The sequence below is a fragment of the Amblyomma americanum genome, chromosome 2 (genome assembly GCF_052857255.1).
Source record: "Amblyomma americanum isolate KBUSLIRL-KWMA chromosome 2, ASM5285725v1, whole genome shotgun sequence".
NCBI lineage: Eukaryota > Metazoa > Arthropoda > Arachnida > Ixodida > Ixodidae > Amblyomma > Amblyomma americanum.
Window position 1 is genome coordinate 182,539,993 of NC_135498.1, and position 128,609 is coordinate 182,668,601.

The 128,609-nt window shown below is 46.9% G+C and overlaps 3 protein-coding genes across 5 annotated transcripts; 1 reads left to right on the forward strand and 2 right to left on the reverse strand.

Annotated features, from left to right (window-relative positions):
- Positions 1 to 34,870: 34,870 nt before the first annotated feature.
- Positions 34,871 to 104,104, forward strand: LOC144119355 (uncharacterized). Of its 3 annotated transcripts, none has more exons than XM_077651996.1 (5): positions 34,871 to 35,016; positions 43,203 to 43,378; positions 52,869 to 52,945; positions 54,913 to 54,999; positions 103,893 to 104,104. In XM_077651996.1, the coding sequence occupies exons 1-5, from the start codon at positions 34,945 to 34,947 to the stop codon at positions 103,970 to 103,972; spliced, it is 492 nt and encodes a 163-aa protein (XP_077508122.1). In that variant the 5' UTR covers positions 34,871 to 34,944; the 3' UTR covers positions 103,973 to 104,104. The 3 variants fall into 3 exon arrangements, with proteins under 3 accessions (XP_077508122.1, XP_077508123.1, XP_077508121.1); XM_077651997.1 differs by lacking the exon at positions 103,893 to 104,104 and adding an exon at positions 95,524 to 95,657; XM_077651995.1 differs by lacking the exon at positions 103,893 to 104,104 and adding an exon at positions 60,374 to 60,587.
- Positions 62,886 to 91,458, reverse strand: LOC144119218 (uncharacterized). The gene is made up of 5 exons (XM_077651894.1): positions 91,423 to 91,458; positions 82,569 to 82,726; positions 75,296 to 75,369; positions 74,839 to 74,922; positions 62,886 to 63,082 (listed from the first exon to the last, which is right to left on the reverse strand). Exons 1-5 carry the CDS (start codon positions 91,456 to 91,458, stop codon positions 62,955 to 62,957), a joined length of 480 nt encoding a protein of 159 aa, XP_077508020.1. The 3' UTR covers positions 62,886 to 62,954.
- A 3,429-nt stretch (positions 104,105 to 107,533) lies between the features above and the next one.
- Positions 107,534 to 108,578, reverse strand: LOC144119356 (sulfotransferase 2A8-like). Its single transcript, XM_077651999.1, has one exon. The coding sequence runs from the start codon at positions 108,576 to 108,578 to the stop codon at positions 107,619 to 107,621; it is 960 nt and encodes a 319-aa protein (XP_077508125.1). The 3' UTR covers positions 107,534 to 107,618.
- Positions 108,579 to 128,609: the final 20,031 nt, after the last annotated feature.

Genomic DNA, 128,609 nt, shown 5'->3' on the forward strand with positions numbered 1-128,609 from the left:
GAACCGGTAATGTACAGCTGTTATACACTTTTCTCTTGAGGGATATTGGTAAAGTGCCATTCATGATCAGAGACCCTGCCCTATGCGCTCCATCCCATTCTTGGTTTGGTTTGTAACGTTTAACGTCCCAACGCGACTAAGGCTATGAGGGACGGCGTAGTGAAGGGATCCGGAAATTTGGGCCACCTGGGGTTCCTTAAAGTGCACTGATGTTGCACATTACACGGGTCTCTAGAATTTCTCCTGCATCGAAATTCGACCGCCGCGACCGGGATCGAGCCCGCGTCTTTGGAGTCAGCAGCCGAGCACCATAACCACTGAGCCACCGCGGCGGCTTCACCCATTCTTATTCCTCTAGTTACTTCACTCTCGTGTTGCGCATCTGCAATCACTGCGCTGCGTCAGGCTTCAGCGATGGCTGAGCGACTCTCTTTATTGTCGTAAATACGTGCATGTAAGCACACTACCAGAGAGAACAATGTGGACCCCTCATAGGTATTCCAATTTTTCCCTCGCATTCTGAAACTGAAATCCGTCCGTCCGTCCGTCCGTCCGTCCGTCCGTCCGTCCGTCCGTCCGTCCGTCCGTCCGTCCGTCCGTCCGTCCGTCCGTCCGTCCGTCCGTCCATCCATCCATCCATCCATCCATCCATCCATCCATCCATCCATCCATCCATCCATCCATCCATCCATCCATCCATCCATCCGTTTTTTTCTTTTCTCCATTTTTTTCATTGACCGTTGCACGAAATCCACAAAAAAATTTCATTTTTGCAACTGATGAAGCAATGTTCAATGGTTTCAGGAGCATGACATGGATTGCAATTTAGCGTAGACACAAAATTCTATTTTTTTCTAACCGTGAGAATGTCTAGGTGTGCAGCTTGAAAAAAATCTCGTTTAAATAGGCCACGCAGGTTAGTTCATACAGTGTGGTTAAAACGGTGATTTATATTTGTGTCGGGTGGTCCTTCATATAATATGAAAACAGTGGCCGTGTCCGCGTGGGCGAGAGAAACCGCTGCCGGGACTAATTAACGGTATCGCGTCATACCTAAAGGCACTGCTTCAGCGTCGCCCAAATTTTATGGAATGCTCGTTCAGGTCATCTTGCTATTACGCTTATGGCTGGGCCAAGCAGGCGCCGTAGAGGTCTAGTAACCCCGATATACCTGCAACAATGCAAAAAACTTCGTATGGAAGATGTAGAGGCAATAACTCGGCAGCAGCTGGCAGTGCAAATGCAGATGCTAGCTTTGACAGCTGGAAACAGAATAGAGTGCACAAGCCTGGGGGATGAGAAAAGTACACTCCTTTATTGCTTAGAACCAGCTGCTTTTGAGTCATACCGACAGCATATGACCGCGGAATGTTGGCGCCCAGCTCGATAGCGGTGCGTCAGTGCCGTTCACGAACGAGTCTCGAGTAAAGAAAAAAAATGTTATTGAAGGAAATCCAGCGCAATTAGAAAGCACTATCACAGATACAGAAAAAGCTATATGATGCATGGCTAAAAGTAAATTTCTCATACCGAGGAAACTGCTCAGACATGGATGCCTTGATTGTGAATAGATGTGAGCCCCGGTTTCGAATTTAAAACATGACATGAAACTTCCACTGATGAATTTGTACTAGAAGTGACATTGTGGGTCATTACCAAGAGGTGTCTGGTCTTGGAAATGTGAGAGCGTAATATCCGCACTAAATTTCTGTATCTATTTTGACTTATGAACTTCCCTCCAGGTACGACAAATTCTATGTCTCTTTTCACCTGGGAGATTACACACCCGTACAATAATAACCACACGTGTATAACAAAAAAGTTTAGCTAAAGAACGAGATTTGAATCATCAAAAGTTCATGCAATACCTCTGATAGTGAAGAGTTGATTATAGCGGCGCTAAGGCAGCTTGACCAAAGAGCCTCATGGTTAACGTGTTTTGGGCTGCGTGAGGTGTGCTCAAAGACCGAAAGTTCTAAAAACTTTTCACCTCGTTCTTAGTGCAGTCCTAGCGCAAATGAGACACGCAAGACGGACAGGACGTCGCAGACAAGGGCTAACTCACAACTGAGGGTCAATGGTGAATGTACGCAAGTTTTCGCTCACAAGTTCAGAACTCGCTGGAAGGTGCTGGCGACAAGAGAAATAGGCGATGGCGAACCATTCAGAAGTGATGTCCGTTTGTTCCCTGCTGCGTAGGCCTAGCATACGACCTTAATACGAGGCTAGGCGAACATCAAAATTCGCTCAACGACAGATACGGCAACCTTCCTGAGCATTCCCGCGCAAGTAAAGATAAAGGGCAAGAAACGAGAAAACGAAAAAGTGCGCTCCTATATTTTACATAACAATCATCGTTTTTGACATCGCGACCAGCTAATGCGTGAAATTATGGAAGCTTACCTCATAGGGACTTGTGCAGATAAGTGTATCAGCCAGCCCTCTGTTAATTTTGCCATGGCAAATTGTGAATATATTTTTTTAGTCGTCGCCACGCAAGCTTATTGGTAAGGAGCCTTTACTCTAGTTTTCCTTCCCTAAGCGATGAGTGACATGTGCTGCACGCGTTTCTTTTTATACTTTGATTTGGCTTCTGAGAGGACCTGTTGGTTTCATGTTTTTCATTTCGATGATATCGTTCACCAACTCGCCCAACCTTCCGCGTTACTTAGCCCATGCCTAACGGAACTATGGCGGGCTTAAGCCAATCAGACATAAAGGAATCAATCCACAAAGCTGTCCAAAACATTAACTTGAGCGAAAAAGCTGATTGGCATAAAAAAAAGTTTTGGCAATGGCCACACAACTTCGTAAGGTGATGTAAAAGAGGGCGTACGGCGGGAGTACGGGATGGCAACCGTGGTAGGGAACGGAGAAGGTGTTCAAGCATCAAGGAGTTTTAAGGTGCCAACAGAACAAGGAACACAGCGCTGTCCAGACCAAGGTGTCCGACCCGAAGAAATTGTAAGGAAATGAGCATGATAACTTATAAGTTTTGGAGGCGCATCTAAGATGATGAGGAGGGTCGGAGAAAAAGGTGCAGACAGAGAGGCGATAGTATCGAAAGCATTCGAAAGAATTGTCCGGAGAGAAAGAGAAGGAAGGGAGAAAAATGGTCCGCAGAAGCAGGACAGAAGTGAAATGGCTGTATAACCAGTGTGCAAGCCAAATGTTACCAGCTTTCTACGAAAGACGGACCACTGCCCTAGAAAAGTGAAACTAACTGAGCACTTTCGAGAGACATGTGGTGCAGTCAACAGTAGTTTTTCATTCTAGATATTTAGTTAATTAGTTAAGATGAACTAGCTAACTTTCCAAATATTGGTTTCAGGAAAAAAATGGCAAATCAAAAGTTCCAGACTACCTTGAAAAGCAGCCGGCTGAATTGTTTTCTACAAGGCACCGTTTACGTAGCTTTCGGTAGCGGCTCCAGAACAAAACGCGAGAAAAGCAAAGTGTGCGACTTTGCACCGGTGCTACGTGAGCGTACAAATATGATGTCAAAAGGAAAAACCGATTATCTCATATCCCTCGCAAAGCTTAAGTGCGAGGCCCTGTCGGAGACAGCCTTTTGGACTAAGGCGGATATTTTTGTCTGACATCGCGTCCTGGGAGAGAGAGAGACTCTTTAATGAAGGAACAGAGAATTTAGCCGGCGTTTCAATATCGCTGGCATGCTACTCTGCGTAGGGAGGGGAATTTGGGAGATAAAGACTGAAGGAGAGCAGCGTGGAAGAGGTGGAAAAAAAAACGAAGATAAAATGCAGCCATGAAATGGGTACTAAGGATGCAGTGGAGAGTATTGATGTAACCTATGGAATGATGGAGTGCATAGTCCGACGAATGGGCTGACGAAGTTCACTGCAAGAAGAATGCATGAAGGTAACCTGCAAGTGAATTTAGAGCTTATCGAGATGTCCAATGTCTTTTAAATATGTAAAAAGAAAGTTCATTGCAAGTCTCTGTTGCCTGAAGCAGGCTAAGGGGCCTAAAACTTTGTCCATTGTTAGGGGCACTGGGCAGAGCTTCTGCATGCAATGGTCATAGTACGCACGCTCGTTACCATACGCAGGGCACTCAAGCAGGATATGTTCCACAATTTCTATCGAAGCACAGTTGTCACAATGCGGACTGTTCATTTGTCCAAAACGGTATCGCAGGCCATTTGTATATGCAGCATTCAGACGAAGTCGGTGATAAAGTGTTTCGAGTTGTCGAGGAATTCTGGGTGAGAGTCTTGATCTAAGATGTGGGTCGATTGAGTGAAGAAATTGGCACTGATGTGTCGGCAAACTCCAAAGCCGATACGTTTCTTCGTACCCAAAACTTTTAGCCATTTGGGACGCATCAGATTTCGTGAGAAAACTTCGAATGTATCTCTGATGTTGATGGCCCTTACGGGCCGCTTCATCTGCTTTTTCATTAGCCATAATGCCACAGTGAGCAGGTACCCACTGAAATGTTATGCAGTGGCCTGCGGCAATAGCTAAATGATGGATATACCCAATGTTCAGGGAAACTGGCTGGTGATTCGTTTTCTTCAGCAGGTTGGCCAGGATCTGCAGAGATGCTTTTGAATCGGTGAAGATAACCCAACGGCCAGCGGTTCGGCGCAGGATGTAAGAAACAGCTTCCTTAATGCCGTGAAGCTCAGCTGTTGTAGAGGAGGTCCTCCGCTGCAGCCGGTAAGAAAGGGCATGGCCTGTTGAGGGCACATAAAGGCCACAAGAAGAAGTTTCTTTAGTAGTTGAACCATCGGTGAAGATATGGGTGTGCTGCGTATATTCTTCGATTAAGTAGGCGAGAGTAGCTTGCAGAAGTGCTGCCTGTGCCATGCGGCTCTTTGCATTCACACCTGGAACAGACTTCTTCACCTTTAGAGGAGAGAGTGTCCATGGAGGAAAGGCCAGAGGTAGTAGTTTCTGAGGCTGATTAATAGTAGGAAGGGGCAGGAGCTGCACTGCCTGGCCAAAGCTAGAGTTGCTGTGAGTTAGGTGGACACGGTGTAGGAAGTGCTTCTTCCCTTGCAGGACATGGCAGAGATGGGTACGCATAGTTTCCTGGGCGGCAATTACCTCTAGTAGGAGACATCCTGCCTCCGCTACTGTTCCTGATGCAGAGGAACCCTTTGGGAGGCCAAGACATATTCGCAGGCAGTTGTTCCGTGTGGCATTGAGAGTCTCATTGCTTGATGTAGATAATCTTTGAAGCACTGGTAGACAGTAGCGCAAGGTTCCTTCAACGTAGGCTTTTTCAAGCAGAAGCATTGATCGGCAGTTGCTACCCCACCTTGTTCCCGCCATGAACCTGAACACTTGCGATGCTGCAGTAATCCTCGCACGGAGTTTTTTGATCTGAGGTGACCATGACAGATTATAGTCGATTACAACATCCAGGAATCGCTGAGATCGTACATATGGCAGCGATCGTCCGCCTAGGAGCAGCGGATATCGGGTCATCGTTTTTCTTGTAAACGCCATTGCAACAAAGCATCAAATGGCGTGCCTGGCTCAAGATATACTCCAATCAGAGTGTACTGTTGTCCGGCAATAACTGTGACAGCGCATACGTATTCATTGTCGCTGTTAGGCGGGACATCAACCGGTGAGGCCGGGATATCCTTGCGAAAGCCTATCAGCAATCTGCTGACGTTATCTGGTCGTTGTGAATGATGGAAATAGTATCCATTGAGTCGGAAAGTTTCCCCGACGCGTGATTCACAGATGACTATGAAGGGGAAGCGGTACGCTCGCACGAGCGGTCGGAAATCTGAGAGTTTAGAGCGTAGCCCGCGAGCGTTCCACTGGAAAATGGTGCATGTACGAAAGATGTTGTGGATTGTCAGCTGCGGTGAAGTTCTCGCTGTGGAAGCCATGATTACTGAAGTGTGGTATTACGCCCCTGCGGAGCGTAGGAGACCGACACCAACGGCTCCATTGCAAGGACAGCTTCTACTTCTGGGAGTCTTCCTGACGAGGGGTTTGCACGGATAAGAGCCTTGATGGCTGCAAACAGTATCGGAATGAGTAGGCATGTGACATCTTGTTCAGAGCTTCCGGTTTGCTGCCTGCCGCTGATCTTCTTGTCATGTTGTGGCGCCCTAGGGTCAGAGCAAGCGACGCTGTTTGTCGGGTCTTGTGTAATGCGTTGCAGTAGCTTTGATGAAGGAGAAGAACCAACGGACTTCCCACGCTTCTTTTTTACCGCATCTGCGTAGGTCTTGTCAGCTGCTCTGCCACGCTGTGTTGACTGATTCTCGGAAAGAGCTGCCGTAGTCGTGAAAACCACGTCGGGGTTAGGTGGTGGTTCATGGCGCTTAGGGGGTTTCCCTTGTGTTTGCTCTGCCGTGCGAGCAACTGTGGCTGCTTTCTTTTTATAACACCCTCCATAGGAAGCAGGGTGTGGGCCACCGCAGTTAGCGCATTTAGGCTGCGCTCTCGAAGTGCATTCTTTGTGCGAGTGGGGGCCAGCAAACACTTTGCAGCGCACGGGGCCGTTACAGTGTCTTGATATGTGGCCATGCCTCTGACATTTATAGCACTGAGTTGCTGCTCCGACGTATTCAGTTACAGGGTAACTACAGAACCCCAGCGTTACTCGTTTTGGTAGCGGCGCATCTTTTGCGAATTCCAATATAACTGTGTGACGACGTACCGCTTTTATTTTTCCACCATCCTCAGGAGTGTAGGCGATTAGCCTCCTTGCTGAGAGGACACCTTGGTCGCGTAGATATTCCTGCAGATATTTGTCTGTGTAGGTGACAGGTACATCTTGTATTTTGCCATAGCTTGCCATGTAAGAGTATGGGACTCTGGCCTCTACAGCCACTCCAGCCAGCTTAGTTACCGTGAGCAGACGGTTGGCGGCGGGCGGCGTCGATACTGTAACCATCAGGCTCCCATCCTTGTGAATGCGATGGCTGAGGACTTTTTCTTGAGCCGATGCTACAACCGCCGAAGCCACAATGTTGGGGTTGGCTTTCCATAGGCTTCCTCCTTCCTCAGTGGGCCTGAAAACTACAGGAACACCGGTAGCTTTCTTTTTCTTGTACGATACAACTGTAAATGATGCTTGGTCCATGTCCTCTGGATGGTCGGTCAGAGGCTCGTTGCTGGCTTGGTCGTCGCGCAGTCTCTTGTTTGGCGGGGCCTGGTCTGTAGCCGCAACTACAGGGGCCGCTGGATCCGCCGCTGGCGCTGCTGCCATCAGTGCAGTATGGAGTTCAGCTGGCGGTGATGTTCCGTGTCGGCGTTGATACGGCGCACAGCGCCGAGGAGGTCGCTTGACGTGCTTTTGCCGGCGGCCAGGGACCCCCAGGTCGTCGCACGTCGAGAACACACGCCAAAAAGACTGGAAAAGCTCTAAAGTGAGAAAATAAATCCAAAAATTACGGACCGGTGTCAGACAGCCGGCCCACCAATCGCCGTCTTCGCGTCCTGGGCAGTTCAACGTACTCCACAGTGTAGTGGTAGATGTCGATTTGTGGCCGCTTTATTTTACGGCCGTGAATAAAGCTTGGTAAGCGATAATTTTTGCGAACGTTTCGGTCAGTTTTTTTCAACGTGTCCAACATTCATTTCGTTTTCATTTCATTTTATTACCTTAAAGCCACCAAAAAAGGGGTGTTACATAAGGCGTGAAAAGAATAAATGCACAAATTAACAATAACAGTAAAGTGTTTAAAATATCAGCGAAAAACTTGGGCAAGTGATTCCAGTCTGCGGCTACACAAGGAAAAAGGAATTAGAGAAAGTGACGATGCCTGAGCGTGGACGGGCAACTTGTAGGCGATGGCTGGTGCGATAAGATATGCGTGCTGGGGGAAGAATATAAGGTGCGATGTGTATAGGGCTGTGGAATAGTTAGTGAAATTAAGACAGGTTCGTAATGCGATGGCGGAGCGATAAGGGTGATAATCCGGATGCTGCTTTTAAGGAGGGAACGCTGATGTCATAAGAGTACGATCAATGAATGAAACTAGCAGCGCGATTTTGAACGGATTCGTGGCCTTTGATGAGATAACCTTTTTAAGGATTCCAAATGGGCGATACAAATTCTAGTTAGAACCTGACAAATGGTTTGTAAGCTGATAACTACATGTTGAGGAGCATGGTGAAGATGGCGTTTCAGGAAACCTAACGTCTTGCTTGCTGACGATATTATATTAGTTACCTGCAAGCGCCAAAAAAGGTCGCTAGAAATTTTTATACCTAGATACTTGTGCGACTGAGCTAGTCGTACGGGAACATCAGATATAACGTAAGAGAAGATTAGAGGATTACGGTGGCGGTTAATGGACAAAAGATCACACTTTTGAGGGTTTAGCTCTCTTAGCCACTTATTACATTGTTCCTGAACAGCGTTAAGATCATTATGATTTGTGAGCGACACTTTTAATGGCAAAGACAATGTTTAAAAAGCTAGCAGATTAGTCATAACTAACTACTCATTTTTCCAGACCTAAATAAATACTGCACGCTTGGCGAAATGACTGTACACAGCACTAAGTTGGTTCCACTCGCCTATTACCCACCGTGTTTGTAAAATCTTGGTTGCATGCAATATAGTAGTCTGGTATGCCAAAGTTCCAAGCTGACATTAGCTGGAGATTAAAAATATACCGAGGTGCCATAGACGAAGGCAACGTAAAAATGCTGTTGATAATTTTATGTTGTTATTCAATGTACTTTTTCATTTTCTTCGAATGAATAGTTTAATATGGGAAAAAATAACTGTGCAACTTTATTTTAAGCCAAGAATTACCAGTTAGAAAGAACTTTGAAGAAATTTTTTTTAAAATCCGCGATATTATCATTTTAAATCTCCGTAAAATTTCACCTGTTTCATAATTTACGAATTTTTCATGATTTCAAAGTGTAATTAAAGATGATTTGGGTCGTCTAGAAGTACACATTCTTTCCGACGGCAGTAGCAAGGGCAGAATAATAGGTATTTAGTTAATGACTAAGTTATCAGCTTTAATAATTTCATGTCGGTAACCAATTCTGCTGAATCACCAGACCTTAGTTATTTCTGTGTTTAGTACACGGACAGAGTATTATTGCTAACTATTGGATACTTAAATGTTTTGGTGGTTCTTTTTACAAACTTTTGGAGTAGTACTTTTCTATATGGCATTTGTGGTGGTAGTTTCGCACTTCTTGAAAATTATTGCCATTGCCACCGACCTCTATGTGTCACCAGAACTCTTGTTTTGTTTTGCGTGACATTTAGTGTAAATCGTTTTTGGCAAATGTAAAATGGCGCAAGTTTGTCTGATATTTTCTAAAGTTGTTACCTGTACTGCTGGCCGAACGTCATCCATGTGAGTTCCGTCTACTGCCTTCCAGAAGGTGCAGTGTCTTCGTTACGCTTTAGCCTTCAGTCTTGGCCTCCTATTCGACACTGTCTGAGGAAAAAAGAATGCCAGAAAAAAGAAGCGTTGAACAGCGGTGGCCTGCTGTGGGGAGGTAGCCTGAAAATGTACACAAGAACACAAGAAATTCACGCTGAATTCATTTCTTCAGCTAAAAAAAAAGTTCAGTAAAAGCAAGGTTGAAATGCGCCTGTGGCCCCGTTGCAATATCCATTGAAAATGACGAGCCTAGGTCATTTCTGCTTTTGCACAGACGGCCTTGATAAATTTATAATATGCAACGCCTTGTCATGTCTGGGTGTGTTTTTGAACGCCCTCTAGATATTGATTTTATTTGCAATTGCACTTGGTAGAGTTACTAACCACCATAAACCTAACATTGGTGTTAAGGTTGAGGCTTTCATAGCTATGCGGAACGTGCTGATCAAGGTCAACAGTGGAAGGAGCTTCACGCTTAAATAGACAGAGTCAACAGGTCACTTTAGAACAGTGTGTGTAACGTTCGGTAGGATTTATTTGGCCATTAGGTATAACGGTGAAACTTTTGTGGGCTTCTTGCCAGAAATAATGACTCTAGGCTTCATGAAATAGACTTCCACTGTGGGCAGGGGCATGAAACTTGAATATGGTTGGAAACTTTAGCTTGGATCAGCGCAGACAAGAAAAACTAGGCAAGCGGGTTTCTCCCAAAGCTTGATCACTCTCATGGGGCTCATAAGCAGGTAGATAGGTACTATGTACAAACGTTGGCACATAATAAGACATTCACAAAAAAGGTGGATAAGGTATGAATGCGTCATTTTGCGCTAACGTTGTACATAGAACTATGCACCAACTAGCCCAGCAACAAGTGTTACTTAGATAGGTACTTTCTGACAGAAGTATTACGCAGAATACTACTCAAAGTATCAATAATAGGTACCAGCAATGTCTTCCAAGCTTTTGAAGCAGTTTCGCCGAGCATTACAAGGGTTTAAAACTACATATAAGCGTTTATGCTGCAATTTTTTTTTTCCGTGTCACGCGTTGCCTAAACACACCTTACATTTCACGATCATTTTTCGGTTATCCAAACAGGAGCCGAAAGAAGATAAATATAACAATTATGCACTATCAGTTTTCATTTTTTCGCCTCAAAAATAACTCGTGTGGACTTGTCCGCACTCGCCATGACTAAAAAGACACTAATCAAAGAGCGGCCTACAAACTTTACACGGTTAATGTTTTACAAGCTTTATATTTATTTTACAATGTTTCTGCAACAGAGATCTGTAGACGACCAGGATAGCCTGCGATTGACATCCTATGGCATTGTTTCTGGAGATCTTTGTACATCAAATCTGTACAGAATATTTGAAGAGCGTTATGGAAGCAAAGATTCTCAATCAGTGTTTTGAATAGCTTAGAGTGTGCTGGATTGAAGGGCAAAAGAGATTTACCGCTGAGTGGTTCATAGACCCAACAGGTGTGACCAGGGTGAAAGATGGAACTTTTCCCAGAAAGCGGAGCATGTTGGAAGGTAGCTGGAATGTTGAAACAAGCCGATTAAAGCTTTGTCCGAGAATAGTAAATGTATTAATATCCCTGAACACGAAGGAATCCTGGTCACGGTGAATAAAATCAGGAAGCGTCATGCACATTGTCTAAAATTTCCTTTACAGAGGTGTCTAGCTTGGCTAAAAAGAGGTAACTTAGTATCGGGGCAGTACAAGAGCCAATACATCGAGATGGCCAGTCAGCGGGGCCTGGACCTACCTCGAGCAGCTTGACTTGATTGCGCTTCCCGCGGATAAAGCAGGTGGTTTCGTGATTTTTTTTTTATTGGAACTGTGCAAGCCTAACGCTGATCGCGCTCTCTTCTATGTTCGCTTGCCATGAAGGCACCTAGGTAGCTAAATTGAAGTGTGAAGCGAAAAATTATGCAACAAGCCTAACCTTCAGTGGCCTCTCGGACAGCATTTCCGATTGGAAAAAGAGACTTCCTTAATGTATTTTTATTCGCGAAATTCCGAAAACCTTAGAATTCTTTTAGAACTATTATTTCGGCACATGTAAGGCACGTGGCAAAGGCATTTATCACTACATTTTCTAAGTAAGCTCAATCAGCGTGAAATAGATAACCAGTTTTCAGTGAAGAATTCTAGTCAGGTTCTTGATTTTGTGCAGTCTGGCAAAAGTGATAACCTACGTGCGTTCTCGGCCGATGTCAAATACCTGAATTAATCACCGCCTCATGATATGTTACTAGACTCTGTTGATGAATGCATTGACCTGCTTGGAAGTGCGGTTGTTCAAAACTCAAAAGGAATTACAGCTAATAGCTTCTAAGAAATTTTATCATTTTACCTGAGGTATACCTATGCACTATGGACGGATAAACCCTACCTCGACATGAGAGAATCATATTGACGCTTGTATGTACGCGATACTAATTGTGACATTTTTCAGCCAATCTAGACGAGTCCGTAACGGGAAAGTTAGACAATATGCAGGTAGCTAGAACGTTCAGATACATTCACATCTTCTTGATTTCTTTTATACAGTGACTAGGATTGTTTTGAATCCAGGCCTTTTAATAGGTCACCATGTTCGGAAAAAGCTTTAAGCCGCTTCTTTTACCATTCGAGCTACCTTGCAACAACACCATCTTTCACTCTTGTCACACCAGTTGGGCTTATGGACCATGCAATTGTAAGCCCGTGTTAGCCTTCAATTCAGTAAAATTAAACCTTGTCTAAAGAGCGATTTCGAATCATTGCTTTCATACCCTTAGAAAATCTTGTCCACATTTGATGTATAAAAGTTTCCAGCAACCATGCTATAGGCTATCGCTCGCAAGTTATACTGGTCACCCTGAGATCTCTGTTGCAGAAACATTAAGTAAATTTAACACTCATGAGTTAGCATCTGGCCATCCGCCCTCTCAAAAACAGAAGACTTGCAGTTATTCCTTATATGCACACTGGCTCATAAATTGCAGGGAACTGCGAAACTGGTAGAGTTATCAGTTGTTTTTTTCAATCCCTGACAAGTTGCACTGGCTGTGCAGGTTAAATGCATCTGACCGTAACGGTGCCGAATGCTAAAGAAGCATCAGGTTACGTTTTCTGAATGCGCAAAAGGTGTTGTGCTCCAAATTTTTCTCTCGTGCGCACAACACTATGCCGGCGAAACCGGTGGTTGCATTATCTCCTTCGAGAGCATAACCGCATTCTGAAAAACAAGAATGAACAAGACCTCCGGCTTGTAAAACATTGCAACGCTTGTATAGGTGTAGGCTGCTTCTTTATAATTACAGTATTTTTTAGTCGGGAAAGCCAAGGACAAGCGCGCACGACAAATTATAGCGGCCGGGAAGATAACCAGATTGCGAAGTGATTGTGTGACCACGCAATCTGTGTGCGTGTCAAAAAAAAAACTTCGTTATCTTTGCTCTAACTGACTACAGGCATGTCTTTAGGTGTTGATCCAATGTATTATATGTGTAAGTAGTTTTGCCTTTTCCAAATATAGTCGTTGGAAGTTAGTGCTTTGTGTCAATTGCTGTTCACTGTTCCTTGTTCTTAGATGGGCTGTAACTCGGAAATCTGAAATGTTCTTTGGAATCATTTTGAAGAGCATTTGCATTGAAAAGAACAGATAAATTATGTCAGCTCTGAAATGGCAAGCCCTTTTGGCAGGGACTTTTACTCCAAGAATGTTAACTATTAATTTATTTGTCTATAGTGCTGTCGCATGCGCAATATTGTTTGCTGATCGCACACAACCTATGGCCTCCAAAATTTAACGCATCTAATACTTTATATATTTAGCGCCTACTCTAACCAAACTGAATGGTGGCTACAAAGTACGCCTAACTCCACATACAAAAAGACTGTTCATGAACATTGTTGCAATATTAAGTATGATTTCTTATCAACCTCAAGTTTATTTTCCTTTGTTTTTGAAGATTTCCATAGTGTTATCCAAAGATGACCACTGCATCATTGTGGCCATTATTTCGCTTTACTGTGTGCGTTGTGTGTAACTTTCGCAAATTCGGAAAATTGCAAATTGCTACAGTAAAGATGTTTATTCAGGGAAGGCAGGCCTTTGCCAGGCGTTGCTAAACGCGTTTAGTCTGCTCTCCCTTGATTTTGCAGTCTGTACTGACAGAAACGAAATCAGCGGCGGCTCGGGTTCAAACCCGACCGCGGCGGCTGCGTTTTTATGAAGGCAAAACGCTAAGGCGCCCGTATACTGTGCTATGTCAGTGCACGATAAAGATCCCCAGGTGGTCGAAATTATTCCAGAGCACTCCACTACGGCAGCTCTTTCTTCCTTTCTTCTTTCACTCGCTCCTTTATTCCTTCTTTTACGGCGCGGTTCAGGTGTCCAACGATATATGGACAGATACTGCGCCATTTCCTTTCCCCAGAAACCAATTATTATTATTATTATTATTATTATTATTATTATTATTATTATTATTATTATTATTATTATTATTATTATTATTAATATTATTATTATTATTATTATTATTATTATTATTATTATTATTATTATTATTATTATTATTATTATTATTATTATTATTATTATTATTATTATTATAAAAACAAAGATATTCCGATTGCATTATGTGAAACCCGTTTTGAGCAATTTTGTCAAGCGTCCTTCGAGCAAAACTTGCTCAATGCTGCTGAGACGGCAAAGAGCCGAGTAAAGAGCTGGGCAAGTTGACATTTTTTCACTCTGTCTTTAGGTACCGACAGTTTGCAGGCAATAGAGGGTTTTAGCTGACCGGTTTTACGGTCCGCTCCACGGCTGAGCGGAGCGGGGTGGTGGCGGTGGAAACATTTATTGACAAATACCGATGGGGGCAAACCCCCTAACATGGCACGAGGCAACCCTTAGGGGGCCGCCCTTGGAGGGCTATCTGCTTCAGGGCGTCGGTACTTATCCGGCGCTGGTCAGCAGCAGCGGCGCTGGCCAGGAGAGTCTCCCAGTATGACTCCGCCGTGGTGGGGGATGGAGGGTGTGGGAAGGCAGGACATGTGAGGAGGACATGAAGGAAGTCTCCGGGTTTCCCACAGAGCTTACAAAAAGGAAGGAATTGATTGGGGTAGCGGGCATAAAGGAGAATAGGGTAGGGAGCAGTTCGGGTCTGGAGTCGGCACCAGTGGGAGGTCTGGATTAAGGTTAGGGAGGGAGCGGGCGGTGCGTAAACGCGCCGGGTATCTCGGTAGTAGGCAAGAATATCTTTGAACGTAAGCAGACGCTCCCGGGATGGCGGAGGAGGTCCAACTCCGACCCGGAAAGTGAGACCACGGGCGAGGGAGTGGACCTCCTCGTTACCCGGGAGGCCTGCGTGTGCGTTGGTCCAGATAAGGGTTACGGTGTGGGTGGGGTGCCAGAAGCGTAGAAGCTGAGCCGCGGTGCAGGATATCAGGCCTTTGGCGAAATTGGATAGGGCGGATTTTGAGTCGGAGATAATTTTGGTGGCAGAGGTGGAGGCAAGAGCGAGTGCAATGGCCGCTTCCTCCGCAATTTCCGATGAGTCTGTGGTGACGGATCCTGATGCGATTAGTCGGGCCAGAGAATTAGCGACGGCGAGAACCATGCGGGAGCCCGACGAGTACGCTGCCGCGTCCACATAGGCTACCTCGGGACTGTTGCCGTATAGCTTGTGCAGGGCTTTGGCGCGGGCTGTCCTGCGTTCTCGGTCGTCCTCGGGGTGCATGATCTTAGGGATTGGAAGGATGATGAGATGGGAGCGTAGGTCTGAAGGTAGGGGAACACTCTCAGTAGGCTGGATGACCGCGGCGATGCCTAGCTGACAGAGTGGAGTACAGCCTACCACGGTACTCGACAGGCAAGTCAGCTGTGCTGTTAGGGTGGCTTCTGCCAGCTCCTCAAACGTGTTATGGGTACCGAGGTTGAGGAGCAGGGCAGTAAAGGTGCTGGGCGTTAGGCGGACGGCGACCTTCGTGCAGCTCCTGAGGAGTGGGTTGATGCGGTCATGCTCCTTCTCCTTTAGGGGGAGGTAGGGGAATGAGTACGCCGTGCGGCTCGTGGTGTAGGCATTGGTGAGGCGGAGAGTGTTGCGCTCTCGCAGACCCTCGCACCGGTTCGCCACGCACCGAATGAGACGGGTGGCTTGCTGGGCTTGGGTCTGGAGAGTTTGGATGGTGTTGCCATGCGCGCCGTGGGAGTGAAGGACGAGGCCCATAATGCCAATCTTGAAAATTAGGGGAGTGGGGTGGTTCCGCAAAGTGAGTGAGGTGCATGGTTTGGCGGGGTCGTGCGGCCTGGGGCGGTAGAAGAAGAGTTCTTATTTAGAAGGGGAGCAGGCTAGGCCGCGCACGTGAGCGTATGAGTCGATGATGTTGAGGGCCGACTGCAGGTTGTGTTCCATGTCGGCATCACTGCCTCGATTAGCCCAGATTGTCATGTCGTCAGCATAGAGGCTGAAATTTATGTCGGGTATTTGGGCGAGTTGGTGGGGGAGTTGGAGAACGGCTACGTTAAAGAGGATAGGAGACAGTACAGCACCCTGAGGGGTTCCCCGTGCTCCCAGTGAGACACCAGACAGCAGGTGGTCGCTCATGGTGAGAGTGGCTGTTCGTTCGGAGAGGAAATCACGGACGTAATTGTACATCCGCGGGCCTACGCCTAGGGCGTGGAGGCCCTCTAGGATGGCTGCGTGGGTAACGTTATCGAAAGCGTTTGTTAGGTCGACGCCGAGGATAGCCTTGGTGTCGCCCGCGGGGGAGTCAAGGATGCGGTGCTTGAGCTGTAGAAAGACGTCCTGAGTGGACAAGCCCGGGCGGAAATCAAGCATGCACGAAGGTACAAGGTTGTTGTTCTCCAAATACCGGCTGAGCCGGGTCTGGAGAACGCGCTCCATGAGCTTGCCCACACACGACGTAAGAGAGATCGTACGGAGGTTAGCAGGGAAAAGTGGTTTGCCGGATTTGGGAATAAAGACTACTTTGGCGTCTTTCCACTGAGGTTGAAGTAGACGGTTAGGGCTTTGACGGAGGGGGAATCGAGGTTGCGGAGTACCTTGCGCACTCCGTCGGGGCCAGGAGCTGAGGACGCGTTGAGGCGCTGCAGTTCTTCCCTAACCTCCGCCTCGGTGATCGGTTGGTCGAGAAGGACGTTGGGGGAGCCTTTGTAGTCAGGGTGGCCTGTGGAGGGATATGCCGGGAATTAGAGATCACGAAGCTCCTCGAGAAGTTCCTGCGGGGAGGCCTCGGATGTATGTATGAGTTTTATGAGGTTGTGTTTCTGGTGTGTCTTAGACTGAGTCGAATCAATGAGATGGCGGAATAGGTTCCAGGGCTGGGGTAGGCTCATGTTGCCGTCCAGCTTGTTACAGGGAGATTCCCAATTTTGGCGAGACAGTTGCAGCATGCGTCTCAATCTCCTTGTTGAGCCGGGCCAGTTGGCGCCTAAGTGTTCTATTCCAGCGCTGACGCCGCCACCTCCGTTCGAGACCCGCCTTGGCGTCCCATAGGTGCAGGAGATGGGTATACATCGCGTCTGCATGGCAGTTCTCTGGGAGTTAGCGACTCACGGCGCGGACGTCATGCCGGAGTTGGTCGCACCAAGTGGCTATGTCTGAGATGGTGTGTAGAGTGCGGGCTGCTCGGGAGGTGCGGAACGAGTCCCACTTCGTGATGGTAGCATCACGAGAGGGTATACGTGTTGCGCCTGCTTGTAGGAGAATCTCCACAATGTAGTGATCACTACCCAAATTCTCCTGGGTATTGCACCACGCAGCGTGAGGGAGGCGGTGGGTGAAGATGAGGTCTGGAGTAGCGTCTGCGCAGACGCTGTTCCCGGTGCGAGTAGGGGTGGTGGGGTCTGTGAGAAGAGAGAAGCCGGCCTGCTGAGCTGCGAGCCATACCCTGCGCCCCTTGGGGCGGTCGACTGTGTAGCCCCAGGCCGTGTGCGTTGCGTTGAAGTCCCCTACAATCAAGAGGGAATTTTTGTGCGGCTCGCCTAGCAAGCGTGAATAGTCGGTCGAAGTCGTGCCGCAGGCACTTCGGGTGGCTGTATACATTGAGGATGAAGAGACAGTATCCCGAGCGCGCTGCGGCACGAGTTCGATGAGGAGATGATCTATTTCGGGGACGTGTAAGGGGCAGGAGATAGTAGTGTGCGCATGACGTACAAGAAATGCAACCCGAGGGGGAGAAAAGGGGACGGTGGGCACGTAGCTGGGTAGGGTGAGGGGATTGGGGGCTCTTGCAGCGCGAGCACGTCGGGGCCGTCTGCCCGAGCTAGGAACTGGTGAAGCGGCCCCAGCTTGGAACCAAAGCCTCGACAGTTCCACTGCCAGATGGTTAGGCTAGTGCGTGGTCTCGCCATCACTGAAGCTTTCGTTTGCAATGTAGGAGTTGAAAACGGTGTGGAGCCGGGCTTTCTTTTTAGGCCGCACGGCAGCACAGGCTGTCGCGTGGCGAGACTTGCTCCTTAAATCGCTCGTCAATTTGGCGAGCAAATTCGTCTAGACGGGTAGTGAGGTTGGCGAATTGATTTGTGCAGGCCTGCATGGCCGTCTGCACCGCGGCCTGAATTCTCGCCTCCATGAGTTGTTCGAAATTGGGAGGCAGGGCTGGCGTTCCCTCGGTCGGGGTTTGTGTGGTCAGGGAGGTAGTGGTTGTTGCGGCTCGCTTCTTGGCCGGCTGTTCGCGAGTAGGGAGAGGTGGTGGTGGAAGAGTGAGGGTAGGAGCGGCCGGGGCCGCTGGTGCCGGGGTGCCGGTTTGAGCCTGCTGGTGGGCATGCAGCTGTGCATGGAGGCGGTGGTTTTTGGTTTGGAGGGATTCGAACTGCGCGCGGACACGCAGCAGCGCTTCATAGATGGGGTTGGCGGAGCCCAGGGAAACTATGCCTGCCCAGCTCACCTCATTGGTGCAGCGGCCGGGTGCCTGGGCAGGTGGTCTCGGTGGGATTGGAGGTGGTGGTGGCCTGGTTCCAGTCCAGGAGCGGGACCGAGCCTTGGGCTTGTGAGGGGTGGACGGCTGTTTTGGTGAGGCAGGCTGCAGCAACGGAAAGGACTTCGATGTGAGCTGCGGGGCCTGGGGCTTGCGGGTCGTGGAGCGGCTGCGGTGTTGGTGTGGAGCCTGACTGATGGGAGTCTGGCTGGCGTTTTCCTCGGCAGCTCGCTTGGCATCCCAGTACCTCTTTTTTGCGAGGTATGGCGTGCGGAAGCGCGCCTTGCACGTTTTGTCCGCCGTCAGGTGTGCTTTACCGCAGACCTTGCACTGCGGAGTGCAGGAGTGGTCCTCAGGGGGTTCGACATGGTCGCAGTCGAGACAGCGGCGTTGCTTGGGAGCCGGGCACACATCCGCACAGTGGCCGAGTGCGCCGCAGTTACGGCAGTGCTCGATCTTCTTTTTGAAGAGGTAGCACCTATAGAGTACAGAGGAGTGGTAGATGTGCTTGGGCACCATGTCTTGTTCGAAGAGAATGATGATGGACTCTGTCGAGCCCATGCGTGTAAAGGCGAGGATGGGAGGGTTCCGCTCGTGACTGAGACGGTCCTTGATGTCTTCGTATGAGTGGAAAAGAGGAACCCCGTGGACCACGCCGCGGGCGCAGTCCTCCTGTGCCGCTTGGTAGGAGTATATGTCGTAGGCGGTGCCTTTGATCATTATGGACTTGATGTCGAGGTAGCGGAATCTGCGCTGCGGGTCGGGAGTGTTTATGAGGATAAGATGTTGGAGGGTGTTGATGATGACTGTGTCGGGCTTGGCCTCTTGAGGTCCGAGGCGGCCTGCTTGCAGAATGGCACCACGAAGCACAACGCCGTTCACGGTCGGAAGGTTGGGGCCGCCACGGGGACGGAGAATGATCTTGTGGTCGTCGATGGGGAGCTTGGGGTGGCGTAGGGAAGACAGTTGGGCCGACCGGGGCCGGCGGCCGGCCGGGGCTTGAGGCAGATTCGGAGTAACGGTGGGAGGGTATTTGCGATTAGAGCTTCGCTTGTCGTGCGCTGATTGCCAGCCGTTAGTAGAGGTAAGTTCCGAGGGTAATATGTCTTCTCCCTGTACTACAATGGGTTCCATGCCGCCGTCGAGGCGCCGACGCGCCGGTGGTCCGAGCTGCGTCTCTTACGGCGTTCGCTATTGGCGGCTGCTGCACCGCGAGGCTTTTCCTCAGCGCGGCGGGGTGATGAAAAAATATGGACTTGCCTCTTAATGTGGTGGTCCAAATCGGGAAAGGTTGGTATCGGCAGGTTCCTGACGAGAAGCGGAGGCTGACGACACTAGGTTCAGACGGCTGGGATGAGTAAATCCGGTCGTAAAGGACAAAGTTTGCGGAGCGCATGTGAAGCGCCTCCGCTCGCCTGGCCTCCGAACGCCGTTCTCGCCGAGCGGAGCGGGGCGCTGAGGTGCGCATGCGCAGTGCGCTCACCCGCTAGCGCGTCGTTCCGTACGGAAACACCTCGGATTTTCCGGCTAGTTCACGATGGCTGCCTCCGGATCGCTGCTCGCGCTTGGCAGCTCTTCCAAGCTTCTCTGTCTCGACTCTCAAGGGCTCATTTCCGCGACTACAGCCGTCAAAAGCGGTTCAAAATAGACAAGGATCCCCGTTTGCAGAGAGGCGTAGTTACGGTGAACCCTTTCAAGCGTCTGTGTGCATACCTGTGCGCCGGTGGCAGAAAAAGCCGCTGTCGCAGTCAAGCGCTATTTGACGTTGCGTGCTGTGTTGAAGCGCGTGGACCTCCTTACCGGCTACTTTCGGCAAGATGCATACAGTCGCTGCCTTCACGGCTGCCTCAATTTATTTTACGATCGAGTAGATGTTCCTACACTTATATGCAAAGGGGTTCACCTCAGCACACTGCAAACGTTTCCAACACAAGAGATCATCCGTTTACCTCCAGTTTGGTCGAGACAAAGGGAACGTACATTGCCGCAGTCTGAATTCTTGTGCGGTGCGGTGGAAGGAGAAAAAAAACACTGAAATAGTGGCTGAAAGCGGCCACTGGATGGATGAAAATTCCCATGCAAGTCGCGTTTTCCTTAATTCAGCTGCGTGATCAAGCGTCGCTCAGTTGAGCACGTTCTGTTAACATCATTCAAGTACGAGGGAAACAGCAACAAACAGCCATTAACTAGAAAGACAAATTTTGATTCGGTTTGTCAAAGTGGTTCAATTTGTCACCGATAGATGGTGGCACGAGTCCAAACCACTCTAATTAGTCGTTCCAGCGGAACAGTTTGCTAAAACATGCTCCTTGCACCTCCGCTCCGCTTATGCTCAGTGGGTTAGCTTAAGCGGAGAAGATCGTAAAACCGGCCCGCTAAATCTGTCTAATAATACGAAAGTGCAGTAAATTATGAACTCCGCTTCAGCTGGTTCAGTACACGGAGGATTGTTTGCCCGGTGCTGTTTCTCACACGTAAAATAGGTGTGCTACGTGCGTTTACAAATGTGGCATTTTTATTGTCTTCATTGACGAATTACTGACAAGCTTTTAGGGGAAAGACGGCGACGTTATGCGCAAAATTATGTGAATGGAATACAAGGGTTAGTATGTAGAAGCAAACTGATCGGCTACTGCCAGAAAGTCGCAGGTATAACATCAGTGTGCAGTGCGCATCTGTCGACTACAGGCTCTGTGTATTGGAGCCATTAGATGAATGACAGGCGCTTCGGCTGTGTTGTTGCATGTTATTAGGTTTTTCCATCGTGTTGTACTCTTTGAGCCTACTACCACATTCGTTTTTCTGAACTGAATAAAGGGATTGAATAAATACACATCACTTGGATGACTTCATTATGAGTAACGTTTTGCTTTTTTTCATTTTGGTTTACATTATAGATTACCTTTGACTGGAATGAAAAGCGAGGAGGCCGTTTTTTTCCTATCCTGCCGGTGGGCGTCGCGCGCAGTTGAAGGTAACTTCGGCGGAAAAAACCCTGCTATTCAGTTGCTATCCACGCGTTTTCGCAAGGGAAACGCTGCTTCACGCTATTTTCAAGCTCAGGCAACGAGTTTTGCAAGGTTAGTCTAGTTTCACCGCACAGCGAAACAACTGAGAAAAAAAAACGAAACTATGCCGGCGGTATCCTGAAACGGCGACAGACTCATAGCGCAATTTCCTTCCAAGAATTATTATTTTTAAAAAGAAACGACTTACTGAAACTGGCAGTGTTGATTACGCAATTATTCAGGTAAGAAATCAATGGACATATTTATTATTGTCAAACAATCCTGCATCCTGGCAAGTGAAAAGCTGCTACCAGCATCTTCAGGAGGCTTCGGCCACCTGGGAAACCGTGAGAGGCGATTGACTTAAAATTTCTCTTTTATAAATGTTAAGAGTGCTGCGGAGTTCGTAAGCAATTTGATGACGACGATAGTCCGGGAGAAAGGAATGTGCCATGGTGATTGATTGACGATGGCGGTAAGCTTAGCTCTATTTGCGTACATTAGCGATGTCTTGTGAAGATACGTGACACCCTTACGCTCTTGAGGAAGGGGCTCTGAAGAAGTGTTGTTTGGTTTTATGTCGAGTCTTCGTTCAGCTTGAACAGATTATGCGTAATCATTTATTTTCCAGTTTCAGCTTTGTTCTCTCCCACGGTTATTTCGAACCGCTGGTTTGTCTCACCAAACGAATTCGTCGTGAAATTCACGCTCGTATTCGTCTCGATGATCTCGTTCTTGGCGTTTCTCAATTCTAGCCGAATGCGGCGCTCAAGAGCATCTTCTAGATTTTTCAGTTCTGCCTTCATTGAGTTTTTCAAATCATGAAGCAACTTAGGGCTTCTTTAGACACCATAATAAATGAAACATTATGGTTGCAATAAGCGAAGAAAGGCTCGGGGTAGCAACAACTGCGACATAAAGCATGCTTATTATCTCCAACCTGAAACGTGCACAGTATGTCATGTTTCTGCATACAGCGATGTCATTGCGACCAATGAGCCCCACATTGTTGTCTACCGCGTTTTACAGCGGTCGTCCGGGTCAATGCATGTTTCGCCAGTTGACAAAAAAGGCGGATTAAAACAGGTGCCCAATGTGAGGCAAAAATGCGGTTTAATGCAGTTGTAGGAACGCTCGGTAGAAGGTTGCCAAACACACATGTTGTAAAATTTGCTGAACATCTATTTTGGTACGCGGCACCAGGAAAACAAGATCAGATATCAAATGACATTTTCGTATGGGTCTGGTATGGTATCTTATCGAAATAGATGTGCGAAAAGTTTTATTGCAGCATGTTTATCGCACCCCCTATTAATGTCGGTGTCGGCATTGTTAGTGCGGAATTCCAAGTATTGTTGCCGTTGCAATCTCTGTTGTCACGCTTGTTACAGCCCTGGAGCGCCAGAGAGAGGATTGATTTAGTTCGCAGGTCTGAAAACTATGCGGTTGCGAAGTTTTCGTTTTGCAGGCTTCTTGGTTCTAATTACCTTTCCGTAAGTTTAATAGCTCAGTATTTCCGGGTTTTCTTTGCAAAGTACTTTGAGACAAAGTACTTTTGGAAGCGTTTCCACATGGCGTTATGCTGAGCCCATCTGCCTAAGCATTGTAAAACCTGCAATCATGACTACAAAGATTGCACCCCACTTTTCGGCAGGACTAAGATTATCGGACGCGCGAGGGATAGGAAAGAACGTGAAGCTATAGAGGCCTCGGAAATTGCGAGATTAGGGCCTGACAAATGTGTTAGCGAGGCTTCCATACACCTGTACCGCAAGGAGATGGAGATTCTTGGATTGACAAGATGATTGTGGCTTTTGTCTTTGTGATTGGTGCGCATGCGCTTTGTGTCGAAGGAAGGAGGCTTTGGTGTAATAAACCAGTTGTTAGTCTGCGCTTGTCTCGAGTGATTCTTCTCTCTTGTCCCGTCCGTTTTGCGGTTATTCATTGTTTCCACTATGTCGTACCAACTAGCCCCTCACCGCACTCTTCAAGATTTCACAGGAACCTTTGCTTCTTTTCTGTGCCCCCTCCCTTTCCATCGACTTTTGTTCGTTGCCAAATGTGCACAGGTTGCTGAGATATTTCTCTGACAAGTGTTTGCGTGCTCTGAAAGGAGACAATCCTCGAGATGTACACGCCTTTTAAGTGCGACACAACGGACCCAGAAAAAGAGCACCAATTATTGTCGCCAAAAGAGTGCGTAGTTGTGACTTCAGAAATGAACTATAGCCTCTTATCACACAGGGGCGCAGGTGAGCCTAATGAGCCGTCATGTTTTGGACGTATAAGCATCTATGGAAGCTCCGCTACCGGTTTATATTTTCCTAACCCCGTGTGCGCAGCATAAGAGCGCTTTCACGATGATGATTCGAAGTGATCGATATGAGCTAGCTACTTGCCCAGGTGACGCTGAAATTGATCGAATGGGTGCCCAAAAGCTATTTCCCTTAGCTGCTTCAGCGTCTAGAAAAGCCAGATCGCATTGTTACAGATTAGAGGAGCGCTTTTAGCTGATAACATTGGTTGCCTAGCTTCTCTAAATAGCAGAGTTAGCTTACGCACGCCACGTGCGGCTTCGAAAGTGCGGACGCACATGCCGATAAGCGCAGGCAGGTGGCATGGCATGGAGTTTTCTCTATACGCTTGGTTTTCGTATTAAACGGAACTGGTGAGAGCCGCCGGCAGAGTCTTCAACTAGCGTTGGCGACAGCCGCTTTTTCTGCGCTCTTGCATTCAACGACGAAGCAAACTTGCGGAAAGCGCAATATTGAGCACGGGCTTAGTGAGCCTGTGCATAAATTTGATATTGCCGAGAGTTTCCCCCGTGATGAGCTGCAGGTGCGCGAAAAACGGCGCCGTCACGCAGACCAGCTAAAGATTTGGCCGCCTGTATACACTGAGAGGTGTAGGAATACTGCTACGCTTCTTCGCACAGCGCTGTCTCTCCTGGAAGTGTTGTAGAGTGCAGAAATTCTCTAGAATTGCCGTTTTCGGCGTTAAAGCTGTTTCTTACCGACTAGAGGAAATCTGAACCATAGCTGCGTTTTTAAGTTTTGGCCTTCCGGCATGCAGCCTTTCGTTCTAGTTAGCTGTTGGCTTACCAATGAGTAAGTGACCAATGGGTAACATGGTGTTTGAAATTTATTACCACTCTTTATCCCGTGTTGTGACAACTATCATTGCACTACCCTTTACCTCTTTTGAACATTTTGCAGAAATAGCTTTTTTTTTTTCACAGCGATAGGCTTGCCATCGATATCCTACGCATGCGAAATAAGACCCAATAAAAGTGTTTTCCTCTTCTTCCTCACTTGAAAAACAGAAATATTTGAGTGAACTGTTCGTTTTGGGTAGTTATGACGAACGCCTGACGAAAGGCTTTTATTGCTACCTCTAGCTGCCACCAGTGCCTGGACTGTGAACAGTGGCTTTGCTTTGAAAGCCCTACATCCCCTGCAAGGACGGCACAAATACAAAGGAGACACATTCGGGCAAGCTGCCAAATCGTATATATATTCCGAGGTGTACTATTAATTCGTAAAATAACCGTCCATAAAATAAACATAAAAACATTCAAGCAGAATTTTGATTAGGTGTCTATTTTATGAGGCAGCGGATCAGTTTATACTAAGACTGACGTTTAATAAATGCCATGTCATGGAGTCTTAGAAAAATTGGTGACTCCTGACAATAGTTTTGTAGCCTCTGAAAATAGTAAGCGTTCGGAATTGGTGCTTTCCGCAATGAACGCAACACATATAGTGCGCAACACATTTTTGTCAGCTCACCGCTGTTGAGCTACGAAAGCAAATTTGCATACCTGTACATGAGGCTGCGATACAGAAAATTGTCAGAAGTTTTACACAGCTGTGAATCGGTGAACAGCGAGCACATGTTGCCTGCCGTCATGAATTGGTCGTAGTTCACAGGAAGAGGTCGTTTACCACCGCATGTGTGCTGCGAGGCCACAGTAAGTCGCCAAGGTCATGCTGTACATCCAGCTACGATAACAGCTTTACCCACATGAGGTTTTGGTTCAGGATAATAGACGTTTCAAGCATAGCGGAAGATGCATTAGCGTAGATATGTACCGGTGTATCGGGCGCCGACTGTGCACGCGCAGTGGCCCCACCCGGCTCCACCAGCGTCACGGCGCATGCGCAAAAGGCGTCCTGTAACTTGATATATGTCTCCGTTAATAGGTCTCCGGTATGTTAAAAATGTCGATTGCCTGAATTCGCGCAAAGCTCAGAAACGGTAAAGAGCGAATAAATGCTGTAAGCAGCGACCAATTGGTTATACCCTATAAGAAGAGGTCGTTTTCCCATGCATGTGTGCTGTGAGGCCACTGTACGTAAGTCCTCAAGCTCAGGCTACGCACGCAAACGGCAGTCAGTCTCAAGCTCTTAGGGATTCGCACGTATGAATGAGCCTCTAGGCATCAGAACGGTCAGGATTGAAATTCCCGTCGCTTCGAGAGATGCCTAATGCGACCGGTACAACATGCGCCCCGCTTCACTGCCCAGATACAAAGCTCGTGGGGTGTAAATTTTGGCAAAGCCTGCACATGTCATATGGAATGTTCCTCCTGTATTGAGAGCAGCTGAACTACAAAATCACCTGCAGTGGTAGCTAACGCATGCGAGAGCTGCGCATGCAGCTTCATCTTCAATGACGCAGCACGTCTGCAATATTTATCGGTTTTTGTTTTGGAGACAAAGAAAAGGCAGGCCTCCATGGAAAGTTCATAAATGAGTAGCGCATTCGAGTGCTCAGCACTTTGTAGTTTTGTGACAAGAAAACATAACGCGAATAAAACAACCTGTAGCGATAGAGGGATGTTAGGAGCGTACCCTTTGAAACTGAATGATGGCAGGTGCGGAGGGAGCGGCGGAGTGGAGCGGTAGAATCCAGTCGACTCCCCGACCCGACTCGGCGCGTTTACATGAAACCAGTAAGCGGTTTTCTACCCGAGAACGTGGAATACAGGTGAGGAAAAAATTCTACTGATATTATGCTGTCATTAACACTCTCATAAAGCGGGATTCTGGCGGCGCCGCCGCTGGGATTGTGCCCATCGGCGCGTCTCAGAGGTGCTGTATCCATTCATCTGCCGCAATCCGCCGTCGTTGAACCATGTGGAACTTTTGTGTGCGCGGAATGCACTGTGTCACAAACCACGTGCGGCGCTGCTGTCGCTAATCGAAGGAGACACTGGGACTGTCGTGCCTTTTCACCACGCTGTGCTCACGTGGCACCTGCCGTGACACCTGTGCTGAGAGCGCTCCTTTGCGGTGCGATCCTGATGGCATTGCAGCGCGGGTTACGTGGGAGGCGCCGCGATCATATGACTAGTGGTTACGCCATGCAGCCCTGCTATGTGCCATGAAAGCTGCGCGGTGAAAAAACCCCAATAGAGTTACGAGTGTGCAACGGGAATGTTTCCGCGCGCGTTAGGGTGTGAGAGCAACTAATTTTTAAAGTCATCTGGCCTCTGTTGATGAAGCTAAAGTATTTTCCGATCTGGTTCATTTTTGACCTTATATTGCCTTGTGATACGCATGTTATGAATGTATGTATTTCAAATGCTGCCTTTCCTAGTGGTATGCAGTGTGCACGTGTTTCTGACCTCTAGAAAAAAGGTGAGAGAAACGAAGTGAACAACTACAGGCCAATATCAATACTTCCTATATTTTCTAAATTACTTGAAAAAAATATCTATCAGCAATTTATTTGTTTTGAACCTGATAACAATATATTTACGAGCTCTCTATGTGGTTCTAGAAAATACCTATCCACAGAATCTGCTTTACTAGACAAGAAGGAACACATTTTGAAGGAGCTTCAACAAAACATAATAGTAATTGAAATTTTATTGATTTCACGAAAGCTTTTGATCTTATTAATCAGATTTTTCTACTCCGTAAGTTAAATTATGCGGCTTTCGCGGGCACGCAGTCTCACTAATAAAATCATATTTAGAATTTCGCAAACAGGCAGTTACACTACAAGGTTTCACATCTGAAATGCAGCCCATCTGCTCTGGCGTTCTCCAAGGAAGTATACTTGGTCCTTTTCGTTTAAATACCTACTTCAATGACATAGTTTGTGCTGAACCGCTCATAAAACTCGCTATTTATGCGAATTACACTAGTGCATTCATATCTGGGGACAACATAGATGAGTTGGTAGATAGAGCAAACCGCGTGTTAGAGCAACGAGATAAATGGGCCCTGAGAAACGCGTTAAAAATTACCAGCACAAAGACGAAAGTTGTAATCTTCCGCTCTAAAAACAAACTAGTTCATTTGAGCAAAACTATATCTTTAAGGTCCTGTCCTTTAGAAGTAGTAGCAACGTTCAAAACATTAGGTGTTATATTTAATGAAAACATGTCTTGGGACGCCCACATTATACACGTAACCACAAAATTATCTCAAATTCTTGGTCTCCTCTACCATAATCGTCACGTGTTCTCAAAATCTGCGATGCCCTTAATTTATCACTTCAGTTTTAAATCTCGCCTTAACTATTGTGGCTAGGTCTGGGGTGCTACAACTAAAAAAAAACCTGCAAAAGATACACGTACTGCAAAAAAGTTTAGTGCGGCTTCTTGAAAACGTGCCGCAGTCTTATCACACCGCCGAACTTTTCCCGAAGCATAAATTAGTTCCTATACCGAACATGTTTCCTTATCCTCTGTGTCGTAGCCGCCGCGGTGGCTGAGTGGTTACGGCGCTCAGCTGCTGGCCCGAAAGACGCGGGTTCGATCCCAGCCGCAGCGGTCGAATTTCGATGGAGGCGAAATTCTAGAGGCCCGTGTACTCTGCGATGTCAGTGCGCGTTAAAGAACCCCAGGTGGTCGAAATTCCCGGAGCCCTTCACTACGGCGTCTCTCATAGCCTGAGTTGCTTTGGGACGTAAAACCCCCATAAACCATATCCTCTGTGTCGAGCTTTCAAACAAGAATTATCTAATCACTCACGCTTCCTTCAAACGCTAGCAGAATTTGACAATCACACTTCGACGAGTGAAACAAGAAGCAGGAACCAATGGATAATAAATACGTATTGAACTAGCTACGGTGTATAAACGCTACAAAATAGGCTGCCACGATAATTGAACAAATTTCTAGAACAGAACATAAATTTGCGGTATATCTCAAATAAACGTTTAGCGGAACTATTCCTCTCTCATAAATAACGGTTCTTCCTTTTTCTTGATGAATTTTCTTCTTGAACACATATTTTGTTATAGTGCTATTGGTTTTGCTTGCTTACTCACCTCTCTGCAAAATGAAAGAGTGTCCATGGTTGGTTGTGCTAATAATGTTTTGTTGGTGTTTTCTTTTATTTATTGTGATCGTGTAGTTTTTCACCTTGAAGTGCTGTTTCGTGATTTGCTTCTGTTGCCCTTTGTTCCATTGTAATAAGTTTTCATTTCGACCTTCATTGCTGCTGAAAAAATGTAGGTGGTCCAGGGCTCAGTAAAGCTGTCAATGGCCAGCTTTTACTCCGAGCTCCCTGTCATCATGTACCGCATGATGGTCGAATAAGGCATTAATATTAAACCGCTTGGCACATATCTAATGTTCGAGTGCATTGATTGCAACGCCGTGCCCCTCCCGCACACAGCCTAGCCGGCTTTCTCATCACACCTACAGGGTGTCCCAGCAAACTTTAGCCGGGGTTTTAATATACGCCGAGGCACTCTAAGACGACGCGACAAAACGCATGCTGCTGCAGTAAGTCACACTATTTTTTGTATCGTGCTTAATTCCATAATTATTCCACCTTACTTAACCAACTTCGCAAGCAACGAAGATAGGCGAAAAAGTCAAATGAGAAGGTTCCAGAACGGTCTGCGACACGTCCAATTAAACAGTTTCTAACTCTGCAGAGGCTCGCGAAATGCAAAAAATACCACTAACATGCCCGCTTGCGCGCCGTGATTGCAGCGCTTTCAAATGTTTCGTGTATAGGAACGAACACACCATTTAGCCCGATGTGCTGCCGCTTCAAACGTGACAGGGTAGCGACGCAGCAGCTGCCTGTGCCATATAGGCCAGCGGTATGTTTCTCTTGTGGCGCTTGACAGCTACAAGCAGACACAGTCCTTATCGATTGCGCTCGCGCAAATCGCACGGCCAGAGCGTACGTCGCAGCCCGGTCTCGTTATTAAGAAGCAGCACACCGGGCTATATTTTCTGTTCCTTCTTACAAGGAACGTTTGAGGGCATTGTAATCGCGGCGCGTAAGTGTACACGTAACGGGGTATTTTTGTATTGAGCGGGCATCTGCAGAGAGCCCAAAAATATCTATACGTAATATATGGATAGTTAGAAACTGTTCAATTGGACGTTTTTTCTTCTTCTTCTTCTTCACCCCAAGTATATGGCACATACCCACGCGGGGGGTATCGCGGGCCGTTCTTCAACTTCCTCATTGGACTTCTTCGCTATCTTCATTGCTTCCGATGTTGGTTAATTAATCTCGACTAATTATGCAATTAAGCGCAAACAAAAAAAAATAGTGTTAGTTGCTCCATGCATCAGCCAAGAACATGCATTTGGTCGCGTCGTCGTAGAGTGCCGCGGCATATTATTAAAACATGGCTAAAGTTAGCTGGGGCACCCTGTGTGTGCATATATATATATATATATATATATATATATATATATATATATATATATATATATATATATATATATATATATATATATATATATATATATATATATATATATATATATATATATATATATATATATATATATATTAAGGAAACCAGCAGTCACCGAAAACCCAGGTACATAGGGGAATTTTTTCTATTTTCTTTCTTTCTTTTTTTTTCAATTTCTAGTGCCAATCAATTGCCTTTAAAAAAATTATTAATAAAGCAGCAGAAAAAACAACCATGCCGCCGGTGGGATCCGAACCAACTGAGCTCTTACCAACTGAGCTACGGTGACGGCGGTCCAATCTGCTGCTTTCGTGTGTATTTATGTTTTGCGTGTAAGCGAACCTTGAGAGTGTTCACCAGCGCCACCCTCTTCCATAGCGGTGGACGTAGCACGTCCTGTAATACCGCAAGTGTGACGTAGAACGTCATCTAATGGCGTGAGTAGAAACTGTGCGAGAGCCCTCTTATGTTTTTTCTGCTGCTTTATTAATAATTTTCTTTAAAGGCAATTGATTGGCACTAGAAATTGAAAAATAAATAGAAAAAATCCCCCTATGTACCTGGGTTTTCGGTGACTGTTGGTTTCCTTAATATGTTTGTCAAACGAGCCCCTCATTTCATTTGTTTGTCTGCTAATAGCTTAACAGGGGTCTCGGTTCTGGCAGTCTTGATGCCATAGGTAGCATAAGAGGGCTCTCGCACAGTTTCTGCTCTCGCCATTAGATGACGTTCTACGCCACACTTGCGGTATTACAGGACGTGCTACGTCCACCGCTATGGAACAGGGTGGCGCTGGTGAACACTCTCAAGGTTCGCTTACACGCAAAACATAAATACCCACGAAAGCAGCAGATTGGACAGCCGTCGCCGTAGCTCAGTTGGTAAGAGCACCGGACGCGATATTCGGAGGTCGTGGGTTCGCATCCCACCGGCGGCATGGTTGTTTTATGCGTTGCATATTGCAACAACTCAGTTCAGCCTTTGGGCGCGGCCGGGCAGCCACCAAACCAAGTGACGTGACGTCACGACAGGCGGAGGAAAAACTAAGCCCCAACTCGCGCGGTCGCGCGCGGCCGCAGCCACCACCTGACTCCCGCTCCTTCCGCTAGGGGCGCTGCGCTATGATTGACGTCACGGCATATGTATAAAAGAGCTGCGCTCCTTCGCCGGGACAGTCTTATACCCCTGTCACACGGGCATTTCGAGGGCCCTCGAACCGATAGTCTATCGACTCAAAGGCGATCCAGCGCTGGAACACGGGCAGTTTCAATGGCGATCGAGTCAATAGCCTATCGAGTCAACGGAGCAGCACGGAACTCCATCGAGATATGCAACGCATTCTTGGCTTAAGCAAGCTAAGCGTGACCATTTTTTTTCTGCTGCTTTATTAATAATTTTTCTTTAAAGGCAATTTATTGGCACTAGAAATTGAATAAAAATAGAAAAATCCCCTATGTACCTGGGTTTTCGGTGACTATTGGTTTCCTTAATATGTTTGTCAAACGTGCCCCTCATTTCATTTGTTTGTCTGCTAATAGCTTAACGGGGGTCTCGGTTCTGGCAGTCTTGATGCCATAGGTAGCATAAGAGGGCTCTCGCACAGTTTCTGCTCTCGCCATTAGATGACGTTCTACGTCACACTTGCGGTATTACAGGACGTGCTACGTCCACCGCTATGGAAGAGGGTGGCGCTGGTGAACACTCTCAAGGTTAGCTTACACGCAAAACATAAATACCCACGAAAGCAGCAGATTGGACAGCCGTCGCCGTAGCTCAGTTGGTAAGAGCACCGGACGCGATATTCGGAGGTCGTGGGTTCGGATCCCACCGGCGGCATGGTTGTTTTTTCTGCTGCTTTATTAATAATTTTCTTTAAAGGCAATTGATTGGCACTAGAAATTGAAAAAAAAATTCCCCTATGTACCTTTGTTTTCGGTGACTGTTGGTTTCCTTAATATGTTTGTCAAACGAGCCCCTCATTTCATTCAATATATAGGGGTAAAGTAATTGAGGGGCTCGTTTGACAAACTTATGAAGAGAGCCAACAGTCACCGAAACCAATGTGCATAGGAGAACATTATTATTATTTTTTAATGTGTTGTGCTTATTAGTGGGATAATATTACATTAATAAATCGCTTAAAGAAAATTACTTATAAAGCATCAGAAAAAACAACCATGCCGCCGGGGGGATCCGAACCCAGGACATCGCGTCGGTGTTCTTACTAACTGAGCTACGGCGACGGCTGTCCAATCTGCTGCTCTCGTGGGTATTTATGTTTATTTGGTGTACGCGAACCTTGAGAGTGTTCTCCAGCGCTACCCTCGACCATAGCGGCGGACGTAGCACGTCCTGTAATACCGCGAGCGTGACGTGGAGCGTCATCTAATGGCGAGGGCGGAAACTGTGCGAGAGCCCCCTTAAGCAACTTGTGGCATCAAGACTGCCAGAACCGAGACTCTCGTTAATAAATTAGCACACAAGGTAAAGTAAATGAGGGGCACGTTTGACAAACTTATGAAGGGAGCCAACCGTCACCGAAACCAAGGTATATATATAAATATTCACTGCTTGGTTATACAAACACAAATTTATCCCAGGCACTACGTACCCAGCAGGAGCAGAGCAACTAACCGAGACGGCGGTGAGAGCTTTGACGCAGACACTGGTTCCGGAAAGGCAGCTATTCGATACTGAAGCAGGCAACATGCAACACTAGAACCTTACGAACTCGGGCCATCAGAGAATAGCTGTTTGAAGAATTATCAGGTACTAAATATGATATCATAGGGCTTAGCGTGGTTACGAAGACACATGAAACATACACCCGGTTAAAGGCGGACGCGTGCTATGGTATTGCGGTTTAGCGGACAGATGACAACTTGGCCGGTGAATCCTCATCAATAAGTATGAAAGTAGCAACATCGCGGGATTCTATTTCATTAAGAAGTTGGTGGCAGCACATATCATGAATAAAATTATTAAAAAATGGAAGTTGAAGATTGTACTTCTTGTGCATTTACATCCGCTCATGATTACGACATAGCTGATGGGTTCTGTGAAGACGTGAAATTGGCACAATATTAAGGCAATAGCAAAGTACGCTCTCCGTTATCCGACTCCATTGCCAACGTAGGCCAGTAGTCGAAGCTCCGGGGGACTATTGCATAGATTCAAAAAATAGCAGGAGGTCGTTATTGTTCTAGAAAAACTGGCCACCCAGTATGTACAGTGCCTCACGATCTCCAGGGGAACCAGAATCTTCAAAGAATAGTAGTATTGTTTTAACTATAATGGACACGAACGGCAAGGGTATGAAATATTTCATACTGATCAACTTACTGTTCATTGCCTACAACTTGTTTGCAAAAGTAGTCGCTAATAGGATGAGGACCGCCTTAGAACTCAATGAACCAAAATACCTGACAGGCTTTCGCAGAGGATACTACATAATCGACCATATCCACACCTTAGCAGAACACAAACAGCGTAGAGCGCATTTTACAGATTACTCAAAGAGAATATGAAATCAGTGCTTGTTCAGACGGAGAAGCCGTGACACATACACGGTTTATTGCAACGCTTTTGAGATCGTTTTTTGTTCGGTAATTAGTGATGACGACGGCCGCAATTCAATCTTTTCTCTGTATGCTAGGCGACTGCAAATATCTCATTGACTGAAGTGGTTTTTTTTTGTTGATTATTCTGCGAATCGTTATTATCCGTGGATTTTGTTGCCTACTCCAGCAATCGAGCATAGCTGGTGTCTTTTAAGATATCACTATTAATGTGATCATTTTTCTGAGCGTTATTATCATTTGCACGTTTTCGTTTGCCTTATTCTTGTTTTCTTCCCCTATCTCTCTCCCTGGTGTGTTTTCTTCCTTGCATATTGCTGGAACGTAGAGCACTGCTTATGCGCATCAATAAAAGTGGTTATCGCACTGCCCACTCCTGTTGAAGGCCTAAAACTAATGTCGGCAGTATTTGTAAATAAATGAATCAATTCCTCAAGACGAAAGTAAATAACCACCGTATCCTACCGGTATACACATCTAGAGAGCAGAAAGGTGAAGTATAACGGAAACGAAAGAACTTAATCTGAGCTCAACGCAGCTAGCTATGGAAAAGAAAATAGGTGTAACGTTAGGAGATGGGAAGAGAGCAAATTTGGTTAATGAACAAACGAGAGTTAATGATATTGCAGTCGAAATAAATAAGCGGCCACGGGCAGTGGTGTAATGCAATTCAAGCTAACCGATGGTATTTAAGGATATGGGAGTGGGTCCAAGAGGAGACAAGCTTAGCGGGAGGCATCGGGAGTCAGGTAGACGATTGACATTAGAAAATTTGAGAAGATAAGGTGACCACAGCTGGTAAGGGGACACAGTTAGTTGGAGATAAGTGTGAGAGTACAATGTTCTGCAGTAGACGTAGTTATGCTGCTGGTGATGATGATGACAACGATGTTGAAACGCGGCAATGAGTGCCACCTTTCTATAGCTCGCCTGTGCTTGTGTCTTCTCAGCGGCATTCATGTTCAGAGGACACAGAAGATTTCAAACAGCTTATTGTTGTTTTCGTAAATTTTTCTAAGATTATCGGTTATTTTATCATTTATTTGACTGCTCATTTTTGCTTTGCCAGAACACTTGTTTACTCGACCGAGGGGATTAATCGAAGCACCTGGTGCGAGACGCACGCTGGCGACAACAGTGCTTAGTGCTCGGTCGCGAAACGAAATACCTTTCTCTCTCGTCGCCTCTCATGTTCTGTTTGAAAAAAAAAAAAACCGGGCCTCGTGAGGCCACCTGTTATCCTTCGTAGCAGGTGGTCGTAAACGGATGTGGATGAATACAGTTAGTGCTCGTGTTTGTGGCCGGCTCTGTTCAAAGTTGTGCTGTTACTCGGGCGTTCGGTACATGTACGAGGAGTATCAGCGTTCCCAACTATGTCTCTCCGCTTTGTCTCGACACTGCTCTTGGCTTTCGCCGCTTCATGGGCCCTGGGCGATGACTCGCTGGTAAGTGCCTTCGACGCATGCGCAGAGCGTTTGACCGTGTCCTAAATGAAGCGCGAGATTTCACCTAAGCTCGTATTGAATTTTTTTGCCTTTTCTTGGATGCTGTCCCGTATTTGGAATTGCAGTGAAGAAGACCTTCTGCATCACAGTTAATGCTTTTTAGGCTTCAAACCTGCTGCAACGATCCGTTGAAACTGGGCATGCCACGCAAAGAAACGAATCGACAAAGTCTTAACACCTTCATTTCCTTTTCTTCTGTAATTGTCTTCTTTGGCTGATGGTTTAGAAGTTGTTTATATGTGCAATACAGCACGCATACAATAAGCAAGAATACGAAAATGATCGCTTTCCAGTCGGCGTACCAACTCTAATTTTTGTTTTTTTCGGAAACGACGATTCCACGCATTCCACGGATATTGTAATCCCCGGTGGGATTTTTACAAGCAAGGCAGAAACACATACAGAAAGTCAGGAAATAACTGAAAATTGTTTTTCGGCAAGAACAGTAATTTATAAATAAAAAAATGCAGTATGAAATGTACGAAGAGATAATATTATCTGCGTACATTAATAATCATAAGGAAGCGCTGTTGGATGGGAAAATACATCAATAATGACTCACACAAACTGCTAGTACATACCAAATAAAATGTAACGGTGAAAAGTTTTCTCAATAAAAATACAGAAATTGTCCATAACGATGAAAGAAAGACTTAGCACAATTTTCAATCATTAATGTGTGCTTACTAGGACTACGATACATAACATTCAAGAATTTCAGAGCAAAAAGACCTCCACTAATATAACAAATTGATCCAGTGTTGAAATGTATGAATTGAAGCTTTTAAGTTGTTCCACTTTCTAACTGCAAGCGGAAAAAATTATTTGTAAAGCACTCAAATTGCCATAAGAATTCATTTAAAGTGAAAGAATGTTTAAGATGTATGGGATGGTGATGTTCGCTAGAACTGTGTGTTGGTGAGTGGGATTTTCTACGGAAGAAGCTTCAAGGTGTGGAGTTGGAATGCCAAATATATTGTACTAGCACTTTCCAGCGGTTGACGCGGTCACCACAGGTGGTGACTGTGGTGTTGTTTGCGGCTCAGCATGAGAAGACAAGCAAGTAAACGCTCAATCGGGGTTGTGTCCATATTTCGCACGGGAAGCATGGGGCAAATCACACGTTAGGGTTGCTTGGTAGCCCTGATGAAGCGTCACCTGGTGCAGGCAAATCACGAGTTAAATACCCAATTATGTTCGCACACGCAAGCGATTTATGACAACTCCGCGCACGTAACCTTGAAATCGCAACAGTTATTAACGGGAAAGCATTAAAGCTCCCGTTCGATAGAATATCCGCTGCCGTCGGCGCTGTGAGCGAAAATTCCGCCGAGAAGCAACCTGGGTGGGCCGCCTGGGTCTCGTCACGTTGTGGCGTCATCTCAACATGCCTACTGGATTGTGAGAAAAGTGACCCCAGTGGGAGGTTGCAGTTAAATGAATGACTGATCGCGAGAGGTTCCTCCAGAAAAGTAACCTAGGTCCAACAAGTCGCACTGGTTGCAGTGCTTCTGATCGCAGGGAAGTGGCGCATCGCTTTACCGCTGCACCACGGCGACAGGATTGGTGCACTCTGCTGCGGAGTACTAACAAAGATGGTGGCCGCCCACATTTATTACTTGATTTACTTCTTTACACATGGTGGAGTAGCCGTCTGTTCTCACCTTGGAGATACGGACCTTACGGACCTACGGACCTGAAGACCAACGCTCCTTACCAGGCTTTATCACGATGACTGACAGCACCACCCAGCCTGGCCAAACTGTTCCCCCGCCGCTGTCGTTTGTTCCGGTCCCGTGCGTCAGCGCGGCCCTGCGATCTTCAGCGACATGAACGATACCGACGTAGAGGACTGGTTCGCCTCCTACGAAGGCGTGAGCGCCTACAACAAATGGGATGACGTCGTTAAGCTCACTTACGTCATCTTTTATCTGACCGACGTCGCCAACTTGTGGTTCCGCAAACACTAAGCCGATTTTTCTACCTGGGCGGCCTTCAAAACCAGCCTGACCGATGTCTTCTGCCGCCCCGCTGTCCGCAAACTTCGTGCCGAACAAACGGTTGCGCAGTCGAGCCCAGCAGAGTGGGGAGAATTTCACATGCTAGATCGAGGATGTCGATTTATACAAGCGCCTGAATCTATCCTTGAGCGACGCTGACCAAATCAAATACTTTCTTAAAGGGATTGAGGACGACGCATTTCAGATGTTAGTGTCCAAAAATCCTTAAACCGTCTCCGACGTCGTTTCTTTATGTCAGAGCTATGCCAAGCTCCGGAAACAGCGTCTTGTCACCCGCCGTACCATTTGCCCGGACGACACCCTTTCGTGCTTGGCTGTAGGCGGTCCTACTCACGATGAGTCGACCCTTCTTCAGCAGATCCAGCAATTTGTGCGGGAGGAGGTCGCCCACCAGTTACCGTTGGTTACCTGTCCACCCGCCCCAACGCCATCGCTGTCGCCTTCCATTCAGTGTGTCATGCAGGAGCCGGTTGCAGCGTTCCTGCCGCCCCCTAATCCAAACACCTGTGGTCACTGCACCACTGACATATGCTGAAGCTGTTCTCGGGCCACGACCTCAGCCGGTTGTTCCGGCTTAAGCGCCCCATGCCACCATCTTCCTTCAGCCGCCGCTCGCCCTACACTGCCACTCACTCATCAGCTTTGGACTTGCACCAGTACACGCTCTATGAATCCATGGCGCACGCAAGATAACCACCCGATTTGCTATGCTTGCGGTGTCGCTGCTCATGTGGCCCGTTGGTGCCGCACGTGTGGATCCCGTCCTCACAACTACGGGTGAGCGCCGACGTACGACGTTTCCTTGCCCTCTGCACCTTCATCTTCACCTCTGCCCCAGCGCCCCTCTACGTATCGCTCCGACTCCTACAATCGAACCCATCGGTCTCCGCCTTATCGCCGCCGTTCGGTCCCTACCATGCTCCGCCGGTTACCACCCCTCCAAGCGGAAAACTAGGCGCCGCAGTTCCGGAGGCAAGAACTGCGCCGTCACCGACCGTCTGAAGCCCTATTGCCGCTCCTGTGAACATTCTTGAAGTGCTGGTTGAAGGTGTTCCTGTTCATGTGCTCATGGACGCTGGTGCTGCCGTGTCCATCATTAGCCGCAACTTGTGCCGCAAACTAAAAAAAAAGTGACGACGCCGCTTTCTGAAATTTTCTTTGAAACCGCCAGCGCTGACCCCATTCGACCTCTCGCAGCATGCACCACTTGCCTTATCATCCAAGGCCTCTCCTACACCATTGAGTTCTTCGTTCTTGCCCACTCCTCTCACGACATCATCCTCGAGTGGGGCTTTCTCTCTGCGCATCACGCAGTCACCGACTGTGCACGTGCTCAAATTGATTTGTCGCCGCTATGTGATGCTCTTGTGGACGTCTCACTGCTACCGCCGCACATATTCTCGCCGCTGACGACACCGCCGTGCCAGCTTTCTCTTCTGTTCTTGTACCCCTTACTTTTGCTGCATTCGCTGACGCTACTGTCCTTTATTCGCCCTCACCCCTTTGTGCGCACCACAAATCTATCATGCTCCCACATGCTGGGCTCACAATTTCTTGTGGTTGTAGCGCCCTGTACGTTTTGAACCCGTTGCCTATCCCGACCACCTTACTTCGGAGAGAATCTTTTGGCACGGTTGATGCCATCGATCTCGGCAATGCTTCTCCTGTTCTATATGACCCTGCCAGGCATGACATCAACGCCCTCACTCCTCCCATCGACGTAGCCGACCAGACCTCACCCGACCGGCTTGCCCATTCTGTCGATGCCGCTCTACTACCTCTCCAACGCGCCCAGCTTGTCCCCTTGATTAAGCGCTTCCGCGTGTCCTTCAATTCTCACAAGACACCTTGGGCCATGCAACAGCGGTTCGCCACCATATCGACACTGGAACACATGGACCCTTGCGCCAGCGCCCTTACCGTGTCTCCTCCGCAGAGAGCCGCATCATTGATGAACAGGTGAGAGACATGCTCCACCGTGGAGTGATCCAGCCTTCTCAATGCCCGTGGGCTTCTCCGGTTGTGCTCGTCAAGAAAAAGGACGGTTCGATTAGATTATGCGTAGACACCGCCGGCTAAACAAAATTACTCGGGAAGACATCTACTCCCCGCCTCGTATAGATGATGCGCTTGATTGCCTGCAGGGAGCGGAGTACTTTTACTCGTTGGATCTGCGCTCTGGGTACTGGCAGGTGCCGATGGCCGAAGCTGATCGCCCCAAAACAGCTTTCATCACGCCTGATGGGCAATATGAACTTAATGTGATGCCCTTCGGTGTCTGCAACGCACCTGCTACTTTCGAGCGCGTGATGGACAACATCCTACGTGGGCTGAAATGCCAAACATGCCTCTGCTGCTTCGACGATGTTGTGTTCTTCTCCCAGGAATTTCCGTCTCATCTTCTTCGTCTTGAGAGTGTCCGTCGATATCTCAGCGACGCTGGCCTGCAGCTTAATTTGAAGAAGTGTCGCTTTGGCGCCCGACAACTGACTCCCTTAGGCAACATCGTGTGCAAGGATGGTGTCCTTCCGGACCCGGCCATTCTCCGAGTAGTGCTGATTTCCCAAAGCCCACCTCCCTGAAAGAATTCAGAAGCTTTATTGGACTTTGGCCGTACTTTTGTCGGTTCAAGAATTTTGCTGCCATTATCGCCCCACTGACACAACCCCTCGCCGGCGGCCACGACTTACCGGCCTGGTCCATTGCACGCGACGATGCCTTTGAAACGCTGTGCCGTCTTCTGACTGCCTCTCTGATCTTGCACCATTTCGACCTTGCCGCCCCTACAGATCACCACACGGACGCCCGCGGCATCGGTCTGGGTGCCATTATTGCTCAGCGGAAACCTGGCTTCAATGAGTACATCGTTGTTTATGCAAGCCGTGCACTCACGAAAGCGGAGACTAATTATAAAGTCACAGAAAAAGATTGTTTGGCGATTATTTGGGCGATCACAATATTTTGCCCTTACTGATATGGGCGCCCGTTTGCTGTCATAACAGATCACCATGGCCTTTGCTGGCTGTCTTCCCTCAAGGATCCTTCCGGCCGCCTTTGGTCGTTGGGCTCTCTGTTTGCAAGATTACGACATTCAGGTGATTTACCGCTCCGGATGTAAACATTCTGATGCTGATGCCCTCTCATGCTCCCCTATGGCAGTCTGATCTTGACCAACCCTCTATTTCCAGCCTCACACCTTCTCTTAATACCATTCATATGGTTTCTGAGCAGCGCAAGGATCCTTGGATAGCTTTTGTTCTGTATGTCTTAGGCAACCGCCCAGCGCGCCCCCCTTCTAGAGCACTCTGTCATCAAGCCCATCACTTTGTCGAACATGACCAGCTTCTGTACCGTCCAACTGCCTATCGGATGGTCGTAAATGGCTGCTTGTGATTCCACGGCAACTTTGCTTCGCCATTTGTGCCAGTTATCACGACGACCCTCAATGCGCTCATGCCGGTCTGCTGAGGACTTTTACCCTCCTACGTCTTCGGTATTATTGGCGAGGCATGTGCCGTTCTGTCCATCAGTACTTCCGCTCTTGCTTGGAATGTCAGCGTCGCAAGGATCCGCCACAGCACTCACCTGACCCTCGGCAACCTTTACCTTGTCCCGCCCGACCTTTCGACCGTGTTGGAATCGATCTTTATGGCCCTCTTCCTAGCACTTCCGCAGGGCACCGTTGGATCATTCTCGCCATAGATCATCTCACGCGCTATGCGGAAACATCCTCGCTGCCAGCTGTAAAGGCCTCCGACGTAGACGGTTTCATACTTCAGAAAATCATTCTTCGCCAACAACGCGTTTACTAGGTCTTCGTAGCGTATTCACAGCGTGGTCGCCTCGCAATCTGAGAGACATTGGTTCGATTCGGCGAATCTCCATAATATTGTATGATTTTTAGATTCCCGTGTTCGTGTTACAGTGCCAACGGCCCAGAACGCCGACACCGGTTTTTCTGTGACACGATTTCCTTAACTCTATCGCGTTAAAATGTTTCCTTATGTTTCGCAGTGCGGAGCATACTACAAGGTATAAAAGGGCGGCGCTCTGGGTAGTGTACAGCCGCCTGTCAGTCGCGGACTGTTGTAGAGTGAAATGGATTGATAGAACTCGGTCTCCGGTTTGCTGGAACCAGCGGTTAACTCTGTTGCCACGCTATGAACAAAGCGCGCTAGACAGGAAATAGGTTTGCTCGCAACACCTCTGGGGAGACAGACAGGACGCATTTTACAACGCTTCGTTTTTTGTTTTTCTTTCTTTCGGTCCTGTATCATTTGTTGCAGGTTCCCGGGGACGTTGGCAGCCGCTGACAAAAATAATCAGTAAGGACGAAAAAAATTACAAATGAAATGAAGCGTTACAAAAGAGCTTCTGCTGTTGTCTGGCTTCGTTCTATTGATGGTGGTTTTGTTGCCATGAGCAAGTTCAAGGCACTGTGAATAGATATTTCAACAGCGTTCCAACAAGCAGCTACTTTAAGCGCACGTAAGCAAAAATCCTCAGTGCACTGCTTCCCTTCTGAGAAACTCGTCCCTCGGCCGGTAGCTCCTTACAGCACCGCCATAACGATAAAGCATGCAGAGACGGCGTGCTTCAGCTGCAGAATATAGCGCCACCTTAAAGTCTCGATCTTCTTTGACTACACAAATGTGACACGTGCAAGTCAGTGCCGTGGCCAGAAATTTTGTTCGAAGGGTGAGAGGGGGGCTCATGTTGCAACACGGCCTCCTCATAGAATTTGTGTAAAGATCACACGCAACAGTAATAAATGCGTTGCCGTTGCCATTGACAATGACATTGTGTATTAGATAACGCTACGCACTTTCTATACAAATAAAATATGTCATTTCTAAAATAAAATAATGTATTCGTATGTACTAAAAATCGTGGCAGACATGATTACAAAACATTAACCAGAGCAGAGGGAGACACAGGAGAGAAGGAAACAGGACGAGCTCTTCCTGTTTGATTCTCTTCTGTGGCTTGTCCCCTGCTCAGTTTCATGTCTTGCAATCATGTCATACCAACTATTCTCTTATTGTTCACTCTTGGCAGATATAACTGATACCAATGCTTCCATATTTTTGCATGTTAATTAAGTAATGAAAATATCCCAGGAAGTCTAGAACTATATCGGTCCGGAACCAGCAAAGCAGTGCATGCCGATGATATGAAAAACGTAAAGGCCATACAATTAGCAATTAAACGACAAATATTTTACTGAATGTTTGTCATTCAAGAACCTTTACATTTTTGTACATATGCAACGGCCAGGGAAAAACCTCAGTGACACTGTCCATTGTACCAGTGTACTGCGCAGCAGCAGCTGTCTCCGGTCATGTATTGCGAGAATTGCATCGAAACTTTAGTCGCAACAGCGAGCCATCGATAGGCCCTTTGAAAGTTTGTGCTAAGATGGGGCCCCTTGCGTTACATGACTCCAGGTGCATCGGAGTTGCCACGAAATCCAATCCGAGTAAGCAATGTTCGCGCTAAAAAGCCTTTCTACTCTGAAATAGACACTGTAGGTGGCAATTAAAATGCAGAATGAATTCCGGCGCCGATGTTTGTTTTGGTCAGCGGTGCGTGACAGTTCGAAAAAATTTCGATGTTGAAATAGTGCTGTAGGCAAATAGGCCATTAAGTGCTACCTTTTGAGTGAGTGTTTGGAGATTACAAGTGAGTTGCTGGCATAGAGGAATTACTCGAAGCCTCTTGCCAAAATTACGAGGTCCTTTATATTGTCACTCTGCCTGAAAATCCATTAGCTCTTGTGGTACATTTTGATATATAATGAAGATGGCTGAGATGTTTCTTATAAGTACTAGTGCTCGAATCGCGGCGCTGTATTACACAACTCCTTAGCCCACATGCATGTACCAAACTTTCTGCGGACTGATGATCATCGCGCACCTTTAACGACCCTCTCCTTTCGTCGCCTTCTCGCCTGCACCTTCGCGCTGCCCGTTAACCACATTGCCGCGTTGATGAAGAAAGTATGCGCACGACAAAGCTTGTTCACGACCAAAGCTGGGACTTTTCACTGAATCTCGTATGGCTTTTGGTGGATGATAAAGCACTCGCGTTTTTTTTTGTTTTCAGAATGCCCAGACCATTGAACTGCTGGAAGTGGGTAGAGTCATGAAGAATACCATTGCCCTCTTCGACACGGTCAACGATCCCAGCTGGAAGTGCTTGTACGGAACTCGGCCAGTGTACCGCCCTGAACAACGCCTAGTAGTTTTCGTTTATCACTTCCCGAACATGAACACATCCGGGTACGTAAGAAATTTGGCTTGCTTTGCTGGTTATTCCACCGTGAATTACAAATTCTCGAAAAATTGTTAGGGGTAACCAAACTAATAAATAGAAGGACCTTATTACGTAGTCAGCCGCCAATATTATCAAACCGGAGATATCAAAATATACTCATACAAGGCCTGTGCTGAAAGTAGGAAGACTGAGAATAAAAACTTTTTTAATCGAATCTTTTAATATACTTAGTATTCTTCGAAATAAAAGTATGCGTGGTCTTCAGCGCTACGAGCCCTGCTTGTTTTCGATCCTTTTTAAGCGTCTTGGAATTGCGTGCCTGGAATCTCGTTGAGCACCTTCGTTGCGACCTTTTGACGTCTTCTACGCTGTTTAATCGGCATCTTTTCAATGCGCATTTAATCCTCGGAAACAGGAAGAAGCCACAGGGAAAGAAGTCGGGAATACATCCTGGATGGGGAAGCTTCGTTATGTCTTGTCCAGTTAACAGCCTATGGCTAATCAAGCCTAATGTCAATCAAATAAAACAGCCTATTGCTAATCAAGCGCAAGGCCCAAACCCGGTCCGAGACCGGGACTGGCAAGTGACTTGGCCATCGATCTCGAAGCATTGCACACCCTCAATGATATAACAGTCACCGTGCACCCATTGTGCTGAGCCTACTGCTGGTCGGGTAGTAGGTCAGGAACTGGCCCAAGTCGCAGACAAGCAAGTGATTGCAATGCGGAAGATAATCGTTAATAGAATGTGTGTGCTGCGTACCATTTTGCACACGCCAGCTGCACAGAATGCATTCAAGATGCTGGATTTGTTCAATCCAGTCTTTTCAGCTTTCCATTAGCTAGCGCAACGCATCAATTGCACGTGCGCGCAACACCAAGACCCGTCACCTTACTTTAAGGACAGACCCTCTATACACATGCGGTTGAAAAAGCCAAAACTCTAAGGGTGAAGAAAAATTTTGGGTGCTGCTATTATTTTGGGTGCTACTAGCACCCAAAATAATCTACTGTTACCAACTCACCCAGCTATACATCCTTCCTTGTTTGCCAGCCTGGTAAGAGCTTTCTGTTTTTAATTACCCGAGAACGAGAGAGAAGGAATTGCGTAGAGGTTTATCGGCACAATAAATTAGCTTCCCATTATGAACTTCAGGAATGAATTAGCGAATATAAAGTTGATAGCGAACAGGATCCAAAAGGTACGAAGCCAACAGGTAATTAGCGCGCGGGAAAGGCATAGCCAATCGTGTGGACCGGAAACGAAACGAAATAGCGCCTGGTAAGTCTTCCCTGCCGACGATGGCCGAGGCCGCGGTCCGAGAATCTGCATCTCCGGGAACAGGCGGGTATGAACGCGCTCGAGTGCACGACACAGAAACTGCTTTTTGGCTCTGTATGCTGGACATGCGCAGAAAATGCGCCGCTATTTCCTGATTTACAGGAGTTTAACGACCCAAAGTGACTCAGACTATGAAGGACGCCGTAGTGAAGGGCTCCGTACATTTCGACCACCTGGGGTTCTTTAACGTGCACTGAAATCGCACAGTACACATGCATCTGGAATGCCGCCTCCATCGAAATTCGACCGCAGTGGCAGGGATCGAAGCCGTAACTTTCTGGTCAGCAGCCGAGTGCCATAACCACTGAGCCACCGCTGCTGTTTCCTGGTAGCCATTGATAAAATATACCGTGTTATTTATTGATGTCGTGTTGTTTTAGCAGTAGGATTTTCGTGAGCAGTAGCTTTTCATGGAATCCACGGTGAACAGCAGTTTGTCAGCTTTGAGGGCTACTTTTTCGTCAGTAAAAATAAAGCAGTGCCGAGGGCTTTCTTCTTTGATATACTCAATGGCCACACGCAGAGCAGTAAGCTGTGTCCCGGCTAAAGAAGTCTGGTGAGTGTTTTTACTTTGATAACTGTGATCGTTACGGAAATGACCACGGAATCCGAAGGACTAGTAGGGCTCACTAAGCCGTCAAAAGATGTGCTCCTGGCGTCCAAGACTCTCATGTAAACATTGAAACAGTTATCTGTATTAAAGCTGACAGCGGAAAATCGACCTTTTTTCACATGCCGGGTGGAAAGATGGTCACGGGGAATTCGAGAGAGTTGTCTTGTGTACGTTCACAGGGTGGCAACCGCATTGCAGATAGAAATGCGATGCTCTTGGCAGTTTAGTATGGTTACGGCAGTAGAGACACAATTTAGGAGTCCTAAAAACGTCCAGGGAGCTTGAGCTTCAACGTTTTTTTTTTACTTTCGATGCCTGTGTTTACGATGCTTCCAAGTATGCATGGACACAATATTGAAGGCATAATATGAATAATGCGCTGTATAGCTAGATGATCAAACGCACTGTCGCTGCTGTGACTTTCCCCCTACAAAGATGAGAAATTGGACAACCTCCGTAAGTCCTTTTTACGTGTGCGAAATATGAAGGCCCCATGTTAGATTTCCAGTGATATTTCTCTATGAAAGCAAAGGCTCCTCGCGTAAGGTAGCGTTTTGCCATTTGAATACACTGCAATAAGACGTGCTCTAGCGTGTAAAGGCAGCACGGAAATAATTTTCGTTACAAATAACAGGGCTTTACAAGCAGAGGTAGAATATAGGAATATTTTCCAATTTTTGAGACCTCACTCCAACCTTCGGGCACGTAACTCCTGATGCTCAGGAGAAGACGTCGTCTGCACGTGTATAGGAGTGGGTCGATTGTGGTATCGAGCCGACACGGCCAGCTAGTCCCAGAATGAATAGCGTTGGACACAGCACAACCCTCTGTGGGACTGCAAGGGAATAGTAATGAGAAGATGGTGGTCAGTAACCAATCTATAGAAAGAGTGATCTGCCGGATAAATTAATGCGTATCAAGTGCACCACATGAGCATTAAAATTGGCAGCCTCTAAAGGGTCGGAACTCGCCTGGTCAGTAACGTGGTGAAACGCACCTTTGTCATTCAAAAACAACGCTGTGGTCAAGCGCTTCAAATGTTTTCAAGTTTGAATGGATTACACGTGGTGAAGCACAGCACAGTGACAATAGATGAACGGCACAGGCCAAAGCTAGAGATTTCAACGGCTGGATATACTTGTTAGTGCTACGTGTACCTTACGTCGCGTAGGTAGCAACCTTTCCATGATTTTGCCGACGGAGCTAGCGAAAGCAAAGGGACTGCAAGATGAAAGGTCAAGTGGTCAAGCGAAAGCTTTATTTGCCGCAAACTCGCGATTTCGCTGTGGCGGTACTCCATCGAGGCACGTGACGTCACAACACTCGCCTCGCCACCGCCGCTGTTTGGTAGGACGTGACGCCGCGTTCCTCGCCGTTGCGCTCGCCTCCGCTCACTTCGACAGCTGCGTAGCATGCGTGATAAGATGTCGCAGGATTGAAAATGAGAGCTGGCGTGTGCCGCAACCACAGATGAGGCGACAGTATGGACAGCGACAATTCTGATAAGCTGGAGGAGGCCTGGAATCGACAGAGGAACGAAATGAAGAGGAAACGAATCGCCCAGGAAACAGATGAGCAGCGCTGCGATCGACTGGCTAAACGCCGCCGTGAATATGCTACAGCGATACAGGCACGTTTAACGTCCGGTGTCTCGACCGCTAGCAGCAGCGACAGCGGCCGCAGGAGAGACCTGAGTCTTGCTTCACTGAAGACGGCCCGTGATGAACGATGGAATGCGACCAAGAGACTTCAGCGGCGGGCTCAAGAAACCGAAGAACAACGTGCCGTTAGCCTCTCTAGAGAATGGGCGTAAGAGTGAGGCCACCCCTTCAATCCTTGGATAGCCTCGGTGCTGAAATCAAACATGGACCTGCATGTCATACTGGCCGTTTATGCCTGTGCTTCGTACATTGTGGAATATGTGAACAAGGCCAACCAGGGAGTTTCACATTTGCTTTAGCTACATATATCCTGGTATAGCCGAGCTAAGCCACTGCCATTTTTGTGAGGTTTTAGGAGCGAAGCTATATGACTGGACTTCCAGTCTTCAGAAACCGTGACCTCACGCGATGAAATTTTAAAATCGCCAAAAGGCGTATGTAGAGCATATAGGCCAAAATCTGAAAGTCCAGAATATTTTACGCTATCGGATCTTGGGCATTGTCCGGCTCTTCCCTGCAGTACAGGAGATCCAATCCCAAAACCTTAGCGCTGGGAACTTCGCAAAACCTCAGCGTTGTGGAGGAAGTTGTGCGACCTGCTAGCACATGAGTCTTCGCATACGAGCATCTCACCACGGCTTTCGAGTATTACGACAGGCCTGAATGGACGAACCTGTTGACGAGATGTTCAAGTGCCACACACAGCATACCAAATGCGTGACAAAGATTTGATGATCAATCGATTGGCACAGTGCCTTCTAATGTTTAGCTGCAGGCTTGGAGGTTGGCCCTACTTCTTATGCATGCGTGTTTTATTCCTGATATCAAGAATTTCACAAGGATGCTGGAACAGGCTAGTCGGCGCTGAAACGTCATTTGTTTAAGCGTGAACTTTGACACTGACGCAGAGAGATATAAATGGACAAGCACTACTTCCAACTCACTTATTCAGTGAAACCCACACTGCTTTTACGCACGTATACTAGCTGCTAAATAAATAATTGAATAAATCAGTTGGAAAAAATCAGTATCGCTCGTTGCCGTATCTATTTCACTCCGCGTCCATGCCGGATTTCGGTGCTCTAGAAACTACGGTCGAAGAGGATCTATGTGCGCCTCTACCTACGTTCTGCCAGTCATTGAAATGATCGGAGGCTCTGGAGAAGGAGGAGGAAAAGCAGGGAGGTTAATCGTAAAAATAGCCGGTTTGCTACGCTGCACAGGAGGAAAGGAGTGAGAGGATAAAAAGATGAAGGAGAAAGAAGAGTAGCAGAAAATTTTAGTCACTGTGCAAAGTCACAGCGTTTGGCAAAGACACATATTTCGGAGGCGCTGGAGTTCCAAATCGTGTTCTGTCTACTTAAGCAGTGGACTGATGAAGCATGTCACGATTTCCACCGCCTCCTAAATTTTGCTCTATACACTTGCACAAACGTATAACCTGCATCTTCTCCCTAACCTATTTGGAATGCTGAGCAGTCAATGCGCTGCAAACGTTGGAAGAGGTGGATTGTGAAAGTCCAGTAATGATATTTTATATGCGGATGCGTTCGCTGCCGTGTGCTTCTCGATACAAAAAACACCGGACGTTTCTATCTAGTTTCCGAAGAGCAAAAGCCATGTCCACACAGCTTGTGTAAGACAGCCCTGGAATCTACGGTTAAGTGTAGTGGCTAGGCATTGATGATCAAGGTCACAGGCGAAGGAGACAAGGCGTCTTGCTTGGAATCTTTTACGACTCCTCCCACATGGTATGATTGTAATTAAAGTCACCAGTGACGACGCAAGGGCCAGTCGTAACCGTAAGCAGATTTGTCAGTATTTTGTCATCGAATGAACTTGATGAAGATATATGCGCACCCACAAGCACGAACGTTAGGGTGCATATCTTTTCCGTTAGCCGCACGCACTGGCAGTTGTTTGGAGAGTATTCGAATGGAGAAATTGGGTGACCTTGCTTGGAATGTGCAAGGTGGCCTTGATGTATGATGTGTGAGAGGAGGAAGCAAGTGCCTTGGAACCGGAAAGTCAGGTGGCCTTCCCAAGATTCGGTTAAGAAAGGCCAAGCATCGAAAACTTTCCGCCGTAAATCTATTCTCGAATGTTCAAAATGTTCAAAATTCATAATCCCACGCATTCGCACGAGCATACTATCCCCTTCCCACCCTCTGGATGATTTCATTGTGATCCTACCAACTGTTACGCATACCTATGCTCACATCCTGCCCTCCTGCAACGACTGCTACGACTCCGACTGCTTCGACTACTCCTATTTCTATTATGACGCCAAAGCTAGAGACCAACGCTTAACTGCTGTTGGTGTAAACGCAGTTTACTGTCCTCATAGGCGACTTCAATGGAAAGATAGGCGAGGAGTAGGCTGAGGATTAATCAATAGGGTACTATAGCATAGGTTCTGGGAAGAGGAGGGAGGATATATCAGTAGAGTTTGCAGGACGTAGAAAATTACGGATCATGAACCTGCTCTTCCGCAGTGGGAGAACCAGGAGTGGTTTGAAGAGCCCTAACAATGAAAAAATTATGTAATACGCCATGATATGCGCGTCCTGGCATAGTGTAGGATGTGGAGTTGCTTGGCAACGTGAATACATAGGGCACTGATGTTTTCAACTAGGCTGTGATTTTAAAAAGGATGGGCCGAACGTTAGAAAGAAACACATCAACGAGTTAGCAGTAAAGTAGGTGATTTCAGAATCTCGGTGGAAAACAAATATTCCGCTCGAATGGAGGACGATGCCAGTGCTCAGGAGATCCCCTCAGAAATATCACTACACAATTCCAAAATCAAGTAGGAATGGCTAGTAGGAGGTAGGATACTGACAAGCTCCCCTTTGAGACGAAACACCTCATTAAGAAACGCCAAGGTATGAATCATCTAACCCCGCTGATATGAAATAACTTCCAGAACTGTCACAGGTAATCACTGAAGGTAAAAGAAATAGAGTTTGTAGGGGAACAGGGAGGCTCTAAGGAAGGGAGGTAATTATTCATTGGCAAAAGAAAATCAGTGATCGGCAAAAATGAGATCTATGACTTAAATGATAGGCGGACAATGTCATTGCTAAAACACATAGTAGTGTTGAAATACCAGACTTCTACAAAAACCTCTACGGTAACCGAACTGATCAGGCTGGTAAGGAGGAAGATTTTGTTCCGTAAGAAATGTGGATCTAAATAAAAGCCGAAGTAAAGAAAGCTTTACATGCTGTGCAACAGTGGACGGTAATGATCAGTTGACTGACGATTTGCAGAAGGATGCCGTGCCCAACGATTTCGAGCGTAGCGCAATCTAGGAAGAATGATAAAATTGTTTTAATCCATAAGGGGAACATCAAGGATTTGAAAAATTTTAGACTAGTCAACTTACTGTCGGTTGTTTACAAGGTATTTACTGAGGTTGCAGCTAAACGAAACTGACTAACCTCAGACTTTACTCACCCGAAGTAATAATAATAATAATTGGTTTTTGGTGGAATGGAAATGGCGCAGTATCTGTCTCATATATCGTAGGACACCTGAACCGCGCTGTAAGGGAAGGCATAAAGGAGGGAGTGAAAGAAGATAGGAACGAATAGGTCCGTAGTGGAGGGCTCCGGAATAATTTCGACCACCTGGGGATCTTTAACGTGCACTGACATCGCACAGCACACAGGCGCCTTAGCGTTTTTCCTCCATAAAAACGCAGCCGCCGCGGTCGGGTTCGAACCCGGGAACTCCGGATCAGTAGTCGAGCGCCCTAACCACTGAGCCACCGCGGCGGGGCCTCACCCGAAGGTTGAAGCTGGTTTTCGGAAAGGCCACCCGGTCGTGGAACATATTCACGCCACTAATGAAGGGATAGAGAAGTGGGCACAGTACAAACAACCATCATATGTCGCCTTCTTAGTATACGAGAAAGCATTTTTAATGAGCTGGGAATCAAACTACTGGAGAAGAATTTAGCAATCTTGGATGTGATGATGACATTACCTCGCTGAGTAACTCAGATGAACGACTGGAAAGCATGATCGAAATTACAGAGAGGCAAAAATGAACGACAGGCCTGAAAATTTTGAAGAAACATAAGCTGATGTTCAGAGTCAACGAAGGGCCAGACAGTGGTCAGAGAATAGATGTATTTATAGAAAGTAGTGACTATATATCAGGAGCACCAAAGTGAAATAAGCAGAATAAGAATGGGGTGGAGTACATTTGGCAGGCACTCTCAAATGATGAATTGCATTTTACTTTGCATCTCTCAAAAGGAAAGTATACAACAACTGAACCTTCCCAGTAATCACCTGTGGCAGAAACTCAGAGGCTAACGAATAGGGCTTAACATACTTGAGAACAGCAGAACGTGCTGTTAAAAAGAAATTACAGGGCTAATGTTAAGAAACAGCAGGCGAGCAGATTTCGTCAAGGTCAAAGGTAAGTAAATGATAACTTAGCAAATATCACGAAACGGGAATTGGCGGGGCATATATCGTGAAAACATGATAACGGATAGTTCCATAATGTGACGATATTGATTCTAGGGGTAAGTATAATAGGGGTGTCAGAGAGTCGTGAGGCGGAGGAGATTAGGAAGTTTGATGCGATAAGGTGGGCGAAACTGGATAACGTGAAGGCTATTGCAGGGGTACGAGAGATACTTTCGTCCCCCAGTGAAAATATTAGGGATGGTAATGATAGAAAGCTCCCATCATCTGCCGGCGCAGTGGTTCACCTTCCGCTATCGTCTCTTTCATCTGACAGCTACGACAGTATACGATGTAGGATACGGTGTCCAACAACAAACATCACAAATCGCGCGTAGCGTCCCGTATGGAGACACTTGTAAAAAAGAGGTATTTTGTGGAGAAGGTTTAAATGCTAGTGCAGAGTATGCAGCCACATGCAAAGCCATCCTAAAGTTCTCTGCCGTGCGAACGATGAGGCCAGGATAATACAAAGCCTTTTTGGGCTGTGATTTTATCTGAATTCTAGAGGCAGCTAGGAGGCGAGCGCGGCCGTATTTATTAGAGGATGTGCAGACGCAGAGATCGGCGGTGCCGATTCGAGGGCTTGCTGAGAAGAGATGAGCGTTGCCCCGGCGCCATCGTCCGGCCGATGAAAAAGGGTGTTGTTGTTGTTGTTAGCCTATCAAAAGATGGCACTACCCACATTCGGGGATCGGCCAAGAATTGGGTGGCTATTCACCTGTACTCAGTTAACAACAAAGAAAAGCACGCGGGAACTCAACACCGGTGGATTCTTTCTCATGAACAGAATAAGGATAAAAGTTTCGATTTCAAAATAAATAAAAAACAAACAATAATAACAATAATATATAGAGGGATTAAAAAGAAATATTGAGTAAAAATGTAAAAACAACACGTGCTGGATACAACAAGCACGTGCTGGCGGTACTTCATCTTCGGCACTATGCCGGCAATGGCCCGCGGGTCGCTTCAGACGGTCAAAACACGCAGCGCTGACAGGCAGATACTGATCGAAGAGCCAGCAGTGCTTTTTTGGAGTATTCAATTACAGGTAAAATGGGTTTTTGGGCCGCACCACCGAACGTTACTGGACTTTCTTCGAGAGTCCCGCGTTTACCCGCATTTCTTAATACATTTCGCCAACAGGCACACGATCGCAATAAAAAAAATTACGCGCAAAACAGATCAAAATGTTATACATATTGTGTACAATCCCGACATAAACTCGACGTAAGATTTCTGGCTCATCTTTGGCTAAACGGACGAATTTTTGTTCTAACATAATTATTTTTCTACTAATAAATAAGTGTTCGTCACAGCCAGCCGCACCTTGCCTTGTGTTGACTAGTAGAAAGGCTCAGTCGAGTTTATGTCTTCTTTCTGCTTTTTTCTCAGGAAGGAGGTAAGCATACCTTACTGCCTCAACCTTACAGCAACGGATTCGGGCTACTTCTCCTTCAGCCGCTGCGATGGTAAGCTATTGATTAGGAATTGGTAGAGATTGGGTAATGCCGTAACGCGGAAAAAAATATACACCGAGCTGGAGCTGACAAAGTTTTTTCCTTTATTAGAAAGGAGGAGCCGAGAAAAAAAGCTGTGGCAACAGCTTGACAAAAAATTCACGGCTCCTTTAAATAACTCAGAGCACAGGAGGAAGTCGTTGGTTAGAGAGCATTACATAGGATTACAAAAGATCGACGACAATGGTTATGCAGCATTTGATAAAATTTCAGACTAAGATACCCATCTCTCTAACGACCAAGTAATACATAAAAAAGAAAGCCAGTTACAATATTCACTTCTGGAATGGTAATTAAGTTAGAAATTCACAGCCCACATATGCACGTCATACAATTGCAGAAAAAATAATGTGCGAAGAGAGCAAAAGGCCACAAATAATCACTAAGAAAAATAACTCCAATAATTTTTAAAAATCAAAAAACCTCGCAAGCCATAAGCAGAAAATGTGACATGAAAGTCTGGGACAAAAGTATTTCCGGCAGTAATCCCGAATTATGCGTTTTGATTTACAGATTTATCAAAATTGTCTTAGCTTAATCTACTTACCAGAATTTGAACACGATTGAATCATATAGTAAGCTTTTGGTTTTGGGTAAACCAAATTGCTCTTTTTCTTGTGTCTCGGCAGCTTGTGTTTTCCTTGAGGTGTGCAAACAGAATTAAATGATTTTCTAGGTATATTAAATTAAATATGAAACATAACGGTTGCTTGTAACATTATGATGCGAATATTGCGAAAATATCGAAGTTTGTAAAATTATTTCTCTTAATAGTACAATTATAATACATCGTACAGCTTTATTTCTTTCCTGTCACTTGTGCTCGACGACGTTTGGTTTTATGCTTTCATGGGGTTTTGATATCCAAAACTGGCTTAGGCTATGATGAACGTTATAGTGGAGGGCCGAGGAAAATCTCGGCCTCCAGGGGTTCTTTAAGATGTACTGAGATAGCACAGTAAACGAACCTCCCTCATTTCGCCTGCATCAAAATGCGACCGCTGTGGCTGGAATCGAGCCCGCGTCTTTCGAATCAGCAGGCGAGCACCATATTTACTGAGCCACCACGGCGGCTCTTCGGGCAGGAAATCTTGAATTCTAGCCCGTAGTACTGCAGTGCTGCAGATTTTATCACGCGAGAAAGAGCTGCATGATAACAGAGAAAGACGGCACAACGACCAGCTTCAGGCTATGTACTTTTAACTGGCTGCCACTAAAGCTTTATCAGCGCGCGCACCATTTGTGCGCTTCAGAAGATGACCTAATGTATATATATAATCTGACATTTTCTCGCCCCAATGTGACAAAGCTGATTGCAGTATTTGCTCTTCTGCATAGTGTTCCAGGTAGTCCAGATCGCATGAATCAAAAGTGAAAACACCGCGCTGCAGTTGCGTGTTGTTTATCTATTTAATACGCTTTGGTGAAATGATACATCGCCCTCCTGAATTAGTGACTCCTTACACGATGTTTGCAACAATAGAAATTCAAAGAATGAATGAATTTGATTTCTCTATTTGTAAAAAGAAAACGCCGATTTTTTTAATATCGCGGCTATGCAAATAAACGTAGATGAGGTACACATAGACTTTGGACGACCTACTTGGAGGGGCAAACACGATGGCTATACACGTCAAGCCGCAAAAGGTGCGCTCAGGGAGCAGATGTTCGGCGTGTCCTGAAATACAATAAGTTCTATATTGAGTCACCACAGCTTTAATGCCGGAAAGTGTTCTGGTAGCATCGAGGCGACCGTCAAGATTAACATGTGTCACAGAGCGTCTATTTAATTAAGAAACAGAAAAATAAACGAGGACTACGGCATTTTGCCTTGAATGCCCAAACGTGACGTGTGGCGAAGGATGTGTGTAAAATTTTATTCGACTTGCAGTCATTCTCCGTGTCTCTCGTCCTTACAGACCCAGGAGATCAGGAGCTGGGCCAAATGCTTTATTTCGACGGCAAGTCTTGCTATATCGGTTGGTTCGATATTTCCGGCACTAAACGTAAGTAAAGCGGAAATTTTGTATGTGATGCTCTAATAAATCTCCAGCATGTTTAATATAGAATCAATCACACAAAAAAATTCATTCGATTTCTATGTTTTTCAATCGCTGAAGCATTATAGAGAAGAGCGGGGACAAGCAATAGGGGCATCATCAAAAAGAATCAGAGTCCGCAGAAGTGCTACTTACTGTGATTTTGAGGAAGAAAAGACCCGATGTATAGGTTGGTGCCACTGTTAAAAATATTACTTCTAAAGTCAGTGATCTAGTAGAGTAGACATGCTAGCGTTCTGAAAAATTAAGCCAGCGAAACGGCGGATGTAACAGCAGAGGCTGGAAAAGTGTATTCGCGTAAGAACATTGTGTTGGGGTCAGTGCCTCATAAGCATGTAAGGCTATCATGCGCCAAGTTCAACAAAAACATTTAATCTGTCTTAAATTGCTATGATCGATGTTTAGCATGCTCAGTTTAAGAAGTAGAAGCCTCTGACGGGCCGTGTCAAATGTCTTTTTGAAATCTATCGAGATGCAGCCGGCACTAAATCTAAAGGTTGCCACAGAAAAAGTGGATAGTGAATGAAATAATTTTCCCCTTATAAGAGTAATGCTTCGTAAAACCCCGATGATGTTCAGCGAAGAAAGGATTGGTTTCAAGGAAAGCGATAGTACGAGTGTAAATGACGTTATCTAACAGTTTACATGGTATGGAGTCTAATGGGACACCAAGGACAAATTGAGGCTGGCTTTTATAGGTCGGGTACGGCTTTCTAATCATGTTGAGGCCCTTATCTCTGAAAACAGACCCTTTACGAGCTAGAAAACCACGACACAAAACACTCCTATCACTATCGTCGGTTGATTTCGCAAGTAAAATGCTTTCCCCATTTCTTCCGGTGGGGATTCCAGTGGAAAGACAGCACCACCATAGACCCTTTGCAAACTTCGTGAGCCAGCCTTTCTCCGCAACAAAACCCCCTTTACCAACGCACAAGAGCTGGCTGAGTGGTTAAGGCGTCGGCTACTGACCCGGAACACCCGGGGTCGAACCCGGCCACGCCGGCCGCGGTTCGATTGAGGCGAAACGCAAAAGGCTCGCGTGTGCTGTGCAATATCAGTCCACATTAATCATCCCCAGGTCGTCGAGTGTGAGTCCGTAAAAAAAATGGCAAAGGCTTAACTTGGTTAAGCCCGGCAGATGCGAAGCATATTAGCGGTTAATCTTGGTTTCTCTTGACTGTTCTCGGTTAAACCTGGTCTCTCTTGGCTAATCTCGGAAACACACACAGAGCCAGTAAATCACTGTAAATCATAATTTATTTTTTGCAAGCCAATAAACACACTCTTATGGTCTGTGAAGCTGTGACTCTTGGTTTCTATGTTACTTATTAGCCGCGCCTCCAGGAGCCATCGCAATGAGTGTGTATCGGAGGCAAGCGCAGCCTCCCTTATATACCGTCGCCGTAGCGTCACGTGGTACCACGTGGCCACCCGGCGCGCAACCGTCGCGACGGCGCATGATGCGGCTCTGCCTCTCCTCGGTCGTGACATCATGGTGTCACGTGGTCGCCCGGCGCGCAACCGTCGCGCCGGCGCAAGATGCGGCTCTGCCTCTCCTCGGTTGTGACGTCATTGTGTCACGTGGTGGCCTGGCGCGCAACCGTCGCGACGGCGCAAGATGCGGCCTGCCTCTCCTCGGTCGTGACGTCATGGTGTCACGTGGTCGCCCGGCGCGCAACCGTCGCGACGGCGCATGATGCGGCCTGCCTCTCTTCGGTCGTGACGTCATGGTGTCACGTGGTTTAGCTCAAGGTAGAAGCCGGCGTGTAACCGTCGCGAGCGCCGAAGTGAAACGCTGATAATATGCTTCGCATAAAAACTTTATTGAGCTATCGATTCGCTGGTCTTCGGCGGACTTCAGATGGCTTCGTCCATCTTCTTGGAAACGGTCGGTTGCCCTTAGTCCAGGGCTCCGCTGGATGCTGCTGCCAGTTGTGCTCGCCGAATCAGACCTTCTTGGTTGACCAGGCGATCGCTGGATGGAGAGCACTCCCTCCCATCGCTCCGCACTCGGGTTTGATATATCGGGTACCACGTCTATCTTCTGGCATGCCCGAGTTATGTGATACAGCGTGGGTGTTTCGTGGAACCAGGGGCATTTGTCATTGTATTGTGTGGGGCACATTTTGCTGAGCACGTTTAGGTTCGGGTACGAGCCCGTTTGTAGCTGCCTCCACGCGACAGAGTCCTCTTTGCTAAGAGAATTGTCCGGTGGTGGATACCGCTTTTTGCAGCCCTTGTAGTAATTTAGTATCGCCGAATAGTCTTGGGGTACAGGTTCAGTCCCTTCGAGGTCGCCTACGTTGGCTGCTCGGTATTAAGTGTACCCTCGAGCTATCCTGTCCGCCTCTTGGTTCCCTGCCACTCCCGTGTGTCTCGGCGTCCATACTATCGTATGCATAATTGGTACTTTATTTGGTTCTCGCTGTGTTATGTGGTCTCCAGGGCGGAGTATGCGGAGCGCTCAGTGCCCTATTCTGCCGCTTAGGTAGCTGCGGCACGCTGTTTGTGAGTCTGTAAGGATTGTTAGAGACCGTTTAAACCGATAGCCCTCCTCTACCGCTAGAGCGACAGCCGCTTCTTCAGCCTCGGCTATCGTATATTGTTGTAGCGATGCGCTGGTGATCTCGCGTAGGTTCGAATCAATCACCGTTGCTACCGCGTTGCTGTTGCTCTGCCCCGCTGCTCTGGCGTATGTGGCTGCGTCCACGTATACCGTCGTTTCTTGGGGTGCTAGTGTCTTTTGTGGGTATTCAGCCCTCACTTCTCTGCGTGCTTTGTGTAGGTTGGGATCCATGTTCCTGGCTATGGGTGCTACTTTCAGCGTGTTGCGATACTCGTCCGGAATTGTTTCGATCCTCTGTATCGGTTGAAGTTGATCGAATTATTCGCGAGGCCCCCACTACGACGCCTCTTTCTTCTTTTCTTATTCACTTCCTGCTTTTTCACTTCCCTTACGGCGCGATTCGGGCGTCCACCGAAATATGTGAGACAGTTACTGCGTCCTTTCCTTTATAATATAATAATTGGTTTTGCGGGAAAGGAAATGGCGCAGTATCTGTCTCAAATATCGGCGGACCCCTGAACCGCGCCGTAAGGGAAGGGATAAAGGTAGGAGTGAAAGAAGAAAGGAAGAAAAAATGCCGGAGTGGTGGGCTCCGAAAATAATTTCGGCCACCTGGGGATCTTTAACGTGCACTTACATGGCACAGCATACGGGCGCTTTAGCAAAGGCCTAGCGTTTTGCCTTTCCTTTCCTCAAAAACAGTTTTCAGTTTTCATGGTGACGGGACCTGTCCTAGGAGACAACTTGGCTGTACTACTAAAGATTTCTACTCCACGCCTTATGTTGTGCACACAGTGAAGTACTTCGGCGCAGCTGCCTTCAACCCTTCATTTGCGAATGCAACGAGAAGGGTGAATTGCACCAGCAAAGCAGGGCTTTGGGAGCTTAAGCTCTCTCTCACGGCCGCTGCAAATTGCAGAAACAATGCAGACTTTTAGAAACGGTCCATCAAGTTTGAAGCTGCCGCCCTTTTCGGTGTGGACGCCTCGATACTGAATGACTGCTGGAAATATCTTTAACTTGAATTTGCATCAGCATAAAGTAGTCTGCTGCCGGGCAAACTTCAACATAGCCACATAGAGACAGAGAATAGGTTCTTGTTGAGAGCCATAATTTGATAAAGTTCTCCTCCGTGTCCGTTTAGGATATAGGTGTGTAGTTATTGGGGGAATGGGTACTACCTGATTTGACCAGAGGACCCACCGTCCCTTCATTCGACTCGTCGGGAAATTCACAAAATATTTGCGATTGCAAAAATCTTTGACACCATACCTGACGAATATATTGCAAGTTTCTTTCAAGAGGAATTTCTCATTGACACCTTCTGTACTTAGGTAAGAAAGTCTTATATTTGAAACAGTTTGGACATGCCAGTCCAGTCGATTGCAACAGGATCGATCACATGGAAACCGTAACTGGAAATGTTATGAAGAATATGCGGTTTGTTTGTACAAGTACTGTCGAGTGATGCGGTCTTGTAGAGCACCTCAACTTTCTCTAGGAATTGCAACGTGATGTTGACTAAAGCTCAATGCAGCACTTTTTGTCACCATTAAAACATGCCAAAATTTGTGCTAGTTGGACTTGAACTATTACGCGAGGGCTTATTATCAGGATGCCTGTTTTGCAAGAAACAACGCACTTTCTTTGAGCCTGCTATTTGGCCGGTACGTGTTATTTTCCGTTTTTATACGGTCTCTTTTACCATCTTTCCTTAAATTCTGCGACGTTCATGCTCTACAGCAATTTTGCGTACCGCGGGAGTGGTGCTTTTAAACCGATAACCTAAGAAAAAAAAGAGAAACAAAAATTGATTTATCAATCTATTTCCACCTTAAGCCCTGCACCTCTCGCTAAAATTTCCCAGGAACCGTTGCCTTCAATACTCGTTCCCCCTTTTCCTTTGGCGCTTGCTCCGCACCCGCACCATCCCTTTCTTATCGTTTTCTAGTTCCCTTTTTCGTTTCTCTCCCCCCCCCCCCTCTCCTCCCCTGCATTTCATTCTACTGTGCCGCAGAGTTCCTTCATGGTAGTTTCCGCAGTTTAACCTGGCCAGTCACACGAAGAGACGTGTCGTAGCTGGCCTCCCAGTCTTTCAAGCACAAGCTCGCTATTTCTCCACGTTCCACACCGGCGGATTCCTTTCTTCTCAGCTGACGTATTTCTTAAGCGCAGTGTTGCAGGCCATCCGGTCAATGCTCTTCAACAGTCATCCTGCCTGCAGAAGATTTGGAAGTTCGCGGTCCCAACCCTAAAAACCCTTCCCACATCACACCCTCCTCCCTCACACCGGGCTCTGCTCCTCTGAGTTAAGGTCCTATATACAAGGAGTTTCAGGGTAGCCTAAGCATTTTTCAAAAATATACTATTTAGGGTAAGAATGTGGCTTTAACAGCATACTATCACCACCGTTGGCGGACTCTCCGCCAACGATGAATGTGTAAACCCCGCCTCTGGTGAACGCTTTGCCAAGACGGAGGCGAAACCTCTTGTCGAAATGCTGGCAAGCACCCTAAAAATTTTACCTCCCTTGTTCACTTTGTGTGCATCCTAAGTTTAAGTTAACAATCGCTTTCGATTCACCAAAATTTCGCATTTATGGGCAGTAGAAAAATTCATAAATAAATGCTGGGCTTTCCGTTATGTGAAAGGATCTTAAAGGCATTTTTTTATGAGGTAAGTAGCTTGATAAAAGAAAAAAAACAAGCAATTTTCTTACATGTTTCTTTTCTCTCCTGCTTTTTTCTGTAGACTGCCTCCTATGGTTAAATGAGAAATATGAGGACTCGGTGCCAGACGAATGTGTAACTCAGTTTGACGAGAAATGCGGACCTGAAAAGTACACCCTTTACGACAAGGACAGCTGCTAGCTGAGCTTTAAAGGCTGTACACGGGATGCCTTGAAGGTTTTCCCACCGACAGCTTGAGCGAGTTGTGTTCTATTCGTGAAAATAAAACTCTTTAGAGCTGAGCCTTGTTCTTTCCAGTGGTTTAAACTAACTCATCTAATATTTTCATTTTTGCATAATGCATGACTCCGGATCTAAAGAGAGGCAGCTATTGGCTGCTATTTACTCTAAGCGACTACAAGCTTTGACTACGGACATCCCGGAGTCAAATATTCTGGGCTTGACGGTCACGGTTGCAGCAGCCAGCTTTTGATCACTTCACGATGTCGAAGAACGGTGTGCTTGATTTTGCGAGGTTAATAACATCAGTCATGTGCTAGAAATTATACGACAGTTCTGCAAGAGCTTTTAGGGCGGCACCGAAAGCCTCGCGTGGTGCACTAAGATGACCAGCATAACACTTCAGCAGCTCTTAGCCCGGCTTCCCATAGGTTGGACACACCCAAAACAAAAAAAAAACAAACATGGGCTTATGGGGCTCCAGCCCCCCCCCCCCTCCCCCCCCCCAAGAAAAGAAAATTCGAACTGTCACGCACAACCGACTAAAACAACCACCGACGCCGGAAGTGATTCTGAATTCTGTCACCTACAGTGTCTTTTTAAGACTAGAAAAGACATTTTGGCGCGAACATTGCTAACTCGGGTTGGATTTCGTGGCAACTCCCATGCACCTGGAGTCATGTAACGCAAGGGGCCCCATCCTAGCACAAATGTTCAAGTGCCTTTCGATGGCTCGTTGTTGAGACCAAAATTTCGGTGCAATTACTCGCAATACATGACCGGTGACAGCTGCTGCTGAGCAGTATACACTGGAACGATGGACAGCCTCATGGAGATTTTCGCCTGGCCGTTGCATTTGTACAAAAATGTAAAGGTTCTTGAAAGACAAACATTCATTAAAATATTTTCCTCCACTTGCTAATTTCATGGCCTTTACGCTTTTCATATCAACGGCATGCGCTGCTTTGCTGGTTCAAGACCGATATAGTTCTAGACTTCGTGTGATAGTTTCTTTACTTATTAACTACGCAAAACATGGAAGCATTGGTATCAATTATGTCTGCCACGAGTGAACGATAAGGGGATAGTTGGTATGACATGACTACAAGAAATAAAACTGAGCAGTGGACAAAACACAGAATGACCAGCTCGTCCTGTTTGCTTCTCTCCTGTGTCTTGTCCCCTGCTCAGTTTTATGTTTTGTAGTCATGTCTGCCACGATAATTAAGACATACGAATACATTATTTCTTTTAAAAATACATAATTCACTTGTCTAGACAGTGCGTAGCGTTATATAATACACAATGTCATTGTCATTGTCAATGGCAATGCAGTTATGATTGTTGCGTTTCATCCCTCCACAAATTCTATGAGGAGACCGCGCTGCAACATGCCCCCCTCCCCCAACAATATTTCTGGCTACGCCATTGAATGAGGCCGAGAACCCACGCGCAGGCACCGCGTTATTTTGGCCGCGCATGCCCACGAGAAACATAATTAAAACTCGGACCGTAACGTTAGATGGGGATGACTTGCTCTGCAGACCACCGTCGGCGCGCTCAAGACCGGGCTGCTCACCACTGTACTTCTCCCAGCGGGTTTTTCTGAAAAAGTGCTAAAAAAACTAAGTGTTGGATGGCTTCCGTCCTTCCTCGGATTACTGCTTGCTATTGCTTGATGTTTTTTGTTCATTGCTTTGTCTTGTTCATTCAAACCTCAATAATTCCTTGTTACTCGCTTAGGCACACAGTGAAAGTAGATAAGAGTGGGACCCATGACTATAGCATGCTTGCGGCTGGCGCCACCCCATTGTGCGCATATGGTGTGATGCCTATAATTACCATCACTGGAGAAAAAAATGGATTAGTTGTAAGTAGCGTTCTTCCCTTGGGTCGTCATCTCGCTGTGGTCTTCGTAATAGTGCGACATCCAATATTTAAACAAAGCTGCTAGGACAGACTACATCGCTTTATCGTACGAGCACCGCCGCTACAATATCCATTTCTGCCATCCGTGAATTGTTTTCTTTGCGTGTAGGGCATACGACATGTGCTTTTGTTTGTCATTGGAATTAGAGTACAAAAATGCAGATCAAAATTAGTAACCGCAAAATGTAGCACAAGCACCACGAAGCGGCCCTGACTGGCGTATGCGTGGAACGCTACATGGTTGAGCAGTAAGCGGCTTTCTAGACCCACTCTCCTATGGTATGATATGCTGATGAAGGCAAAGTATTCGTAACAATGATATTCATATAACTTATTGAACTCGGTAGAGGAAAAAACATGGCTGCTGATTTGTAATGAACGACACTTTATTTTCTATTCGTCCAAAATGTTTTTCTCCCCATCAATGACCTGCCCATTTTTTTAGAAACTGCATCTTACAGCCTATTTCATGGCTCCTGGCATTTCATGTTGGCTTATGAGCAGCTCTTGTCGTAGATCTGATAGGTCTTCTTGAATCCACACAGGAGTTCAAAAATGTATGCGCAGCAAGGATGTTCCTCTCCAAGTTGAGCCCCTGTCACCCACAGGCTGCATCCAGTCCCTGCACAAGCAGAGAGTAGGAATTACGAATGCTGGAATAAATAAAAGAGGAACAAAATTTCCCTGCGCCGTGCCAGACGTAGCTCGCTTGGCCAAATTCCTACATCACCATCATCGTAATGCTCATCACCAGCCTGACTGCGCTCACTGCGGAGCAAAGGACTCTCCCAGATCTCTAAAATTAACCCTCTCCTGTGCCTGCCATGGCCAACTTATCTAGTAACTTGGGCGAGTCGGCAACGGTGATCCATGGTATGTGAGTGTAGCGCGAAACGGGACAACGGACAAAGAAAGACGCACACAACACAGGCGCTAACTTTCGACTAGCAGAAACCTGCAGGCGACCAAGACGAACGCGAACCATGACAGCAAACAGGCGCATGCGACCAGAAAAATAATGATCAGGTGAACGAGGCACTACGGACATGAACGAATCAGCGATTGTTTAAGAAGGCCGGCCCTGTTTTGGACAGGTAGATAGACGGCTTGCTCACACAGTTATCTTCCAAACCAGCGTGAAATTATTGAAGAACGCGTATCGCTGGTTTTGAAGATAACTGTGCCAGCAAGCCGGCCGTCTATCTCCCTGTACAAAAGAGAGCTGGCCTTAAACAACCACTCATTCGTACATGTCCGTAGTTCCTCGTTCACCTGATCGTCATTATTTTTTCCGGGCGCATGCGCCTGTTTGCTGTCATCGCTCGCGTTCGTCTTGGTCGCCTACAGGTTTCTGTCAGTCGGAAGTTAGCGCATGTGTTGTGTGCGTCTTTCTTTGCCCCTTGTCCCGTTTTTCGCTGCACTCACATACCATGGTTCTTTATTTCTGCCGCCTACCTATCGACCGCTCCCTTCTATGCTGGTCTCTGTTGGAATGCACACTGTTCCCATTAACGGCCATCCGTTTTCTTGGCTTCACAATTACATGCCGTGCCCAAACCCATTTCTTCATGATTTCAACCAGGATGTCATTAAGTCGCGTTTGTTCCCTAACCTAGTGTGCTGTCTCCTTGGCTCTTAACTTTATATCGATCATTTTGCTTTCCATAGCTCTCTGTGTTGTCCGCAATTTAAGTTGAACCCTTTTGTTAGCTCTCACGTTTCTGTTCTATAGGTTAGTTAAGAGATATCTGATATATACATTTCACTTGAGGGGTAGCGGTGAAGTGCCATCAATGACCTGCGAGTACCTGTTAAATACGCTCCACTCTGTACATATTCCACTGTCATTTCACTCTCGTGACTAAGGTCTGCGGTCACTACCTGTTTAAAATACACGTATTATCTTTCCACTTCCAGTGCCTCGATACCAAATGTGAACTCCTGTTCACCTCCTACACTGTTGAACATTACTTTAGTTTCATGCACATTAATTTTTAGACCCACCGTCCTGCTTTGCCTGCTTAAGTCATGATTCTTTTGGAACTTCCTGCATAGATACATTCAGCAACCACGGTGAACTATTTTCGTTCTTGAAATGCATTGAAACCTCTTATGTTCGACTACCGGAGCTAAATATCTTGAGTTATTACATGTTCAGTACACTGTTGACACTGAAATACGCAAATTCGCTTCTAAACCATGGGTTCCTTATAGGCCTGTACTTGTACCGAAATGCTAGCCGCTGCGGTGACTCAGTGTTTATGGTACCCGGCTACTGATTCGAAAAGACGCGGGTTCGATCCCGGCCGCGGCTGTCGCACTTCGATTGGGACGAAATGCTAGACTCCCGCCTACTGTGCGATATCACGGGCAACCTCAGGTGCTATTAATTACCGGAGCCCTCCACTAAGCTGTCCCTCATAACCTTAGTCGCTTTGCGACGTTAAAACCCATAAACCAAACCTTGTACAAAAATGCATCGGCCGAAGTCTTGGTAGCCCTGGCTCTCAGTCAGCAACAGTATTTACGCACTTGCAGCCTCCACTACATATTTTAAGGCGGCTTAGCGTAGTTTGCCAATAGTTTGATCCTCTCTGGAGATAAAAAGTGTTTATGCATTGCAACCTCTGCGCCGTGAAAAGCGTGTGAAGGATTTGAAACGCCGAGAAACTCTATAAAGTGCAGTGGTGCAATTTAGCAAATTAATCATTGGAGCGGCTCCAGTCAGTTAGGTCAGAGCGTCGTCATAAAAGCTTCTTGATGCACCAACCGAGGGTGCGTGAGAAACGGGTGTGAACCTGTGCGTTCGCAGGTTAAAAGAGAACACTGAGCAGGGCCTGTTCACGTTTTTCCGTGCACTATTTGTGTTCTTCGAATTATAAGCGCATAGTTTTTGTTCTACTTTGTTTTTAGCGCGGATTGCGCAAAACTCTGTGCCTATGAAAGCCGACTTTTTCTGCAGATCGCTGCGGAAGAGGCACGGTTGGCTCCGGGCGAGAAGCTGTTCAGAGGCTAAATTTCGGGTATCTGGGCTCCATTGCTTAAGCCGACTATAGTTTCCTTCTCCCTAGAGGTTTGGAGTACATATAGGCGAATGTGTTTCTGCGAAGTTGGAAAATTTACCACGGAAAACACTTTCTAAATAATTTCCTTATTCCGGAATATCGACAGTTGACTTCGAGCTCACTGGAAAGCGACAGTGGCAAACGCACATCTTCTTATGGTGATGGCTCACGCTTCTTACATGTGAAACGCCGTCACCACTTCAACCAGCATTGGTGAACAATCAAATTAAGTGCGATGAATTATGCAATGAGTTGTACACCTATGGCTACAGTCACAGCTGATCATAAAGCCTTGTAATTGGCATAAACAACAAGAAACGAAATTTCACGACGATCAAAACGACCTCCAGGAAAAGCATCAACTTAGGCTTGTTGACCGCACTAATATTAATCCCTATAGACACTATTTTCCAGAGAAACGTGAGCAGACGTGCTGAAATTTATTCCGAGTAATGTTTCTCAGAAAAGGCTCTACATGTACTTCACGATCATGTTCATCCCTGAACAGTAATATGTAGGAAGTAAAGGCTTCTTACTGCCTCTTGATATATCAAACAGTTATTAACAACTTAACTAAAAGTAATGTAGCTTGCGGAGGTTCAATGGGCTTATTAAGCATCTCTGCTTAGTGTTATTGCCGTATTCTTACTGGATATATCATCGACGTCTGCTTAAACTTCTGCGATTCCTAGCGCATCCCTCAAAAATACGGTCGCAAAATCTGCTTCAGTGAAATTAAAAAAAAGGTGCAAAAATGATGGGGCGGAGGGGGCGAAGGCGTCCCCGTCACGCTTCTCAGGACAACAGTTGCGCATGTCAAAGGTGACCAATCTCAAATAGGAGTGCTTGAACAAGATGTAACAGCATGTCTAATATACATAAGAGTAAAGCCAAAGCGGCTGAGACAGGACATTTTTGAAAGCGGGCGCTCAAGGCTACCGAGTATTCCCATGAAGAAAGCATCAACACATGCACCCAGACTGTGATGGCCTGTAGATGAAACGGAACACAACTTGTGAAATGAATCCAATACGGTGAGCGCACTCCCACCAAGCGAAACTTATTTCCAAGTGTCATCGAAGCCGCTGACGCTCCCCAGATACTGAATTTTAAGAGCGTTAGCTCTTACTCATCACGTTTCTCGATTTCTTGTGGTCTGCTACCACCTCCCTTCAGCGTGAAATTTTTAAGGCCCGAGGAAATCAAAATGGTGGCCCCCATAGTAAATCGATATAGGAACCCAATTGATAACTGATTGGTAACGTTATTAGTATATAGAATTTGTGATTGATTGCTGACGTCACTGATTTTATGACGTCATAATTAACTAATCGCGTCATTGTGTTTATTTGGTTTTAGCTCCGAAATTATCGAGGTCATCACAAAATGAATTAGATATTTGGAATCCTCTAGATGAGTAAAACACGTTACACAGCAACATTAACGAGTGCAAGTTTAGTTACGGTCAGGCTTAAATTTTATTGCTTATAATATATAAACGATGACGTCATGATTTAACAAATGACATATTCGTAATGGGCTCGACGAGTAGAACATGTTAGAGACCAATATCGCCTTATTAGGTTAATATTTTGTCATGGTCAGGCTTAAAATGGCGGCCGCGACGTCAGCATTCGGCAGCTCACAATTTCATACCTCATGGCGACCGGGCACCTACCGCCTTGAGGTAATGAAAAATGGCCCTGCAAAGAGTCGACAAACTTTTTCGGCCCGAATTTGTCAGAAAATATCCGACCTCAAGGCGGTAGGCGCCCGCTCGCCATGTGGTATGGAAAAGTAGCCTAATCGTGTCGTAATACATCACATGGATTGCGCTAGCCAACAGCTAACGTTCGTTACTTCAACGTCTTTCAGGCGGTGGCCTTATATTTTTCTGCAAGTTTTCAGATGTTGATTGCACACCAAAATAATGGATGAGTTTATGAACCTGCAAGCAGTACTTAATAAAAAATGCTTTCGAAAATTCACACCTCTGTCGTTGTCGCTCACCTCTTCGGGACTACTTATACGAGGGCAAAAAATTGTTACTCACATTAGACTTCTTAGAAGGTACCCTTCGACGCCCTTCATGACTGATTTTCAGTGCTTAGAAAACAGCAACTAAACAGGAACATCAGCGAATATCCCTTCAATGAAGCCCCCGCCGATAGACTGAATTAGCACAAATGGTTCTAGCACCTGCCAGCCACAGAAATTGCACAGTTTCGATACAAATGTCTGTACGTGCTGCCCGGCTGAAGGTAGTTTTGTTCTCTCCACAGGTCTATGAACCGATTTCAAGAACTAAACACCAAACGCCAGCATGCTAAACATGCCCAAAACAACTAGCACCGTCTCTTTGAACAAGTGCTTTTCGATGTCTATGTTTCTTCATCATAGAAAATAAGCGATTTGGCGGTTACATCTTTCCGACAAAGCTGCTGACCAATTGTGGCGATGTCGATGTGCGTGACCTGTTAAAAAACAGCCTTTTTTCTGCAAGCTGCGCTGCCTCCGACAGTGTCAGTTGTTGAATCCCTGCCTCGAATTTGTGTAGAGCGTATGTATAGTGACACAACTGCCGAATCGACGTTCCAGTGGCGACGCCTTAGGAAGCCTAGCGCCATTAGGAAGACCCCAACGATTGCTTGGGCTGTAGCGCTGCACCGTGCCAGCCAAGTTATATATTTGTCAAAACAAACGGCAGCGGCTCCACAAACACACTTTTGCAATAGGGAACATTTTAGAAAACTGCTTAGCCAGTCTTGAGCGCAGCTCGGGATTCGACTGTGGATCAAATTTGAAATAGGTACTAGGTAGGTCGACGAATGCTTGTCGCTGAGATGGCACGGAGGAATGTTATAGAGCGCTGACTAGAAACCCGAAAGAAGACATCAACGACACATAACCCTTCTCTATACATTTACGAATGTTTTGAGGGGCACCAACATCCAGCACATTATGATTAAGGAACGCGCTGGGGTGAACACCCAGTGTGGTTTCGCGTCCTAGAGTGACTTAATGAGCGCAATCTCCAAATACGATGGTTGCGTGGAGAGCACATATTCAATCGGCTGAAGAACTAAAAATCAACAGTTTTTTTTGCTCTTTCTTTGCAACTGCATGAAGACTCCACCCGTAGTGTGGCTTCGCATTTCGCTTTGAGAAACTGTTAGAAGTTTGTGATAGTCAAAGCTTACTGACTGTGGCTGACTTGAGCATAATAATAATAATAATAATAATAATAATAATAATAATAATAATAATAATAATAATAATAATAATAATAATAATAATAATAATAATAATAATAATAATAATAATAATAATAATAATAATAATAATAATAATAATAATAATAATAATATTAATATTAATAATAATAATAAAACAAAAAGGAAAATGGCGCAGTATCTGTCTTATATCGTTGGACACCTGAACCGCGCCGTAACGGAAGGGATAAAGCAGGGAGTGAAAGAAGAAAGGAAGAAGAGGTGCCGTAGTGAAAGGCTCCGGAATAAGTTCGACCACCTGGGGATCTTTAACGTGCACTGACATCGCACAGCACACGGGCGCCTTAGCGTTTTTCCTCCATAAAAACGCAGCCACCGCGGTCGGGTTCGAACCCGGGAACTCCGGATCAGTAGTCGGGTGCCCTAACCACTGAGCCACCGCAGCAGCAAGTTGGGCGTTTGGTTAATGTGCATGGTAGGCAATAGCGCGTGAAGAAGAAATACACACAAGGAATGACGAGGAAAAACGCTAACCCGAGACCTAGGACATAATGCCGGCTTAACCCATTGGGGCATATATCCTCAGCCTCGCTCATGATTGGCTGAAGAGATTTCTACAATGTTCCCCGCTGCAAAAGAGTCTTTGTGGCTCTGCTGGTGCGTGCTTCGATAAATATTTGCCAAGGCTGCCGCAGTGCTGAACTACCTCTCAAGTAATCGTTCGACTCGTCGTTATGGTACTATCATGCGCCTCTTTACCGGATCGCCGATTAAGCTACTGCGCATATTTCCATATGACCTCCGGAAAAGAGAGGCGGGAATTCAATAACAGGAACTGTTGAAGCAACGCCACTTCGATAAAAGTGATCTTTCTCTTGAACAGGTAAAAGCATCATTGACATAGTCACAAGTGGCCAGCAGCTGTGTTGGATAGCTGTGGCCGTTAAATTGCTTCTTATCTGTAACAAAGAAATGTACTATTTGGAATGCACTTAATCACAGAGATGATGTTACTTCTAAAAGGGTATTTTATTCTTGGGTATGTGCTGCATGTTGCTGTTTCACTTTTAACTCCAGAAGTCGGTTCACACAACTGCGGTGAGGCCAAAATTACCTTCAACCGCGCAACATGCGCATGCAGTAGGATTGGAACTGTGCGGTTTCTGAGACAGCGAGGCGCTAAACCACTTATCCATATTCAGCGAGCCTGTGAAAGCTTCCTTGAACGGAAGGTAGAATATGGGCGAAGATTCTGAAGCGGAGATTCAGAGTCCTTGGACTAAACCGTCATTGCAGAGGACAGCTGTGAAGTTTTTGTTGTTCGTGGCTATTTGATAATAAAGTAACAAGGAAAAGATGTTGCCAGCCGGGGCATCTGCCGTCGAAACCCCAAGAACCTGAGCTGCGGCTAGCGGGAATAACGGAACAAGGAGAGGACAGGGAGAGGGAACGAAAGGGTACTTTTCAAGTTCCTGATGGCCTCAGGACTGAGTGCAAGGTTGTGAACTTTCAATGTGGGCCCTGTGTACCCTGTGAGCAATGGCCAAAGGACACGTGGAAAAGTAGTCTTCTTTTCCTCTCCCCTTTTCTGTCTCTCCCTTCGTCCCCTTTCCCACGTGTAGGGCAGCATACTGGGCGTCGCCTAGCTAACCTCTCTGTCTTTCCGTTCATCTTTCTCTCTCTCTATTGTTACTCTTTCCAACAATCCTAAAATCTGTTATATAGGAATTCAATTAGCATCCTCTAAGATACTAAATTTTAGGAGTACAATCATACAGTACTAAGGGGTGCAATCACATTCATCTTGCATTAAATGTTGCTTGCAGGTCAATAAACTCGACCTCTATGTGTGCGTAATGACTATTTCAGAAATTATACAACAACTTCAGTGTCATGCATGCAATAAAAGCACCGCTCAAGAATCTGTCTCAATGGCTTCCGGCAAATCAACTTCGCTCATTGTCAATAAAACAAAGTATGTCATATTGCTTGCTTCTGTTTGTAGTTATTGATGCAAGAAATTTTGAAATTCTTTTATTAAGGGAGAAAAATATATTCGGTTTATGGAAAATTGATGAAGATATGAACATAGATATCCTCCTACCTGAGGAAGAACGGTATAGTGCCATAACAACAATTGTATTGTGAGCAATTGGCGCAGCTAGCATTATTAGCACTGAAAGCCAATCCACATTTTTTTTCTAATTATACGACTTATCAAAGATGACATCAGTAAAGGAGCATGCATTTACAGAAATCAAGAAACAGGACAACCTAAGGTGTGCAGTCGCTCAATTGACAAATTTCTAACATTATGATGTATCATCCAGGCTTTGTCAAAATTATGATATCTTCCTCTTTCTTTGTTTTTCGTAGTCATATGAAACCTTACTTTCTGGAGAATGCACAACATGAGGGTTTTCTTCTACTGTCAGTTGCCTGTTACTGCTACACTGTGGTAATCAGTGTTTTTTTTTAATATGCGCATGGAAGGGCTGCTTGCTATTGCGTTCGAGTGGTGCTTGGAGCCTAGGAAGGAAATATTTGCTTTCATTATGCACCAAGACATTTTGCCCTATGCACCAGGATAAGGTGATGTCTTAATGTTTGGAATAAACAAACTTATTTAACTTTACTAACTTTTTTCACTCTATAAGAACGCCTGAAGAGGGGAGCGAAAAAGGCTGTAGGGCGAACTCTCACACGCGTTTTGTTTTAAATGTTGCTTCCAGGTCCACAAACTCAACCACTATTTTGGTGTATACAATTACCATTTAACATTATAGACCTTCGTTGTCTGGGAAGCGCCCGCGGCTTTGACGACACTCAAAAATATTTTTCGCCGCATGGGGGCACGCTCAGCTCATTAGTGTCATGTGAATTTTGTGTTCCGCTTCGTCTAGAGTCGTAGTCTGTGGTGCATTTGGGGCCGCTGTATTCAATGGAGCACTTTGGCATCCTTATGCGCCAGCTTTCCATTATGTTTTGACTGCCTGAACCGCTGTGGCTTTTTATTACACCTTGTATTAGCTCTGTTCCAGCAGTCCTATTCGAGGTCCTTCATCTGTAACGTAAGCAACTGTCGTCATGAGAAACATAACAAAGAAGCCTTCCCACCGGCCCCCAACATACTTTTGTCCCCTCTTTTTTTTTTAGTTTTCTTCGAGCAGATTTCGCGACTGCATGTTTGAAGGATACGGTAAAGCTTAAATAAGCGGACATCGAAGATATATTTCAATACAGATACGGCAATAACCCCAAGCCGGGGGACTCAACCAGCTTTTACTGCTGACACTATAGCCATTATTTTGAGTTCTTGATAAGTGGTCGATATTTTAAGAGACGATTTCCTGCACATTACTGTTTAAGGATAAATGTGGTAGGAAAATTAGCTGCAGTGCCTTTTCTGGGCAACCGAAATCTGAGTAAATTTTCGCATGTCTGTGCTGGGCTAAAGTTTATAACTTCGCTCTATTCACGCTTATAAAGAAAATATAATTCATAGGGAAATCTAATGCATTTGGGAGCTGTCATCTGCACCTCCAGCTGTTGACGTTGAAAATGACAGATGACATAAGAAGGTTCAAGAGGAAGGCAGTGGTGCCCTACTGAAAGCTTGGCTGAGGCGTGAATGGGTGTTTTAGATGCGTTTGGAAGTGAAGACGCGCTCAACTCTGGATTGAGGACAGTGTCGCCTTTACTTTTTGAAATCCTTGTTGCTTGGCAGTCACAGTGTGCGTAGACTGGCGCGTACTGCCCAGTTTTTCGTATTATGGAGTGTACGTTCATTAATGCCCAGCCAACGTCTACAAGTGGAGAGACTCTCGCTTGTAAGAAGCAAGAAATGAATGCCTGGCGCCGTAAATAACAGCAACAACAAATCTAGTAAATTCTAACCCGAAGCCGGCCCTCATGTTAACCGTACTGCGCGCGGCTGCAAGCGGTGTTCGAAGGAAAACTACGCGCCTTCTCCTTCGTTGGATAGCGCGACCTCTCTGTCTCTCATAGCAAAGAACGGTAAAACTGTGTGTTGAAAGAAGCAACCTCTTTTCAACAGCCACTTTATGATTGGTAATAGGACTAAAGCTGCCTTTTGTTGACAGCTCTGTCGCCGTCACTAAATGTGTGCAAATAACTCCGAAATAAAACATTTCTTTTAATAGTTCGCCTTCGTTGTACCTCTGTCGTCGGCTGTGGGCGCACAAGTACCGTGTACTTCTCTCTGGTTGCCCAATTAGTGCCTGTTATTAATGCGAAAGCATTTCTAGGCTAGGTCGACGGGGTCGTGTCGCCAAAACGTGTCCGCATAAATTGTAACGTTCTCAGAAGTAGCATTAAACGAATGATTGTGACCAATAGAGGACGATGTGAGGATGATGCTCATGTCAGTAGGAGGATTAGTATAATAATTAGAGGCAATAGTGTCATGAAATGTCAAAATAGCCCGGACGCTGATACAGTGAGTGAAGGGGAAAACAGCCGTGGATGGCAAAATAGCGGAAAATGCGCAAAGAAGTGAAAAAGTTTGAAATGTATTGAAATGTGTTCGATGAGTGATAATTAATGGAATAAAATGTTTGATTGGCATAGAAGAATTAGTTAAATAAATCGAAACAAAATCACTGAACAGTTGAATAGGCTGGACGGGTATATAGTAAGTGGACGGGAAATCAAACATGGTGGCAAATTTGAAAGCCCAAAATGAGCGAGATGAAAAGAGCGTGTAATAAGAGTATAACTGGTTTATTAAGGTGAGTAATTACGGAAATGAGAAAAACTGAAGGATTAAGTGAACGGAAAAGCAACCATTGCACCAAATTTGAAAGGCGACGAGTGTCGTGGAGGCGTCAACGCTTTCACGTTGCTCCAATGCGGGTAGCCGCTGTGATCTCTAATTTTGCGGTTCATAGATGTTAGCGCTGCTGATGCAATATTTCTATGTCCAATAATTTCGGATTTTAGTTCATAGTTTGACTCTTTCGCTATAGCTTTCTTTGACTTAATAACAACTTGTGTGTTTTCAGCAACGTCTTTGTATTGGAGGCAAAATGCGCTAAGCTGCAAGAGGTGCTCTAGAATTTGTAGTGCTTGTTTGATTATACAGATAGCGCCACGTGCCAACGAGATGGGTTCACGCCTGCCGAGTTGGTATCAGTTAGCGCGTACGCACAGGCGGTGCAAAAGTCTCTACCTCCTGGCATCCAGACAGTACGACCACTCTGACTTTCCACTCAACATTTCATTCAGTAACGGTTGCTGTGACCTAAGGCAGTGGAACTGACATCGGGGGAACCTTCTACATGTTACGCTGCCTAGCGCCGAGAACGCGATCGCCTTCGGAAGCAACGAGGGAAGCGTCAACCTAGAATGACGAAGCTCAGCGAGAACGGGTTCTTAAAAACCGCTCTCTCTTTATGGCTGCGACACACATGTCAGAACACATGAATTCCTGCATTGGGGTAGACTATATGCGTAGAACACATTACACCACTACTCTTCTGTGAAATGGGGCTTAGGAATACACACACACTAAATATCAAATGTTTCTTGATATATTTGATGTGCTTGATGCGCCTCTGAAACGGTTATATGTGAAGCCCTGACACTTCGCTCGGCATGCTACTCAGCCCTTCGAGCCGTCTGATGCATATTCAGTTCAGTCAGCATCTGAACGATGGGTCCGTTTGTTACAGCACACGATACCAACGCTATTTTCCTCAAGGCATTTTCTTTATTGAGTTGTTGCTGCAAAAGCCACATTAACTTTTTTGAAATGCAACATAGAGTGTTTTAACTGCAACGATTAAGTGCAACATACTGCTTAAGACAGGCGAGGAAGGGTGTTCAGCGTGCAAGCTGTGTGGTGAAACACTACTGCTTTGTCTGAAAAAGGCATGCGCTCAGTTTGGCATCACGAGTGAAGTTCAGAGATGAAAGGCTCCGCTGTCCACAGAGACAGCATCAGGTTTTTAAGCAGTGAACGATGAATATATCTTTACATCACGGGGCACCTAGGGCACCTATAGGGCACCCAGATACGAAAGCGTTCGTAAAGAAACGCCCCAGAGGAGCCCACTCACCCTTTTCAATGTAGCTGTGGCGGATAACTTTGCACGAGTTGCAGTCCCGGTAAGAAATCGTGAGATTTATGGAAACGCCTGGGTCTGGAAAGCAGTGACAAACAGAAACAGTTACATATCTGTCTGGTCTCACAAGTCAACATGTCGCCGCATGAGCTGCTGCTCAACTTATATAAGCGGGTGATAACCTGTAGCGTTAGCGCTGAATAGCTTTTTTGATTTCAAACTTGTTCAGCAGGAATGCACAAGATGGTTCTCAAGTATAATTGTCCGTCCCTCTCTGCTTGTACTTGTAGCGCTACACCGGCCGAAATCGCAGGTGTTCGAAAGACGTGAACGCAAATGCAGTTCATTCTTCTTTTTTGAAAACATCATGATGACTTAAGTTGTGATGATATGTCTGAGTTTCCTAAATCCTTGTCATATAATTAGTACATGATTAAGAATCGCTGCTCACTGTCCATGGGCTGCACATTGAGAACATTCTTCGCCGTGTATCCAGGAGAAGACATCAACTTGAACGTGGTGTTCCTGAAAAAAAAATACATTCAACGAGCAAAGCGGAATTAATATCGCAAACAGGTTTTCCCCAGAGTTGCTACAGAAAGCAATCCAAAATAAGGGATAAAGAGTTAAAGCTATGTACGTGTTAGTAGCTTGATATAATCGTTCGCTTGCATAAGTAAATTAATTCGTCTAGTTAGAAATTAGACCGTGTTCCACTGAACGACAATATAGATTGAAATGAAGTATTTACTATTGTCTTCGAGAGTATTGGAATTTTGAAAATGGGCCTATTGTTCTCGGAATTATATTTTTGTATTTCATTCACTGTTGCCTTCGTTATCAGGATTTTTAAATTAATATGAATGGGCACACTTTTATATTAAAGAGTGGCGCGGCGGTATAAGCAAGAAAACAGCTGCAGCAGCGTGTAAGTTCTTTCTGGATTATTCCAGTTGTGTACAGGTGGTTATTAGCAGGTGATTTACTTAAAAAAAAAAAAAACTCCGGGTAGATGCAATCGTCATAATTTTGATAACAGTGCCAAAACTGCTGCAGACATTTACAAAGGGCGAGCGCGGTTTTATAATGACGATACATGTCGAGGTCCGCACGCGGAAAAACTGATTGAAGCCATGTACAACCTTATCCCGTAAAGTTGTGAGACTGATTTATTTTCTTCCTTATAAATGAATCCTCAAAACAAATGTTGGTGCGTATGTTTAGCGCCATCTCTTCGGGCAAACCTGAGCCATTTATGTTAATTGCCGTGACAGCCGCTAGACGGCAATAGATGTATCAAAATACGTTGTCGCTAGTCGTTTGCGCATTCTACTGTGAGTGAACGTGGAGAGATGGACGTCCATCTCGAACAGCGTTTAAACATAAAATTTTGTGTGAAGCTTGGCAAGACAGCTACACAGATGCATGAGATCCTTCGTGACGCTTACGGCAAAGAGACATTATCGCGGGCCCGAGTTTTCGAGCGGCACAAGAGGTTGGTTTCGGGGAGAACGTTGGTGGAAGACGGCACAAGGCAGGGGCGCCCTCCAACCTCACGGAATGAAAACAACGTGGCTCGCATCAGGGAAATTGTACAGCAAGACCGCACCATTACAGTCAGCATTCTATCAGATGCTGTAGACTTTAGTAAGACAACATTCCACCAAATTTTACGTGAGAACTTGGGGAAACGAAACCTGAATGCCAGACTTGTGCCGCACACCCTCATATAGGAACTGAAGGACACGCGGGCATCAGTGAGCGCTGATTTGCTCTGCGAGGCCGAGAAGGATGCCGCATTCGTCGACAGCGTCATTGTTGAAGAAAAAACATGGTGTTTTCAATACGATCCTCAAAAAAAGAGGCAGAGCGCCGAATGGCGGTCCCGAAGATCTCCGGCGTCGAAGAAGGTGCGGCGACAGAAGACGAAAACAAAGATGATGCTGATAGTTTTTTTCGATGCCAGAGATGTCATACACCACGAGTTTGTCCCACAAAGGCAGATGGGAAATCGGGAGTTTTATATCCGCGTGCTCCAACACATGCGTGATGCGCTGCGACGTCGTCGCCATGACTTAAGGGCATCTGGACAATGGAGCCTTCTCTACGATAACGCAAGACCGCACTTTGCTCTCAGTGTCACAAAATTTCTCACCAAGCACAGTATTACTGTACTTCCCCATCCGCCATACTCGCCTGACCTCTCCCTGAGCGATTTTTTCCTGTTTCCTCATGGGAACAGAGCCCTAAAAGGTCGCTGGATGGGGAGCGTGTAGACCATTCAAGACGCCACGACAAAGGAGCTGACAGCCCTGCCAAAATAAGCGTTTTCCATCTGTTTCCAAGAGCTCCAGAAGGATTGGAAGCTGTGCATAGTCTGTAAGGGAGACTGTTTCGAACGAGTGCTTCACAAATGATTTCAATGTTAAACGCGTTTCGTTTAATGGTCTCAGTCTGGGAACTTTACGGACAAAGGTTGTATCCCGGCGGCAGGATTAGTAGAAGGAAAACAGCATAAGCTGCTCTCTTGTCTTTACCCCGAGCGCAGTTTGTTCAGGACCATGTTATGAAGCACTCGTATCCCGACTTTTTCACGTAAGATGTTTTGCAATTAAAACAATAAATTGGCGGTGGTTAAGCTCTGGTTAAACCTGGAGTAACGCGATAGCTGCAGCTGGCTGAGTGGAACTTGGTCACGTGACCAACCACGTGAGGAACCACGTGATCAGCCACTGCGCCGCGCCGCCGGCAGCTGCTCCGCACCACGTGACCAACCATGTGACAGCGTGGTGGCGCAGCCACAGGGTGGCGCGCAGCCGCAGGGTTGCGGCGCCGCCACGCTGTAGGCTCGAAATGCTACCGTAATGTAGCTATCGCTACAAATGATTTTCGAGTTATAAGAGTGCACTTTCGGGATAGCATTTTAAGTTGTGCAGCGCTACAGAATACACCTAAGAAGTACTAATTAGTAGAATGGTGAAATAGTAATAAATAGTAAACTTTTTAATGCGAGACCACTATATGGCTCATGGGCAACGAAACATGGCGTCAGCATTGATCAGCACCAGTGGTCCAAAAACTCCCCGATTACGTCGCTGTGGTATGAAAGAGAAAAATAACATTTTTTCCCAAGGTGCTTCGAACTGAACCTAGCATTTTCGCGACAAAATACAGTCTACACCGCGGAGCCAGAACTCAGGCGCTTGCGAAAAACTTGCAGGAAAAGCAGCTCCTCCAGGGCATGTAACTCGTCGACATAGCCACATTTGTTGGGCCAGAGCGGCGAGGTTAACTACGTTTTCGAAATTTTAAAAATTTTATGTTACTCACTTACCGTGGGCTACACGCATCTGAATAAATAAGGGGACTAACTGTAAAAGTGAAAAAGTTAACTATTCAATCTTAGTTCACCAGTCTACTAGTTAGCCCGTCTTAGCTGTGTTCTGATGCGCTACATCACTGACCATGACGTGCCGAAAAAAGCCACTTCATACTCAAAAAACCTACTTTTTAACATTTCAGAAGAGCTTAGGCGAAACTGCCAGCATGATTCAATACACATGGGAAAAAAAGGATTACCGTTGGGCAACTCCATGCAAATAGCGCTCTATATCGCAAATCGGTAGCCCGATCGCTGAGGCTTCAAATTCTCATATCTCTAAAATTATGGAGATTACTAATTTTGATTAAAAGTAAGAACATTATCAACGTTAGTTTTCGTTTTTGGTATGAAGCTAGAAGGGGCTCTTCGTGTCGAAATGCGCAAAATAAAGCTCCCTAAGAATACCAGCAGTCCTTTTGCAAAGCGAGAACACATGCAAATGTTTATTTGTATTGAATTGTGGAAGATAGTTAACGAAAGTTGCCTACAGACAACACATTTGTTTGAAAACACGAAGGCTGTCGCAGGTAAGATAGCGTTTTCCAACAAAACCTGACCGTTGTCTTTGTAGCAATTTTTTGTTTATTTTTCTTTAAAGGCGCTTGACACCACGCAGTATCACCACAGGCTAAGCGGTGGAGAGCTGAAGGAACAATAGCCCAGGTGAGATCAAAAGTCTGTGACCCCACCCCTTCCAACTTTCCGTACTGTGCTGTGCCGCACTGGAGGGGGTTAGAGACTTTTGACCCCGACTGTACCTGCTTGAATTGGCGCTACAGCGGGTTGTCTACTGTATCCGGTCCCAATATAAAATGCTGCATAAAATAACCTGGCGTATAATTTAGGACAGCAGCTGGCTAATAACGAGAGATGCTGTCGCTGGGACCCGCTCTAAATGAATGTTGAAATTAAACTAGGCGCAGCCGAGGCCTTCGCTGAGACCGTGGCCCATCACGACTCGCCGCTTATACTGCGCATTCAGCTCCTGGCTGTCGCCAGAAGGTCGTTGGAGGATAGGAAGCCTTAGTAGAGCGTTAACGCCGAATGCCTTGAAGATGTAACGTAAGAAACTCGCGCGACGAAAGAGAACTAGACAGAAGTATTGTTGGGGAAGAAAATGTTCGAAACACAGGCCACTCAGTCAGAAAAGAAAATTATGCAATCTGCCTGTTTGGATATAGATTACAGTAGCAGCTTCCCGCGTATTCTGCAGAGCTGCGCGAATCGGAAGAGACTCCCCGAAGGGCACTCGATTTTCATCAATTTTTCATCAGAGCTTGACTTCTTTGGCAAGCTCTGAAAGACTGTGTTGCTGTGGCCAGCGCCGCAAAGTTTACATAGTCGTTGATGACCTTGCATGTTTCTATTTTTGAAGAAGCGTTTCGTTCCCTTTCCTTTATTTTTTTTTGAAGCACTGACACTGATTTGATAGTCTTCAACCTCAGAGATGTTCTGACATTCAACAACATTTAACACAGAAAGCTCCAAAAGGGCGATTAAAAACGCTGATTGTAGAACTCTGTATTTAGGCCATAAACTTTGGGTTCCTTCACTAGCGATAACGCCGAAATAAACAGCCGTTCCTCGCCGCCCTGATAAAGATAAACACTTCAGATATGAACTTTTAGTGGACACCATGCGCAAAGTAAGGCATCGTTTTATTCTTTGAAAACATTAAACATGTTCTCTTGCTCCAGTGACACATTACCTGCTCTGTTAAAACTAAAAGTTATGATGAAGCTCTCTTGCGCAGTGTTTTGAGCGCGAGTATTTTGAGAGAATATATTTAGTTTGAGAGCAAAAATGAGTAAGAAATGCAATGATTCCCAGCCCAGCGCAGTTGCGAGGCAGTGCTTGTGGTGTCCGTTCTTTGCTTTGACTTTCGTTCGTTGGCGTTCTTATTTTCCGCGATATCAAAATGATGTTCAATAATGGGGCGCACGTGCGTACCACTTTGCAGATAGACATCGCAGATTTCGTCATCAGTGAACTGCGCTTTCATGACAGAGTTTGACTGATAATGACTATCCTAAAGTGCGTCTTTTTTACTATTATCCTTAGGATACGCAAAGCTCTAAAAGCAATAAATAAATAAAAACCGCAAAACCTTTTGTTTAATTGAAGTCACCTCGATAGGCTTCGTGCGCGAGTAATCAGTTAAAAGTTGGTCAGTATCTTTGGCGTTCGTTTTCAATGCCAACTAATCTCGTCTGGAAGAATTAAACGAACTTTAACGAGGATATTTCAGCAGATCTTTATAGTATACAGGCTTTCCCATGAAACACTTAACCAATCTGCCAACAAATATAATCGAAGCGGCCAGCACCGAAGCGGTGGCGAACTGGGTGAGCATCCGCCTGGCATGCGGGAGGTGCGGGGTTCGATCCCCATGGCCGCCGGGTACCCACCGTTATACAGTGAGCACAAGCTTTCCCCTGGTCTGGCGCTCGGCCAATTTAGGGTGAATTGCATGGAAAATGGGTCTTTGACCCACATTGAGAAGTCGAAAATACCTTGTATCATGGCGCTCTTTGGCCACAGATGCCCTTGGGCCATAAAAAAAAGCGGCCAGTAGTAGAATCCCCACACTACGCTATTCAATGCGAATGCACGACAGCTAATCTAAGCGTCAGCGTATTTAATGGACACGCCAAACTGATTTATACGAGAACCAACCAATTTAGTCCGAGTGCCAAACGATTTATTGCAACTGCGGAGATGAACTTTGAAGAGCTCAGAGCACGAATAACTAGAATAGAGCGAAGTTGATATTATTTTTAGGTGCATAGGCCGCCAATGCGGCACGACTGTATGCAATAATTCGCTTCGTCTTTTCTTTAGCTATTGTTTGCCGCAAGTAAGAGTCGCGGAAAATTGTGTAAAACCGCTGTGTTTGAGAGAACATTTTAGGCTTGCATCATGATCATCATCACCAGTGTGACTATGTCCACTGCAGGACGAAGGCCTCTCCAATATTTCTCTAATGAACACAGTCCACTATACTTGTAGTTTAGGTGAAAATGCGGCAAATAAACGTGACTTTCGTGTTGTAATTGCCTAGTTAGGCACTGCTGGTGCTGGGTGCTGCACTAAATCTCCATGCAGATGCGAAGTTCAGTCCTCCCTTAACAGTCGGCTGCTTTCATGAAATCGCAAGCGGTACTAATCGTGTTATAACCATTACTAGACACTACTAGCAGAAACAAGACGAATAGTGTAGTTATGCTAAGTTTAACCAGGCGTCAAGAATTGCAGAACCAAAGCAATTTTCTCCCTTTTTCCGCCTTATTAGCGTTTACGCAGCACAGTGGTCCTCTGGTTTCCTTGATCCTATTGATTTTTAACAATGTGTACGCATATATGTGCCCTTCCTCGTTCTCCAGGCATATATTCCGGACAGTAAGCCGCAGTACTGAGCCCTTGTGCAGCTTTGTAATGCGGAGATTTTACGTTTTAGAAAGGCTGGCACTTGCGTCGAGAGACAGTTGACTCCCATGTGAGAAACCCAAATATTGCATGCAGTCTTGTTCCTTAGGTGTCGTATGGCCCCCAATATGATGCCATGTGCCCTTATTTCTTGGCATTCGTGCCTTTTGCTTTGAACTCGTCCGCCGTGTTGACTTCGCCCAGGAGGATTAAACTGGTTAGTTCCCGGAATGAAACCGCTGGCGCTTGAATTAATTGCGTTGACATTCGAATTTAATTGGTTGGTGCTGGTCTTAATTAGTTTGTTGATTACATTATATAAAATTGCACTTAGATTAAGTGTTTTGCACTCGTATTAAATTTCTTGATGTGCAGATTATGTTCTTCGGCGCTCAGATAATTTATTTATGGCCCTTGGATTATATATAATGGAAAAAAATGCAGTCCTGCCGTTTAGCGTACCTGTCTAACGACTCCTGTGCGTGTGGCATATGTATTTCGCGCTTCAAGATTTGTTTTCCCTAAGCAGGAGGAATAACGGAAAGACCAGTGCTGTAGAAGTTCGCTCATACATAAAGTTGATGGTATTAACAAGGTTCCTCTACAACTACATGTAATCTTTGCCTGTGGCAAGTGGTAAAGAATCTAAGCCGAGGCGAATTTTTTAAGTGCATAGATGGACGTTGAGGTCTTTTTATAGCTTCATGCTCTATTAGGAGATCTGCTTAGCTGGACTTGGTTCCAGTTGGGGTGCACTGATGTATGATGAATTTAGTACTTCAACCTAGAAAATCGGTAATAAACGCTGCTTGTAAGCACCTGGAGCCTGATTTCAAAGTCACGTTTTGCCGCTGTTCATGACAGTTACCGCTATTGAGGGCCGAGGTTTTTGTATAAGGTAAAAAGAGAGACTTACAGGATTCCGTCAGGTGGGTACTCAAATACAACGACGGCCCAGTCACCGACATAGTCACCCGTCTGTGTTCCTTTCACACACTTGGTCTTTCCGCCTAAATAAGGGTCATGCTCGAAGTCCCGGTATAACAAGTGCCATGACTGCTGCAGAGGAAAGCACTGAAAACAAAAAAAGTACCAGATCGCGTACTGCTTTGATATACGGAAAGACACGGAGCAAATGACGACGACCTTGGACAGGACATTTCAATGCGCAAACGAGAAAACGACCTTGCGGCATATTTTATCTGTTTTGGTGACCAAGTTTGTTTTCCGCTACATGCCTCGTTTTGTACGAAGTGCGGGGAAAGTGTTAAAATGAGTTCATAGACTACAGTCTCTCATTTTTAACTTCGCAGCTAGGCAGTGTTGAAGCTAAATCCCCTCAATAAACTAAATGTAGCGCCAAGCGTTGAAGAATGACGTTCGCCTCCTTACCTTGGCATTCCCTCGACGTTCGACGCTCCCGTTCGTCGAATGTCATCATACGCTTTCACCTATTTTTTTTTGTTTCGTTTATTACTACCCTCTCTCTCGCGGGGCGAAAGAACGCGAGCGGCGGATGCAAGCACCTTTGATATGCGTACGGCAACCGCTACGGAGAGTGTCTTCTAGTGCAGCACGGAGTAGGTAGAGCCAAGGCCGAAAGGGGACAGAGCGAGCTGCGGCGCGGGAGGGGGAAAGAGTAGATGGCACTACTTACTATACAGGGGTTTTAATTGAAACGCGTACGAGGCGCCAGCCAAGAGTCAGGCCCACCAATTTTAACATAGATCGTCGTTTCAGGAAAGGATCCATTATATATGTTGCGCTGTTGGCTAGCGAATGTTAAACATATCGGGTTTTGGCGGGTTTTGGTCCCAGAGCGTGAGTGAATCCTTCTCGAATCGGTTTGCGTCTTCACTGTTTCATAGCGTACAACTATAGCTGCTTGACAAGTACACAGCCGCGTATGTCATGCGTGTGACGTTCGAACACGAAGCTTGTGCCTGTACCGCAGCAGTAGTGATAGATGCCTCTCAGAATAAATTGATTACTGCTTGCCATCTTCCCTCAGAGACGTGAGAAAAAAGACTATGGAGGAAGTGGAATATCTCTCTTGACACTGCAGTCCCCTACAACTTCTAGGCGTAGCACCGCCTACGATGATTCGGCAAAGATTTGAACCATCACTAACTTTACTGTGCCATTAAAGTCAGCGCAAAGAAATCCAAAAGAGACTATTGTTGCACATGACGTATTTACTGCTTCCAAATTATTTCGTGAATGCAGACTTTGCACAATAGGGCTAGCAGTATAGCTACCCGCTGATGCTTTCTTAATCTGCAGGACGCCGAGGTTCACCAGCATTTAAAGCATCGTCGGAAATTGTTGTTTTTTCTACGAGCGACAAATTGCTTTTTACGTAGAAAACTATAGGTCAGGTAAATTATGTATTTTGAAATTTTTAGGCTGCTGTATTCCTCTGAAATGTCCTCCAACGTATCCTTAAAATGAACATCCTCCAACGTATCCATAAAAGAAACCGCCCAATCACGCGCAGATATATAACGCCACATAAATATGAGCATTCGTTCGTCTTCATTTTTTTTTAAGGAAAAACGAGTTTATGTAGAGTATTTTCTAGAAAATTCTCGCGGGGTCTAAATTTCTCCCTCGAAATATACTTGAGTCGAGGCATTCAGTGGAGCGGCTCGATAATTGTTTACTGGCTCCTACAATTGCTGTCATGTGCTTTGATGCCCCAGTTTGTTCGTTTTAGTGAGGAAGCACTACCTCACGGGGTGAAACACATCACGAATCTTGTGAAGTCCTTGACCTTGAGGTTGCAGAAAAAAATTAAATATTGCCGCGGCTGTGTTGCCGCAACTTGGAGCGAATATTGCCGCGACTGTGCAACTGACTGCCATGCGGTTACAAAATTTTCTTTTCTATTAATTATTACATTTGGACTTCATATGTTCTGTATTATTCTCTCTTTATTATTATTATTATTATTATTATTATTATTATTATTATTATTATTATTATTAATTTTAAAATCAAAACTTTTATTCCTTTTCTGTTCGTGAGTAAGAATCCTCCGGTGTTGCTTTCCCGCGTGCTTTTCATTGAAATTACCTGAATCCAGGTGAATAGCCACCCGATTCTTGGCCGATCCACCAGTGTGGGTATGCGCCATTTTTGAATTGGCTAACAACAACAACAACAACAACGACACTCTCGCGCTCTGCATTGTACACCGTCGTCTTGATCAACTTCCATCTGCGGCGAGAACCGAGCGGATCAGCTTAATCTAGATCAGAGCTTACCCTCAGCCTACTATGGTCGCCAAGCGTGCCGACAAAAACTGCAAAGAAAAGCCATGAGCCACCCAGGCTAAAACATTCTTTCGCGCGTTTGCTCGGCGTAACTACGTTAAAATCCTACAACTTTTTCCCCTGTATTCGGAAAGCCTCTCGTGCTTGGGCCAAAGCTACGGTGCAGAGCGAGCAGGAATAAATAAATAAAACAACGTATTTCCTGTTTCCAAAGTCATTCTTGGTACTGATGCTAAACTGACCTATTGCCGAATTTTTGCATCTCCGGGAAGCAATAGGTCACCGGCTTTTAAACTATTCGTCCGATATTGTTTTCAGTGTGAAAACCAGCGTTACCTCGGAATCGTCCTGAAACGGGCCGAGGTCTGGATTAAGGTCAAGCAGATGCTGGCCGGCTACAAAGGGCCACAGGCCGACCGGGAGAGCAAGTGGTGGGATGATGGGGCAAGCATGTATGGGCTAGACCTGTTCCGGCGATGATCGGTGGGTACTTGCGTTGCCGTTCTGGAACCGAGCGCTCCGAGGCTTGCAGTATATATACGCAATTGGTGGGGGGCTCACACTGGTTTTCGTTTTTGGAGTTGTCAGAATAAGCCTCTCTTCATTTCCTTCACGCTGATAGCTTATCTGCAGCGATGCGAGACGAACCAAAAAGAAACGTCCTGCATCGTGGACTAAAAAGAATTTGCCCATAAGTTTGCCATGCGCTTGTAACTCGCGCGTCTCTCACAAAGACAGATCTCATAAGCAATTTCCGCACAAAATAGACATCAGACGATTTGAAAAGCCGCAGCATGCGACGCTGCTATTCAAAAGCGATAGGCAATTTATTTTATATGGAAGTACACACTTGGCAACAAAGTGCATTTTTCGCCAGTCGAGGTCGCGTTGTGTCAAAAACGCCCAGCTGAAATTCCTGCTGGGAACGATCAGGCTGCTTCGGTGACTGAGGCATTCGTGCCGTTGTTTCCCGCTGTGTCAATCAGGCAGTTTAAAAGAGAAAAACTGCTGGAACCAGGCGAAGGGAGGCTTGATGAACCCACAACAGTTGAGGCGTTGGTATTCAACTTTTCAATTTAAAATGAAAGCCGGGAAACAAGAAGTGTGTAGCGCTTCATATGTGATTGCAAGCAACATTCAGGATCTTCGGGCTTTCATTTCGAAAGCCGTCATGCGGCGCGATTGCGGTCGCATGACTGATCAGAGCCCGGCAACACATATTGCAGCTCAGGTGCAGTGCACTGAACTCTCGGTTCGTGGGAGCAGGGAAGACGTATGAACCAGGACGCGGCCTCAGATTAAACAATTTTGCCTTGTTGTAAAACTTTAGATGTCGCAGCTTTGAAAGAACGGATGCTGAGCGCCAGTATTGGCAGCTTTGTTTGCAGCTGGCACTCGGCGTCGGGAACTGCATTCTCGACATGAAAAGCGAATTTAAGAGCGGCTGCAGCCGTTTTTCTCTATGGAATATCCTGTTAGAACTACAAAGCAGGAAGCGCCCCTGAACGCAGGTTTCACTGAAACGCAGAGCGAGTGGAGCGCAAGATGTGTGACTGCAACTCGAAATGCTGGCGAAAAAAAAAAACAGTCTTGTACTTTATATGAGAGAACGGGGGCGAGATTGCACTGCTTTTTAAGTTTTTGCGCATTTTCTTGCAACCGGTGCCTATCAGCTGAAAGCAGATGCTCAGTTTTACTTAGTGCGCTGAGGGCATACGAGCTGGTAGACTAGAACAGAGGTCAACTTTGAGCACATTAATGAGAAGTGGTTTTTTTTTTAGCGACAATGCGGACGAACTGAAGAAATAATGTCTTTAAAAAAAGCTTTCTCGTGGTTCCTGAATTGACATAAATAGTCTGATAATTTGCCTCTAGTGTGTAATACTAATAACGCTAGTAAGGCACATGGGACTGGAAATTATGACAGCAAGAATGAGAAAGATGTTTGCTATACAGATAAGTGTAACATCTTAGTCACCAATAAAAATTCAGTTGACTGGAGAGACAGTTGCAACCAATTACTCTGGAAGTTCTGTCATGCGAGCTAAAGAGAAAACAAAAGTTTTAGGTGAGAGAATTGAATATGGGATGGAGTAAAGTGATCGTATGATTTTCAGTGGCACAGTGATTTGCTGGTTGATATCCAGATTGCAGAAAATATTCCTGGTATTCTGGGTGCGTTTTATACGGGCTTGGAATGTATTCTGTACTATGTAAGATTTCCATTGAGGCAATAAGAAGCAGTGTCCATTTTTTGGTGACATATATTCAAGTCGGAGGTATGAGTTATAACTAGTGTCCCAATTACTGGCGCACTAAGCTGTGCTGAAGCTTCAAAGAAAAAAAAAAGGGGGGGGGGATGACGGGGAGGGGGGGGGGGTGCAACTGTAGCAATTCATGGACTTTTCGAAAGATAATAACGCTGCTTGTTGACTGCAGATTAATGCACTGGCCAAGTTATTGAATTAGTAACACCAAATTAGTAACACCAGTACCTTCTATCGTATGTGCTGTGTGAACGGTTTGAGGTTGGTTATCAATTGAACGGCCGACTAGTCTTATCGCACACATTGATTTCATTTGTGCAGGCAACCGCTCTCATCGTGTAGTTCGGGTCAAACAAAGCGCCGGTTTCCGCGAAAGTAACCGTCGCAACTGCGAATAGCACAAATTACCGCAAGCTAGCCTGATTAGGAAAACGCTCAACAGCCCTGAATCATGCGGGAACATTTTAAGCGCGAACATCAACCTGGTAAGCATTCCAGCGGGATTATCTCACTAAGAGCAATATTCCTCTGGTCGTTGTGTTGGGAAGTTTTACGGTTTTATTGAACTTTAACTCTGTTTTCGCCATTTGCTCATGCATTGTCGTGCTTTATTTTAGAATTTTATTTGATAATGAAAAGAAATAAAATCGAATGAAAATTTGTTTTCTTTGATGAGTGAATAAATTTGTACTCTGTCAGCGGCGAGAGGTCGTGTGAGCATGACATGCATAGCTGGAGAACTACGGCGCATTCCAGGAGACCTCCTTGATGGTGACAGCCACGCTACAAGGTATCAACCAGGTCCACCTGCTGCTGATCGTGCAGCCGCCTTCTCCCGTTTCTGCTTTTCGAACCAGTGGACGCGAATAATCTTCCTGGCTGCATTTCCAGCATGAGGAGCCTTCACTTTTCTTAGCTAGACAGCGCACTTGCCTTCCATCCCCGATTTTGGTGCTCTATGTGCTGCCGTGGTCAGCAGCTTCAATTTTCGTTGTTGTTGTTGCCTCAAAAGCGATGGCACATACCCACGGTAGGGGATTGGCCAGTGTTTGGTGCAGATCCACACCGGAGAAAACTCATCCAGGTTTATCTCAAGTGGCTGTAGCGCCCCTCGGCTCGCAGGCCATTGCACGCGGCGCCGGACGATTACAAGCTCCAGTCTTTACGTCACAATCTTCAGTCCGCATTAAACAAATATCAACACATCAAATGTTTGACGCCTGTTCAACTGCTACAGCTTTTTTTTCAATTTGTAATGCGGTTTTTTTCGCTACAGTGTTTCTTAGTTATTTTTTTAGTTTCCCTCCAATTTCTCACGAAGATGGCTTCTCACTATTCATGCGATTTGTGTCAATCTGTAACAAAAAATGCAGTTTTTGTGTACACATTTTCTATCGACCTACCTGAAAGTGTTTCTTATTTTTTTGTAAAGCTGAATATTTCATGTTAACTTTTTTTTCATCAATATTATTAGTGTTATTATTATTTAGTGGTCTCGTCTATGCTGCCTTGTAAGGGTTGCCTGCGCCTCGTCAAGCTGTTTGATTACAGCTTTTAGCCCTGGTGACCCAATAGCCTTTCTGGTAAATAAAGATCAATTTCAAGTTCAAGTTCAAAGAGGAAGTTGGGCTAGGCCGCCGCAGCACGAGCAGCCCAAATAAACAGTTCGAACCTCAACGCTGTCGGAGCTGGTTCTTCTTCGCCTTAGCTCCAGCAGATTTGGCGACCCGGCTTTGAAAACGCAACCCTATCCTCCTCCATGGATTCCGCTGGCTCTTCCGGCCTGCCTACCGGCGGCGACACGCTCCAGAACGCTCAGCCTCTTGGTGCTTCGGTGGCCGCGTTCCAGCCAGTAAGCCTGCCGCCATTTTGACCCAATAGTCCCCGTGCCTGGCTCCTGCAGGCTGAGGCGCATTTCCAGCTGCGATGTATCACCAGCCAGGAGACCAAGTTCCCCCATCTCGTGTCGTCCTTGCCTCCTGACGTCGCTGAGAACATAGTGGACGTCATCAGCTTGCCGGACTTGGCTCGATCATTCGACACAATGGAGGCGGTGTCCTCGACCGCAAACCAGCGTCCGAGCGTAGCAAACTCCAGCAGCTCCTCAGCGCTACAGAGCTTGGCGGCAGCCGCCCTTCGCAGCTCGTCCGTCGCATGCGCCAGTATCCGCTGCTCAACACGACCCACTTCTGCTTGAGTTGTTCCTTCAGCGTCTTCCCCAACACATGGTCCCCATCCTCGCAGCTGGGGTTGATGTTTCATTAGACAAGCCCGTTGTATTTGCTGACCGTGTTGCGGACTACTCACGGCTCCCCAATGTCAGCTCTGTGACCAGCCCGCTTCCAACTACTGCCGCAGACTCCCAGCTTGCCAGTATCGAATATTGAGTTGATGCTCCTGCCAGGCGGCTCGATGTTTTCGCGCCTTTGCCGCGCCGTTCTCCGCTGAGGTTCAGGCCACACCGCCGTTCCCCGGCATCTTCGTGCTCCCCGGAATCCCAACCATCCGACGCGCGGCCAGCCACCTCGCCCTCGGCTGTCTGCTGGTACCACCGTATTTTCGGCAGCTCTGCCCGCAATTGCACACACCCGTGCTCCTCGTCGGAAAACGCTGCGACCGGCCACTGACGGCAGCAAGTGGTGCTGGGGGACGGACATGCCGCCTCTTTTACGTCTCGGACAAGATTTCCGGCACTCGTTTCCTGGTCGACACGGGAGCACAAGTCAGTGTCATAGCGGCCTCTTGGGTAGATCGCCGTCGCAACGAACAGACCTCCCCGCTCCAAGCAATCAACAGCTCCCCCATTCGCACGTACAGCCCACGGTCCAAGACGCTTAACATTGGATTGCGCCGCACGTTTCGCGGGATCTTCATTATCGTTGTCGTCTCGCATGCTTGTCACTCGACAGGGCATTCGGCCTGTCGACAGCAAAGTTAAAGCCATTCAAGATTTTCTCGGCCCCACGTCACTCAATAAGCTCAGAGAATTCTTGGGCTTCCTGAACTTTCATCGCCGCTTTCTCCCGAAGTGCGCCGCTTTCCTGAAGCCTCTGACTGATCTTTTGGCTACGAAAAAATATTCTGCTGCGCCACTTTAGTGGACTGAACATGCTCCCGTTGCATTTGCAGCTGCCAAGAAGGCGCTCGTAGACGCCACTTTGCTCATGCATTCAGTTCCTGATGCTCCACTGCACCTCGTCATCGACGCTTCGAGCATTGCCGTCGGCGCAGTTCTCGAGCAGCATGTCACTAGCTGGCAGCCCCTCAGTTTTTTCTCCCAAAAGCTGAAGCCACCTGAGACTAAATGCAGCACCTTCGGTCAAGAATTTCTCGCTGTGTACCTCGCCATCAAGCACTCTGGCCCCTTCCTGTAGGGCCGGGACTTTCACGTCATCACGGACCACAAGCCCTAGACGTTTGGCTTCCAAAGTAACCACAGCGCCTACACTGCACGTGAGACCCGCTAACTGTGTTTTATTTCCGAGTTTACAGGGGATCTCCGTCACGTCCATGACCCGGAAAATGCTGCTGCTGATGAGCTTTCTCGTGTTAGTACCATGGCGCCCGAATCACAAGCGGACATGGAGGAGCTAGCGGCTGTACAGCGCAGTGATCCACAGCTGCAACGTGTTCGCTCCTCATCCACGTCCCGGTCTTTCGCCGAATGTCCACTGCCGTTTTCCTCCCAGTTCATTATGTGCGAGACAACCACTGGCGTCTTGCGCCCCTACGTACTTTTGGCTTTCCGTCGCACCATTTTTGAAAAACTGCACCACCTGAGCCAACCTGGTATTCGTGCTACGCAGAAGCTGACCACATCTCGTTTCCTTTGGCCAAGCATCAATGCCGACGTCCGCCACTGAGCACGAACCTGTCTTTACTGCCAGCGCGTCAAAGTTCACCGGCGTACCGTCACGCCTGCCTCTCCTTTTCGGCCGGTGACGCACGGTTTTCCCCCGTTCACATAGACATTGTTGGACCACTCCCGTTATCACGTGGGGTCTTTTACCTGCTCGCCAGTATGGATCATTTCACCCGCTGGCCCGAGGCGTTGCCCATTGCTGACACTACAGCTGAGACCGTTGCTTCGGCCTTCATGGCCACCTGAGTCTCTCGCTTCAGCTGCCCGTCTGTCGCCACCACCAACCGCGGCTGCCAGTTTCAATCGGCCCTGTTTACTGCTCTTGCCAATATTCTGGGCGTTCGCCACATCCATACGACCGCTTACCATCCTTCGGCCACTGGCATGGTGGAACGTCTGCATCGACACTTGAAGGCTGCCCTTACCAATTATCAGCCAAGGGAACGCTGGTCCTACCCCCTTCCCCTCGCCCTCTTGGGCATTCGCTCGGCACTGAGGCTGACTCGGCAGCTCTTCTGCTGAACAAGTCTACGGCATTACCCTGCGTCTCCCTGGCGAATTCTCTCCTTCCTCCCCTCAAATAATCCATGACGCTTCAACCTACATCCAAGATTTACGCAACACATTTCGCCCCTTACTCCTGTCACCCCTGCAGCCCGTCACCCTCAGAATGTGTTCGTCAGCCAGGACCTGGCATCCTGCACCCATGTCTTCATCCGCCATGACTACGCCCGCCCACCCCTCACGCCGGCCTACGATAGACCGTTCCGCGTCCTCCATCGTGCGCAGGAGACCTTCACGTTAGACGTCAATGGCCGTGAAGACGTCGTGGCTGCTGACCGCCTCAAACCAGCCTACACTGCCACTCCTCTGCCCTTCGGCCCTACACACGCTCTCGCTTCGACTGCGCCACCATTGTGCGCAGCTTCCTCCAAGCACATCCGCTGGGCGAATCCTGTGGCTTCACTCTACGAGGGAGGGGGGGGGGGGAGCCCTGTAGCGCCTCTCGCGCCGCGCTCGGCTCCTCGCAGGCCATGGCCCGCAGCGCCGGACAAGAAATAGGAAGTTGGGCTAGGCCGTTGCAGCGCGAGCAGCACAAACAAACAGTTGGAAACTCAACGCTGTCGGAGCTGGTTCTTCTTCGCCTTAGCTCCAACAGGGCTAATAAATATAAGTACAGGAAACTGTAAAAAAATCTGGGCAGAGAGTTCCACTTCCTTCTCTTCTTTACCTCTCTGAAGCTCCATGGCTCGCTCTTACTTTTTAACGGATCGAGAGTTGTGTTTGTTCGCCTTCCCAGTTTTATCGGCAACTGCATACGGCAGTTGTTGGCGACCGTGGCGAAACTTTCGCTCTCTTGAATGAAATGGCACAATTGCAGGCCCAGGGTGGAAACTTCGGGACCCGCATTTTGAACGGCACAACTACCGGAAAATAAATCACGAAGACAACCATTACAACGCGCCGCTTGAGAGGTTACTAGTTAGATCTAGCAGGGCGAGATGGCATGGCGGTGACCGCATTCTTGTTCAAATTCCACACTGGAAGTGTACCAGTGAAATCGTGGCAAAAAAAGAAAGGAATATTCGTGCCATGGAGCACAAACTGCTTATTCGCATTCAACCATAAACGTTCAAACACGCTTTCACAGATCTTTTTAAATGCCGTATTTACTGGGATGTGCGCCAACGAACACTAAAAAAAATAGTGCCTGCTTACGGTGCAAAGAAAACGTCATTTCTCGGTGGAAACGGACGTTATATCCTAAAAGAAAATAAACATAGTGGGCCATCGTAGTATTTGGCGCAGAGAAATGGCTCCACGTCACTGTGATATATATGGACGAACATTCGCTTGCAGTTACCTCGATGGATATGTTTACATGTGTCGCAGTGGGCTGAAGATCCACGATGTCAATGAAACTACTTTGGAGTTACTTAATGAACTTACTGTAGTGAAAGATATTAGACAAAGCTGTCAGACCAAAGGTTACTGAAGGCCATATGCATGTTGTACACCTCAGTTATTTTGCCCACAACGTTGCCAAAAAAAAGAAAAAAAAAGGGTTAGAACCAAATCACCTTAAGGATCCTAGAATTCAGCTACTGTTGTTGTTCCAGCCATGTTTCAAATCAGGGCTGGATGTTTGGTAAAAGTTTTTGTCTGCTTTTTATTTGTGTGACACAAAGTTCACTATGTGTCAGATAGGTTTGGCGCCAGATTCGAACAAAGTGTGCCTGAGTTTGCCGAGGATAAGTGCTAAAAGGGTTTCATGCGCAAGCTGAAGTTTGATCCGTGTGGCCACTGCGATAGAGACGCCAGCAGGCCAGTGCTAGCATTCGTTCTGCAGGATGTCCTCAAGGTTCGAATTTGTCGTCTTGTAAGTTGAATCGAGCGCCTTGGCCATCCTACGCTACACATTCCTAATATTGTATTACTTTTCCTCCCCCCCCCCCGTCAGCATAATATACATTTTTACCTTTGATCACAAACAGTAAGAATGGATAAACCAAGCTTGGTCCTCAGTTCTTGCTTTACTACCACGAGAGCGTTATGAGTACCTGTCCCTCCTTGCGTGCCATCCGGCAGAAACATCTGCTTCAGTGCGGACCACCCCCAGGTCGTCCACCAGATGTAGAAGACTGGATTTTTGCGCCGCAGCACCGGACGCTACTGGACTTTCTTCGAGGGTCCTGTGTGCATCTCTATTTGTAAAAAATGGTTTATTCTAGCAAGAAAACTGTCGCAATAGAATAAAAGAGTACCGCTCATCTGAAAACTCGGTGGCGTCGTTGTCGTCATCGACACCGTGAGCAAAAAATCCCCATGTGAGCAGGTGGTCCACAGTACACTATCTAAAAGGTGTGACCGTGTGACGTCATTACAACCTCCGTACCTGACTGTGAGCTAACTGCCTCACTGTGGCAGGTGACAGTTTAATCGCCGTCTTTTCTTTTGTGCTGAGCTCTACGTTCACTCTCTTTTATCCTCCGATGCGCTCGTTTGCTCGCTTGCGCCGAGGTACACCTCTCAAAGCAGCAACGGCCGCCTTAGAGTTGAGGTCTAAAAGATTACTTGCGGCTCTTAGAGCATGACAACCCGCCGACGGTCCGGAACTCTGAAGGCTCCCAACAAATGTATACTGCGGTGCGATGTTGGACCTTGAGAGCAATTTTTTCACTCCTTTCTGCTAACATCGTAAAAATACACTCCCGAAAGGTTCAATGCCGTTTTGTACTTAACCTCCAAGCTTTGTCGACTGCCAGTGGAAATGCATATTGCGGTCACGCGATCAAATTAGAACTTGTGGCGCGTCCTTTGCGCACCGTGATGATTGGTTCCTCCCTGCTACTTCAGCTTCGTTATCTATATTTGTAATTTCAAACATTTCCCGCAGCTAGTCTACCATTGCTTTCATTAACCAAGGTCACCTAGGCTGGCCTATCTAATGGATGGTGAGATGTCTTGGGAGAGTACTCATGTTTTTATCTTGTCGCATGTAGGCAAGAGTCGATGAGGTTAAATTAAATCCGAAGTGTGAAGCTTGTATTGCACTGCTTCACCTTCTGACGGTACATGAACACGATACCTTCACGATACCTTCACGGTACACGATACCTTCTGGCGATACACGAACAGAAAACATAGAAGTGGCGTCCACTACGGGCTTTTAAGTTGGTTGCTTGCTAAAAATGCTGCTTTAGAGGAAATGATTTCTTATTGCCATTTTTATGAGGCCACAGCACCTCCAACGCAATGGCTCCAGCGTTACATCAGTGCCTAAATTCCTAAAAGACAACAATACAGATGTTAGCCCTCCCGGTGCTTAGGCAGAAATTTTTTTTTCGCATCCACCGATCTGTCCTTCTGCAGCCATTACAATGACACTTTAAAATTTGCTGTGCAGCTTGTAAACCCGCTACATTAGCAGATGTGTGTCCTCTTATAGTTCCTTCATTTATCTTTGAATACCAACGGGTAGTTCATCCTTTTTGGTCGAGAAGTTACTAACGAGACAGCTTTTATCCTGTGGCTTCCTCGAGTTAGCCCCAAAATGTGGCTGCCAAACGCAACATTTTTCAGTAATGGAGGCACATCCTCTGCGCCATGAAGCGGCATTTTTTCATAACTGTGTAATGCTTGTGTATGCAGTGATGCATATAAATATGCATACTTTGCATCTGCATGTGCATAATGCTTGAGTTTTTCATCACTTCATAATGCTTGCGTAAAGTGCTGGTACCAATGATATTTCAGGAGGTCATCCTTAAAAAGGGTAGAAACGTGGACTTGTTTGTACATATCAATGGTAAACAATTTAGCGCGAGGAGTATGTAGGTCAAACACGCTTCGGGAACATGGGCGTTAGCAAAAGGATAGGTGTGGGAAAGGTTTGTCAGCCCATTGCCTTGTTTGTCATTGCATACCGCTCTTTAAGAATTGTGTTGTCTTAAATTTAATGTGCAGAAAAACCACTTAACACGAGAAATACCTCAAGCTGAATGGATTTCCATGCTGGAAGATGACTGTGTGAGTAGCCCTTCAGTAGCTCTGTTGCCAAACGAGATCTCATATCTGCTATATACGCTTTGCTAGCACATGGTTTGATGTTTCTTTTATGATAAGTCGGTACAAAAATACTCCCTTCCTTTGAGAAATAAATTTTTGTTGGAAGTTAGCGCTGTGTGTGTTGTCTTTCTGAGAGCTTGTCTTTTTTGCGCTACGCTTCTTATCCTTCCCAATATGCAGTTATTTTCTCCACATTGTTAGACAACTCGCAAATGCTTTCATCCCTGACTAATGTAACTTCGTGCTCCTTCACAGTCACTTATATTTCCCAGCCAGACGTCAAGAATAACTCCTCTTAAAATCATTTGTCAATGTTCTCATTTTGCCGTTACCGCAAAAATCGATTTTGAAACCGGGAGGTTTCACGCTTTAAGTTCGCGACACATGACAAGCATGAGATCGCTTTGAGTGCCGATCAGAGACGCAATATGGCACTGAACGGAGGCAATGGTGCCAAGAATAAGCCTCCTGGCCTGAATATACATTTAAATGGAACAATAATCGCAGGGTTTCAGAACTTTGACTTATTGGCGGGTCCGGTCAAGCAGAAGTGAAGTACAACAGCAATGTCGATGTGTAGACAGGCTGCTCTGTCTGATCCCCCAACTCTAGTAATTTTGAGGTATTTCAATTTAACCCAATTCAAAAACGTTTATTTTCAACTCGCGGTTGAAGACAAGAGCGAGTTAAATTAGTTCAAGGGTATTGAACATATGTTGTCTGCTGTTGTGGAAGTTGAAGCTGTGCACAGTGTTGTTAGTGGCTATTCATTAATACAATAACAATAGAAGGAAAAGATGTAGCCACGGCATCTGCCATTGAAACCTGAAGCACTTGAGCTGCGTCCAGCGGGCATAAAAGGACAGGGAGAGGACAGGGAGAGCGAAAAAAATGGGGGAGCGATAGTCAGAAAGGATAGTGGTATGAGGCAATAAACACTTTGTACAAATACAATGCTGTTCGCTTTTGGGGGCTGGTTGCATTTTCAAATAGGAGCTGTGTAAAAATGACTGCTTGATTGCTAATCCTTGAACAGCCTATTCACCCAAACCTGCTGATTGTTAGCGAGCAGCAAGTTTTCACTGCCAGATCTTGTGGATGCCAGCAAGTATGTACACCCACCGTCAAAAGTAAGTGGAAGGCGGCAGTGCCGAAAATTTTAATTTCTTTAAATCGGAACCACAATGGTCGATATTTATTGAATGATGGAAGTAATAATGGAAGTTATGTTCATGCTTCCCGTCATTGTTGCGCATTGTTTTGCTGGGCAATGCTGAGGTAAATTTGGGAAATAGTTTTGTCCATAGTTTGTTCCTCTGCTGCCCTGAAACTAACTTTACGAAGAATTGATTCTTTACTCTATCGGATCGTCGAGAGTAGCTGTAAGCATGGCATGCTTTCAAGGACACTGCAGGGCACCTTACAGCTGATTGTATCACTGCAATCGAGTAATGAGCAGGTACTTGTCGCTGTAAACATCCACTGCCATAAGTCACTCCTCCTTAATCTGGGCCGCGCGCTGACGGTTCCTCGCCCTTTTAGCAGCTTGACCTGGCGTAGCGGTCGTTCGCGGTTCTTCAGCCCTAGTTACGCGCACTCGTGGGTTCAGCCGCCTTCTTACCGTGAGGTGCGGCTGCGGAGCACTTCGGAAGGCGCCGGAAAGTTTTGGTTTAAAGTACGGCTCGAGGTCTGGCTTCAGATTTAGCAGAAGTATCGTTCTTGTTTCTCGACGACATTTTCATGTGTGCCCTGAGTTTTAGATAATGTTGGGAACAAATCATGACTACTGAACCAACTTTTGCTTTGCACATGTGCAGCACTTCAGAGGCGCCATTGAGGCGAACGCTGCAGTCGTGGAAACCGAAAATGTGATGTGGTCCCTTAAAACAATGCAGTAATGACTTCCAACTTTCCTTGAAGAAAAAAAAAGTCGAGTCAACTGAAAAAGTAGAGAGGGAGAGAAAGAGCAAACATTTATTTACAGTACAGTAATCCACAGGAGCCGGGTGGTCGGGACCCCGAGTCAAGGGCTCCGTAGGCGGCAGGTGACTTGCAGACTAGCTGGATGATCCAGGCTTGCTGTTCCAGGTTGTCGCTTGTTAGGGCCTCCTCCCACTGCTCATTTGTCGGGTATAAGATTATTAACTCGCGTTCTTTTTTTATAGCGAAATTTATTGCCGCAGGGCATCAATAATGGGTGAAGGTGTGATGAAATATGTAGTAGTGATTAAATGAATGGGAAAAAGGCTAGCTGATTTGATGAATTCCAGTAGAGAACGATGGTACGGTCCCTGCGTTTAGGCAGTGTATGAAGCAGGGTTGCTTGGTGAAAGACCTGCTACATTAGGGTGCCGGATCTTTGTAGGCTTGAGAGCTGGGCAGTCCCACAGCAAGTGGTGAATGTCGGTTTCAATGTCCTCGTGTTTACATATCGAACATCCTGGCAAAGGAAACAAATCTCGGTACCGAGGCCACTTCCTTGTGACGGAAGGTGTGAGGGCAACCCCGACCAGGATCCTCATAAGCGCAACCTCCTCTGTACGGGTAAGACCGCGGGGTAGGGTTACTGCGCACGGAGGGGTGAGAGCACGTGTGCGGCGCCAGAGCAGTTTCTTTCTTAATTAAAGGAGGGTAAAATTGTCGTAATGAAGGAGCCGAGGCAGTGAAGAGTCTGGATTTGCAAGGCAGGCAGCTAAATCTGCCTAACTTTGAGCGGTCAGCAGATCCCGTGGGACCCACTCAATACGTACTTGCTGCGGGATGCGTGCCGCGAGCCGGTGGATGTCCTGACATATCAGTAGACAGCGGCTAACACGTCGTAGCAACCGGATAACTTGAAGGGCGTCAGTGCGGATGACAACGCGGGCCGCAGGGAGCATAGTTATGTCGGCCAAGGAGCAGAGTGCATCTTGAAATGAAGCGAGCTCAGCACAAAAGGACGAACGGGGTTCCGTAAGCTGGAACCAAGAGGTTTTATTCAGGGTACGTCAGCACGGGCAGTAGATAGCTGTTGTTGCTTTGCAGTCTTGTTGTTGCTTTGCGTCTACGTAAACAACACTGGATCCTTCAAGCAGGTAAGCTTCTTGTTCTTCAAATTTCTGGCGAAGCAACGATGCCGAATTAGCAGATGTTGGTCGGCAATTATCCGTTGGCTTGTTGTCGCTGATCAGTAAAAACTTTCATGGGAGAAGAACTGGCGTTGGCGGCGGAAGAATGGAGTGTGACGTTGCAAAAGTCATCAGTGCATGCGTGGAGTGTGATAGACTGGCCTTAAGGATGCGCGCATCACGGCGCTACTGCTCCAGCTCATCAATGGTATTGAACTGCGCATTCTCTTGTAAAGCTATGACCGGTGTGATGTGTGGAAGGCACGTAATAGTCCTCATAGCCTCTCGGTTCACGGCTTCAAGGCGATCCCATTGGGCTCTTGTAAGATGTTGAAACTGGGCTTGATAACCAACACGTGGCTGCAGAACTGCCCTCACCAATTGCCGTCCAACGAACGAGTCTGCGCCAGCCGTTTTAGGAGCAATTCTTCTACTCAAACTAAAAGTCTGAATGGCTTGCCTTTTTGCCTGAGAAAGCCATGCAGTCGCTTATCCTGATTTGTGAATCATTAAGCCAAGGATTTTTACACTCGCACTTTCCGGTAGCGGGGTGCCCGATAGACAGACAGATTGGACTTGGAGCAAGTTTATGGCGTCCCCAGCCGTTGACGACTGACGTGTATGTTGTTTTATGCACGGATAGCTGAAGTCCGATGAATGATGCGTAATTCCAAGTAACATCCAAGCGAGATTGAAGGGCAGCCTCCTGAGTACGGAGATCTTGGTGAGTACTCCACGCCGTGATATCATCAGCGTACTGAAGAAATTTTATGTCACGGATGTCATGTAAGCGCCAAGCCAGAGGGATGAAAGCAGTATTAAATAACGTCGGCGACATTACTGATCCCTGGGGAACACCGCAGAGAGGAACAAATAATCCGACCTCTTCGCCGCTGAGGCGTATTGCAAACTTTCGTCCTTCCAAAAATGATTGGACGTACTCTCAGAGGGAGATGAAGCATGTCAATGGAGTTCAGAATGGCTGCATGACTGATGTTGTCATATGCCTTTTCAACGTCCATTGCTAAAACACTACTGCCATTGCGGCTGCGGGTAGATGACAAAACTGCAGATGCTAAGAAAGCCAACCCGTCCTCTGTACCAATATATGGACGAAAGCTGATTTGTGCTGGGTGATAAAAACCGTGCTGCTCTAGCCACCACGACAATCGTGTGGCTAGCATTTTCTCCGCCAGCTTGCACAACGTAGGAGTTAAGGAGATAGGTCGCAAGTTTACAAGGTCCGTCGGAGGCATTCCTGGTTTCGGGATATGAATCATGACAGCGAATTTCCAGCTCTCGGAAACGAGGCCATCCAGCCATACTTTGTTTATGGTGTCTAGTAGATGAGGGAGTGCAGCACTACTCAGGTTCTTGTACACCTCGTACTGAATATTGTCCGGGCCGGGCGCTGCTTTCCGTTTCGCATCATCTATTGCAGCCGGCAACTCGGGCATACAGAACGGACACTCAATTCCATCTGCGTCGACATCAGACCGCATTTGATATACATGCACTGGGGTGCCTGCCGTATTTAAACTAGCGGATGAAGAAGACACAGCATCGTATTTTGGGAAAAACTTTCGCGCTGCTTCTTTGGCGAAATCATCTGCCGACAAGTTAGCCGCGATGCATGCGGTTGCTGCTGCGTCAGTCCAACGGCGACCGTGTTCCATTGTACGGAATGTTCGCCAGAGAGAGGCATTCGAGGATTTTGCAGAAAGTTGTTCGCACCACGCAAGCCACTGCCGTCGAGAGAGGTCGCGTTCATATTTGCGTGCCTTAGCTGTAAGATAGTGCAATTTGGTAGTCGTAGCACTGTTGAGCGATGTTTGTATGCGCTCAAGAAGAATTGGTGAAGTTTCTGAGGCGAGATTGTCCAGACAGGAGCGAAAACTGTCCCAGTTGATCACAGAACATTTGTAGCGTTAAGGTCGGAAATGTGAGGTGTGAAGACCGATGATGATACGGTGATGATCCCCAGCAGTCCGGCTCCACATGCCATGGAGTACCCGGTTCCGGCCACCACGTCAAGTCTGGAGCATACGAAGCACTGCGAGTTTGATGCAATGGCCGTGTTGCTGTCCCAGGATGGTTGAGCAGCACAAATTGGGCATCCATGAAGGCGTCCCGCAACGCCTGACACGAGGGCTTGAAGTGGGGTAGCGCCAATCCTGTTGAGGGGCGTATAAGTCGCCGCCGACTAAAATCAGACACCCGGGATACTGTGGGCGGACACTTCTTAACCAGCTAAGGTTAATACGTTAGGAAGCACCACCGGCTGGTCTAACGTAAAATGAAACGACCACAACGGTTCCCTTTTTAAGTTTTGCCGCCACTGCCACTACCTCTTGATACGACGTGCACCAGTTTTCGAGAGCAAGGCGTACGTGCGGAAAACGTGAGTCCGCATACACCGCCGCCTTTCCCGGGGGAGCAGCAGTTGGTACACGATGGTATATCATTGAAGGAGACATATAGGCACTGAAGCCTCAAATCCATGGCAAGGCGTTTGTTTCCTGTAGCAACATCTCCCGTGCCTGAAGCTTGCGAATTTGTAGTCGTGTCTTGAGCCCTCCCGCCTTCGTAGAAATGCCTCTGCAGTTCCACTGCAGCACACCAGCACGACTGGAGCTTGCGATTTCTTGTTACTGCCCTAAGCGCTGCAGAATCACGGAGGTCAGGTTAGACAGCTGGTTGACCATAAACCGGAGCAAAAAAGTCGCAGAGTTGTCCAGTGGCGTTGCGGTAATCTGGGAAGGGGCGGCAGGAAATGACACTGGTGGGCGGCAGAAAGGTGATGTTGCTGCCCCATTGACAGATGTGCCGGATGCTTCCGCTGCCCGTCTACGTCGAGCGAGCAGTTCACGGTGTTGCCGGAGCTTGGTGACCTCCGCTAAAAGACGTACGATTTGTTCGTCGACTGCGGTCATATCGTCCTGCGGTAGTTCAGGCACACTGTGCTGCTTTGTTGGCTATTTTTGGAGGCGTTCTTTTCGCACAGTATTGTTAGAAGTCGTCTGAGCGGAAGGATCATGCGAGGTGTGCTCAGGGAGTTCCGACCACTCGTCGTCATCCCACTGGAGAGCTGCGAACCGATTGGATGTCTGCAATGAAGTTATACTGTCATGTATTGGTCAATGGCTATTCATTCGACGACGAGCCTTCTGTGTTGCCTTTTGTTTTGTCGGACAAGTTGGAGATGGTATCTCGTGGTCATCGGATTTACAAAGGCCGCATCGATAAGCCACTTTCTCTTCCGATGTACCTTCACCGGAAGCAGTGAAGGGACAGGATTTGCGCATATGTCCAGTACGGAAGCAGTTATAGCAATATACCGCACTCGGTTTATATGGCAGAGGCCGTAAAATACAGCCATAATAGTACAGGCGGGCTGGTAGTGTCAGAGGGCCTTGCAAGGTGACTGTGCAAGAGCGCCCCTTTCCCATGCGCCGGACCTGGATAACACGGTGCGTGGGACAGTACAGCTCATGCTGGAGTGCAGTTTGATCCTCAGTGATGTTGACGTTGTAGACGACACAGCGCTGCATGCTGGACCCTTCAATTAAATACACTTCTACTGGCGCTGAGTCGTCGCTTGTTAGTGAAATACTGTTTGACAGTTGCAGCAGTTCTACGGCAGTCAGAGTCGGAAGCCACACTGCAGTGGTGTTGGACTTTGTCCTGACTGTGAAGCCCCGAAAACCTTTGGTTCTGAGGTACGCGTCCAAGTTAGCTTGTAAAATCTTGTTTGGTATATATCCGTGAGTCTTTTGTTGGGCAGTGATTTAATGGTCCCTTTGTAAGAAGACAAACCGGGTGTAGGCTCCACCTAGCTCTCGATCGTGAGACAAGTGCGCTTGGGAGCCATCACTTGCCGAAGATGGAATCAGTTGGCTGTCGTTTGAGGGACGGTTGTGATTTGCACGAGGGCGATTTTGCGCGGGTAGAGGTGCCCATAAGTCCATTGGGATGCCCTTTTCATCATGCCGTGCGGTTTGAGGCCCATCCGGAAGTGTAGAGTTGATGGCCATTGGCCCTGGGGCAGATCACTTGCGAGCAGTTCGGCATTTCGAGAAGACAGGAGGGCTGCATCTGCCGAAGAACCGGGAGCACAAAGCTGGACCTGGCGCCGCGGATCAGGTGTCGACTGCGTAGCAGGTGCTGCCACGAGAGACGCCGGCAGAGCTACCTCCACCAGCGTGGCAGCGGAGGCACTAAGCCTAGCGTCAGTGCACAGCTCAGCTGCAATCATGCATGGTTCCCAGGAGGCCGCAGACGGTGAGGGGACGTCTGGAGCTTCTTCAGAAGGCGAGGATGCACTTCTCTTCAAATAGGGCGCGTATTTACGTGGATGGCGAGGTTTTTCTGAAGAGCGATGTGCAGCCACCTTAGCAGGGACACCAACTCACGTTCTTGTGAGTCATGTTTTTCCGATGCGTTAATTCTATCAAAAAGCAAAGATGCAAAAGCCAAGGAATTATTCGAAGCATTTATTATTTCAAAGAAAGGAAGCATGTGCGTCAACGACACGTCGATATTTTTGTATAAGGCTCAGAACAATTTTTTCACTCGCTCGCTATCGTATCAACTTTGAAGATGATAGTATTCCTTGCGTGAAAGACGGTATATATTTGTGCGTGTTGCATTCGAATAAATCAGTTGTGAGCAGCACTCCGTCCCGTCTTTCTGCCTTGTGTTGAGCCTGTTTTCGCGCCTGTAACCAAAGATATTAACTTTTTTTTCTGGTTAGTTCTGGCATTTGCAAGATGTATGGCAGAGCGTGGGGCTTGCTCTGCACCAAGGACTGTAACTTGGTTCATTTTGTGGGTCAAATCTTGTTGTGAAATGTGAAGACTTGGATATGCGTTTGTTTCTATTTTCCTGCAGTCAGTGGCATCAGAGGAGGACAGATGTTTGTGTAGCGGCGTGAAATGCCTTCTCTCTATCCTAGGGTGTTCTAGCCTGTCGCCATACCGTCCTAGGAGGGGGGTGGGGTAGTTATGGGGATTCGCCCGGTTTGTGAAATCTCGGGCTAGATCATTCGCTACCTCGTTTCCCATTTGGCCTCCGTGCCCAGGACTGCATGTCATTGTGTTTGAGTGTGAGAGTGTGCTTAATAGTGTGCTCGTCCTTCCGTGACGTTCTTGGTCCCTGCAGTCTTCCTGGGAATCCGTCACTACGTGCGTTGGCCTCTCCGGTTGGTCTGGAATCTGGATGGTGATGACTATGGCCAGTGATTCCGCTTCAGCAGGATCCTTGGCATAGACTGAAGCCCTAATGACTGGCCTCTTTCTGGTTGGCGACCGCAGCAATTGCGAACCTGTCTGGCTCGGCATAGGCCCCGATGTCCACGTATGCCACGTGCCGGTACTTTTCCTGCTAAATTAATAAAAGCTGTTCTTTGTGTCTGGACGTATGTACATGATTTAACAATTCCGGCGTGAGTCGGTTGGAAAAATTCTGCGCTCTGTTTTCTCGTTCTTTTAGGTGCCGATATGATCCAGTCCCAACCGACTAAACGGGACCGAAGTTTTTAGATAACAAAATTCACTGCTCGTTTTGATGAAACAGAACCAGTTTGCACCATATAGTATATTTAATACAAATCACCTTTCACAAGCATTGTGAAAAAATTGGTTAGACATTTAAGCTCCGGCCGCCTTTAAGGGTATGCCGTGGCAGCGGTTCTTCTTGCCCACGCACACACGGACACTGTTTCCTCTTTCACAGGCCGCCGCGGCGGCTAAGTGGTTACGGCGCTCGGCTGCCGACCCGAAAGACGCGGGTTCGATCCCGGCCAATAAGGTCGAATTTCGATGGAGGCGAAATTCTAGAGGCCCGTGTACTATGCGATGTCACTGCACGTTAGAGAACCCCAGATGGTCGAAATTTCCGGACCCCTTCACTACGGCGTCCCTCAAAGCCTGAGTCGCTTTGGGACGCTCAACTCCTATAAACCGTAAACCATCTTTCGCAGTCACAATGATTAAGGAAGAGTGGGGCAAGTGGCGACAGGGGGCAAAACGCGACAGTTCGTTAGTTAGTGCCCCCTTACTTCTGTACTAGCGATCGAATTAACTTCATATTTTGGCGATCTGATACCACACATTTCCATTATAAGTGGCTTTAAGTTTGCTCAGATTGGTTGCGCCTAAGCACAGAAGAAAATTTCTAAGAGAGCCACGGTGCACAAAAAATCAGTCGAACGGGCGCGAAACTCTGCAGTTCACTTGTTTTTAAAACTGCGCAGCTAAACCAGCCTGACATTCTAAATAGCCGCAGGTATTTAACGTAAATAATTTTTATTGGTCATATCGTAGGCAAAGTATAAAATTTTGGCATCTGGGGTAAATAAGGAAGATTAATTAAACAGCAGGTTATGTGTGGAGCAAAAGGCCGTGTTGTGATGTTCTGCATGGAACAAGATAAATGTAATTACCGTTATTCCTTGATCTAAATCTCTGACGTTGTTTCCATTCTCTCTAGGATAATTTAAACGCGCAAAAGAACGAAAAATGACTGCCCTCTTGAGCGCAGAAAAGATGAAGAAAGCTCTGGAGAGGCCAGGTAGCGCAAGTAGCTTACTAGCAAATATTTTCCTGTCTCCAAAGGCGCCTACGTCACAGTAGTAGAGAAAATGGGAGAATATGAAACACAGAACCTGCATAAATCGTCTTGCGAAGTTCATCGTCGCACTCTGTCCGGCGGGCTTGAAAAGGTATATGAAAACACACTATGAAAATGGAGGAAGCGCTGCTAGGTCAAGCTTATATACAATTACTTCCAACACCAGGTGTTGACGCGCTACGAATCAAACCTAATCAAATGTCTATTCTGTTGAATGGACATTGAGGGGAAGCTGAGTGATTGAGCAACAACTGTGGCATTAAAGGAGAAAAAAAAACTGTGGAGAAGGCAAGAAATTAAAAATATCTGCACGCAGTGACCGGCGATAGCAGCGCATAGACTGTAGTTGAGTGTGGAACAAAGCAGTATCCGGTTCGCTCTGAGTACACTGTCTACCATTCAAATAGGCTTGTTAAGGTTGTCTAGATGTGTTTGAAGCCAACTTGCTTATAATTTCAAGGATGAGTGATATGTAGAATTTTAAAGGGCGTCTCGTTTTCTCCCGTCCATTGTCGATTTTAGCATTGTCGACATGTTCCATTAAATTTCTCTGAGTTGCTATTTAGTTGTACTTTTCATGTTTAGTATTCGTGGAGTCAGGACTGTTGGGAATAACGCGGAAACGTTTGTTTTCCGATATCCAAGTATCACAAAAATAACGCCGCCTGTTTGCAACTTTGTGTCGCGTTTTGCCCCACTCTCCCCTATGTGAAAGACGACACACACTACACACATATAAAGCCCCACTTTCACGAAGCCGTACGCACGTGGCTATGTGACGTAGGGATACGCGTGTTTGACTCGCAACCCGAGGGTCAGGGGTTCGATTCTTGTGTAGGCTACAGAGGTGCGCTTTCCAGGAATACACAAATGGGTCTGCTGCAGAGCAGCTTGAGAGGCAGCCCTTGTAAGGTGAGTCGTCGTCTGCACCGTGTTTATATCAGAGAGAGCAGGAAGACAGCAGCAGACAGCCCGTGCTTTTGGTGCGATGGGCCACTGGTGCGGCTGACGCCATCTGTGCGAGCCTATTGCAACAACCACCAATTTTACCGATGCGGATTTTCCTGTCCCACCGACTACAACGCCGATATCGACATTAATGCCGCACGGGGCCTTTTGGATTTCGCGTAAAAGTCCGCGCAGAAAACGAAAAGTAAAAACGAGTCGGTGCACTTGCACATATGTCGGATTACATTTGGTGTTAATAATATATTCGCGGTGTAAAAAAAATATTGAACGAGAAGTTGAAACGTAACTCGTTCCCGCGTGCTTCTCAGCATACCACAGAGAGCAAGGCATAGAGAATTAGGGCATCGGTATTTCGCCTTTCACAACAATCGCGGACGTATTTGATCGACGTCGGACAGCAGTTTTGTTCTCTTGACTGAACCAACAAGGTGGCCCTAGCTCTTAGGGCGTCAAGAGATGACGCAGCTCGATTCGCATATCGACTATTGGTAACTGACATCCCGGGTGCAAGTTCTGCGTTGTTGAGATACAATTTCACTCCTTAAACACTCTTTCCGCATCTTTCGTGCGCTAACAGTTGTTTACCACAGTGTAGAGCAGTAAACTGTCTGCTTTTTCTTTATTCTGGTCAGTCTCTGTCTCACAAAGGCTAATATTTTAGGACATAGTGGTTCTAAAAGACCAATCACGAGAGCTTAATGCACGCATTCACATAATTTTAATTTGTATAAATGCCATTTTTCTTTCGGTAGGAGAATAAACTATTAGGAGCTTACCGCACATCAGTTCTTCGCTTCGGACGTCTTCACCGGAATTCCAGCACTGAATATATATTAGTTCTGTGCCACCATTCCACTTGCTTTAAATGAAAATTATTCTCTGTATCTCACTGTCGCTAGTTTGGAGCTTTGAGCTGAAGCAAACCATGGGCGAGAGCTCTGGAGACTTGTGTAAAATTAGATGCTGCACCGGAAATGATCAGGCGAAAAGGCAGATTTTATTTTGGTGCAGAGAGGAGCTAGAGTTTCAATTTGTTGAAAATGCACAAGAAAATTATGAGACGCTTTTGTTGAACAATATGTTTGCAAGGCTGTTGAATTCTGCTGCTTGATCCCTTGAGTTCCTCAAGGCATCATGATTTGTTTACTGGCTTTGTATACACACTGAACCTTGTGCCCGTTAACGCGTTTATATTTCTTTGGAATATTTTCTCTTTTGTTGTCTTTATCTAGTAATTACGCAGAAAAATGCACCTTTTATTAGGTCACTTGGAAGTAACACCACATTTTACGCTGGCATGCGCGACATGGCGATGGCCTCGTCATGAATGTCAGCCCACAGCTCCATGAAAAACGCTTTTTCCCCCTTTGCTTGTATTTTGGCTTCGAAACGAGTCAGCAGTTCAGGTGTGAAGTACTTCTTCCAACTTCCTACCCTGGCCTCTTTGACCACGGAGAACTTGGTTTTATCCCCCTCGTAGCCGTGCTTGCTGGTCATCTTTTTTCTGGTGAAGAGACCTTTCCACTCAGAAGCGTCGCCTTCTTTCAGGTCAAGGACAATAACGTTTTTCATATTTTCTGGTTTTGACCATTCCAAAACATTCGCCAGCATTTGCCCGTCCTCTTCTAAAGCTAGTCCGTATTCCTCACCCAGAAAATGAGCCAGCCTGAGCACAGTGCGTCTGGTGTCCTGCTTGAGCTCTTCATAAGTTAAAAAGAAGACGTTCGGCTCGTCCCTTAGGGCGTATCCCGACATCACGTGCTCAAAGTAGTCCCCAAAGCCTAGGTCATCCTCTGCGAAGGGCTCAAAGAACTCTTCGAACGTCCCGCTCTGAAACTGGTGGACGCTCAAGTCCGACATCACGCGATACAGCGATACGCACACGTCCCACGGGTTTCGAGCCATGTAGATATACTTGGCGTCTTGGTTCAGGGCCTCCTTTTTGAATGGGATATGAGTGAATAACAGACGTGCGGGGAGATATGACTTCCAGTCACAGCACTCGGTATACTCGACTGCGCGGTGGTTGCGGTTGTGCTCGCTGTAATTCTTGATTGGCTTGCCTTTTGTTATAATGAGCTGTGTCAGATACTGGAGCCAGTGGGAGCCACTTTTTGTATATGTGCACTGAACGATGTCGCCCTTGGCTGCACGGAACGTTAGGCTTTTCCTTAGAATATCTTGGTTTAGGAAAACGCTCCTTGGAACGCCATCGATGACTTGGCGGTATGGCCTTCGCCCTGGCATAACTCCAAACTCCCGGCGACTGATGTCCTGAAATGGAAGCAAACTTTCTGAGTCCTTTCATAATTTTCTTAAAACAATCGGTTATTTCCATGGCAGTAAATAAAGTTTCAGCTGGGACTAAATGCGGCTGAGTAATTCCTCGGGAAAATGGTGGTAAATTAGATGGTGATTTGAAAACCATAGAAATCCGATGCTAATAGCCTTTGCTAGTCTGCACAAAATTTTCAGAATGTGTTGTGTACCTTTCGGGTATTCAGGCACTAAGATAAGGGAAGCGGGGGTGAAAAAAGGAGGATGTGCGAGGTAGATTAAGAGGAAGTTCATCATTGAGGTACGAACTGAAGAAGTGTGAATTCCACGTTCCTTGCAGGGTTAGTAATAAAGTTACGTGCATTATACTTGGATACCTGCATGTGACAGGTATAAGCAGTTTACAGCTGCCTACATCCTTCGTCAATCCCTGAACACACCTATCAACCCTGAAGAAACATTGGTTTACACTATGGCTCCTGAGTGCGTATTGCGAAACCTGCATTCTAAACTCATATTCAATTTGACGAGGTCGCCCAGGAATTCCTCAAGGATTTAGGTGGAATGGTTGTAGCTTTAGCACTCATTGCACTATCTGGTAGAACCAAAATCATAGCCACGGACAACAATGATCTGCAAGAAAAAACCCTAGGATTTCTTGGTCGGTTCGCAAACGATTGTGAACTGAAAGATTTGTCCTGTGCAGGGAGAATTTCGCGAGCCATAGCACTGCTTTCGGACGCAGAAAGTACCGTGCGCCTCCGTACACAGATTGCACCAATGCCGAATGAAGAACATGCCGCTGCACTGGCAGCTGAGCGCGAATCCTTGAGGGTCAAAAGGGGCAGTAGTCGTCTTGGGACCGGTGATAACCGCATGAAAGCGAATCCTTAGCAGGCGGCAGTGTTATGTGTATAAATGCTATCAGTCTCTTGCGGGAATTTACAGGCAGAGGCAGGGCACATACACATAATTATAGTCATAAAACATCACAAAAACTTTTGCGCACAAGAGTCGTCATTTTTCAGAAAGGAAACGGAATACATAAGTACAAAAACAAAAAAAGCGTTTAAAGCAGCAGTTAAATATTGTTCTGTAAAAGACACAACATCAAGAACAAATGCAAGTAGTAATTCTATAGCAATACACAAAGAAAAGGTGTTGTAATGCAAGAACGTCGCAGTTTAAAATGCATGAAGGGCGCATCATATTAAGAACACCATGAACTATCAAATAGCACTCACGATTGTACGCTGATATGGGCTTGGAAACTTACACTTTAAACTTATAAATTGCATGAAGTGCGCATCATTTTAAGAACAACGAAGTATCTGTTATCAATCACTATTGTGCGCTGAGAAGGATATGAATACCTGAAATTAAAATATTTTTTTATGCTGAAAATTGTCGGCAAGGGTGAAAATGTCACAGTATATAGATCAGTGAGTAAATCGATGGTTCCAGGCCATTCCATGTTATAGTTGCAAGTGAAAGAATGACTGTTTAAAACAGGACGGCATGAAAATTTCTTTTAAGTAGAGGCATTCCAAGCGTGGAGTTTGCTTTAAAGTTGCACCACTAGCATTCGTGTGCCAAAGAAATGCAAACTTCATGTGACGGCTGCTGTCACGGGATTTAATTGCGCAGGAAATGGAGCGCGAGCAATTTCTTGTGTGTAACGATATGTGAGGATCAAGGAAATTGGAGTGTGATGTATTTTGATGACGAGAAAGAATGAAGACGGAAGCTTCTAATGGTAGAAGAAGAAAAAGTGAATTCAAAAGCTCGCTCAGAGCTTTTCATTTTGGCGAATTGTATGCATTTACACGAGAATGCAGTTTCAAGGAAGCTTGGAATTGTGTAGCTTCCCATGTCGACAGAGAAGCTATATCAGTCGCGTTTAATGCGAGAAACTAGTATAAGATGTTGATCAGTAGCAGTAGTTTGGCAATGATTACATGTTGTAAAGCTACTAAAGAATGCTTCATGGCTTCGCTGACATAGGTGATTTGCTGACGGGTTGACTCATGTGGCTGCAGCTATTAGCAAATATTGTTGTGGAGAAGCTGTTTCCTGCCGCACCAAGCATTTTTTGCACGAGAATTGAAGTCACAGCTGCTCAGAACGTGCAGTTGGGACAGTTGGCCGCAGGCCCTATATATTGCGTAATTGCTAGAAAGGTGAAAGACCAAGCCGTTCTGAGATCATTAGTTTAGGCCTTATGGCGCAGCAACAGATTCGTTGTAATTAAGTTTACACTATGCTGCAGGAGTTCTTATGGTAAGAGGCAGATAAAGTATATAATAGTTAAAAATGTAATCAAAGGAAAACATGGTTAAATTTGTGCCTAATGATGCCAGCTTACTTATTCAATGTGCTTCTCAAATGAACTCACCTATTGTTGCTCAATCAAGGAAACTGCCATTACCAGTTCGAAAAATATGAAGTATAAGGAAAGGAGAGTATCTATACAGGTGTTTCGCGAAAGATTTAAAAAAATTATAAATATAGGCTTTTTGAGTTAGAAGAGCGCATTTTCTGGCATAGCACTGTCCGTTACCTAGTACATCACAATACAGCTCATTCGTGTATACTAAAATGTTGGTTAAATGAAATTGAATTGTTAACTTTTTAACTTTTTCTTAGGCTCCATATTTATTGAGAGGCCGTGTACCCCACCATAATTGATGTCCATATCGGCTTTATGAATTTTGAAAACGCATTTACCATCAGTTCTGTGGCCCAATGAATTATGGCGACACCGCACCAAAATACATGCGCTTTCGAAAAGCATGCAGGAAAAGCAACCTCTCTAGTGGACATAACTCGTCGAAATAGGAAAATATGTTGGGCCACAGCTCCGAGGATAACCGCGTTTTCGAGCTTCTAAAAGCTGATCTGGTTATTACTTACTGTGGGCTAGACGCCTCTCAGTAATTAAAGAGCCTAACAGTAATAGAGTAAAAGTTAATTATTCCTCTGTAGTTAACCAGCCTGCCAGTTAACATTTCTTAGTTGTATTCTGATGTATTCAACACGGCGGACAATGCTATGCAAGAAGAAGCACTCTTCTTACTCAAAAAGCCTATTTTTAAAAATTGGGTAAAGTGTTAGGTGCAGCACCTTGTATTGCGGTGGACCGGTCACTATCTTTGAGCTATTGTTGCGGCATATCAACAAATGACTGCCTGTTCAGCGCTCTGAAAATATTTATATTCATTTATTCATGCACATCAAAGGCTCCCACCAGGAGGTTCTATAATACAGGAAATTGGACTGCAGTTTCCAAGAGACAGTTCATGATGCACAACCGAAGACGCCTACTTAAGTTACGAATATGTATTACCTGTGTAGTGTATTCTGCAATGTACAGTTGAATAATTAGTGAAAAGAACTGCTGCTTAGTGAAAAACATTTGCCTTCGCACTAATTACAATTTGTTCTTTTGGTTTGGTTTATGGGGGTTTAACGTCACAAAGCGACTCAGGCTATGCGGGACGCCGTAGTGAAGAACTCCGGAAATTTCGACCGCCTGGGGTTCTTTAACGTGCACTGACATCGCACAGTACACGGGCCTCTAGAATTTCGCCCGCCAACGAAATTCGACCGCCGCGGCCGGGATCGAACCCGTGTCTTTCGGGCCAGCAGCCGAGCGCCATAACCACTCAGCCACCGCGGCGCCTAATTTGTCCTTTTATAAGCAAGCATTCAAGGGGCAGGGGAGATATATCGCTTAGCATGATTTAGCGTTCAAAATTGTTTAAAACGTTCTATCGGTCAAAAGTTCCATGACTTCGCTCGTCCAATATTAATTTATTTGCAGCCTGCCACAGTGAGCAGGGTTTGATGACGTCACATGGTGACGTGACCTAGCAATAAGGGTGACCCTTCAGGCCTGGTGGTCACGTCTCAAGATCACGTGACCTCTCTCGACCAATCAGCGAAATTATGGCATCGGACAGCCGCCGCGCTGGCTCAGTGGTTATGGCGCTGGGCTGCTGACCCGAAAGACGCGGGTTCAATCCCGGCCTCGGCGGTCAAATTTCGATGGAGGAGAAATTCTAGAGGCTCGTGCACTGTGCGTTGTCAGTGAACGGTAACGAACCCCAGGTGGTCGAAATTTCCGGAGACCTTCACTACGGCGTCCGTTGTAGCCAGACTCGCCTTCGGACTTTCGACGCCCATAAGCCAAATCATGATATCGAAGGGGGATTTTGCTCTTGATGTGTACTCGAATGCTCTCGCATAAAAATCCTATCTGCATGCCTGCTCCTCACCCTCCAGAAGCGCCACCTACCTTCACCAATCTGAAATCTCCGCAATACAGAATCCCAAGTATCAGAGCAATTGAAACCGTGGCGGCGAAATCGAAATTAACCACGCAATTGGAAGTTGAGCAATGTTAAGGGAAAGGCATGCCAGGTTCACCGCATTAAGTGGCAGGATCCTCGGCCAACCTCTTGTTCTGGTGCGGCGAAATCAGTTTTGCCAAACTGACTGAGGCGGAGGGTTTCTGTGATGAAAAATTCATGGGGGAGGGAGATTTTCGGATCTTTTTATTCTGCCTCTCCCCCTCCCCCCCCCTTTTCTATGCCTGCCAATGGGTTTAAAGGACTCGCCTCTGGATCTTAAAGGCATGAAGTGTTTCCTAAAGCCTGTCCTTACCCATAAAGTTGGCGCAGTGGCCGTCGCAGTGTTAAGTGGATGCATGGACTAATAAACTGGCCTTCGAGGCTGGTAAACAGGTTGGAGGATGAGTATGTGAACGGTCTTGTTCTTTATGAGTGCAGGTAAAGAGCAATTTACGGAGGCGTTCCACTTCGGAAACAAGATGTGTGATAATAATGCACTATATTAATATAACAAGCAAGGAACAGAACTGTCACTACAAAATAACAAATGCAAAAGGCTATGAAACGGTGACTGTAAGCTGAAATATCTAATGTAAATTACAGTTTTAGCATAGCATGTACTCTGACCGCTTACGGCAGCCGCTAATGCACATGCGCTGATGGAGGCATCTGCACGTGCACATTGGCTGCTGGCAGCCGCAGTAAACTGAACGTGCAACTTGGTGAAGAAAGCGGGGTGTGGTTAAAAGATACTAGGTTAGAGATGAATTTTTTTACCGCCTTATGCCCGGAAATACACCCATGTTTGCTGCATTAGCACTACAGTGATCTGATACTGCTGAAACAGCCGTGAAGCACAAAGGGCACTGCAGATCGAAAGCAGTTGTGAGTCGTTCACGCTTTGCGGCTCCAGATGCCCGTTCAACCTCCATCTACAGGTCGGCGAGAGACCGTATGCTAAGTTAAAATAGCAAACTTTCGCTGATCAGACGTTTCAACGTATTTCAGGAGATGAGAGAGCATCAATATATCATTTTAGAATTTTGGGTGAATAGTTGAGAAGACATACAATTTCTTTTAAAAGCGAAAGCATTTACTACTCCCCTCCATAGGTTCTTCGCCGTGTATGCGAGTTGACTTTGAACCGAAGAGAATCCACGCGACAGCTATGACCTCACTCAGCCGCTACCACCGGCGCAGAAACCGAGCGCTCGCCTCTGCCGAGTCACGTGACAACCATGACGTCACTCAAGCGCAACTATGCCGGAGCCGTGCGCTCGCTCTGTCTAGATAGCCTCCGCTGCCTCTCAGCCGCTGCCAACAGCAATAGCTCTCGACAATTTAACGACAGCGCCGTCCTGGGTGATCCAGGCGAGACGCCTCGTGAACTGACTGCGTCTCAGATGTTGCGAAGACGACAGACCGAATCCGATCATCCGGTGGACGTAGCCCGCCGAGAGGCTGCCGCACAGGGACGAAGAGAGTAACCAAAGCGAAAGCTTTCATGTTAAGCCTGGTAAACCTTAGCTAAACGTCAGTCAATGCCAAAAAGCAACAAACAAGTCTATCCAAGCTTTACCAGGCCTAACTTTCAAGCTTTCGCTTTTGTTACATTGAATTCGTTTGAATTTTTTTAATACGTTTCTTTTCTCTATCTGCTATTGGAGTAGCAGGGCTATTCCATAAAATCTCAGCGTCTGCGTCTGAGAGCTGACGCTGCACCTCGACCCTCACACGTATCCAAGGGCTTAACCCCCTCCCCCCGCGCGTTCGGTGGTAGAGCATTTATTGTACCTCGGGCATATCCCGAAAAATATATTGGCTGCGTGTGTGTCCTCACAGCCCGCAATGAACAGGGGGCGAAAGCGTAGCTTGAGATGGCTAGCCAACGATTCGACTAGAGGACTCCTCCGTCTGGGGAAATGCGTCATCATGGACAAAGGATATATAGTTCCTTCACTCCAGTAAGAGATATAGGTTTTGGTCTGGCGGCTAATTGTTTGAGGAGGGTAGTAAGGTTGCGAACACTGATTTGAAACACAATTTAAGGCGACAGCATTTAATTTCTTATGCTGCGTCCGTCCGTTACGCTCTTGCTCCCATAGCCTCCGAGATCACCCGCCCGCTAGCGTGGCCGCATGTTCTCGGAGGCCATGTTTCGCCATTAGTAGTTCACTGCTCATGCGGGAGGTGGCGCCACCGGCGCGCACGCTGCGCTCGCGCCAGACGCCTCGCAGCTGTCGACCGAGTCGGGTACCGCGCAACCTCCCTCCTAGCGCTCGCTTCAATAGAGTCTCAGAATACGTACAAATGCAAGTACTTAATTAAGATCTTAACTACACATCAGTAACACAAGCAGCAACACCGCGCTAAAGGCTTTCGCGTCACCGCACTTTAGGTGAACTAAGTGCCCCTGAATTTTTCGTCGAAGTGGGGCGAGGGGGTGGAGCAGCGACTACTGACATGGATAACCTGGGAGCCGTGTCAACCCGACAATAGTGCGAGAAAATCCCGCAGCAGCGGCCCAGCCGTATGCGGACATGGAGTGGCAAATTAGTAAAATAACACAGGGAGAAGTAAAACGTGGCGCAGAAGCGCGGTTCTTTTCAAAGAGTGCCAGCGGAAAGGAAAAGGGGCAGGTAGGAATCGCAAAGAACCAAGCATGACGCTCGATGCACGAAGTTCAGTTGAGGTAAATAACGAACAGAAAAAGAGAAACCAGGTGACCGGAAACATGAAGAAGGCAGATGTGACGAGTTTTTATTATTTTTATTATACAGCGACATTTTTAAGGGCGCCGTTGTGCAGAAAACCTGGCGTTGTCGGCGCTGACCGCGAGCCGAAATAAATGGCGGTGGTTTATCTCTGGTTAAACCTGGAGTGACGCGACAGCTACAGATGGCAGAGTGGACCTTTGTAACGTGACCAACCACGATGCGAATCACGTGATCAGCCACGGCGCCGCACCTCCGGCAGCTGCTCCGCACCCCATCACCAACCACGTGACAGCGTCGCGGCGCAACCACCGGTTTGCGGCGCAGCCGCACTGAAGGCTCGAAATGCTACCTTAATGTAGCTATCGCTACAAAATGCATTGCAGCCACTCTACTGACGCGCTTCTTGTAGGGATCTGCCACCGGCTGCCATGCTGGCAACACACCACTCTGTGCTGTAGCTAGCCTGCTTCGCATCGAATCCTTACCAGACTTGTTACGAACTAGCCACTGTTTATGATAAGATATGTGATCCTGCTTTCAGTACAATATGCATGAAATGACCGCTCAATATAAAAACTGTTAGTGTTTTAACTTGGTTGAACCTATAACAGTGCGAAACATTTGCATTTTTATTGGAAATGGCCTGGGCGAAATTTAGAGGTCAACATCGTATTGGGTGCGGTCAACTATCGCTGGACATCGGTATTGTTCAAAATCCGCCGATGTCGAATTTTGGAGGTGGGTGGGCACAATTTTCGGAGTGGCCATCACTAAATTTCGAGGTGACCATCGTGTTGGGCATGGTGAAATATGGCTGGGCATCGATTTTGGTCTAAATAAGCCAAGGTGAAATTTCGGGGGTGGGTGGGCTAAATTTTGGGGTTGTCCTGGGCCAAATATAGAGTTCACCATAATGTTGGGGCGGTCATATTCGGGGGCAGCCGGACCATATTTGGATGTATCTCTGTGTTTATGTTCTTTTTAAAACATCGCATGACATCACTGTTGCTAGGTATGGGCAGAGGAATGATCAGACGGACAAGACTCGTGGTGTTGGTGAGCCTATGAATGCTCTCGCACAAAAAATCAGATCAGTTGGTTTACGCAACGCGAGTGAAGCATCGTAGTCGAGCGGCCGCCTCTAGGATTTAGTTAGGTTGCCTTCCCCGCATGACAGGAATAGGGCTTGGGAAATGTGCATAAGAGATCGAAGGTGACCGCCAAGCACTAGCCACGTTTTTAAACGGGTGCTCAGCACTAACGGTGCAAGCAGGTGCTCAAGGCCAGAAAGCTCATGCGTCTCCGTGAGCGAGAAGTGATCTAGGAGAGCAGTTAGTAGGAGCGCCACTAGCAGGGGAGGGGTGCGCTTTTCGATATATGAGATGACCGGCGAAATAGGAGTGAGATATGGGTTTTGAGCTCGAAATCGTTGAACCTCTTTTTATAAAACAGGCTGGTAAAAATTGCGTCATCACACCTTCACTCTCGCTGCTTGAAAATTATTCTTTGGTGGACTGCGATTAGATTCTACGGCACGAGAAGTCAATGTATTTCAAAATCAAATCGGTTCAAATAAAATCTTTTGGAAGTACAGAAGTGCTGTCCTGTTTGTTCCTGCCCTTCTGCTGGCATTTATTTTGCCCTGGGAAATTTTCTACTTCACGGGTATAGGGCTCGGCTATTCTTTACTTATATTTAAGAATTTAAGAGGGATAATCGGTGTATTCGATATAGCCTAAAATTCGATATATCTATGTTCGAATGCACTGCCTATGAGACATTCTTTGGCGTGCAAGCACGGTGCCCATTACGACTCATGCTCTTGGCTTGCCCCATCTGTCCAGTCTGTTGTTAGCGGCTATTTGACACTCCTGCCAATGATGACCTCACTTCCAAAGATGACAAGACACGAAGGCAAGTGTTGTAAAAATGTTGGCCAGCGAACAGAGGGTTGGCTTTGATCTCTTTTTCTTTTATTGCTTTAGCAGTAAGTCTGCTGTCAGACCCATTTTCTGGGGTGTGAATTCCGGGAGCACCCTCCAGTGATGCACTTCAAACGCCCACTGGCGAAAATGCATCAAGCCCCCCATTACGGCGTCCCGTTAGGACGTTCAACCCACATAAACCATCTTGCTTACGGGCCTCCCTCCACCACCCGCCTCCACCCTTAAGTTATTCCACGTGGCTTTTCCCTCAAGAAGCCGTCCACCTAACAGAAACCCACGGAGAAGCGGAACGAAAAACTGACAGCGAGATCAAAAGTGAAAAGGCAATGGGAAGGCGTTCAATGGAATAGCGAAATGCATATCTAGTGTGGCTAACGCAGATGTGTCACAATACAGCGCATAATAGCCAGATGATTTTTGTGCTACGAAATTGCCGTCTGGGTGATCTGTGTACCATGGAAGCTGTCGTCATTACTTTCATGCGACGATGGAATATCGTGCATTGCTCTGGAAATACACAGCTGTAAGGCCAAGCTTGACCAAAAAAATACGCTACGCGTACGTTTAGGCAATTGATGCAACTATGAGCCTTCTCGCATAGGATGCTGGAATGCGGGACAGAGACCACTGTGTGATGCCAAAATTCTTTCCAGTCGCACCACGTTGCTGCACCGTCATTCTACGGTGACGGCTGTGAGGCAGCGAAGTTCTTTCAAATCACAGCTAGTTGCTGCGCCGCCGGAATTCTGCGCAAGTACGAGGAACGGCTCTGAGGCGGCCAAAGTAGATTATCCTTGCTGAGCAGTGTGTCTTTCTGGGACACTTTATTGGTTTAATGCGTCATGTGAGCCCTTTGCCCCGACGACGTCTTGCTGTGTAGGTGAGCTATGCGCGTGTAAACTGTTTTTATTCATGCGAAATCAGTATATGGATCATGAGGCGGAAAATCTGGCGTAGCCGTTGTCAGTGCCAGGCTTTTAGAAAACCCACGTGACCTCACCACGAAAGAAAGAATTACTTTTCTTAAAATTTCTACCGAAGTGGGTATCGAACCTAGGTCGGTGCGAACAGAGAAGCTTCGCTGGCAACATATAAGAGCACTGCGCCATCTCCGCAGCACAACACCCCTTCCGCTAAACTGGCAGCCTATCGTGCTGGGTTTGGGTATCGCTGCGCCGTCTTCATCAACTTCCATTCGGGCAGCACGAACAGCTCATCTTCGTTATCCACTGCACCAAACACGCCGTGTACATGTTTTCGCATTAAGAGCAAGTAAGTAGTTAAGTTCCCTCTGTAATTTTCATTTAATAGCCCGCCCTTACAAATGTCTTGGTGACCAGTAGTTTGTGGTAGCGAGAGGGCAGGTAGCTAAGTTTCATCATCATCATCATCATCATATTGTCACCGGCGAAAATACAGAGAACAAAGCTGTTCACTCGGGCGAGGTTTGCCAACACCGCCGCGCTCGTTCTGGATAAAGAAGACGTTCGGCCACGCGCTCGGGAACACAGTTCGACCTCCAGGTGGCGCCGGCAGAAAGTCAGCAGCGTGGCATTGCCCCTCCCATCTAAGAGGCATCGACTCGATGCCGCACCCGAGGGGAAGAAAAAAAAATAAGGCGAAAGGTAATGGCGGGGTTGGGTCCGGGGCTAACGGGAATAAAACGGCTTCATTCGCGCCACGTGGACGACCTCGGACGTCGGGTGTCGAGAGGACCGGACAGTTCCTTGAGGGAGCACCTCGTAGGTCACCGCGCTGAGGCGGCGTAACACCTGGTACGGACCAAAGTAACGGCGAAGAAGCTTCTCGGAGCGCCCTCGCAAACGGATTGGGCTCCACACCCAGACTTGGTCACCGGGTGTGTAAATCACCTCCCTGCGGCGGAGGTTGTAACGCTCGGCGTCGCGTTGTTGTTGGCACCGGATTCGCTGTCGAGCAACTTGGCGAGCAACTTCGGCGTCACGGACAAATTGGTCGGCATCCACGACAGAAGAGGGAGTAGGATCCGGAAGAAGCATGGCGTCCAGCATGGTCAAGGCTTCGCGACCGTGCACCAAATGGAAAGGAGTGAAGCGCGTCGTTTCGTGAAGCGCAGTTTTGTACGCGAACGTTATGTAAGGAAGTATCCGGTCCCAGTTCGCGTGGTCATCGTCGACATACATAGAAAGCATATCGGCAATTGTCTTGTTAAGCCGCTCAGTCAGTCCGTTGGTTTGCGGATGGTAAGCTGTTGTCTTTCGATGGCTGGTGCCACTGAGTCGAAGTACCTCGTTCGTAAGTGCCGACGTAAACGGGGTTCCCCTGTCAGTTAATACGACCGTTGGAGCTCCGTGACGAAGCACAATGTTATGAATGAAAAAACTTGCGACTTCGGCGGCGGTACCACGGGGAAGAGCCTTGGTCTCACAGTAGCGGCTGAGATAGTCAGTGGCAACAGCAATGTACCGGTTACCCATGGAAGACGCCGGAAACGGACCGAGTAAGTCCATGCCGACCTGTTGAAATGGGAGGCGTGGGGGATCGATAGGCTGCAGGAGCCCGGCTGGTTTAGTCGGTGGCGTCTTCCGGCGCTGACATTCTCGGCAGGTTCGGACGTAACGGCGGACAACCGCAGCAAGCTTGGGCCAGTAGTACTTGGTGCGTATGCGCGCCAACGTGCGGGAAAACCCGAGATGGCCCGAAGAAAGGTCGTCGTGGCACGCGCGCAGAACTTCGTCACGAAGCGCAGCTGGCACTGCAAGCAGATAGACAGTGTCCGTTGGGCCGTAGTTCTTTTTGTAGAGTACCCCATCGCGCAAGCAAAACGATGACAGTCCGCGCTTGAAGAGCCGAGGTGGAGATGGGGCGATTCCTTCAAGGTATTCTATGAGGGGCAGCAGGTCAGAATCGGCCCTTTGTTGTTGGGCAAGGGTGGACGCGGTGAGAGCACCAAGAAAAGCGGAATCGTCGTCGGACTCGTCAGTGGGGCACAGGATTGGGGCGCGGGATAGACAGTCAGCATCGCTGTGTTTCTGGCCAGACTTGTGCACGATGGTGACATCAAATTCTTGTAACCGAAGACTCCATCGAGCAAGCCGCCCCGAGGGATCCTTCAGGTTCGCCAACCAACAGAGTGAATGGTGGTCGCTCACGACCCGAAACGGGCGGCCATACAAGTACGGACGAAATTTCGTAACGGCCCACAGCACAGCTAGACATTCCTTTTCCGTTGTGGAATAATTGACTTCTGAACGGGACAAAGTGCGACTGGCGTAAGCAATCACGCGTTCTAGACCATCCTGCCGCTGAACAAGGACCGCGCCGAGGCCAACGTTACTAGCATCAGTGTTCAGTTCAGTGTCGGCCTCTTCGTCGAAGTGGCCAAGCACAGGCGTACACTGCAGACGGGACTTGAGTTCTGTGAAGGCGCTGTCCTGGTCTTGGCCCCAGATGAAGGGTTCAGAATCCTTCGTCAGGCGGGTCAAAGGCTCTGCTAGCCGGGAGAAATTGGGAACAAACCGGCGATAGTACGCGCAGAGGCCCAAGAAACGACGCAGGCTCCGTTTGTCTGTTGGCTTAGGGAAGGCAGCTACGGCGGCCGTCTTTTCGGGATCTGGACTAACACCTCGTGCGCTGACAATGTGACCAAGAAACTTCAGCTCTTGAAATGCAAAGTGACATTTCTCTGGCTTGAGAGAGAGACCAGCGGAACGTATGGCCTCGAAAACAGTCCGCAAGCGTTTCAGGTGCTCATCAAACGTGTCAGAGAAGATCACGACATCGTCAAGATATACGAGGCATGTCTGCCACTTCAGACCGGACAGCACGGTGTCCATCATTCGTTGGAACGTGGCAGGGGCCTAGCACAAGCCAAAAGGGAGTACTTTAAACTCGTATAAACCGTCAGGCGTAATAAAGGCGGTCTTCTCTCGGTCGCGTTCGTCGACCTCTATTTGCCAATACCCACTGCGGAGGTCAAGGGATGAAAAGAAGGTGGCATGGCGCAGGCGGTCTAGGGAATCATCAATGCGGGGCAGAGGGTACACATCTTTTTTCGTGACGGTATTCAGGCGCCTGTAATCGACGCTGAACCTGAGGGTGCCATCTTTCTTCGTGACGAGAACAACAGGCGATGCCCAGGAGCTCGTGGAAGGTTGGATGACGTCGTCCTGGATCATCTGTGTAACTTGGCGGCGGATGGCATCGCGTTCTTTGGAAGACACGCGATAAGGGCGCTGGCAAATTGGTCTTTGGTCGTCAGCAACGACAATTCGATGCTTGGTAAGCGGCGTCTGTCGGGCCTTGGAAGTTTCCGCAAAACAGTCGCGGAAGGAATAGATTAGGCTTTGCACGCAGTTTTTCTGACTGGCCGAGAGGTGCGGGTTCAGGTCAGTCGGAATGGCTGTAGCCGTCGCGTCGGCGAGGTCTGACGTGGTGGATAAAGAGCACTGCCTCGTACACTCTCCAAGCTCGTCAAAGTAAGCGACGACTTCTGACTTCGTCAAATGTTGCGGTTCACGAGTAAAGTTCGTGACTAAGATTTCGGTACGACCATTGGCAAGGTCTACTAGGCCTCGGGCGACACAAACTTGCCGAGCGAGTAGCAGGGACATGTTCGCTTCAGCAATGCCAAGAGCGCCGGTGCTGTCAGTACACTCGACTGTGACGAACTTGCTGGCTCGCGGAGGGATTGTTATGTGGTCGTCACATATGCTCAACATTACTTTACAGGGCTCGGTGGTTGTGTTAACGGCTCGCTGGGCGGAAAAAGATACCATGAGTTCCTGAAGGTTTATGATCGCACCATACTCGTGAAGGAAATCCATGCCCAGTATGAGGTCCTTTGAACAGTCAGCTAACACAGCAAAGGAGCCGGTGAAAGTAAGACCACGGATTTGGATGCGGCAAGTGCAGACGCCGATTGGTGTCACGACATGGCCACCGGCAGTGCGGATCACGGGTCCACACCAAGGCGTCAGAACCTTACGGAGTGTGATGGCTAGCTCCCTGCTCATCACAGAAAAATCAGCGCCGGTATCGACGAGTGCGGTCAGTTCATAACTGTCGACGGTTACTAAAATTTCAGCGGAAACTAATCGTTCGCAGCACGTCGGTGAGGTCGTCGGATCGGGTCGTTGACGCTCGGGCCGTCGCGTCCAATCGTCGGGTGGAGGCTGTTGACTTCGTGCAGCGGCGGCGGCCCTACTCCCGGAGGACGCCGTCTTCAGTTTTCCCGCCGAGGGGACGTGCCTCTGAACTGACCGGAGGTTGAGGGCCGACTGGGCGTAGCAAAGCGCCTCGGGGATGGCGATCGCGACTGTCGCCGCTGTGAGGTCGGGGGCGGCACTTGAGAGTTCAGGTACTCCTCTATGTCCCGCGGTCTTTCACCATAGCGCGGTCGAGGCGCGTCCGGTGGGAATCCTCTCAGACCCATCCGCCGGTACGGGCAATTCCGCAGAACATGGCCGGGCTCCCCGCAGTGGTAGCAGAGCGGACGATCGTTGGACGTTCGCCACACGTACGCTTTGCGGAATGGAGGGCACGGGTCCTGCTGCTGCTCGATGGGACGCACGTAACGATGGGGTGGTGGTTGTTCGGCAACGGGCGAAACGCTTGCGGCGCCGAGGCAGGTCGGCGCAGGGCATCGCTGTAGGACATTACGTGCGGCTCCGAAAGGGGTGCTGGGGGTGGCTGCACCGCTCGCCGGATTTCGTCACGGAGAACATCGCCTGTCGAAGGTACGCTTTCTGACGGAGCACTCAAGTGGAGGTGCCGCAGTTCTTCGCGGACAATGCTCCGCACAAGCGCTCGCAGCGCCTCATCCCCGGGGCCTGGCAAGGACGTGCAGTACTGAGCGGCCGCTACATTTGCCTGACGGCCGTATTGGGCACTCCGTTCCTGCAAGGAACGTTCTATGGTCGTCGCTTCCTTGGCAAAGGCGGCGACAGTTCTCGGAGGGTCGCGCATGAGGCCAGCGAACAGCTGCTCCTTTACCCCACGCATAAGGTGCCTCACCTTTGTAGCTTCGGGCATGGCTGGGTCGGCCCGATTGAAGAGGCGGGTCATGTCCTCAATAAACATGGCCACGCTCTCGTTGGACTGCTGTGACCTGGAGCGAAGGGCAAGTTCGGCATTCTCCTTTCGCTCGCTCGAACTGAACGTGGCGAGCACCTCGCGGCGAAAAACTGCCCAGTTAGAGAAGGACGCCTCGTGGTTCTCGAACCACGTTTTCGCCGAGTCTTGCAGTGCGAAGTACACGTTCCGCAGCTTTCGCTCGTCGTCCCATTGGTTGAACGCGGCCACACGGTCAAAACCGGCCAACCAATCTTCTACATCCTCGAACCGGTCGCCGTGGAAGGATGGTGGCGACCGAGGCGCAAGAAAGACGAACGGCGGGGCACTGCCGAAGGACTGACCTGTCTGGCTGCCAGTGGCGGAAGTCATGGCCCGAGCAGGAATCGTGAGTGGCTCAAATTCGGGTTGCAGGCCTCGCAGGCGACGGCTCGCTTTGTGGACAGGTGTGGCGTCTGCTCGTCGGGGAGAAGCGTCAGGGCTATCGTCCCGGTCAGCGTACATGGGATGATACCCAGCACGGCTCCACCAAAAATGTCACCGGCGAAAATACAGAGAACAACGCTGTTCACTCGGGCGAGGTTTGCCAACACCGCCGCGCTCGTTCTGGATAAAGAAGACGTTCGGCCACGCGCTAGGGAACACAGTTCCACCTCCAGGTGGCGCCGGCAGAAAGTCAGCAGCGTGGCAATATTCAACCTGACTACGCCCACTGAAGGACAGACGCCTGTCCCATATCTCTTCACTTTACCCTGTCCTGTGCCAGCTGTGTCCATCTTATCCCCCTAATCTTCTTAATCTCATCCACCAACATATCTTTCTGCCGCCACTGCTATGGTTGCCTTGTCTTGGTACCCATTCAGTTACCCTTATCGGTCATCGGTTACCTTGCCTTCACATTACATGCCCTGCCCAAACCCATTTCTCCTTGTTTTCTACTAGCATGCCATTAAACCGCGTTTAATCTATCACCCCCTCTTCCCTCTTTCTCTCTTTTAACGTTACACGCATCATTTTTCTTTCCATCACACGCTGTGTCGTCTCCAATTTGTTTAACCTTTTTCGTTAGCCTCCACGTTTCTGCTTGATATGTGGCCCATAAATGGGCGACAACACAAAGTGAAAGAGGCAGGGAGAAGACTCATGATGCTAGCTAATGTTTCGCCCAGAGGACTTGCCTTCGTCTGGGCAAAGTGATGATCATTGGCGAGGTTTAATTAGGCTTCACTCCGAGGAAGCAACGCCGTTGAGGGGCAGGAGGGTGTGAATTGGGAAGAGTGGCAGGATGTGGAGCATGAACTCAAAACCTTGTGCTGGCAGAATGTCGGATAAAGAGGATTTCCCGGTTGACTTGCAAAAATGTGATAAACAGATACCCAAGAAGGTGATTGCAACTCTCGCACGCCTCCATCATGTTTCTAATTACCCCTTGTGCATTCGCTTCAATTAACTTCTCGCTTTCCTGTTGAGATGAAAGCTGCCACAAGCAAGGAAAATTATGGGGCCTCATATACGCATAATACATTTTTTACTGACGCCATCTTATGGAAATGAATCCTGGAGCTGATAGAAACGCTCTTGACGGCTTTGAGAGGAATGAACTGGGTGAAAATTTTGTATCAGGGCTACAGATTTAAGATGAGACTGAATGACTGCACCTGATTTTTGTTTTTTGCTAAACGGTTCCCTGACCCACTGTGCCATCTCCCTCTCACTTAACCTTACGCAAAACAAATTCCTTTCCATAGGTCGCTGTGTTGTCCTCAATTTCAGCTGAGCCCTTTTTACTGTCCTCCACGTATCTGCCCCATTGATGAGTACTGGCTTGATATAGCCGTATGATACAGCCTCAACTAAAGTTAAGAACAACGCAGCAAGCTATCGAAAGGAAAATGAAATGATAGGTGTAACCTTAAGAGACAGGAAGAATGCAGAGTGGGTTAAGGAAGAGAGGGAGAGAGAGAAAAACCTGCCACTCTGCAGCTTGACTGCGCTCCAGCCGCCCACCAGCAATGCAAGAGTAAATCATTCATTCATACATAAACAAAGCACCATACCAGCCATATCTAATGGGCCTAGGGAACAATAATCAAAAACAAAACAAAAGGTATCTCTCATAAATTGTGCCGTTGTAAGGACATACATAAATGAAGAACCACTATCACTAGAACCACCAGAGTAGCGCTCTTTCGTGTCTTGTGTTCTGTCCTCGTCCTTTCTTAGTTGTTTAATACGCGCTAAAACTATTCCTTTTCCAATATCACATGACTTCCCTTTGTTATGCAAGAAAAAAATGTAAAATATTAACATGGCTTGATTTGTTATGCGAGAGAAAATCTTGTCCTGTATTTCGTATAACCATTGCAAGTATAGATTTCTAAGTACTAATCATGTGTGGGTTTCAAGTGCAGATGTTGAACGTATGTTGCAAGGGACACCGTAAGAGAGGGCTCAGGATCATTTTCGGTCATGTGCGCTTCCTATAAGATTAAGTGACACCGCACAACACAACAGAGTTCTAGCGCTTCTTCCCTATAAAATGCGGCCACCCTTGCGCGAATTCCATTTCGCTAATTTGGTATGAGCAAGCCGAACACCACAGCTGCTGAGACAGCACGGTGTGTGCTTGATTTGTAAGAGAAAATTTTATCTCACTTATTGAAACGTGTTCGGCTATTGCTTCCAATTTTATACCACATCGCATTCAGCTCATTCCGTCGAAAAGCCGTCGACGTAGTAGCAGTCGGCACCGCGTGTCGGAAATAATGGGGGGCTGCGTAAAAAACAATTGTATCATGGTAGTTTGAGGTTCTAGTGATTGATGATTGATTGTTGTGTGATAGGCATTAAGGAGTTAATGAAATAATTCTAATTACTTGATTAAATAAAGAATGAACAATGAAAAATTGAAGAAAAGGACGTTCAAATGGTGTCAAAATGCTCAGAATGAATAGACAATGCTTGATGATGCTAATTAAGGAAATGTAGAGTGTGTAATTTATCAATAAATAATTGAATGAATTGAAAAGTGAAAATGCGTTAAACGTGTCAATCTGCTTAGAATGGAAAGCCCAATACACTGCGCAATCGCGTCATACCTTAAAGACGGGGCTTAAGTGTTCTCTGCAATTTTTTGGTACTGCTTACTTACTTTTCCCTCAAGATTCCGGGAAATTTAGCTTGAACTCGCCGTAGATAACTGCAAAAAAATTAGGCGACTGGTGGGTGGCGTAAGTTGTGACAAGCTTCTCTTAGTGTCCATAAGAACGAAGTGGGGCAGACACTTGGGTCATTTTTCATACGGGCTGCTGCTGCTACGACCGTGGTGAGGGTGGGATCCTACAAGAGCAACCTTGCCTAGTATATGACACCCGGCGCTCCATCTTAGCTGTCCGAAATTCGCGTGCCTTTGCTGACAGTAGTGCAGAGATTACTTACTCCTCGTGCTCTCGAGTTCCTCGCACTGCGGCAGGATTATGACAGACGGGCCCCAGCGGCCGTCTTTATTCGTAGACACTGCGGCATCTAATCGGGTCACCAAGCAGATAATGTAATCTCCTGAATTGTGTAAAGTCATGTCGAAAGCGTTCCTGGTTAGACAGCAAGAGCACAGTTAAATTGTGAAAACCACTACTGCAACGTATTATCTGGCAATGACGACTGACCAGATCTAGCTGCTTAGCGAAATTAGCACAATGAGGATACTACGCATGAATGCCACTGTAGTCGTTTACCACAGGCGCTGAAGTGTCACTAAATAAACCTGAAAGGCTGCAGTAGGCTATGAGCGATTTGGGCGGCATTCTGGTTGAGAGCAAGTGTACTATCAGCGAAATACGCTCACAGGATTCGTGTGCGCGAGAAGATTTATTTCAAAGCAGTCACCTAAGCCAGACGCCTGGAATGTCGGAAATTCCTCGGAACGAGCACACTACATCAGCTGGCAACAATACCAAGGGGCAGGGTCTCGAGGCACCCCAAGTGTATTTCTTTTCTTTTAGTGCGCTAGAACTATAGTGGCCATTCCCCGCATTCAGCCGTTGTGTGTTTGTTTGTGTGTTCGTCCGTTTTTCTGAAGCTGGTTTTGTGGCAGGCTGCACACCTGCGCACCAGACGGTGGGTAACGTGCCCAGGTATGTGTACATACTTAGAAACCTGTCTACCGCGTCAGACGGCAGCTCATTTAATCATGAGGGGCTTCTCGGGAAAGCCACCCTTTGTCGAAACCCAGCGCAAGCAACGCAAGTCCACAGATGGCAGCACCTTCCATAGGAGGGCAGTGGCGCATCTCTTGACCGCTGCACCATTGCGCGAGGAGTGGTAGGGACCTATGAATGTAGAGAATAACCAATTGTGCATAAACAAATCTTGCGCAGCTCTATGCGGTTTGGCCCAATGAGGGCTGAGAGAGGAAACAAAAACGTGATTGCTATCCCAGCTATCTTTAGCGTAGGTTGAAAACTATACAGCAGCAAAATAAGTGAACGCAACTCGTTCAGCATTGTATTCAGCAGGTCAATGTATTTGTATATTTACCAACATTCAGCAAATGTTCCACTTCGAAAAATTACTTTTCAGTTTTTGCCTTTCCGATTAAAATTCTAATGCCCAACGGTCGAGCATCCCAAAAAACCTCAATTCATCAGTATTCTTTTATGCTGTGCTTTAGATTAGTTTGTTCAGTACTGAGAAGAAGCTCGCAAAGAATTGGTTAGGTATTCAAGTAGATTTTGCTTCGCTGGGTCACCGCCACGACTTGCAATAATACTCAACTAAGGTTAAGCTCTGACCCAGGTCAAGCTGATCTGATCTCTTCGTGCCGCAGATGGAGGACAGCGATTCGCAATGCACAGCGCGAGAGTGCGTTGCAGTTTAACACGAGGCTTGGCCGGCTGCGTTGATAGCCTAGTGCTCTCGCGCAGCGGCCTGCGAAGC

Bases quoted from the DNA above. Each gene is read 5' to 3' on its own strand.
- LOC144119218 (XM_077651894.1), bottom strand. From the start codon at position 91,458: ATGCAGACGTTCCACCATGCCAGTGGCCGAAGGATG. The intron at 75,370-82,568 runs GTAAGTCTCTCT...TTTTTTTTTCAG, and splicing joins TACCCACCTGACGGAATCCT to GAACACCACGTTCAAGTTGA. The intron at 74,923-75,295 runs GTGAGCAGCGAT...ACTGCTTTCCAG, and splicing joins CAATGTGCAGCCCATGGACA to ACCCAGGCGTTTCCATAAAT.
- LOC144119356 (XM_077651999.1), bottom strand. From the start codon at position 108,578: ATGCCAGGGCGAAGGCCATACCGCCAAGTCATCGATGGCGTTCCAAGG.
- LOC144119355 (XM_077651995.1), top strand. From the start codon at position 34,945: ATGTCTCTCCGCTTTGTCTCGACACTGCTCTTGGCTTTCGCCGCTTCA. The intron at 43,379-52,868 runs GTACGTAAGAAA...CTTTTTTCTCAG, and splicing joins CCGAACATGAACACATCCGG to GAAGGAGGTAAGCATACCTT. The intron at 55,000-60,373 runs GTAAGTAAAGCG...TTTTTTCTGTAG, and splicing joins CGATATTTCCGGCACTAAAC to ACTGCCTCCTATGGTTAAAT.